We start from the raw sequence: 144,179 nt of genomic DNA, 5'->3' as shown, positions 1-144,179 counted from the left end.
AGGATTCAGCAGCAAGAGGGAGTAGAGATCGTGTAGCCACTCTACCCCCAGGTGCCTCACCAGGAAGCTACATGGCTCTTCTAGGGCCTGCATCACATCTACTAGCTCTTGGCTGGTGTTTTGAATACCCCAGAGAGTCTCAAATGGCATTACCTGCCTGTGGTTAGGTGACACCATCTCTGGTTCACTCCTTGACCAGAGATGGCCACAAGGAGAATGCAGGAAGATCTTTTCTCCAGGTCTCTTTTGCAACTTCTCGACCAAAAGGAAATCTACATCACAAAATGAGAGGCACAGAATTACTTTGAAGACTGTCTACTGGCCAGACATCAAAAAACCCCACAACACTAAATGAAATACTACCATAGATTAGTTTCCGCTCTTAAATCATTTCATTAAAAGCAGCCTAAGTATTTACAATGAAGGGGTGTTATAGTGACATGAAGACAGGTGAGTAGTCAAATATAACCATAGAGACTTTTCAATATTTGTGCATCACAGTCTTTTCAATATATACTGCAAGCGGTATATGTGTGGTAGATGCCACACCAGCATCCAAAAATACACTGCAGCACAAAGAGGACAGCCCCACAGTGGGTTGCACATCTGCTTCAGGGAACATTTCCGTGGTGGAGCTCAATAGCCAGAGAGACTAAAAAGGTATGGGAGAAGAGCCTGTGGGAGGGAGTCAAATCCAGAGGGGACAAACATGCGGCACACTGAAAGGAGGGATGCGAGAGCATGCAGTGAGCGTGAAGGTGATAGAGAAAGACATCATGTCCATGCAGCCTCTCTGCAAGCAGCTGCAGGCAGGCAGCCCCAGTGCTCCTGCAAAGTGCCACTGCAGTCCATAAGCTCCGCACAAATCCTGGTGTCCTCCCACCCGCTGCAAGCAGCCTGCAGCGCTCAGGTGATGAGAACACCTTCCTCGGCAAGGGGGGGGGGGGGGGCGAGGGAGGGGTTAGGAAATGAAAGGACAGAGATAGAGACAGGTGGGGTTTCACTAGGATAAGGGGTTTGAAATGGACACTGCAGGTAGAAAAACATTGCTGGCAGGAATCCTGAAGTGGAGAAATGCAGTCTACGTTTAGGGAGGAGAGAGAGACAATTTTGCATTGCATTGCAATGACTCGCAGGGAGGGGAAGAAAGATAGAGGAAGCTATATCTTGCAGGGGAAAATCAAAACAGGGTAAGCAGCTAAGCCATACAGAAAGAGAGGAAGGGTCAAATATTAGATGTGAGGGTGAGGAGAGAGGAACAGCATGAATTCTTGTAAAGAGTTGTAATAATCAAAACATTGGCAGGGCCTTAACTAGGCAGCCCTGCTGGGTGCCCAGATAATACAGCTGATTTTAATTGCTGATGTGTGCATTTTATGTCATCTGCCTGATTCACAGCCCTTTTATGACTGTTGCATTTGACCACAAATCAACAGTCAGTCATAAAGCATCATGCAAATGACCTCCTCCCCAAACAGGCTGTGCTATTTTTATTGATATTCAATATTTAGATTTTAATGGAGATAGATGGATAGGCATAAGGACAGGAGCAAGATGGGACACAAAGAAACTGATTTGAAATAAACAGTTTGACAAAACATAAAGGCAGGAGGCAAGAGACAGATGAATAGTCAGGGAGGTGCCTGCCACCAAGGTAAGCAGATAGCATCTGGAGGCAGACTGCTTGGGAAAGGCTGACAAATGACAAAACTGTCAGGCAACAGAGAAATATGAGTATGAAATGGGAAAAGAAGGACCATAGAGACCAAAAAGAAAAATAATTTCATACACAAATCCTATTATTTCACATTCCCCCTTCCTCTACCCCAGCATTCTGCTCCTTCCCACCTCTCCCTGTTACCAAGTAGTGCGATATAAAAGGTTTGATTTCAGTACTAGCATGCTACATATTTTCAGATGTAGCATTGTTAGCTGGAGGTCTACCAGAGGATGCATATTGCTTCTCTCCCACCTGCTGTTCATTTCATAAACTGCAATCAGTACACAGTCAGTCAACACCTCTCTTGTTTATTATGTGGTACAGCAGGAGATTTCATTAGACCTTTAAAGCACTGGACCAAATGCCACACACCCCAGGTCATGCCAGTGGGTGAGACAGGATTCTGTGCAGCACCAGCACCCAGTTTGTCCACAGATCTCACAGACTGGTTTCTTTCTCATGTGTATACCTTTGAATGTAATTACTTTGAATTCTTTCCCTTTGCCTTGAATTTCTGTTCTCATACTCACTGTCAATTCACTTGTTGCTAGTGTATGTTCATGCAAGAAGCTATTATAGGGATCAAAACTAGCATCCATTTCTGTAGAACAGGAACAAATTACTATTGCACTGTCAGATATTTATTGTACCTATAGTATGACACAGGAAGTAGATATTTGCAAGGAGGAGGAATCTCATGCCCAGACTAGACTGCTTTGGATACAGGGCCAAAGCTGAGGGGCTGCCTACCACTGATACCAGCTGATGCTTCCAGCCTAGTCTAGAAGCATCCACACCTTCATTTGCATGTGCATGGCTAAGTTCCTCAGACTTCTACTCTTAAAAGCCTGGCAAACATCAGCTTCATGGAGCACATGCATTTGCTCCACAGTTCTTCCTATATAGTTAATGCAAAGGCAGAGGTCTGACAGTATATGGACTAGTTATCCCTCTGCTAGCCTGGGATATCCTGGATAGAGACAGTGAACATGCATGGCTTAGGCTGTGTCATGCACTCAGCCTCCTGGAAAATCTCACAGTTCATGCATATGCCTAGAGTGAGAAAAAGACATGGCAATGCTCTCCAAAAGTCCCAATGAAGCATATAGGTTACACAGCTGCAGCAGACTTGCAAAGCTGTCTGAAGGCACAGTAGCCTCTGATGAAAGGTTCAACATGCCGTGTCAGTGCACAGGACATGCAGATATATTGGCCCCTCTTTGAAGAAGAGCATACTACTGACTAGAAATTCCAGAAAAACACGGGAATTCCTTGTTAATTGCCTGTGTATGATTTCCAGTCAAAGGACAAAGACTGTGTCTCAAACCTCATTCTTCATGAGAGGATTAGGCCAATATAATCTTTTGCCCATGTTAGAGATGGGATCATTTGCCAGCTGTATATTTCACTCCAGATGTGAAATTGTCATGGTTTAATTCCAGCCAGCAACTAAGCACCAAGCAGCCGCTCGCTCACTTCCCCCCCAACCAATGGGATGGGGGACACAATCAGAAAAAAAGTAAAACTCATGGGCTGAGATAAGAACAGTTTAATAGAACAGAAAGGAAGAAAGTAATAATGATAATAATAACAATAATAAAATTACAATAATAATAATAAAAGAATTGGAATATACAAAACAGGTGGTGCACAATGCAATTGCTCACCACCTGCTGACTGATGCCCAGTCAGTTCCCGAGCAGTGATCCATGCCCCTCCCCCCCCAGCCAACTCTCCCCAGTTTATGTACTGGGCATGACATCACATGGTATGGAATACCCCATTGGCCAGTTTGTGTCAGCTGTCCTGGCTGTGTCCCCTCCCAACTTCTTGTGCTCCTCCATCTTTCTCGCTGGCTGGGCATGAGAAGCTGAAAAATCCTTGACTTAGTATAAATACTACTTGGCAACAACTGAAAACATCAGTGTGTTATCAACATTCTTCTCATGCTGAATCCAAAACACAGCACTACACCAGCTACTAGGAAGAAAGTTAACTCTGTCCCAGCTGAAACCAGGACAGAAATTATGACTTCAGCTGTAAGGTGGCAGACTCAGGTCTCCACCAATGACTGATACTGTCTTTCCGCACAAATGTACAAAGTTTATGTGCTTGTCAGCGACATCTCTAAGTAACCACGCTTCCCAAAGTCAGAAATAAAATCTAAGAAATATCCTTCAAACACTTGGAGCTAGCAAACAGTATATGACCCCCTAGCAATGTCTGTCTTCCAGTCTTTTCCCATGGATAATAGATAGACGAAAAGGCAGTTACTGTTTCTTGACATTCATGGGGCTCATGTGGTTGAGACCTGAACTGAGAATCTAAATGAATACTGGTACAAAGGACTCAGTAAGGCTTCATGTGATTTGATTTTAATCTTCCACAATTTTTTTTAAAGAATTACATTGAAAAAGTTGCATTGCTCAACCAGACACTTTAAAAAAAAAAGAGAACAAAAAGGACGCATGAAACTATAAATCTGTCTAGCTCCTTATTCATGCATAGCTTTTATTATGCAATCACATACTCTGATCTATAAGCTTTCTCTGTACAGGATGAGAAGACTAACGCACTACAGTGAAAGCAAGTTGCAAGAGCTGCCTTTAGTCAGACTTTTCCAGCCTTGGTACTCCTCTGATGTAAGATGATATGCTTGCACTGAACTGTGGGCAGGTTTGGAGTTTGCTGACAAAGACCATGCCTGCCCATTTCCACGGTATCCTCCATTCTCTTATTCACTGCAAAGTGTGGCAGTGCACTAACCTGCCCTGTTGTGGGGGAAACAAGAATGAGTAAACAGTACATATCTTTCTTGATTAGCATGAAATGGCTCATTGGGAGTTGGATCAAACTACCCAGTTAATGCCTTAGCAAAGACAATACAGTATTGCTGACCCGACTTCAGCTTTGCATGACAGGCAGTCAAATAGTATGGAACAGAGATACCACATGTAAGGGTGGATGCAGACTGCTATAAGCATGGAAAGAGTAGAATGGAGATGAGGAGGAAAATGCCATTTGCATTTTTTCACATGAGGAAGTTGTTAATTCAGGCAGGATTGTGGACATTATCAGGATGTTCATCTGAGGTCATGGGTCTCCATTTCTTTTCCCACTGAGGTGCATAAGTGTGAGGGGGGAACAGGAAAATCTATGTACCAGATAAAGAGGCACCTAGAGCCAGACCTAAACCAGCACAGCCATCCCTTACTGGTACAGACCATGAATAGACCATAATAGACCATACCCCTTCCTTCAGGAGAAAGAGCTGCTACAGAACCTCTTTTCTATGAGATGTTCTCAGCTTCCATCAAGTCTGAGCATTTACAGGTCATTGCAACCCTGAAAAAGAAACCCACGTTGCTTCTAAAGATCAGGTTTGGCCTCATTCTCATTTGTAAGTAAATAGGACAGTGAGATGTTTCAAATCTGTAAAAGGAGATCCAGAAAGTGAACCTGTTTACATCAAAAATGATACTTTCACAGCCAGCCTCTTATTTAGAGGGACTTCCAGAAGACAGAGAAAAGGTTATTTAGAGGATCTTGCTTTCTGTTGGCAAAGTATTCCACAAAAACCTCAGAGATGGAGATAACAGCTGAGTGAAACACCTGAAGAGTCTGTATGAAGTGCTAAAAACTAATTTGTGGTGCCCAGGAGTTTGCAATCTGGTCACCCTGTGACAGCTTGCACTCTCCCAGAGCTTGTGCACAAAAATGGCCTCCCCGAGCCTAGCCTGCATTGAAGGTCACCTCTGTGGAAGAGCAAGCTGTTACCCATGAAGGTATGGAGCCTGCTCTCCTCAGTAAAACTAATATAGTGAAAAAGGGGCAACCTGCCCTACTCGCAGGGCCAGCCACTTCGCTTCCCAGGTGAGCTTGGATACTGTGCGTGAGGAACTGACCTGCAAGGCTTGAAGCCTGGCCTGCAGCAAATGCCCTGCAAATCCATTTCACAGACAGGGATGCTGAGCCCATGCAGGGAATACACATGGATGACTGATAAGGATCTGAAGTGAGAATGTAAAAGCTTCTCTGTGACAGCGAGGATAACTCAAGTCAGAGTCAAAAAGCTGGTTCCTTAACCCTTTTCATGTAGAGTTTTTCAGAAAAAAAGAAAAAGCCAAACAGAGCCACATCCACCTGGGTAGGGGAAGATCATAAGGGAAAAGAAAGGCTCCTCAGTCTGAGATTTTTCCCCATTTTATCTCTCTTCCGGGGGGTTGCACTCTGAAGAGTGCAGCCTCTTGGCTGCCAAAACTGAAAATAATTTGGGCATGGAGATTTTGGAGAAAGAGGCTCTCCAAGACAAAAATCTTTCCCTCCACGTTCATTCATCCTGGCTCAAGAGACAGTTTTCATTTTTTAAAACAAAAATGTTTCCACAAAATAGCGTCAGTTAGCTTTCAAAGGCCAGTCTTTCCTTCATCACTGCGGTACCTATATCCCCACCAGAAATGTAGACCCCTGGGGTGATCAAAACCAAAAGAAGCATGAGTTCACATTAAAGCTCCCCCTCCCAGAGGAGCAGACCAGACAACTCCACAAAGCCTCTCAGAGCCCAGCACTGTGCTCAGCACACATCCCAGCTCTGCAGAGCCATCCCGGCCCAACGAGACTAACAACGACCAGCTCCAGGGACAACCTCAGATCTGCGCCCTTGAGCCATTACTGAAGCAGCTGGGAGGACCACAGCCAGTCCCCTGCTGTCTCAGCCCCTCTGAACCACTGTTCAAACCCCCTCGCCCGAGAGCACACCTCCAGGAGTGGGTCTGTACGAGCCAGGCACAGAAGTTACTCACGTGAGCTATGCCCTCAAGAATTAGGATCGGACACAGGATGATCTGTGGCAGGACCCAACCTTCAGCGGGCTAAAAGTGTGAACAATTTCTGAGTCAAACAGATGAATATCAAGCAGCCGTCAGTCACAGCTGTATCACTGTCACACTTCAAGCTAGATAACGAGGCCCTTTCTTGCTGTGAAATGGTACATAATGTATTCAGAAGGAGGGTCTGACAGTGAAGAGGGAGATGCCATCTACAGCTTCCTGGCTTTTTAATATTACATATGCATGGCTGGAACCAGTATGTCTTCCACTGACACTAGCCCCAAGGTGCAGACAGCTCCAACAAGTAGAGTGAGCACAAAAAACAAGCAGGCAGATATATGTTGCCATTACCTTTAGGAGTGAGTTACTACTGCCGTTCAGTATTTGCATAACAAACAAGTGCCAGAAGCCCCAGCCAGCACCCACATCTGACTTTACTGACTAATCTATGCCTGTAATATTGCATGGCATTTATGAAATAAATGAAATACAGTTCCAGTTACAAACTACAACAGTTTTGAAGTTGTTTTTCTTGAGTAGCAGCACACCCACAAGGGTTGTTATTCAGCTGAGGTCCTCTGCAGCAATCATTTTTGCAAACTCACAGTGCCTTCCAGGAAAAATCCCAGAGCAATTTTCTATTTTTAAGAGCTAGAGAAGAACTCTGCAGAGGGTGAGATGCTGAGAGCTGCTAGTCCAGAATCCAGAAGTGCCATCAATAGAAAGAACAGGAGACTGGAATTTGTGAATGACACGTACTTTCACATTATCCTCTACAGACAGCTCTAGATTTCCCCTTGAATACAGAAAAAATGGGGTCTCCAAGTCAGGGCAATAGCTGAAGGTCCTCAGGGTAGGAGACAGCTAGAAAGCTTCCCAGATGGGTTTCTGCTGCAAAGGCGATGTGGAGCTGGCATGCTTCTCTTTGAAAATACTGTGAGGACACAGTGAACCACTGTTCCCCCCCTGAAAAGAAAGTGTTTAACTCTGCAGATAACTAGATGAAGAAAATGGAGGAAGGGGCTAGAAGTTAGGTTTCCCCACCCTCTTTGCTACATAAGGAGACTTTTTTGAACTTTCAGAAGGTGAACATATATTATTGTATCAGGCATGTAAAAGGGATCTCATTTTTTCTCAACTCATTTTCAGTCCCTGGAAGGTTTTGCATACAGACCTGGCTAATTTGCCAAGTGCTCTGGGAGCACAGGGCTCCCTGCTTTATGAGACATTTCTATATGGAGGAACTTGTGCCTTCCAAATGATGCAGTTCTTTTTTCCCTCATGTGCACCAGAAAAGGGAACTTCTCCCTAGAGGTCACTTCCTCTGGCATGTTTCTAAGGTAGTTGACTGATGGGTGCCAAAGTAGTTTGTTGTACGTAAGTGGTGTACAGGTACAACTCTTCAATTAAGACCTGATTGCAACACTGCTCATTTCAGTGTCAGGCATAAGTAACCTACATAGGAATGTCCAGGGACATGAGTTGGGGGTGATTAAAGTTCAAATGAAAATCTTTCAGAGACTTTATCAAAGCTGGAATAACAGTAAAGAAAATTCAGGGCAGATGGTTAATATTCTGCTATGCAGTATAATGCTAACCACTGAATAAAAGTAAATCAGAACTAAACATATATTGGACTTATTCCTTGCAGCATTCTTAGAGAAAGAGAGAAAGTAGTGGTTTAGACTTACAAAGTCTTTACATGTTCGAACAGTTTGGAGAGAACACATATGGATACACATATGGATGTGTGTGTCCTTTGGATTGGGGAGAAGAATGAGCAATGAAAATTGCATTCTTGATCTTCCTTTCACTTGCAATAGAAACCCCTTATTTTCTGGTCTGCACCTTTACACCAAAAAAAACCTCAGAACTATGCACAATTACTCTGAGAGCCACTGCATCTTTCTCCAGAGGGTACCTATATCGTGAGGGTACCTACAGATTCTATTTTTCTCTCACGCTCTCACTGCCCTCATTGAAGTCAATAGCAAATTTATCATCAGGAATTTGCTTAAGCCTTCATTAGTGTATTGCAAGAAAAGCATGCGGACACAAATATTTCTTTTTTTAAACAAAGCTGCCTACAAAGGCTTCTTGTTCCTAGATAACAACATCTGTATAGCTTTCTGCTGTCAAAAGGCTGAGACAACTATTGTTGATAGCAGTACAGTAATGATGTGCTAGAAGTGAGGTTTGCTTCCACAGTCATTGCAATAATGAGGAAAAATAAAATATACATTAGGATGGGAACCTTTCTGCAATCTTCCACTACAACTTTGCTTTCCCCATCTTATTCCCAATTGTAAACCTGGGTCATATAGAGGAGTCTTGATATTTATGTCTTGATGTATCTACCAACAGTAGTGCTGATTACATTGTTAATATTTGAATTTCTAATAATAGGAAGGTGGGCAAGATTTAACGGGTTAGTATAACTGTAAGAGGATACAACTTAAATTTCCACATTAACTGCAAGAGTCAGCATAAATACGCTCTCAGACACCCTACAGCAATGAAAATCTAAATTCAGCCAGGACTACTTGTGCTTTTCTAACATGTAGTTCCTAATGGAAGTTCTAATTCACAGTATGATCAATTCCTATTAAAAATAGGTTAACCAAACACAGGAAAAATAGCTTCATTTTAGGCACTAGGCAAACACAGTAATTCTCCCTTTCCTCTCATGCCTCCAGACTGTATGTCTCCAAACAATACCTACTCTTAGAATTGATAACATAGCAGAAATATTCTTGAATTGTCAGAATATGGTTCCAAAGAAGTGCTTTCCAGATTGGAAATGATGGTACATTCCACTTACAGTTGTGAGACAAGTTAATTAGACAGCTACAATAAACTACATAGTAATTTCAAAGTAACTCTACTGGAAATGATGGTAATTACACAGTCATTGAAGTAAAAAGGTCCTAAATAGAAAAACACAGCTCAAACGTCTATGTACATGTACATGCTTTAACCTCAGCTTCTTTTTTCCCCCCTAAGTTCAAAATACTGAGTACCCACCTACCCTGTGTGCATGATTCTTGGCAATTCGTGGCTCAGTTTGAAGTATTGTATCATTTTGTGAGACTCTCCGAAAGCAGTCAGATGCCTAAGGGCTTTGCTGGACTGGAGCTATAGCATTTGACAGAGTGCATGACTGAGCCCTTGGCCATTTCACCTCCACTGTATGATACCACTCCATTAAACCTCATTTCTGGCTAGAGGACAGAAGCACAACCAAAAGGAAAAAAAGGAAAAAAAAGAAAAAAATATTGCAGGAAGAGCTCATGTGCAGGGTGCTTTCTTGCTTAGAATGCCATGCCAAGTTTAGAGTATGCTTTGCTTTGGATCTTGGGCCAAAAAACCTGGCTTCTGGTCCCTGTCTTCACTTACACCAATATAATGTCTACTAACTTCATCGGAGCTAACCCCAGCGTAAATGACATGAGAAGGAAGCTCTACAGCTTTGTTTCTAAAGAAACATGTCTGTATGCTTGAAAATAAATGGAAGTATATACAGAAATACTGAGAAGCCCTTTTTGAACACTAAAACTAGCCCTTGCTGGAGTGGGAAAAGCAGATCACTGATATCTGGAGTGCAGACACACCACCTCTCCCATTCAGGATTGAAAGGGCTTCCCCGAGGCAGTGGTGGGAGAGTGGAGCCAGTGACCGCCACTTGTCCCAGCCCATGGCCAACACCATCTTCTGCAGGAAACAAGGTGAAGCCAAAAGGCCCAGTGACAAAGACTAGGACTGTCCCTTCATGATGGTCTCCACGAGGAGCCAGGCAGTGCCTGAAGCAACACACTTCCTAAATCCCCCTGAGGAAAGTGGGTCGTGAAGAGTATATGGAGACTGCTACAGCCTTTGAGGACAATGGAAAAGCTTCAGGACGGAGTGGCACGCAGTGCCCCAGATACACCGTTCAAGGAGGGAACAGTTTGACTCCTCACATGCAGTCAGGTACAAGCTGGAGGAAAAAAAAAAAGAAATCCTTCAAATTCTCAAATACGCATTCATGTATTTCCCCCTCACCCCCCATAGAGATTTCATTGTGTGACTCATGAAACATGTCATTTTAAAACCTTAGAGGATAAGTTGTCAGAATATATTGTGCTTTAAAGGCTTTCTTCGGTCTCTCATTTAAATCTTTGAAAGACTTTGTAAGTTATTTTTTTGCATTCACTTTGGTTTTAATATTGTAGAGATGAATGTGCCTTCTCTCTTGCGAGTTAAGCACTTAAAATATTCTAGATAAATGAAATGTGAGGCATGAATTGTGAAAATGACAATTGTTCCTTATGGCCCTCTATATGCAGAGCAGCTCCAAGTCTCGCAGACTCTTCAGACTCCATCTCTTCCTTTGGTGGTTACAGCTTACCACCACACTGATAATAAAAGGTAAATGAGTTCCCCCAGCAGAATAAGTATCAAGTATATGAAGCTTTTGTGAACATGGATGCTGCTCTTACCATTATGGGCAATTAGAGGGCTTTGAAAGTGTGTTGCCTGACTTTCTGTTGCTTGGTAACTGTGCACCTAATTCTTTCTCTAAGAGGTCACAGAAATGTCAGAAAATCCATTTGGGGGGGGGGGGAGGGGGGGGGCGGCGGGGAGGGGAGACGAATGCCCCCATCAGAAGAGAAGCATATAGATTCGTTAAAAGAACTTCCTCTCTTCCATTAGCAGATAGAAAATAGTATTATTATTTGCCTAGCACTACAAAGCTGTACAATTTCTGAGCAGTGCCAACTATATAACATGCTTACTGTGCCAAAGAGCCTAGGAACTGCAAGAACACTGAGGAAATTTGGCACGATACAGGTCAATATAACTCATGGATACACTGACAAATAGCCATTATTGGCCTGATGCGGAACCTGGTGGAGTCAATGGAAATAAACACTAAAACAGCTATGGTACTGTAAAAGTTTTAAGGATTTTCTGAGACTGGAAGCTTTGCAAACACTGCCTGGCACAGGAGAAAAATATGAACTCAGAAGGAAGCTAATGAGACAGAAGATAAAATTCTCTTCTCCAAAGAGTTCCAAGTTGCAGTTTCTGCAGCCCCTGAAATACTAAACGACTTTCACTGAGGGAGAACAAATTAAGTAATGTCTGTGAGGGAAGTGCTTGGCTATTTTTACCTGCATTTTAAGGAACAGGACTTTGGAAGTATATCTCATCTTCAGCAAATTCCCAGATCTTTCTACTTTGGGACAGGTTTAGTAATACACACTCCATGCTATACACTATTCCCCACAAATGGATACTGCCAAAAAAACATACTTCCCTTCAACATGAGCAGTGTACTCAAGTTTGCAAAATGCAGTTTATATTAAATGAATGCCCCTGAGATTAAATGAATGCATTTCAACAGGGACGCAATATGCAGGTGTTCACCACTGACCATCAATCATTTTCTTGCAGAGTTGGAGGCTTCCCACAGTTGTCACTATAATCATTCTGCAAGAATTTGCAATCATTTTCTAAAAGTGTGTTTAGGAGGAAAGAAGGGCAGACAATATATTCTGTGCTTAAAAAAAAGGGTCCATATCATCATAAAAATAAAGCACATTTCCCTGTTGAAACAGCCTGCCCCATTTATGAAATAGCACACTTGTATGACCTTTAGACCCCTCCATAGGACAATCTTGTGGTTGTGGGCAGCGCAGAAGGCTGAAACTCTAGGTCCCAGCCTAGCTTTGGCCACAAACTCGCTGCACAATATTAAATAAATTGAACTCAGGCCATTACCTAGTGAGGGCAGACGTATTGATGGAAAACTAGAACTTAATTTTTAATGTCTTGCCAGAAGAAGACAAACTTGACTTTTCCTTATGATCTTCCACTGGAAGGACTTCTTCAACTTAGAATTATGAAAAGGATATGAGTACCTATATATCCGTTACTTACAATAAATGATTCTGTAATACAATTACTATCACTAAAACAAAAAATCACAAATCACTGAAAGAAGTAGGTCTTTAAAGTAAGGGGAAGAAAAAGATGCAATCAAGCTACAATAATGCCTGTTGTTCTTTAAGTACATCTGTGTATTTCAGTCACCACTTTTTCTTCAGTTTTGCGGTAAGTGAATGAAATCATATTGTTCGGATGCTATCATTTGTTTACATACAGAGAGAGTTAATGTGATTGAAGAAATCACATCAATAAAGATTTCATGCATACCCGAAACAAAGAAGTAGCACCAGCTACTCTAAGAAACACACCTTTGCGAAGATGCTTGTACCATTATTCTGGTCCACAGACTAACATGGATACTAAAGCACTTTAATGCATAATTAAATTCTACTGTGCTAAGTATGTTTCTTCTGACGTGATTTTCCAAGGACACCATGGAAGATGGAAAAATGTATTATACAACCCCTTAAAAAAATGTGAACTTACAGGAAAAACTCCTGAAATATTTTTGAGGCAATCAAAGTTCTATGGAATTTAGGTGGGTTGGAGATTTGGCGGAAAAATAGACCCTAGAAAGAAAAAAGGAGTCCAAAAGTGAATAACCAGAAAAACATGAAAACAATAACATTGCAATAAAATAATATTTTTTTCAGTATTGACTGTGGATGTAAATTTAACATTGGCTGAGAACGAGCTATGCCAGCAGCACAGAGAACTCTGCAGGTAATGAATGTGCTGTTTCTTAAACCTTCCCACCTTTTCCTGTGGATGGTTTAAAAGCTCTGCAAAGTTTATAAATGTAGCAAAATGATACTAAATGGCCACTGGCATTTAGGCAGCACAAAAACTGCCGACAAACACACAAATCCATACACCCACACATTTTCTGTAAATAATCTGTCATCTTCAAGTTCAATGACTGCATTTTGCTGCTCCACATACCGTCTCGTTGGAACCAGCAAACTGATTCAAGCAAGAATTTCTCCACATAAGATGGGTATAAGCCCATCTGGCCAGGGCCTCGAGTTCACGTTTTCAAAGGGACTGGTGTTTACCTCAGACAGAGGAAACAGAACATGTAGCTAACATAGAGCAGCTTTCCTGATGCGCCCCTCACCAAAGCAGTAAGACACATATCTGAACTTCATGTACACTGCTGTTTTTCCATTTCAGCTCCTTGAAGCTTTCTAAGTGGACTGCTCGAGGGAGAGGCGCTGCTGGCCGTGGTCGTGCAGGTCCTCCGCGCTGAGGCAAAGACTACGTCCATGCCTGGAGAAGGAGGGAAGGGACAGCAAAAGTCTCCGTGTGCAGAGCAGGCAGTAGCGCATTGCCACCATGAAAGTTGGGGAAGAAAGAGGATAAGACGGAGGCTTTACAACCCATAGGTCAAGCAGTGCACACAGGCAAGGCCTGTGGGAAGTCCTGTCATTGTCTTTACCATGAAGTTACCCATTACACTTGTTCCATCTCACACTTGCGGCAGATGGAGCTTAGTCTCCGTTGTTCATTTTACCATTTGCAGAGAGTACTGTGAGCAGCTGTAGAGCCGGGAGGTCTCTAAGCAAAAGTGCTGATGCCTGCCCAGGGGTGAGAACGGCAGGCATGCAGAGGGTGCGGACGTGGGAGGGCTTACAAAGCTGGCAGGAACGGCTGCAGGTCACACCAAAGTCAAGGGGACTCCTTCCAATTGCTTTCAGCAAGCCATGAGTCTGGGCCCAGGTCTCTTCTATCTTAATTTGCTTTTTTCCAAGATTAAAGATGCACTAGGAGAGGGGGTAAAATGCAGTTAGACTGGCAAGGGGAAGCATTACTCACAACCGTCTTTGAATACCCAACACTGTACTCCCTTATCCACATCAGTGTTATTAGTTTCACATCAAAAGCAGTTCTAAGGATGTTTAGGGTATAACTGTGTTTGTTTATGTTTCAAATCAAACAAGTCAATAGTTCTTCTTTAATTGTCCCTATGAAGCTAAAAGAACCTGCTGTTTGAGCAAAACACTTTTTAAGAGTATAAGTCTGATAGACCACCTTACCATGTCATAATATTAAGGGTTGAACCTAATACATGTGACATTTTGAAATCCACTTTCTCAGTAAATTTCTCTCAATAAATCCTTCTGAGTCCCAAAGCCTATTCTTAGGAAAATCAGAATCTTTTTGAGGTGGCATGCAGTTGTAAATTAATTTGCTTCAGAAAAAAAAAAAGAAATCATTTTCTGTTTTAAAAATCTTTGCAGTTTTGTCCTAAAGAAAATAAGATGAGATGAAAGTTTCAGTATGTTAGCTCTTAAAAAAAAACCAAAACACCAAACTTTTGGAGTGTTAATAAAGACCAGAAGGATGTACTGTGAAAAGTATAGAAGCTAACAGCACACATGTGAAAACTGTATTAGTTTAGAATGGGTGTGTGTATATGCTGGGCACATCTCATTGTGCATTGCTATTACTCCCAGCAGTAAAATCAGTTTCCCCTCTCAAGTACAAAATGAATTAAACATTTTTCACTGAACTACAGGAACTGTTTTGTCAATCTCATACGACTTTGCACTTGTGTTTTTCAAAGACTTCCAGGGGATGGAAAGTTCTTCCAGTTAATGAACAGACAACATAACTTCCTTATTCAGCAGCTGAAGCCACACTCACCATCTCATGTGGCTACCATGGGAAGGACATACACTGGCAGCCTACCCACAGCCAGTCCATGGGCAGGCACCCTGCCCAGAAAAATCAAGATGTACATGTTCCCTAAAGAGGGACACCTTTAACATGTCTCCACATCTTCTGAAGTGATGTAAACCACAGCCTCCCTCCTTCCTTCCTCTGAAGGAGCTGAATATCCTGACAGCATTGCTCCCTCCTGTGCATGACCTGTGACAGTATTCTGGTGCACACCCAAATACCCAGAAACCACTCCGAGCACCACTCCGCTGAGCTAGATGATCTCTTAGCAGCCTCTCCAACAGGACATACATGGGGCAAACTTCACAAGTGTGCTCCAGTTGTGCCCAACATGCATTTTCACACTTCGGTGAAAAGTCACTGGCAGAGAAAGCTCCTGAGGCAAACACCACTGCGACCCTTCCCTCTCCCATTGCCTGCTTCTGGAATATCGTGTCTAGCTCCATATAGCACCCAATTTTTCCTTCCAGTCCCTTCTTAAAGGTCAATGTGTGGCATCAGCTTTTAGGTACACATTTTTGTAAATACAGTTGCAAAGGACATTGGCAACATTGCTTTGCAGTAGGACAAAGCATACTGTGCCATCTTTATGACTGTACAACCACTGGCTTTCTGCTTTTTCCCTAATGCTTGCCTTCACTGCACCACAGTTGCTACTTCTAGCTCTTCTATAAATGCATCTGAGTAGTCCTGCTGGAAACTCTACAGTTCGATCTTGAGAAAAGGGGAGAACATATCACGCTCTCCTTGCTGGTCTGACGTCCAACGCGCTCCATGGCTCAGCCAGAAAGCTTGAGGGAGGATTGTGTTACCCATCTCAATGGGCTCTGCCCAGCTCTGCTGATGCTAGTGCCCTTTCTCTCCAAACGGCTGGTAGTGTCTTGGTAAAAATTACTCCATATAAATACATGTAATATCACAGGCGAAAGGAAGCCACAGGGTACAATATTTTAATTGGGGAAAACCAGGAATGGAGTCCTTCAGATCATGCTCTACCACATGGGCCACACAAGGTCTACATGAATACACTCCCAGGTCCAAACACAAGGACTATGGTAAGTTCAGACAGAAATAAAATGAAGCCTTATCTATTGAGCAAGGATAGGGGGAGAAGCAGATATACCATGAGTTGTTATGAGATTTCTCTAGTGTGTTATTCTTTTTAAGTGGAAACATGTGGTGGAAGATTAAGCAGCATCTTTTTAATCTCCGATTGTCCAGCTCCCCCTGCTGTAATTACATATTGGACACAAATGGCAACAGATGTTCAGTGTCTAAGCTAAGAATTATATACTTACTCAGTATCCCAGTGATTCAACATACTGATTGGGAGGCTAAAATGTAAATTTACATAGAGTGACAAATGAAAGAGTTCCTAGACATGGGTGAGGTACAGAGAATATTAATGCAGACTTGAAGATGCACCCTTAATGGAAGGAGACAAACAGACTCTAGATACTAGTTAGAGTGTTTTTAATTACAGCAATTTCTCCATGAATTATTTTAGCCCATCCTCATCCCTGTAAAGCTGAGCCTCCATTGTTATTTTTCACATAACTTAATCAAATCTCTGCAACCCTGTGTATACAGCTAGATAGAAGGTTCTACCTAATCATTTCATTATACTTCCAGTGGGCAGTCTAACTTCCCTGTATTAAACCTAATAAGAACAGATCTATCAGCATGTATTTTATCTTGTTTATTTTCCTTGAAAGACACACTTGTCCATAATCCAACTACATAAAAGATTTTTTGCCTGATTTGCTGAGAATTTTAAACAAATAGTTACTACGTCCTTTCACCAGACTTCTTTTTCCTTGAATTATCACAATACTGGGAAAGAAGATGCTTTAAATTGGAGAGATGCCTTGCCCAACATAGACATGAATCAATCTTCCCTAAAATTTAAGGGTGTCAAAACCAGAGAGAGAAAGCAGTTCTAGGGGGCCTCAGGCACATGAACTTCCACAGATTGTAGCTCACTGCAATCCGTCTCTAACTTCCTAAAACAGCAGACTTGTTCCATTTTCTCCCAAACATACATCTACTTCCACCCATACTTTGGGTACCAGTTCAAACCCCATAATTTGATTCCTCCCACTGTAGTGGCTCAGGCACAAATGCAGATTTGAATGTTCTGAACACTCAGAGGGTGCATATGCGCACGAACAACAGTGTGTCTGAGTGTGACATAAATCCCTTTACTCATATGCACATCGCAGTTGAGAGCAGACACTTGTTTACCAAAACATTTTCTGACAGATAACTGGAAACACTTTTAAGTCCATTAGTTCCACTGAACATTACTGAAAACGTTGTCTTTTAGAAATGCATTTTATTATATATGATTTAATTTTTCTCGCAAGATCACAGGCTGGGATGCAAACCAATATACTGTTTGCTGCCAGATGGCATGTTGGAAGGGTATAAACTTATTTCACACAGAGTGCTATGTGGCATGAGAATGCTGTTCTTACCCTTCTAAACAGTCGTGCTTCTTTGAATGGTTTAGATTTACATTATTCTTTCAGTAAGCTCATAAGCTCTTCCCATTTTAGCTAAAGTCTTGTGAAGTTACTAGATAAATACCACAGAACCCTTGGTGAAATTGTTACGGATAACTATTCTGCCCTCCCCCCTTAAATGTACTAGCCGCAGAGCTCCAAAGGGACAGCAGGACAGCTGATCCAGGCCCTGGGCTGATGTGCATACGGCCAGAAAAAACCACCATTGCCAGGTATTAAAGCAGGTGAGAAAGTGATCCACGGACCCTAATGCACATGCGTTCTGATAAAGTAACCTCCATGTGCCTTCACCCTGCACTGTGTCCCCAAGGAGACAGGACACAATCTGAAGTGTGTGCTCCAACAGTCTGTAGCCTTGGTTTGTCTTGGAAAAGAGCTGGTAATGCCCTCAATATCATCAGGCTCTCCAGAAAGACCGTCTATGTATTTTACCTGCCTTATGAGAACAAAGATGAAAATCTTCAAAATACTTTGGGAAGCATGCTGATGGGCACATGCCATATGTCAATAGGCAGGTTTACATCCATAGTCATCGTACAGACAGGCAAAATAAGCTCAATTTGCAATGGCAGCCTCTGTGCAGCAATCCTGCATGGCTACCATGTGCATTTCATTTTTCTACATAATTGCTTTGGAAAAGGAGGTGGAAAACCTCTCTCTTTCCTTCAGCAAAGCAACGCACAGTCTGCACCCGGTGCTAAAAATTGTATCAGTATCAATCTCAGCATCACAAACACACCCACATGCGTCTGAATCCTGAAATGCTTATTTTGCAAAGAATGTGCCAAAAGATTTACTTACTCTTTAGAACTGTTTAATGATGTTGTGGGGATCAAAGGAGCAAGCATTTTCATGACAAAAGGAATTTGTACTCCAGGCTCTACGGCACAGACAGTGATTAGTGAGTCACACATTAGAAGTGTCTCACTTTTCTCTTTTAAATAGCTGTTGTAGCATTTACCTAAACATTACAGTGCTGAATCAGTAGTTTCTCAAGTCTTCCCAGTGATTGCCTGAACTGCTCACCTTTACCTGGTAATATCCTGGTGATAGCTCCTCGCCTGAAAAATGTGTTCAGCGCAGTTACTTGGCTGCTAGCAGCCAGGCAGACGTTAAGTATGCAGCCCGGATATCCTGGAGGGGTTTGAGAGCATCCGCTGTATCTGAAGGAGATTTAAAAACATCAGTTCTGAAAAGTATATTTACTCACAAACAAAAAAGAATTAGAAAGTGTCTCACTGTGGAGTTCAGCTAAACCAAAGCAACATTTGAATTTAATTACCTAATCTCTTTAAAAAAAAAAAAAAAAAAAAAAAGAAAGAACTATCCAGAGCTGAAACATCTACTCCCATTGCGATACAACCCCCATCCTCCTCTTGACTTCTTCAGGTTTAAACCCCACTGGTCTCACCTCCAACACTACAGCCCCTACCTTGCTGCCTTCCTTCCCGAACAACTCTATTTCTCTCTCCTCAATAGTGGTCGATGATGATGATGAGCCTTCCTCTGTCCTCACTGCTCTCCCTGCCCCTTTCCCTGGTGAGTGTCCCTGCAGTATCATTCCTTCTGCAGCTTTGTCATATTCATGCTACCCAAACAGTTCACCTCGTGGTGGTACTGGTTTGCTGTTGGAAACTGGGAGAGGGTAAGGGAGGAGAACAGGACTTTCTTTTTTAATTGCCTAGAATAAATGGTTGTTTTGTGGATGTTGTGGATACAATCTGACACCTGAAAACTTTTAAGGGAGTTGGGCTTTTCTTCACCCCATGTTCTGCCTCCCTCCTCACTCAACCAGGAAAGCTTTCAGTGTTAAAAATGGAAAGCTTTGCAGAGAAAACTTTCCTTTAATTGGAGTTCTAGGAAAAACCTACAACTTCTTAAAGGAAATGAAAAATTGCATGAAAAGAAGCCATTTTCTCCCTAAAGGCATTTTATGAATAAAAATACTAAAACCCTCCAAAATTACTACCTAACCTGGGATCATTTCTTATTTTTGATCTGCTAAGACGTCTTTTCCCCTTTTACAGACCTGCCACTAAACATTCATTCTTTCATTAGCAATTGTCTTCATTCCCTTCAAGTGGTTCGTTAGCAATCTCCCTTCATTTTTGTTGGTTTTCTTCAGCGTGTCTCAACTGGAGGGACCTTCAGGCATCAGATTTGACAGTGACAAAGTAGTGACAGAGGCCCCCATGGGTGGCATACCCCACAGCCTCTTCTGTATCATGTGGTTTAATTCCCTTGTGCACGATAACCCCTGACACGACCCTACTCTTGTGAAAAAGCATCGGAGTAAGGGACTTCTCTGTCTTCTTTGGTGCTTGTCGTTTTCATAACCTCTGCTCTGTGGAGCGGGAAAATATATTTCACCCCACGGCATGGTCCCAGCCCTGCCAGGGTCCTTGCCTGCCTGCCCACATTCCTGCCACTAAGCCCAGATGGCTTCAGCGCAGGTGCCACTGCTCACCTGTGCACCAGCTGCATGAGAGAGCTTGGTGTATACTTCTCCTGCCAGATACTCTATTTTAAGAGCAGATGCTCTGTTACCAGGAACTCTGAAAAACACGTAGGGTCCCAGATTGTAGGAAAAAACACTGTTCAAAAGAAAACGTTACTGGAGTGAGAGCATTATGCATGATTCATGGGCAGCACGATACCTGAAATATTTCTGTGATGCGTTTTCCTCAAAGAGCAGTGTTAGGATTTCAAGAGAACATGCCAATGTACCCACAGTATTTCTGTACAGCTCCTTGAATAGATACTGGTAAATGTATCTGAAGGAAAGATTTTAAAGCTGTACTGAACTCCCGTGTCAAATACAGCCAAAAACTTGACATTTTTCCTTGCCTGGTTGCTTAGTGCTAGGAGGAGACAAAACACACATTTATTTGCTATTCTGCCATTAAGAAAAATAATTTAATGTCCTGACAAAGTATATCTCGGAGATGTTAACTTGGGATCCCTAGCCAAATAACCATTTCCCAAAAATGAGGACTATTCAGATGAAAACTCCAGGCTTGGGCAGAGTAGAGAGAAAAGTCTGCAATACCATCAGTCAGATTAGCTTAGAAGACTGGCATAGGAAGCAGATTGCTCTGCTGGAACTAACGCTTGGCTTTTTTGAGAAAACAAGTAAGTTTGTCTGTCTAATGGAGCTAAAGGTGCACGCAGCTAAGGCAAGGATGGCTTGCAGGATGCCACATGCCTAGGGAGATGCCTTCCCTTCAGCTGAAGAACAGAGGGAGATTCTTCCTGGGTTGGGAGGGAGAGATGGCTTCAAGGTGTGAGACAAAACCAGCTTGCTCTTGATATTCCCTGATTCCAAATGAGAATTTCAGACCCAGTCAATAAAACTCATCTTCCTGGCTTCATGTCTAAGCTCCTAAGTAGAAATGCTCTGAGTGGCACAGAGCACCTGCAAATCTTAGTTATGCTAACAGCAGCTGCAGGAATTCTGTATCTTTGAAACTTCAGGTCATTTTACATAGCCACCTTTTGAGAGATGGAAGCATTTAATACTTTAAATGCTATTTTTTTATTATCTTGACTAAGATTTGAGAGCTGCAACTTCCTCTCTGCTAAGGCAAATTGCACAGACCTCACATGGTTCGTCGCCTCTAACTTGTCAACATTCTTTTGTTAAAGCGTTGACACCCGAACAGATGGTATTCCCAGAGTGATCTCGCTAATAATCAGAAGTACTGCCCCCTGCCTCCTTTTTTCATTGCTGTTTAGCTATGCTGCTGCACTGGAGCTCATGCTTGATTGATTACCTGCTTTTGCCTCTGCCTCCTTTGCATATCTACTGCCTCGGGAATGCACTGCCCCATCTTACAAGTGAGACCTCCTTTCTTTGTCCCTGGATGCGTGCCCTGGCATGTCACATTAGTAAAATGCATGTTGTTCAGATGAACCCACCTCCTCAAGAGATCAAGGCGAGTCTGTATCAGTAACCAGTTCTCTTTCCTGTTTATTTATGTCTGTGTCATCACCTGGGATTTATTGTGATTAGCTCTGAAAATACTAAGCAGCACTGAACCAAGAACAGACTCCTGGAGAAACCTTATGTTAACACCCTCATTACCTGCATTACGCCCATGGCCCATGAGCAAGGATGATTTTAACCCACCTTACTGCTGCCTGTGTACTGTCGTGTAATTTTTCTTTTATCAAAGGGGCAGGCAGGAGCCATTCAGATCCCTCTCAGAAATCAGAGTAAATCATGTCAACAATGACTTCTTGCTTTATTAAAAACTATGAAGTTGGAAAATACTTATTCTGCCTGGAAGTAGTGTTGAATGACATCATTACACAATCGTATTTTAATTTTTGCCCCACTCAGGGTAAGGCAAAAAGTTTTCCAGGAATCGTCTTGGAATCAATATCAAATGAACCAGTGTAAAGTTTCTAGGGTTAAACCAATTACAGTTTCTAAAAATTAGCATATCATTATCTTCTTCCAGTACTTTGCAACTTCCTTGCTAAAAGTCAAGAGCGAATATTCAACTAAAGTCTCAGCCAGTTCTTATTTTGCCAACAAAGCAAAAAACACTAGCATGCATCTTATTTATCAGCTGTCTTCCTTCTCCATGAATTTGTCGGGTTTTTTTTTCCACATGAGCAGGTTATGAAAAGTTGTCCTCCTTAAATCCCTTCCCCACACCAACCTTTTTTTCCTTCTGTGGCCTCTCCACTGGTCTGCACTCTTTCCACTCCAAGTTTTATTTACCCAAATGCCTTAGGGTTTTTTTCCCCCTCTGATAATTCTTTTAAACTGCCATACTTGATAAGATCCAAAGCCCTCCTGTTTCAGTCTCTTGGCTCTGACACTGGCTAGCATCAACCGCTTCAGAGGCAGATATTGGCTAGCCCACTGCCCAGAGAGTCTCTGATTTCTGATGTTTATGGGTTGTTTTAAATTTCATCCTTTCTCCCTTCTCCTTTTCAGAATCATATTTTTAAAGCACACTTCAATACAACTAGAGGCAGGATAATGAGAGTAAAATCCAATCACCTGTTTTTCACGGGGATCAACCATGAATCTTCTGAGCCAAGCCTTTGACAGAGAAATAGGCAGTTTCTGTAATGGAACTGTGAACAAAACATATCCCATTGATGGTGGGAGGGATTATTATTGAGCTACCATCCTATAAACTGGAAATGTATTTTTGAACTATTGCTTTTAGTACATATTACTTCACATTCACTATACTTAAGCACATAGCATTCCTTGGTTACAAGAGACGATTCATTATTGCTGTGTGAAATTTCAGTGGTTACTGTTACTGCAATACTTTTAACGTATGCAACTTTAAAACTTTCTAAATATCTTATATTAAATGCATACAGTCAAAATGAATAGGATGTATTATATAGATAATGCAATCTGCATAAAGAATATCACACATGAATGATACACAGCAATAACATATCATGCTCCTGAAAGCATTCCTGTATATTCATGCCAGCCTCTCTGACAGATGGAAGGGCTACACATACTAGATACTGGACATCTAATTAATGCTGACCAAAGATGTGACACCAATTGTTCTAAATGCAGCAGAAAAACAATAATAGCATATTGTGTGAATCAACAAAAAAATGCAAGCAAATTTCTGAGTCTTTTTCTTCATTCAGGAAGGGAACAAACCACCTCAGACCTCAAGAAATTATAGAGAAGACCCAGGAGAACAACAGGTCACACAGTTGAAAAGGTGCCACTGTGCCATGGCCATGGGCTGCCCTCCTTGTTAGAAGGTTGCTGACAATGCCAGAGCTACTGTGTAGAGCTGCAACTGACTTTTGGGGCACCCAGCATCGGCAGCAGTTTTCAGCTTGGCCTGGTTAGCCTCAGTGTTTTCCATCATGTCGCAAGTCCTGGAGGCGAGCAACCATATCACTACCTTAACTTACTTGTTTTTTCAAATGATTTCTAGCCTCAAAGTTTGCGGAGAAGCACCTAACAAATGTGCTGTGAATAACTCAGAAGCTAGAAGGCAAATGTGAAAAATTTTTTTACTTATTTTCCCAAGTTTTATGCATTACTCTTCGATGCCTATTTTAGCCTGACTCATCTTGACTAAAAACTTGGCAATAGCAAAGGTTGCCAGTAACACTAAACAACACTTGGGTGAGAAACTAGAAGGCTGGCAGAGGTAACAGGGTTTGCTGATAAAAAATAAATCTCCCAGTTTATCTGCAAAAAGTCATGTACCTAGTAGCCTCACCACTTGAACCCCAGGCATGCTGGATGGCATGGCATGAAGTGGAGGAGCACAGAGCAGGGAGGAGAAGCTGCTGCAGTGAGCCCATGCATCAGGCATTGTTCTGCCATGACAGCTCACCCACCACAGCTCCAGGGAGCACACCACTGAAATCTGCAGTTCAGCACACAAGAAATGATTGGAGCTATAATTTATTCTTTGCTCTGGCCCCAGCTTAGCAAAGCTGCTAAGCGCCTGCCCAATTGTTTGCAGGATCAGAAGCAAAAGTGAAATTAAATTTTTCAGTAGCCTAGATGTGATATGTTACAGGGAGCAATTTTTGAAGAAAAAAACCCGCAAAATTATATATTTTCATTTGGTTACCAGAGTCTATTCTAAAACATTCCTTTTAAGGCACCATTCATAATATTCGTCTAACTAGCCATCTGTGATATCAATGTGTTTTCAGGTTTTGCACCTTATTTTAGGGGCTCTTCATGTACTTGTTACAGCATGAAAATAGCAGAACACTGGCACTGGAAGTCCTCTAAGCACAAAGCTGACCTTTTGTTTGCTAGCAGCTGATGAATTTGCCTACAGGTGAGATAAACAACAGGAGAAACCATTTCTATAATACCATATCTCTTTAAAAACATAAACATCTGTAATTTCTCAGGCAAGAACAAATGCATGGTTAATGGCTCCCTAATATCTTCTCCCTGCTAGACTCCTAGAAATTAGCTTACCTTCCATGACATATTTTATCTGCTCAAATAGCAGGTCAGGGCAAGCCGCAGCATTCCCCAGATTCAGGCTCACCCAGTGGCTAGTTCCCAGATTCAGACCACCCATGATGCTACAGTGAAAGTAAGCCAGTGCACAGTGACCCCAAAAGGCTGAAAAGCCTTAGAATCAGTGCTAATTCTCATGGCCTTTTAAAGACTGTTGGAAACACGTACCCAGTGCCAGGGACTGGGACAGGACTATTAGCAGCCTGGACTTAGGTTGGCTTGTGTCACTCAAGAAACCACTCTCAGAAGTATGAGTCATTCCAGAAGATTTTAGGCAATTATTCCTATTTTCACAGAATCACAGAATCATTTAGGTTGGAAATGACCTCTTGAGATCGCCTAGTCCAACCTCCCTGTGCAAGCAGGGTCAACCAGACAAGATTGCCCAGGACTGTGTCCAGTCAATACCTCCAAGGAGACTCCACCTGTGCCAGTCTTTGACTACCCTCACAGGAAAAAGCATTTTATTGTGTTCAGATGGAATTTCCTGTGTTTTCATTTGTGCCCATTGCCTCTTCTCCTGTCACTGGGCACCACTGAGAAGAGCCTGGTTCCATCTTCTGCATCACCTCCCATCAGGTATTTATTGATTGATAAGATCCCCCCCAATCTTCTCTTCTTCTGGCTGAACTCTCCAGTCCCAGCTCTCTCAGCCTCTCCTCATATGAAAGATGCTCTAGTCCCTTGACTATTTTCCTCCTATTGTTCATTTTAAAGTATTAAGCCTTCACAGATAAGAGGCTGCATATTTTCAGAATTACGGGGTTTGGTACACAAAATCCTTTATGCTGAGCAGGTAAGCCCGGAAGATTTGTGGACTGTCTGCAGCAGTGAAAGGTCTGCACTTCAGAAACCTGCCCCACTGCGGCTGATGAGCTGTGGTCAGACCTGGCAAACTGAACTTCTCTTATAGCACAAACTCATGTGATTTTTGGAGAGAGTCCCTCATGCCAGGCTGTAAGATGGCTGCTGCTGCAACCACATTCATGAGAAGGCAATGAAAATTGGCTTGTGACTGTGACCAAAACCATGGAGGTTGTCACAATTAAACTGGCATAGTTGTGTTTCTTGGAAATAAAGGCTTCTGGAGGGAAGTAGGGGTGGGGGTGAGGGTACGCTGTAGGAAGTGATCCGGGGTTCTGTACACAAAACCTATTTCCATAACAGAAGCAATTAGTTGGTAGGAAATGGCTTTATGCCGGCTCCACAAAAATGCTTCGCAATCCTGGCTCTTCCCATACGCTACCCTGCACCTCAGCTGGCATTTCACACATTTCCAAAGCAAAGATGTAGTCTCTTTCCTGTGTCACATGCAGGCCCAGCAGCTGGCCTGGTCTGCGACGCACCTCAGCTGTGATTTGAGCAAGGGCTCCGGGAACAGGAGTCTACGGCAGAGCTCTGCACCTGGAGCAACAATCTAGTTAAACCCCTGGCATAGTCCTCCAGCCCCGCTCCCGCAGGATCCAGTATGAATCCCGAGGACTGTTAAACAGGGTTTTTCACAGATGGCGTGAGAAGAGATCTGAAAGATTTGCTCCCCGTATTGACCAGGACTTTTCCACCCAGCATGCCACCTTTCCCTGGGCTCCCTGAGCACTTCCATTCCCCACCATGTTCCAACAGGGAGGGCAGTGAAGGGGGAGACATCCAGCTGCTCTAGTAAGGGCAGGAGGTCACACTCATGTGCCAGTAGATGTACAGTACCGACGCACCAGAAATTAAATGGTCCCAAGAAATCCACCCCAATGGCAAAAACTTTTATAAAGAAAAATAAAGACTTAAAGTCTGTGGAACAGTGTGATCAATTAGCATTTTTTTGCCTTGTGGATTTGTTTTAGTTTTGCATTTCTAATTACTTAAATGCAGTGTTCTTCACAACAGACATAATTCACAGGCCTTTAATGCTGTGCCTTTCAAAACAAACATGAGTCACAGCCCCTAGGTAAACTTCCTGGGCTGGCAGTGAATATCATTATTGTGTGATAGAGTGCAGCAAGCTGTTTGCCAGATTACTCAAGCTCCTAAAGCTAGCAAAATGCATTGCCATTTATTTATTATGCTCATGATAATTACAATTATCATCACTGCAGTGCCAATCTGTTTGCTACAGAATGAAGGCCTCTTCATGATGTCTCCAAGGATTCAATGTTAGGCCTGAGTAGTTAGACAAATTATGGGGCCTTGCAGGATTCTTTTTTCTGCAAGAATGAGGACTCACTAAGAGGTATCAAGCAGCATACTCCTGCTCCTTCAACAACAATGTGCAGGAATGCCAGGAAGCCCCTGCTACAAACCTCCCCTTCTGTACAAAGTACTGTTTTGGTCTTTGCTTTGGGCACTAACTGTCTTCCAGGACAATAGCCAAGCACAGGTTCCAGCTCAATATCATGTACACTGAGCTTAAAAATTAATATACATTTCCATTTCTCCACAAACGTGTTTTTTCATGTATATATAGGGATCCATAGAAATTACATAATGTCTGAGTATGTGTACAAAGTAAACACGAATCTGCCTCTGCCTTTATTTCTAGCCTGTTCCTCAGTATGTCTTAGCACTAAGAAGGAGGAGTCAGAACATACTGAGACATTAGGCCAGGGAGAGTAGCGAAACCCAGATTGTGAGCAGAGGGGGTGGAAACATAAAGTGTAGGCAGGTGAGAAATGTGAGATCATTTATCCAACCCTGCAGCAGTCTAAAAGAATACTTAGCCTCATATGGTGCTTTAAATCTTCAAAATTCTCAACGAACATTAGTCAAACTAATGAAATTAGTCATCTAAGGTCATATTCTTTTTATTTTCATTTTAAAGGAATTTTTCTTAGATTATTTTGATGAGTTACATTAATTTAAAACTCTACAAATGAGTTCTCTTAACTTGCCTTGCATTTCCCTTTACATGTCTTCTGGCAGAGTATCTCCAGGTTATCTGAGCATTGGTTCCTTGAAGGCTCTTGACGTGATCAAACAGTATGTTTCCTGGTAACACATGTTACAATGTTAGGTGACATTTCTCAAACAAGATAGGACTAGATCTTTGGGATTCACTTTAGCTAATTGGGTTTAGAGAGTTGTCTTGTCACCACACCTTCACTTTACTGATGCGCAAGTATGTTCAGTACAAATGCATTAATCTCTTTCATTTTCATATTCAATGAGATGCTGAATTACAGCATTTAATGTAAGCCACTATGCTCACCTCAGTGGGAGCTGCAAATGGTCGTCATTAGCGTAAAACCATTGCAGATCATCTTACCACACTGAACCTTGGCAATTCAAATATGGATCTAAAACTGAACTACAGACTGAAGTCAGCTCTTGGATTGTATTAGTGCTGTTATTAGTCATTTGTATTGTCTTAATTATGAACCACTGGATAGTAAGATATGTGGTATAAATAGCACATTTGGTCTCTCTTTGGACACAGACCACTAGCAGGGGTCTATCTCTGCAGAACAGTAGACTAAACCATAGGTTGCCTTACTTCTAAACACACCAAGGAACTTTTTGATAGGCGTTTGTTATTATTCTGCAGTGACAGGGAATGTGAGGGGAGAAAAGTGACTCCTGAACATTCACCTTGTCAAATCTCCCAAAATGATGAATGACAAAGGTTCTCAGTAACTGATACTTATTTCATGGCAGCAATTTAGGCAAAAATTATCAAGAGCTGAAACTGTTTATCCTTCATTTTGCTACCATGCATAATAGACCAATTAAGATATATCATGAACTGCTCTTTGATGTTAGACATAAGATGGAGGAACACAATAGATGGAAACTAAATCAGATGATTGCCAAGTACAAGTATAAAAGAATAACATAAGCACATAAGGATAAAGGAGAAAGCAATGAGAAGGAGACAAAGAGGGTAACAAGAATCATTCCATAAACACATTAATAGTAAAAAAGAGACTGAGAAAAGCTTTGTTCACTATAAAAAAGGAAAGTGTTACTCTGCAATTTAACAGGTAGGGAAAGTGACTGATAGATCATGCTGAGAAGACCACAATGGTTAATGCCCATTTTGCATCAAGTCTTCCCTAGAAGAGTGTACCCTGTAAACTACCCTGTTGCTATTAGTAACAAAAGGACATAATAAAAGAGAGAACCAAGAAGTCTTCCCTTCTGAAGGAAAGAAGACAGTAATTGGCTTGGCATGATGGACTTCATCCTAGGATTTCTACAGAACTGTCACAAGCAACCTCAAATGTGCTAGCTGTCATCTCTCAGGAGAGGAGGAGGACAGGTGAGGTGGCAGTAGCAGACTGCAATGGTGCAAAACAGTGCACATCATTAAAAAAGGAAAAACAGAAAAAACAGGGAACTGCAGACTGGCCTTTGTAACTGCCACCCCTACAGACATTCTGGAGCAAATGAACATACTCGCAAGCTTCTGAAAGTTTTTTACTTCAAATCAGTTTAATTTCTATCTATAAAAGGATAAGGGGTCTTTTGAATATAGGAGAGGCAGAATATGTCCTCTGTTGTGACTTTAATAAGATTTTTTTATATGGTCTGACACACCATTTACACAAGCAAGTTGTAAAACCCAATCTAGAAGGAACTGTTTACATATGTATACCCTAGATTCAGTCCTGTTGAGTGTTTTCATTAATAGCTATGACCATGGAATAAGGCTAGAAGAAACTAGAGGCACATGGGAATAGAATGCAAAATTATATTTGTGAACTAGTAAAATAGGGAGAAGAAAAATAAAGTTCAACAGATGCAATTGCAATATCCTACACTCAACAGACTGTGCAAATACAGGATGGGGAGAAACAGGTTAGGTAACAGTTCTGCAAAGAAGGAGGTAGGTGTTACAGTCAAAGACAAACCGAGCATGAGTCAGCAGCATCACATTGTTGTGAAAATGGCAAGTGTCATATTGAGATACAGAAACAGAAATAAGGTTTTTGAGACATGAATTGATCCTTCTATTCTGCTCAGCACTGGCAAGAACACAGCTGGGCTGAAGCACTGCACCTCAGGAAAGTGTGGACTAGAAGAAAAGAGTCCAGAAGCGAGGAAACACTGAAAGAACTGGGATATTCAGCTGAAAGTAAAGAATAAAACATACAGGGTAGCCATCTTCAAATAAACAGAAAGCTATCACAAAGAGGAAGGGAATAATCTGTCCTTTGTGGAAATAATAGCTAAGAGAGAAGGTTTAATTTGCAGCAAGAAAGATTAAACGTTAGGAAAAACATTTTACTGGAAAGCCTAGTGAAGCAGTAAAGTAGGTTTTCTGCTGAGGCTGTCTCTCCATCACTAGAGGTCTAGTAATATGTTAGAGAAACATCTGTCAGAAGTCATATAGGTCTACTTGAACCTCTTTAGGGGAATGGACTAGAAGACCTCTGAAGGTCCCTTTGACTCTATGACTATCCTTCAGTTGACACCTATGTCATTTACATTGTATAAGCTGACCACAGCAAATGAACCCTAATCTTAATGAGTGAACTTGCTCCTACAGTCACACTGCCTATTGCATACATCACTCTGCACCTCACCATCAATGTGTTTTCTGAACATAAACAAATTCTGCAGCACATTTTACAGCTCCCTCTTCTAAATAAGCAACATTGTTGGCTTTTAATTCTGAGACATTTTTTAATGATTTCTCCTTCCATTGTTGGCAAAATTCTATCTTGTGTTTAAATAGCCTTGTTTCCGAAAATGTATACATACTTCTCTCTTAAACAATAAATAATCCCCTGTTTAAAATCCATTCCAAACAGATGTAATATTTTACTTGTACTTCCTGTCCTTTTAAGGAACACCACAAAGATTAAAATTTACTACTAAGTAACTTTAATAGAAAAAAACCCAACCAAGCAAATGCTGTATCATTTCATTCCAAACAAGGATTTATCTGTAAGCAACCTATATCAACTGAACTAGAAAACCAAGTTGCTTTACATCATGTGCAAGTTCTCTCACAATGCTGACTCTCCTGTTCCTGTGGGAAAACTGTGAACTGAATTCTGCTCCAGCCAACATTTATAACACAACTGCTGTAATCAATACTTGCTTAGAGCCTTCCATCAGGGACCCTCAAATAACTGATCAAAAATTGATGCTATTCTCATTTTACCAATGGGAAAATACCAGCAGCTCTGCCTTCATCGAAAATTAAAGTGATTTCTCAAGGTCAAGCAGGAAATCAGTGCCAAAGTCAAGAATTTTGCCCTTCAGCCCCTACACTTATTTATGGGTCCAGCTCTAACACTGTTGGTTTGAGATGCCATGTTTTTCTACATAATGCAGATGCCAAATGCCCAGTTTTAGACTGAGTTCCCTTTTGTGTGTAACTATGGAATCACAAGCACCCCCTTAGCTTATTTTTTTTCAGAATAAACTGTACACTGTTAACCATTGATGTTTTATTGTCATTGATTTAGTAGCTGCCAGAGAGTTACAGCAGGAGATAGATTACTGTTATTTTAGCCTATAAAAGTTCTTATGCCTCTGTCAGCAAACACTTTGGTTCCTTAAAATAAATAAGTAATCTGAAAGAAAATACACAAGCTGGAGAAATCTTTTAGAAAAAAAATTTTTTTTTAAGTGTTGCATTGACTATTTCTTTCTAGATAACAGAGCTGTGTAAAGCTTTCTCTGTTTTATAGGCACCTGGGGGGTAACCTAGGACATTCTTCATGCCCCACTTGGAATACCTGCACTGGGCATAGCTGGCAGGGTCCGGGTAGCAGAGGACTGCAGGGGTGACCTGTGTGGGAGGAGGCCATGAACTGCCCTGGCCTGATCACAGCCATATCCAGACAGCTCTTGTGCTGGTTTTGGCTGGGGTAGAGTTAATTTTCTTCATAGTAGCTAGTATGGGGCTATGTTTTGGACTTGCGCTGAAAACAGTGTTGATCATTCAGGGATGTTTTAGTTATTGCTGAGCAGTGCTCACCCAGAGTCAAGGTCTTTTCTGCTTCTCGCACCACCCCACCAGCGAGTAGGCTGGGGGGGCACAACAAGCTGGGAGGGGACCCAGCTGGGACAGCTGACCCCAACTGACCCAAGGGATATTCCAGACCATATGATGTCATGCTCAGCATATAAAGCTGGGGGAAGAAGAAGGAAGGGGGGGACATTCAGAGTTATGGCATTTTGTCTTCCCAAGTCACCGTTAACGCATGATGGAGCCCTGCTTTCCTGGGGATGGCTGAACACCTGCCTGCCCATGGGAAGTGGTGAATGAATTCCTTGCTTTGCTTTGCTTGCATGTGTGGCTTTTGCTTTACTTATTAAACTGTCTTTATCTCAACCCACGAGTCTTCTCACTTTTACTCTTCCAATTCTCTCCCCCATCCCACTGAAGGGGGAGTGAGCGAGTGGCTGTGTGGTGTTTAGTTGCTGGCTGGGGTTAAACCACAACAGCTCTGAAACATGAAAACAACCCATACCTCAAAATTTCAACCAGTCAGAGAAGCACATGGCTCCTCTGTTCAGATATATTTCAGAAACGGTGGCAAGCGCTGGGCGCAGGAGACACAGGAGGACACACCAAAGAAGACCTGTGAAGAAAAAGAGACAGATTTGGAGGAATGGAAGGGGAGAGGGCACATGAAAGATGCTGTTGGGGACATGGCTGGAGACGCACTCCTGGAAGGATGTACTCCCTGCCAGAAGTTTCCCTCCGAGGGACTGCAGCCCATGGGAGACCCACACTGGGGCAGAGACACCCTGGAGACAATGTGGCTATGGGTGAGCCCTGCTGGAGCAGTGACACTCCAAAGAGACTGTGGCTGTGGGTGATTAACACTACAGTGAGGACACCAAAGAGGGCCTGTGTCTGTGGGTGACCCATGCCAGGGTAGGGACAACCCTCAGGCACTGCAGCCCATGGGCAACGCATGCTGTGGCAGGGACAGCCCCAATATATGGCAGCTAGCTGGTAAGTCATGCAGAGCAGGGGCATCCCCAAAGGAACGGTGGCTCATGGAGGATCCCAGGCTAGAGCAGAGAGAAGCAAGGAGCAGCAGAAGAAAAGAGCAAGAAGCAAGTATTAGCAGAAAGGAACCATTACACACTGACCCAACCTCCTGTGCTGCCCATCGTCTGCCCAAAGGAGTGAGTGGGGACTTACTGTAGCATACAGGGATAAGGAACATGGAGACGAGGAAGAAGGGAGGAGAGGTGTTGGACTGAAGTTTATCCTGCGGAAAGGGAGGAAAAGTGTTTCGCTGAGTGTTTGTTTAATTGTTTGTCTTCCCATCTTCTCTCAATGTCTGAATCGGTAATTAACATCTTATATTGAACTGCAATAAATTAAGTGAAATTCCTTGAATAGAGACATTTTGCCTGTGATACTTTGTGCTTTTTCAGTATTCTGAACAACAACTTTCCAGATACAGTCATGTAAGCAAATGCGCCTTCTGTTTCCTACTTCTTAACTCAGGTTTTAAATTCAGCCCTGCTACAGCATAGGCCAGGTTTGGCCTGTGAATCCAAATTGGCCGCTGACATCAGAAGGACACTCAAGAAAAAATTCACCCATTCAGAGCATCAGCAAGAAATGCTATTGTGCTGCAACTAGTTTTTGCAGCTGTGCTCAAAATGTCAACATGCACTTACATTCTTGTTCCTGTACCTTCAGTGAATAAGAAAACTCACCAGCACTAGGAAAGTCTGCACAGCATAAGCACATGCAGAGTAGGAGAGTGTTATTGGTGCTTTCATGAGGCATCACCTTTCAATAGTTTCAATAGTTAGCATTCAGCCAAAAAGCTAAGGACTTGGCCAACATACTTCATTTATCTAATTTGTAGGTCTATGTTTCATATATGTTTTAGATTGATTTAATTAGTGTTAATTAACATAACTTTATGTATTATGAGAGACAGCAGATACCCATAAAGATTTTTGTATTGAGCCATATGGCAGCCTGCAATACACTAGCCAAAAAAGTATAATGAGGCATATAAAAAAATCTGCTGCACAACACTCCTTGGTAATTTTGAAAAATGAATGTCAAAGTTTGCACAATACAAGAGATACCATCCTGTTCTTGCCTTACCCAGTCTGGCTATGGAAGATGGATTGAGCTCCACTTAGGATGCAGACTCTGTAGTACCAAAGCTGATCTGAAGGGAGTCAGTTCACATCTCTGGATTTTCCTCTTCGCCACAAAGGAGAGTAGATAGAAGTGTTTCCTTTTAGGTTAGGTAGGGTCCAGATGGAAGATTTGTCCTGAACTCTTCCCTAGGATCAGGACATAGGCAGTTATCTCTTTTGACCATTTTTTGTGGATTCTCGAAGGTTTTGCATCGTTTGCTGTTAGCCAGTTGTTTAAGATGGTGGCCTTGAGATCCTGCCTGGTCCTTTCCAACCCTACCTTGCTAAAACAGGGACAAATGGAGCTTGGTGTGAAGGAGGTGACCAATCTCCACTTGGTGTGAAGGAGGTGACCAATCTCCACCTCCATCCATGACCCGGCACCTGTCAAAGGACAGGGAGGAGCCCAAAGCATGAATCTGTGGGAAAAGCCAAAGAGGCTGGGGAACAGCAGACATATACTCCCAGATAGCATGAGAAACAAACAAATGGTAAGGAGAGAAATAAAGTTCCCTTATCTCCCACAGTAATTGTTCACCCACCAACCCCAGGCACAGTCACCTCTGGACAGGAATCTTGTCCCATGCAGAAAAAAATAGGCCTCTTATTTTTAGTAGCACCTTCCTTTAATTGCATTGCTGTCATCCATGCAGGCAGAATTCAGTGACTCAATTTGCCAAGAATGAGACAAGGTGGCTGAAAAACAAACAAAGAAACAAGAAATCAAACAAGCAATTCCACAAGAAGATTTCCTATTTCCTTCTCCCAGTTTTCAAAGCAGCACAGTTCCCACATGGAAATGCCTTTCACATAGCTGTATCTTCATTTTCAGATGGCCAATTTCAGAGATGAGGCAGGGGGAAGAGATATTGGAATAATATAGGAAAAACTGGAAAATGTGAGTATTGTAAGGACAAAGGGTTCCAATTAACTGTCATTACTGCTCTAGAGATACAAACTTCAAGACAGTGCTGGAGACATGAAGAAGTAGGGGTTTGTTTCTCACATTTTGGCCACAGGAATGTACCATGAAAAACAGTAAAACCAGAAAACCCAAGATACTCATAAACAAATGCAATCTCCTTCCTGCCACTTGCCGTAATTACCGAACATCTCTGCACTCCAGACTGCCCTGAGTTCAAAATCAGAGACTTGACTTTGGCATTTTGGCATCCTGTGTGAGTGCCAGCACCATCAGACTAAAGGCTGTACCTTATAGACTTCATTATCCTGGACCTGAAGAGATGAATGTAGCTTACAAGACTGCCATGACTAATAAATTCTGGCAGAAAAGCTTTGCAGAGCTGGAATATTTCTGCTTGCGCTGATGCCTCTTTTTTATCTATATGATACTGACATCTGGTGGGAATGGGCATGAACTGACGAACGTGAGAGGGCTTGGACTGTTCCTGCCTTAACGTAATGGCAGACAAGAACACATCTTGAAATGTGAACAAGTTATATGAGCAGAAAGTGAAAATTATTTATAATTACACTTCTTTTTAACAATTTAAAGACTTTTAAATGTAGCTTCTTTAGAGAAATCTACGAAAGGTTTTATCAGTTTTCCATCTTTTTCTTTTTTTGTGATAGCACACAGTTGACACAGGATGTGTGGTTATTACTCAGATACAATTCTTCGTGATGCTTACCACTTCTTGTTATGATGAATTAATGCGAAAATACAAACACTTTTCCACACAGAAGCTGATGCTCCCATCTTTGCGAAATCAAAGTTTGGAAATAAGCTTAACAAAAGGCATTCCTACCTTGTTGGTTTGTTTAAATGTGTAAACAGAACTAAATTGCTGTACAGAGAAACAGTATTTTTCTTTCATATAGTATGCAAAATATAATCATAAAAATTCACAAGACTTTAAAGTAGTCTCTTCTGAAAGAGAAAGCATTCAAGTTACAAGGACAAGATTATACAGTGAGTGTCTGAGCTCTTTATCAGCTGCACCAGTTATCTTATTTACATGTCTCAGGACAATGTTGTTCAATTAGAAAGATAATTAGTGGTCAGAAAGACCAGAACTTGGAGAAATCAACATTCCCAGGGAGAAAAGAGCTCTCTGCATTTACAGAACAAACTCCTATATAACTGAATGTAACTGAAGTCAAGATCACAGATATAATCTTCTCAATAAATAACATCACAGTAACTCTTCTGGATTGAAAGCTCTTGTATTTAAGGCATTTGACAGTAGGATGCCTGCTTTCAGTATCACAAACACTTTACCATCCTGACCGAATTGCCAACAACAAAGCATAACAAATATATCAGGTTCCTCCCTTGACCTGGTACCAATAACATCTCCAGTTTTGCTAGACCTCTGAGAACTCACTAGCCTCAAAAGAAAAATGAAAGCTCTTCCTTCTTCTAAAGCAAAGAGTGTATGTGACCAGTGGTTCCATACAGTATTCTACTAGATCTGATACTGTTGTTGGTCTGGGAGTTTTATGAGTGAGACAGTTAATGGTCCAGCCTTGTTGTCCTCTGCTTACAACTGCATTTTTATGAGGTTCTGTATCAACACATTGACACCTCACTGGGCTTAAAGAAAATCTTTCTCCACAAATCACAGCATATAACAAAATGCTAACTGGAAAATATTCCAGATAGTACAGAAATGAAATCTTGCCTTATACACATAACATTATCTTCATCAAAGGAAAAGTACTGTTCTAAGTAGTTTCATGACTTGAATGAGAGACTGAGGTGGCTGACTCGGTATATCAGCATGCAAGGAGCCTATGTTTCCTACACCATTTTTCACTGCGAATGCTTAAAATGCAAAAAGTCCCTTGTAACCTTCATCATCAGTCATTTCACTGACTACAAGAGTTATCTTTCACTTTGTTCTCAGATCTGATTCACTCAGTAATACAAATATCTGTAAACTATGCATCATACATGACTGGTAACCCCTTGAAATTTCATCAGCATACTTGGCACAAGCATGGAGAAACTGTCAGACTGGTGGACTCTCTCTCATAGATCACAGAGTTACCCCTGCACAAGTTCTCAGCAGCTTTCAGCTGCCCTAGCTCTACAATTTATGATTATCTCCCCCAAAGGAGACCCTCCTTGCTTTAAATGTGTTGTGATCTATGCAAGTGGTTAATTATTTAGTAATTTCTTTTCATGGTTAAGAACAATGTTGCATATCTTGCAGAACAAAGTTTCTCAATGTTCCAAGCTGTTCTTTAAAAAAAGTTGATAAAATTATTCAAAGCTGAAGCTAGAGATAAAACTACCTCACATTTACTTTATTCTTTAATTGTAATGGCTCTACAAAGTAATGTTATGTCTTTATGTGCTGGCCCCAACAAGGACTCTAAATATTACCCTTTCAGCTTTCAGAGAGACGTGGTGACATCTGGCCTGTCACAGCAGAGAATTTATAAAGCCAAGCAAGCACATGATCTAGACAGTCATGAACCACCATCACCCAAATGAATACCCCACTGGCTGTGGGGTACTGACCACCCTGTGGTCAGATGGTTGAACAGCCCCAGGGTGATTAGAGCTTACACCAAGGCTCTTCTCTTGAGGCTTCACTTTTACAGCAACTGAAGCAAATCAAAGTCCACCAGCCCATATTTCTTTCTCTGTAACAGTTACTGTTGTCCAATCATTGCTAAGGTAACCCACTTGGACGTTGCGCCTAGTAACTGTTTTTACTTATGTAAGAACATAGCCAACTATGTATTTTAAATACACTAAACATATTTTAGCTTCAATCTAACCACTGCAGTCTAACCCCCAAAAAGGAAGCTTTTTACTCATTTGCCTATTTTGTACTCAAACAGAAACAAACACTATCAAACTTTTCCCCCTGTATGTAGATGCAACATCTTGTCAAGCTTTTAGATATCCGGAAGTCCTTTCTGCTAAGAAAGCTTACAGTTTAGGCCAGCACATCCAAAATGAAATATTATTGATAAAGTAATTTTGGTGTGTTACTGTGGAAATCATTGGGATGTAAGAAGACTAGAGTCTAACATATGCTCTGTCCTCTCCAGTTGGACTTACAAGAGCTCAGTAGTTTGCAGACAAGGGATCTAGGATATTTCTATACAGTGTTAGTCTCGAGAAGTTGCTCAGACTAGTTTTAAATGACTTAAGCAATTCTGCTACATCCCTTGAAGTGTTGCAATGAAAGGCTTCCCTGTTATCTGTCCTAAACCTTCTTCTTCATTTCATACCGTTATATCTAATTACACAATAATTGTCTTCCTAGGCTGATATTTATGTTGTTTAAAAACTTGCTAAAAGTGTTTTTAGACAAGACAGATAACATAATACAAAGCAATGTTTCTCTGATAAGAGGAGAAAAAATGTAGCATAAAATTTTAGTTCCCATGACTTTAGAGATGAGATAAAGTCCACGAGAGAAAAATCAAGGCTGAATAAAGAAAGTGTGCAAGGCTCTTGGCGCAGAGATGAGACTCCAGCTATTATGCTCCTTGGAATTCTGCCCTGCAGCCCAAATAGGAAACAGATATTAATCTCATGCCTTATGCCCTCTGCTTTTTCCCTGGGGATGCCTCTTTCAGCACTTAGAATCATAGAAAGATTCAGATCAGATGGGACTTCTGGTCTACACTACTCCTCAGGGCATGGGCAACTTCATAGTGAGATCAGGTTGCTCCAGGCCCCATCCAAAAGAGTTTTCAAAATCTCTGAGGATGGAGATATCACAGCTCTCTCCAGGCACCTGTTCCAGTACTGAACCACTCTCCTGCATGGGATATTCTTTCCCAATTCCAATATTTCCTTCTTCGCCAAAGAATCATGAGATGAGTGATGAGTCTGTGTGTAATTTATTAATCAAACAACTACACCGTGCTTCAGGTATGACACTTCCAGTCCAAACTACACAGTTTGGTCAGTGGCCAGCTTCCAGTTACTTTCTATTCTCAGTCTCTCCATGGCGGTCTGGTGCAACTTGGGACATTCCACATAAACAAACCAAAAATCAGGACATACTTCTCCCCAGCCTTCTTTTGGAGTCCCTCAACAGTCAACAGGTGGCAATATACTCAAAACTCTCCCTGATCCCAGCGTCATTCACCCAGTCAAACAGTTTCAAGATAGCATTCGTGAAGAGAGAATAAGAAAAAATTTTGTCTCCTCTGAAGGATGGCAGTCATTTTTAATGCCTTGATTCCCTCTCCCAGTTGCCTGCAGTTTCGAGCAGTCCCCTAGATTACAGCCCCTAGCTGACATAAATATTTTAAGAAAAACAGAAACTTAGAACACTTTGCCATCCCAAATGTTCAGTGCATATATCACCAGAATATTAAAGAGTAAGTAGAGAGACAGCATTGACACTTGGCCTAAGGCTGGCACAGCCAAGTGATGTTTAAGAATGTCTCTTTGAATTCTGAAGCACTCTTATGCTCTTTTCTGTTCATGTACCCCTGCTTTGAAGTTCGTAAACATTCCAGTGAATAGCTTTTTGATTCATGTGAATGCTTGAAAAATATCTATTCTCTGCAAAATGCCTGCACATAATTGAGTTTTTCAATGCAGCAGCACAAATATTTACTATTCAGTATTCTACTGTCTAAAAATCTGTCCTTCAGTCCAGGAACAACTATGTCACCATGCAACCACCCATATATCAGAGGGGGCAAATAGTCAAACTAAATAGTTTGCACATGTAAATTGAAAATAGTTCATCTATATGATCCACTGAACAGATTTGCAAAATCCAGATACAGCTTATAAGCTGTTCATGAACAGCTAAAAATATTTTCACAGTAATCAGTATTTTCACTTTTTGGACCATTATTTCTTATTACCTTTTACTTAAAGGTATGAAAACTACCAGAGATTCAAGTGCAAATTTTTTTCACGTGCATTGATGACAGCAAATAATAAGAGTCTGCTGCATTTCTCACCTGCAGATGAGATAGTTTGGTACTGCAAGTCATCACAACATTGCCTTGGAGCAAATACCCCAGCACACTAATTGCCTCACATAGGACTCATTGGATATTTAATTAGTCAGGAAAGTTTTAATTATTAAAGAGATGGAAGTGTTCTGCAATCTTCACACAGTAGTCTTACATAGACAAAAAGAGAAGAGTTGTGACTGAAGGTCCAGCATTTATGACAACTACTAAGCTTCAGATATTCCCGAGGAAAAAATTAAATCCATAGCGTACCTGACTGTTAGTGTAGTTCTGTGACTGAAAGTACTCCTTGCAAGCTTAATTCTGCATGTTAAACTTGTGTCCTGAAACATTAGCTGTATTCCCAGCTGTATTTTTAGCATGGATACAAACCTTACCTTTTGATGTTGTGGAAGGGCAGAAATAGCACGAGGCAACATGAGGCTTTACACAAGGCTCATTTTCCACCAGGAAAAGCTAACACAATGGCCTTTTGTTGGCATTTCTCCCGATTCCTGCTGAAGGAGGCTCCATTGAGATGATGTTGGCACGTGGGGACACAAAAGGGAGCAGCGTGGCTTGTAGATCCAGCCTCTTTCTCCTTTACACAGCTACAAGGGGCCCAGGGACCTAGCAGGTAACTAAAGTTTCCCCAAAACAGCTCCAACTTACGCCAGGCATTGGGTGGATGTTTGTCAGGCTCTGAGCTCAGAAGGCACACGGGCCGGTGCGGCTTCCCCAGTGGTCCTCAGTTCCTACGCTACCAGGAAATGAGCCCTTCATCTCTGTTGCCTGCAGCAGGTCACTATTACACAAAGCACTTGTGGTTTGACTTGTTTGTTATGAATTCACCACCTTTTCATTCTTGTAAGGAAACTTCTTGTTCTTTGAAGTGGGAAAGACTTTCAGAAAATAAAAAAAGGCTTGTTTCATAATATTTTAATCTGAACTCTTTACCAAGTTATACAAGCACTATGTTTAAGGTTCCCTTTGAGCAGAATCATGCCTTCATCCTGCAGTCCTGATTCACCTTCATCAAATTCTTCAGATCTCTCAGATAATTTGATTATCTCTTGTTTCAAATGGTAGAAGGCTGGCCTGGTCAGCTCTTGTTTGGATCATTACCTATCAGTAGAAGTAAAACAAGGGAGGATGTCAGTCTCACACAGTTCTGTTGTCCTTGCCCTGGTGGGAACACAAATGCCCTAAACGTAACAAATGTCGTGTGTATGAAGATTAGTCTGTCTCCCTCCACATTACTTTTGTGCAGCCCTCTCCAAAGCACTCTGAAGACTACAGCGCACTGCAACTTAACGAATTACCATGTACCAGCTGAGCCGTGGTCAATGTATCAGCATTACTGTGCTCTGAAACCATATAAAATCTCAAGGAAAGCATTTAACACTGATGCACATTCTTTTGCATTAGATGCAGTTGTAGAGCGTGATGGTTTCATCAAAATGAAGGTTGCCTGAGACATTTTCAACAGACATTTTCAGACAGAACACGCTGCACCTCAGCTAAGACACAGTTTTGAGTACTACAAACAGGGCCAATCTGCTGCAATGCAAAGCTATTATTTTTTAAATCAGCATCGGCAGTTTACACTAACAACTCTCTGAGAACAACCCAACAGTACATGCACAGACAGCGTGTACGTCAGTGCAGGCACAGAGATGGACAATGCAATATATTTAATGGTGGGGGTTTTTTCCTTAGTCTTCAAATTTAAAGCCTTGTCCAATTCCTTTGTGCTTACCACAGAGTTTGGGAAGGAGGACAGCCAACAGTGGGAGAGCAACTGGTTGCAGATTATGGAGAAAAGATAACCCAGATCTGCAAAATATAAAAAAGAGTGCTGAAAGGGCTGGCTGATGTGATAGCAAGTCCCCTGTCTACCATCTACGCAAAATCATGACAATCAGGGAAGCTGACCTGACTATCAGGAAAAGGGGAGTAGTTGACATGCTGAACGTCAGAGCTTGAATCCAGAGGAACCTTGTGGAACAGCAGGATTGGGCCAACAGAAACCTCATGGCGTTCAACAAGAAGCAGCCCAAAGTTTCGTAGCTGAGATGAAAAAACTCCATGCATCAGGACAGACTGAGAAGCAATTGAAAGGGACTGAAAAGGATTTGGGGTGATGGTGGACGCTAGGCTGAATAAGAGCCAACTCCGTACTTGCCCTGTGCATACAGCCAACTTTATACCAGGCCACATCTGGAGGGCCAAGGACAACATATCCAAGGAAGATGCTCTCACCCTCTGGTCAGCACTGGTGAGACCACACCTGGAATAGACTTGGGCCAGCTGTGGAAACCCAGTTCAACAGGGATCTGGAGAAAGAGAGGGGGACTGGCAGAGGGCTACCAGATAGGTCAGGGTCCACGAACACAGGACCTGTGACGAGAGGCTGAGAGGAGCTGGGCTTCAGTGTTGCAGACAGGAGGCTAAGGGGAGATCTCGCAGCAGCTTACAACAACTTGAAAGGCAGTTACAAAGATGACACGGCCAAACTTTTCTCTGCAGTGCCAGACAATAAGACAAGGGGCAACACCCACGAGTCACATTTTGTGAGGTTCAGGTTGGACATTAGGAAATATCTCCTCCACAGGAGAGTGTGGTGCAGCACTGAAACACACTGCCCATAGAGAGCAAGGATTCTCCATCCTCAGAGATTTACAGAAGGAGTTGGCTGGGCAGATCCACAGTTGACCTAGTGTCAGGAATATTACTACTGCAAGTGGGAGCCTGATCTCCATAACGTCCAGAAGTCCTTTCCAACAAGATTTTTCCATGATTCTATGACATTGAAGTGATTGTGCCTCTATGTATGCAGAGACATTCATTCAAGTATACTTCAGGGGAACAAAATGCCAGGGGAGAGGAGGAGATAAGACAAAAGAACTCATCAGTCTCCAAGTTTCGATGGTAACAAGCAGAAGGTCTTCAGGATCATAGTTTGGACTGAAATGCCTAAAATCCACAGAGGGATTTCATAGCTTTTGAATATGTCTGTGCAAGAAGACAACAAGGAAAATAAGAATCCACTGCTGACACAAACGAATGCCACATTGTGACTATTGCCCAGAGAGGTGTGTACACACGCCAAAACAAATATTCCCTTGCTATTGCACGTAGGTGGGAAGCATGTGCAAATCTCTTCCCTCCCACCCCTTAATTCCAAATTAGCCCAACTAGACTACCTGCCAATTCCTATAATTTATTGCTAATACAGCCCAACTGTGAATCTGCATGAACACTCTTTCAGGGCATGGAAGAAACTATACTTCAGAGAGGTTTTTCTCCTGGAGAACAATACTTTCCAGAGCTATTTTGGGAGTGCAGACAATACAACACCCTGCAGTGCAGGAGACAGAAAAAGGTCCACATGTTGAGTCCAGCATGCAAACCAGTTTCATCAGTCTACATCCATCTCATAGTTTCAGGTTTGTCTACATCTTTCAGGGGACCACGAGGACAGATGTTCCCCAGGCCAACAAATCTGTCTGGTTCAGATAGCAGCACCCACATGTACTGGTTGAGGTCCAAAAGCACTATATGTGCAATCTGACATTCAAACTAAAGAATTCCCCTACATGGGCTGAACTACTTCTGCATCTAGGCGGTCTCTTCAGGTATCAAGGAAGCAGCAGTAAATTGGCTATCAGAGCCCCTGAACTAGGCCCACTGTTTTAATAACAACTGAAAGTGGCCACAGGCTGGTCTCGTCTTCCAGGATAATGAGCATCATGATACCCCAGTGAGAAATCTCCTCACCAGCCCTTATTATTTGACTCCCTTAGCTGTCCCTTCCTCCCCCCCTAAAAAGCCCAGGGCAGCTCTGCACAATGAAGACCAGGATCCCTCAGGCTTCCCTTACCCGAAGCATATCTTTTCCCTTTCTGAGAAGCACTATCATTCTCCCCTCTCTTTCTATGCCAGTTCCTATAAGCCAGACAGGAAATCAAATGTTTGGGCTAAATCCCTGCAGCTGTGCATCACTGAATTGCACAGGGGAGCCAGCCATCCTTCCAGGTCTTTAAAGAGCCTGTGTGCTTTATTACAGGTCTCTAAGCTTTACACCTCTAAACCAGAGGCATAAGCCCACTCCAGACTTAGCTACAGCTAAGAGCATTTTAAGACATCTTTATCCTCTCAGGCATGCCTCCAAATGAAACAGTTTCTCATAAGTCTCTCCCAATTTCCTCAGTTTGTACATGACAGGGCCCTTCCTCCAGTAATTGTATCATATAAATCCAGCTTCTTCAGTGATTTTCCCATGGAAATACTCCTCTCTCCCTCCTATTACAAAGGCCTACCAAAGGAAGTGATCCTTCCACCTCTGATAGGAATGAGAGGTATTTGCATTCAGTACTGTCAAATGACACATCACCTGTCCCCCAAATCAAGAAGATGGATTTAGAAATCATAATATGATTTTTAAAAATTTTAAAAGACTTCATACAACCACATTCTGGTTTATGAACCTTGCAGACGTAGTCACATCTAATGTTCTTTCCTCTAGAGATGTAAAGGATAGAAAAATGGGGGGGTCTTAGTGAAAGGCGAGACCTGTACCAAAAGTATTTATCTGCAGGAGCTGAGTGTTACATCAAATACAGAAAGACTCAACATTAAATCAAGACCCTAAACAATATGGCGAATCCCCAAACCAGAAGTATTTTACTTTGACTTTCACAGTTGGTTTCTGCTTCCATCCTCCCATGAAGCACAGTTTTGTAGTCTTTTTCTTTCTCCTTGTGGCTCATTCAACACTTCTGCGATCTGTGACCAACTGTATTTGGCACATGGGATGAAAATGAATAGGATAAAAAAAAGACCAAGAAACTGTCTGCAGCACAAGATGTTACTTTTAGCTGGGCCTTGAACTCTCTCCAAAGTTTTCCTCTCCCTTCCACAGTTAGATTGCCCAATGCAATATTTTTTCAGGCACTAAAGAAGAGGGTTGTGAGTTCCTACATCTTTGATCCCTTTCAAAAGAAGTCTTCTTGTATTTTTGTCTTTCTGGGAAATACAATCCTAAAATTACTCTAGTTCTGAGCAGAAATGGAAGAGTGATGAATCTGGAAATAAAAGGCCCATACCCCTTGTAACAGTTTCCAATGTGACCCTTGGAGGAGGATTTTATAAAGAAACAAGCAACAACAAAAACATAAAAACACCAGGCGAGCTCAATACCTAGTAGGTATTATAGCCTAGTAAAGAAAACAAGCAATGCTGATCCATGAGAGACAGTATGCTTGGGATTAAGTAGCAAAACACAGAAACTCCTTTTAAGAAGAGATTTAAACTATGGAAACAAACAAGAAGTGAAAGGAGTTAATGAAAAAATTCCGAAGGACAAGATGAGAAAAGCATGATGTAGAAAAAGCAAGGAATGAGAAAAGTGTGCTAAAATGAAAAATTTGAATTGGCAGGTGGTGAGGGAGCTGAGAAGAATAAACAGAACTGCCATAACAAGGGTAAGATAAGAATATTAGACTAAAAATAGGTAGTCTTCAGAAAAGATGGGGATCATGAGGAACAGAGAAAAGTGAAAAATCAGCCTGATTTGCATGAGCTTTAAGAGACTGCAGAGGGTAGGTAGGGAAATGAAGAAATATGCATAGATAATATGGTTGATGCTGAGGCACAAAACAAGAGATACATGGAAGGGCTTATCCACTGAACCAAAATTAAGAATCACGGTGAACTGTGCTTAAAAATATACATGCCTGTTTTCATAGTGTGGGAGAGAAGGGTCCAGAGCAGAGCACCACTGGTTTTTAAAAAGGTATTTTCTTGGCAATAACAACAAAAATGACACAAACGTTGCTAGTGAGAAAAGAAAGATGAATAGTGAGAATCAGAGGGGAAGAAAAGAATTTCTGTTTTTGTTATCTTTAAAGCAGTTGTATCTCTCCTAGAGGGAGATAAGGGGGGTAGAAACAGAATTATTGATGAGTACGTGAGCAGACAAGAAAGAAGGAACATACCTGGGTGCTATGAGCATACCAATATCACTGGCCAGGAGCAAAAGTACTGCTGATAGGGTAAATATAAAGATAACATAGAGACCAAAAACAGTACTCTGGGCCCATTGCTAAGAGAAGTGCCTCAAAACTGCTAAAAACATGAGCAGAGTCAGTCAGTCAGGTTGGAAGAGAGGTGAACTGAAACACCACTACCATGATAATGAAGAAGAAGGAAACAAACTGCTGTGTCAAACACAGTGCTGGCGATTTGATTCCTGAGCAAAGCGAGGATGTCTGGTAGTAGAATGGCACCGAGCAAGAGCATTGAAGGGCAAAGTGCTACAAAGTGTCTCATCCCTTAATGCTTGAGGATTATCATTAAGGTTACATTTCTTTCCCGCAGAACCTCTTTCTAACTCTGTGTGTTCCTAACTTGGTGAATTCCACTAACTTGCGTCTGGGGTTTCTCTTCCCAGAAGGGGCAAAGCATTCATACAGCAGGGCGAAGGAACAAAGTCTGAGGTGCAGAGAAGTATAGCACCACCATTTTTCTCTGCTACAATAGGTATACTATCACTGCCCACTCAAGAAAATTGATATTTTGACCTTATAGACTTCAGCTGTAGCACAAACAGCTCAAGGGAAGACTTCAAAAAACAAGAGAATGGAAGTGCTGAGTGACTACAGCCAAAATAAGTTACAGGGCAAGGATGAGAACAAGACATAAAGATCCTCTAATCTGCTGTCCATAGAATAGAAAGATACTTTAGAAAGCAATGTTATTGCCTTTACAAAAAAAAATGTTGATGCCAACTCATACCGCAGGAAACCATTTTAAGCTTACAAAGAAATATATGGAGAAAGAGGAATCAGAGCTAAAGAAGAAGAGGGACTGATAAACTCTCTGTGAGACTGAAGAAAGCATAAGACAAAAACACTGATCAAATTAATTTGAAAGAGTTGAAGTAACATTAGTTATGTCCTTGTACATCTCTTAGAGAAATAATGCCTGTAGATGAACAAAAATAATAGGTAAGTGTATCATAGGTACCTTGATAGTTTCAGTAGCAACATACCTAAATCTGGTTTTGCTGCAGTTTTAAATAAATAAAGCATTTTTTATTTAAGTTGACATATAGGGCCCCTGGACAATGTTCAACAGTGACTCAGAAGTGGTTGCTCTATAGTCATTACTGAATTCCAGTAAGGCAATACTTGTAAGAGTCAAAACTATACAGAAGAGACATTTCACTATAACCCCATGTTTTCACTGACTCAGACCTCCCCAGGGGGAAAAAACTGAAAGAATCATTTCATGTTTCTAAGTACAAAGGGAGCTTCACCTCTGCCCCTCCCCCTAAAACTTGAGAATTATTCTTTGGACTACAGGGGTTTGCAAAGAGGGTGTGTGGGGATGTGTATACGAGAACTACTTCAAAAGAACACTAAGAATACATAGTTAAGCCCTAAGTTAAAGTCAGAATTAAAGTTGTCAGTATAGCTTTCTCTCAGGCTCCCTCCCTTTTTACTAATTATTATTTAGCATCATTATCACATTCATTTTTTTTCTGCATGACCTCTTCCTCGTTGAGCACACAAGGTGGGCAGCAATCACTAAATGGACAGCTATTCAAGATTACCTTTTATTCTCACTATTCGGTGGGTGCTTCATGATTTAATTATCATGTCACCCAAATCCTGCTTTTGAGCTTTTCTATGATGCCCTTATTGTTGTGTACTAGTTCTTCATAAACAGTAGTAAATACATTTTCACCAGGCTCCTCATGTGACTGACTGGTATTATACCTTATCACTTGAAGAGCTTAAACAAAAAGTCATTTAATACTCTATACCACTTAACACGTATGCCCACACTGTCCTAGGAAAAGTCATCTTGAAGACCAGATTCACTGTCCATCCAGACAGCAAGCCTGGAACCACAAACCTAGGTACCTCCACATCACCCAGAAAACCACTCCAGGGTTAGGACACTCTGAAGCAGTCTGTTTTAAATGGGACCTTGTATTTGGAACTGCGAGGGACTACTGCGTAATTTCACTGGAGTTTTTCACAACAGGGATATCAAAAAGAGATATTATAATATTCCAAGGACAAGAAGTCAATGACTTAGGAGAAGCAGTGTGTTGGAGGGTGTATCTCTCTCTCTCTAATTAGAAAGACCTGCTCTATGAGACTTCATCTATCTCAAGTTGATGCGAGGACCCTAGGACTACCTATGCAACAGAACCCTTCTTCCAGACACTTCCCTTCGGTATGCACAGAACCACACAGACCTGGCAACACTGATCTGCAAGGGACAGGTAAGAAGGAAATGGTCTCCATCCATTCTTCTTCCTCCCCACTTCTATTATGTAGAGGAAGCACTGCCTAAATTTTACAGCAGAAACTGGAAGTCAGAGGGTGTGCACAGCAGTGTACAAGGGCACTACAATACCACACTAACATGAAGAATAACTTGCACACCCTCATAAGGCTGACATGTGCATATCACCGATTACCACAGCAATGATGACAGCATTGATTTCTGTATCACCACGTAATGATGCTGCAATGTACCAATTTCATCTACACTTTTTCTGGCAGTTATCTTGCAATTCTTTGGAAGAAAAATAATGCAAGATGAAACGTAACTTTTATACAGTTTTCCTCAAACCGCTTTACTCTTATGTGGAGCTTTTAACTGGGAAGAAAAGGGAGTGTGGAGGGAGAAGATATGTCAGATTGTCCCTCACACCCACATGCATCTACAGCAAATAGCAGAGAGAACGTTCCTCAAAACAGGTAATGGGATTCTTCAGCAAGCAAAGAACAGTACAAGCCTCCCCTTCCACACATGCCTCACTTTTGGAAAAATTGGTGTTGTAAGTTTAAAACTCTCCTTTTGGCTTGCGTGAGCTGCATTTCCTCAGCAGATTATCCCTGATCTCACTGCCCTTGGCAGCATTAGAGGGGTCACATTTTTACACGGCTGAACTACTTGAACAATTTCTTCAAAGTATGAAATAAAAACATTCTTTCCCTCAAAGCAGCCATGCATGCTTTCTTCTTTATTCTGTTTGTTCAGTTTTTCTTTTTAAGTCAATAAACACTTTATACCTTGTATTCATTGCAAGAAAAACAAATTCTGCTCTATGCTGCTGAAAACGAAGCATTCCACATGTGTCTTAAATTCTCTTCTAAGATTTAAGTGCAACCCCTAAATGATTTTCTCCCCAGCAAAAGTTCAAATTGTATTTGGTGGAATGGAGTGAGGAGTGACATCTCTGATTATCTTCTGCCAAGCCTCAAAGAGCTGCTGTGTCCTCTTTCGCAGCTCCCAGGAGAGAACCAGTACAGTAAACATCATCTTCTTAGGTACTGCATGTAGCAGCAGCAGACGCATTTGCAAAGGTCACCTAGCAGAAAGCATTCCTGCCAACTTTCCTTCAAATCCAAATGGTCATTATGAACTATTTAAAGCAGAGTCTGCTTATACATGGTGGAGTGAACCCAAACTGCGTGTTACAGCTCTCTTTTGGTATAAATGAATAAGATTTACCCAGGTGTTAATAGAGTACGGGAGACAGGTAAGTGTATTGCTAACATAAGGTAACCAAAAATTTACTCAGTTCTTTTATATGGTCAAAATATGGCACTTCAGCCTATACAAGACCCTATAGAAAGATGAAACAGCCATTCCTGAATGCTTTTTCTCTTTGAAACATGTATTCTCATACAAGTCTAATAAAGGAGATTACCTCCAACATTGAGTCAATTTCTATTTCTTTTGTTTTGTTTTGTTTCCTAGACAGACTAATAGGATTATCAGTACTATATCCTGAAATTCATATTTTAAAGCAATAGCGGCCGAACCTTTGCCACGGAGACTAGAGTACCGCGAAGGTTTTTTTGTGTGGTTCTTCAGAAGGTATTAAAATGCAGTCAATAAACTCATCCAGCAAAGAGAGACTATGAAGGAAAAAGCAATGACATGCCTGTAAGAATCCAGAAGGTCTAGTTGCTCTCGAAAAAAGACAGAACAGATTCCTTTATGGGAAATCTTAATTAGTTAGCAAACCTCTTCATCTGAGGCGTATTGGATTCATGTACTCATATTCTCATTTGGTAAGAAGTGTTTTAAAGTCACTGTGGGCTCTTCTGCTCTGTGCCAATAGTCTGTTCCTGTCATTCCAACATAGTTACCCTTTTTTCCCCTCCAAGTCATGCCACTGTGCAGGTCCATTTCTCCTTGCGCTCACAGCTCTTCTGTCCACACTCCTGTGCATGCCAGACCAAGTCCTGCTCCATTTCAGTGTGGAAGCTGTCTTCTCCTCCTGCACTCGCCTGAGAGTTCTATTGTCGCTTCTGCAATCTCTGTCCCTGTATCCAGCATTGCAGTGCTCAAGAGCGGTAACTCCAAAGAAAGTCTTACCAAGCCCCACACCAGGACCAAACAGTGCTCTCCAGCCTGAAGGTAAAGACCAACAAAGAGATGGAATGTGTTCGATGTAAAAGCGGCCCTTGGAAGAAATTAGCTGCTAGATGGGTTGCCACTGAGCACATGTAAACTGATTTTTTATAGGATAATAGCTATGACTATGCTCAGATTCATTTTTATGAAAACAATAGAAGAGAGATACCTCACAGATAGGCAACTTTCCTTTGAGTCTTTTTTTCTAGTACCTGGACATTCCAGATGTGCTTTTCACACAGAAAAAAACCCAAATGGACTGATTTTTTTGTAAGCTGCAGAACAATATGCTTTTCTCCAGTGTATTTCTCAGAAAGGCCAGGAACAAACTTGCAGAAAATAGGATAAGTATCTGGCAGACCTGCAGCCCAAAAAACTTCAGCCTCTAAGTTTAGCAAAGCTATAAGTTTCTTTAATTTGAGGTTCTGGGCATTATGAACCAGAAGTCATGCAACCAGCTCCAAGTAATATATTTCTGATGCCCAACATAAGAAATAGTATAAACTATTAAGAAGGAAAGAAAAATTGAAGTAAAATGGCTAGATCCTGCCCTTATAGGCAGCAAATCAATCTAGCTTACTTCAGTGGTCTCTACAATTACAAATGAGGGAAGAATCACCTGAAGTTTTTTAAGCTGTTTTCAGACTTCTGCCTCTTTTGGCTGGCTGCCTGCAAGAGTCTGCATCTCTGAAACAGCCTCCCTGATGCATTGTTTCCTGAAAACAAAGAATACAAAAAGGCAAGCATAATTATTCTCATTGTTGGATACTTGAAACAAACGGCAGGAGACATAAATTATAAGAAGACCTATAAGCCTGTATCTGATGAGGAATAATGAACTACTGTAAAGACAGAGAAAAATTGAAGTGCAAAGACATGTAACATTTTACACATTAATAATGTAATCAAACTTTCTAAGATCACAGATCTTCCTTATTTTTTTAGAAAGGGATCAGAGTGTTTTGCCTTAGGACATACTTTACCTGGACTATTTCATCTACTGTCATTACCAGGCGACTAGGATAACAGTCCTTTTACTAATTGACTTATTTAACCTTAAAGCACCTAAACCATTTTTTAGCTCTATCCTGCAGAAAGCCCAACATTCACAGCTGAAAACAGTTCATTATCAGTTTTTTAAAGTATGTGTGAGTTTTAAGTAGCATTTGGGGCTTATCATTAGCACAAACTCTCAAAAGGCTAAATATACCCTTGTACATCATGAACTAGCATTACAGTTGCCACTGGAGTTCATTCTGTAAAACACAATTCCATTTCACCTTTCTCTAGCCTCAATAAAGCATTTTAGGGGTCTCCAGAGGCCCAGAAGGATAACAACAAGACCTTATTTTACAAAGCTGATAGCTGCAAACCTCTCTTAGATGCACTGGGTTTTCCCCATGGTTTAGATGCCAAGAATATTTCAGTACTTGTGGACTACTTTGCTAGTAACATATTCATTTTTCATGCACATGTTTATCTTTACATGCATGAACAGAAAAACTTCAATCTTTCTAAGAATTTTGGAAAAACAGAGCTCAAGTTTTGGGTGGTTTTTTTATTAGAAAGGAATGGGATACAGAATAGGTTATCTAGATCAAGGTCACTAGGACCAGTGTAATAATTTTTTTTCCAGTGGGACGAAGACCTCACCCACATCCCTGTTACTATTTTGGACCAAAAAAGCGCAAAATTTATAAACAAAGTATCATTTCAAGACTAAAAAGTCAAAAATAAAAAATAAAGAGCTCATTGTCAGACTGCAAATAATCTTCTACCAAAACAAAAAAGATTTTTTAAAAATCTTTGATTAATTCTACTAATTACATGTACCTAGGTTGTCATTCCAATTTCTCCTTCATCTAAGCGTCACTCAGACACTTGATCTGAAGTCTGTGGTTCACACTCAGCCTTCAGCATTTCAGATTTTGTTTACTACAGCAGTATATCTAAACTAGGATCCAGAAATTTACTGGTCCAGGTGGAGAGGAAAGGAAGGAAAGGAATTTGAAGTTAAGGAAACTGCAGCTCTTTATAGATTATGGCAAAATATACTTGCTGCATCCAGTCTTCAGAGGTTCTGCCATGGTCAGCATCAGGGTGATAAAGAAGGTGGACCAAAAAAAAAAAAAAGAAAGTTATAAAGACAGGCTGCAGGAACTAATTTTGCCATGCGTGAGATCCTTTATTTCTTGAACTTTCCAGGCTGAAGTGGTTATGCAGACTACCACAAAGAAATCGAAGACAGCCAGCAACTTCCCAGCTTAAGGTTGGCTGTTCAGACAACATGGTCCATCACAAAATTCCTCAGTCTCTCCAAGAATGGGGATAAATATAGACCCACAACCCTATTAAATGCCAAACTTACTTAAAAAACATTCCTGATTGCAGCTTTTAAGTGGGGTGCATCCAGGAGCACGCCTGTAATCCCCTTGTTGAACAGGTGGATCAGAACAAAACCATACTCCATGCATTTACCTCCCAAAAGTGACTAGTGCCTAGACTTCCAGGAGGACTCTCTATTCCATGTCCTCCATTTCCCAGTAAAGTTTGTGGAGGTCTAAGCACTTCTGAAAAGTCTTGACCAAACTGACTGGTTTCCTGAACTAACAAGCAATTCCTACTACTCTTACTATTAACAAAAAATGAATAGTCTACTAGTGCTGGGCAAGTGGATTGCAGCCCCACACATTTATGAAAGTATCTGAGTAATCTCAGCAGTATGTGCCAACTCTCAATGTGCTGTTTTTAAAGTGCTGTTATAATTCACCGCATGTTTAATTTTTCATAGTTTATAAATTTATAACCATTGCTGTTTGTGGTGTAGGAAGGTCTGGAATCAGAAGGTCGATATTGGATCATTTTAAGGTCTAACCCACAAAATGTTTCTTCCATGGTGCCAGCTAGAGAATAGAGTTGAGGAAGTCTGCAGAGCTTTCTGAGGAGAAATAACACTTTTCTGAGAGTGGTCAATGCATTCATCAAGAATTCTGCAGGCTGCCTCAGATGTGGGGCAGAAGCTCAGATGGCCAGTCTCCCAGATAGCAATGAGTTATACCAGGCCCACCGCTAGAAAGATTCAAACAGAAAGTGATAAATAACAGACAAAACAAACACAATTGCAAATGTATTGACAGTACTGTAGCATCATGATGTCCATGACCCTGATCTTGACCTCTGCTCTGTGCTGCCCTTTGAGCCTACAGGGCCTGAGAGCGCCTTACTTTGAGCCACTTGGACCTACAGCCATGTTTCTGACTCCCCTTCCTTTGCTCCTACTCCTTTCCACAATGGAGGTATGGTGGCTTCTGCACAGCCCCTCTGCTCTAGTGCTGGGACAAGCAGAAAACAAGTTGGGTTTTGCATCCCTTCCCTTTGATTGGTGACAAACCACTTTGTCAGAGAAAAAGGGATCAGGTGGAGGAGAGAGTGTTGTGTATATGGACCTGAAGACCCAGGGAAGAAAAGAAACATTTTGGGGCATGGGGATTTCTATAGGAGAAATGGCCTCATGCTCCAAATGGGGAGAAGCTCACATCCCCGGAAATCTTGCTGGGGTGGAGGACCTTGCTCCAGGGAAGAAGATGCAAAATAGGGACCTCATCACGCAACTGGGTGACAGCCTCTACCACAAAACAAAGTCTTGGCATGACTTTTGAGATCAGCTCAGCCAGGCTCCACCAGCGATTACATGCCTTCAGCAGCAACTAACGATGACGTTTTGCTTGTTTTTTAATGGAACTTTGACAGAAGACAGCTGGATCTTCAACATCTTACATGTTCAACTGTAGCCAAAGGGATATACCATCATTCAGAAAACTAATTGCACAGACAGTGATCAAAGAAGACACCCCTACTCACAGATTCCCTACCCACAGTAAAGAGATGAAGGGCGCTAAACATTTGCACCTACATCCCCAACCACATGTTCTCCAGCCACAGGATTCATTTTGGATGAGCTCTATACACAGTGCATATACTCAGTCCTTAAACAAGCCCCAGAACTGTCCATGCCCTCACTTTGGCACACGAGATGTTACCAGAGCCCTAGCAGTACCACTGGAATAGCTCTCCTGGGCCACACATCTCTTGTCCCACGGGACAGCTGGTTTGTTTGTTGCCTTCAAAGACATACTGCCTTGGCAGACATGACAGAGGCAAATCTTGTGGCCTCTGCTGCCACTTGATTGTTTACTGTTCTGTCATTTACCAGCAACATTTCACTGGATTAGGCCCAAAACATGAAAAAGCTGATTGCGAGATGACCACAGACAGAGAAGACCACTTCCCAGTCAGGTCCAGGAAGAAGAAAATCTCCCCTCTCCTAAGGCTTCTGCAATCTGCATATTACCCGTTCGTACACTGCAGGTCCAGCTGGGTTTCTTTCAGTACCAGTGTGCAATTAGCAGTAAAGAGCGATCAGTCTTCTTAAAACTGAAGTATCGATTATGCTAACAGTAGGAACACAGAAAGTAGACAAAGCAATTTTAGAACAGAATTCTTTATTTTGTGTCAATCTGCCCTTATTGCATAATGATAGCACAGGTCAACCTGACTTCTTCAGATGCACAGCAGAGAACCACTTCAGCCTGAGCAGTCCCCTAATAGCTTCCCCTTTTGGAAGGAGAGGATCTCTTTTTAGCCATCCAGAGTTCCTCTGCTCAGATCAGCTCCAGCACTTCCTCTGCAGCTTCAGCCACCTTCTCCATTCCTGCCTGTTTTCTCAACCATCCTGATTGAACACCTCCATATAGCAACTGTCCTTCTGACTTAGCTAATACACCTTGTCCATAACACAGAGCAGTTGCATTTTTATGATGCGCTGTATTCTGTAAATACTGGAAGGGTATGTTACAGAGACATACGTTAATTCACTGGCAAGCGGCTCAAGGTTTAAAGAACCACAGTACCATCAAATTAAATTAATGCAGAGTTGGATCAAAGTCAAGATATACCTGCAAATTTAAATGTGGACAAATGACTTTTTAAAAAGACCCATTCACAGGGGCTGACCTTTAAAGATTTTTTTTAATTATTTACTCAAAGAATACATATTTGGAATAACAAAAGTACAGAAAACAAGACTCTCCAAATATCCTAAAAAACCAAAGAGTACAGACACTTAAACTTGTGTCTATTTCTAGCATTTTGTTTATTTTCTGTATGTGATACACAAAGAAATAAATGTGCGTATCGACTGTAGTGGCATTCATTGCATACAGATGGTTTCCCCTCTGAGGAACGTTTTGGATATAGTTACATTCAGCTCTCTGGGAGGACTTTATAATGTCTTCTTTGAAAAGCAGTTGTGTACACTGCTCTTTTAAGGCCCATTCCTGCCATTCTTCATAAATGCATTGGGACTAGTCACCTGCACATGGCACAGTCTAAGCTTTATCAGATACTCAGGTAAATAAAGGAGCAGACAAGGCAAGGCAGAAACCTCACAACACACTATTGCATGAACACAAGCCCCGCTGTGCTGATGCAATGGGAGGACAGAAAGGTTACACATACACCATTTCATATGCAGCAGCTGTCTGATGTGCATTTACCACGAGACTTACCTAGGTCTGTGGAAAACAGGACAAGAAGAACTTTTAACAAACAGTATGTAAAAAAGACAAGTTTTCTCTTGAACACTTGAAGGCTATGCTATATCTTCTATACTTTGAAAACCGTATACTTCTTTTGACTGGGATTTCTTTAGTCAGAAGTATGGTAACGTATCTTAGCAACAGTGGCAAGGGGGAAGACTTACTGTACTGTAAAAGAATTAAAACAAAATGTATATAGCTGCTGACTGTTATAAATACATCCCTACCACTCTGAGGGGGTGTTCAATTATATTCCTGATTACTTTTCACATTTCCTTTTTCAAAGGGGTGGGGCATTTCTCCGGTTTTCAGCTCACCCATGAAGAGCCCTAAGCATTTTAATTCCCCTTCAGCTTCAGCTCCAACTAGACAGGCCTTACAGTATAACCTGTCACTATCCCAGCTACATTAGAAAAAACCATTACTGTAACACCCTGGAGATAACCTCTCTCTGTGAGCCACACTGCCACTCCCTCAGGTGTTCAGCTGCCATCAGCCTAGAGCAGCATTTTCCAGCTCTGTCTAGAGCAGGTGAGACTAGACATACCGGGACTGCAATATTTCACATTCCTATTTGTCGGGTAAATAGAGACCTTCCTGCAGCGGGGGAAGTTTGCACAATTTCACCCTTTACCAAGACAGGTAGTTTCCCACAAGTAAAATAACCCCCTGAGCGCAAGCTTCATCTATGCCCTTTACCCAAGTCCCCAGCCAGTGCAAGCCTCTTACAGGCTTCCCACCCTCGCAGCTGTGGCAAAGTAAGGTTAAGAGCTCTACAGCACTTTCCTCCTCCTGCAGAGAGCTCTGTGGGCAGTAGGGACAGGGACTGCATCCCCCTCCTGCTCTGGGTGCAGGGGAAAGCGCCTAACTGCAGCAGAGGCACTGAACTGATCTAAGGGAGGAGCTACAAAGTGAGAGCAAGGGCTCCAGATTTTGAGTGACAGAGGGCAGGAGTACTGGAAACATCAGTGAAAAAAAAGTGAAAACACCTTTTTTCCTTCAGCAAGGGCAGGTGGGCTCCAATTTTTCTTTTTAAGGATTATCCTCTGCAAGCAACTCTGGCAATGGCTCCAAGTAACAGCCTCACCTGAGTATGCTCCCAGCAAATACTTTGCTCAGCCTTCCTGGGAGTGAACACTACTACTGTCTACCTCCCAGCGAACTTCATTTAATGTCTGTGAAACACCTGGAAATCTTGCAGATGATTATGCCCTCTCAAGGAAGGGAGGGAGCCCTTGCTGTTTACTATAGCAGGGGAGGGATCTTAGTCCATGCAGCTTGGAGCAGATTTACACACAAGGACAGACCAGGTGGTTGCCTGGGACAGCAAATTGGTCAGGGGATACTGAGAGTATGCATGACTTCAGCTGGATATTTTTCAACTTTATCTACTACAGAGGATGGGGGGAAGGGTCAGAAAAGAACACAAAGCGACTCTTGCCCACTGTTATTTTTCAAGGCTTTTGGACTATCTGCTCCATCCAATGATCTATCTGGCACTGTCATTACTCCAGAGGTGTAGACACTAATTCCGTCCTAAGTGTTCCCATCTGTCAAAAGGCCACACTTGACTGCTGTTATTAATTCCATGCATGATGAAGACATTTAAAGCCTTGCAGCCTTTCTCACAAGCGGATGTCTTTCATGCCTCGCTCTTATTAGTGCAGCAGATGAATTTCCACACACACACGCCCGCTCCTCACACCAGACGCCGCTGCTGCTGTCACCCGCGCCACAGACACATGCTGCCACCGACACCCCTGCGGGAGACGCACCCGCATCCCCGGGCGGCCCTGCACCCCCCCCCCCTCCTCCTCCTCCCATCACCATCCTCCACCCCCTACCCGGCCACAGCCTCCGTTCCCGCGGGGTTCCGAGACGGGCGGCGCCGCAGGGAGGCTGCCGGAGCCCGGCTCCCCCCCCCGGCTGTGAGGGTCGAGCCGCCGCCACAGCGGGAGGGGACCGGAGCCCCGGTGGCCCTCGCCGCCTTCCCCGGCGCGGCTCCCCGCTCTCCCTTTAAGGCTTTGGGAAACTTTTCTCCCCACCGTGCCGTCACGCTCCGTTAGCGGGGCTACGGGCTGGGCTGAGCCGAGCCGGGAAGTTTCTCCCGCGGGCGCCGGCCCGGAGCAACTTTCCCGCACGGTCCCCGGGCAGCCGGAGCGGCCGGGGCCCCGGCCGCTCCGGCTGCCCGGGGGCCGTACGGGAGAAACGCGAGGAGGAGCTCGCTTCGGGGGAGGGGGAGATGAAGCCGGGGCGTGGGGAAGCCGCTCCCTTCTTCTTCCTCCTCCTCCTCCTCCTCCTCCTCCTCCTCCCCCCGCCCCCGGCTGCTCCAGTCTGGCAGCCAGGCGGCCGCTGCCTCTGGCCGGAGCCGCTGCAGTTGGAAAGCGCCCGCCGGCCCCCGCGCTGCCGCCGGGATGGGGACGCCGCTGGCGGCTCCCGGCCTCCTGCTCCTCCTGGCCGGCACCGCGGGGCTCTGCCGGGCTTTCTTCTCCCTCCCGCTCCGTGTGTCCCATCCGGTCGCCCCCGGCGGGTCGCCGCCCGCCCCGGTGGTGTTGCGGCCGGCCAGCGGCAGCCGGCAGCAGGATCCCCTGGGTGGCGCGGACGGCTTGGCCTTGGCCTCGGATCCTGGGGGCACCCTCAACTTTTTAGCCATGGTGGAGAATCTTCAGGGGGACTCCGGCCGCGGCTACTACCTGGAGATGCTGATCGGGACCCCGCCGCAGGCGGTAGGAGCGGGCCGGGGGCTGCGGGCATGGCGGGGGGTAGAGGACGGGGACGGCAAACTTCTTCTCGGTGGCGGGAGTCTCCCCCCCCTCCCCCCCAGCCCAAACGCAACTTTGTCCCGGTGCTCAGTGCTGGCGCCTCCCCCCCCCGACCCCTCCGAAAGACGGTGCCGGTGCCCGGAGCGGCAGCAGCGAGTTTCCGCGGGCCGGCCGGGAGGCGCCTCCCCGCCCGCTCGCCCGGGGCCCCGGCAGCGGCGGGGAGGGGGGGTCGGTGCGGGCAGCGGCGAAGGGCAGCGGCTGCGGGAGGCTGCCCTGCCCCGGCCCGGTGACTGAACCCTGCGGAGCTGGTCCCCGGTTTCATGCTGTCTCATGGCGTTTTGATTCGGAGCGAGTTGTTCCGTCAGTCGAAATGAGTGTGGTTTAGAGTCAGGGGGTGCTTTTTTGTTGTTTGTTTTTGGGGGTTTTTTTTAAGCTGCTTTGCATTGTGATTGGGTGCTCTGATAGATCCTCCCGGTGCCCCCGGGAGAAGCACTCAAAATCTTCCTGCTAAACTAAGTGATGGCTAGGCAAAACCAGCTCTTTCTTTCGGGAATTCATGTGTTGCTCATTAATAACACAAAGAACGTGTGTGTTTTGAATATTGTTTTCAAATAGACTGTGTTTCCTTGAATCTTCCCTTCCATCTGCTTTCACCAGCATTGCTAAAGTTTTTTTGCAATGTAGCTGCTCTTTCATCTGTGTCATGAGATCCCAGGAGGAGCAGTGCTGGGCAGCTGGTGGGGATGACTGGTCAGCTGAGTGGGGATTAATTTCCTGAAAACCCTCTGGGCTTTCCCTCAGAACTTCACGTTTGCTTTGGGAGTTTAGGTCCTTGCATTCCTAGTGTACACAAAAAAGTCCTTATTCTTCTGCTTTAGCTCCTCTATGTAATAAAAAGCCAATGAATGCCAAAATGCCTAGCCAACAGGGAGCGCCCAGCCGTTGTTACGTCTTTGGACTTCCGTGAGCTCTTTCTTTTTTACGCCTTCAATATAAGAGGATTGGCCACATCGTCACTCTAATTGAAAAGTATGACGGTAGGATCAATACATGTATTGAGAAAGGGTGGCATTGTTTTATGCTCAATAAATGGAGTTTAAAAAAAAAAGCTAACTAGGTCTGATGTATCAAGGTGTGGCCCGATAGCCACAGAGGCCAAGAAATAATTTTTCCTCTGTGTTGTGCCCTGTATACTTGACTAGTTCTGTTAGTGTGGCGTTGTGTGTGCTTCATTACTCCAGGGAACATTCAATATTGGTTTCTGCCAGAATCAAGATACCAGATTTGATTGGACTAATAATCCAATTTGGTATGTCTTAAATGAAAAAAAAATTTTAGGTAGAAAAAGTGACTATCAAGCATATCATCTCCTTACATGTCTAGGGGGATTCTGAAATTGGAAGAAATGGAGAAAGAAAAAAATGACAGGCTTTTGATAATGTGACCGGAGGTCTAAGAGGGAGAAATGTGCTGCCCGCAGTGCACCTGGAGGCTTCAGTTACGCTTAACAGCTAGTATTACGTGTATTACATGTGATGTAAGGTTCCAGATAAACTTGCCTCAGTGACTTTTTTTCCCATCTGAAAAAAAGCTCTGAATCTGGTTGCAAAGCTTTTACTATTTTGAACCAGTTCTGAGTTCTCGCAAAGTTAATTATTTAAAAGACCGCCAGTGGTGTTTAGCACATGTGAAGTTTTATTCACGAGTAGGCCCACCGAGGTTGTAAGTAAGGTTATAAATGCGCTTGTGTTTCCAAAATCAGATCTTGGCATGTAGTGACTCAGTAGAGTGCAGTTAAAATTTATTCTCTACTTTTGATGGAGATGAATTTTTTATCTCGTTCCCTGCCTGAAACTGGAAGACTTAAAGATCACAAATGTACTTGTTTTTCTGCTTTGCAATGAATAGTATAAAGCTGCAAAGCCGCTACAGGCTAGTGCTACTTGAATCCTTCACAGCGCTTATACTAAAAGCAAGTATCTTGATACTGCCAAGAGCTGGGATGGTGTTAAATTCCTCGGGCGAGTAGTTGCTGGAGTCAGACTGGGCGATGATCAGGTAGAAAAGGAGAGATGTCTGTTATCGATTTAAACGCTCCTCCCATCCTGACTTTGCCTTACATTAGAAGCTGCAGTGCAAAGTGATGCTTGGACACCTCCCTTTAGCCTTGCACCCCTCTGGCATGGGACTTTCTCCCAAGCTAACTCCCTTCCTCAGCCAGGCCTCTCCCAGGACTGCCGAACCCACGCAGGGGGTAATGCTGCCCTGATGTTTTGCCAAGGAGGAAGAAGGATACTGGCAACGAAGAAGAGCTGCAGAGCAGCATGGCTTCGCTTCTGCGCTGTCGGAGCAGAAAGGCGGATGGCAGAGCTGCTGCTCCAGACGGTGTCACAGAGAGGGGACGGGTAAATGCAAACAAGGCAGTAGTGGACCAAGACCAAATAGCAGGTTGTGAGAAAAGGCACAAAGCTTAATGTCACAGTTACAATAGTGTTGGTGCCTGGTAACTTTGAAAGTGTGTGCGTTAAGTGTTGAAAGCTACTGTGCCAGTATGGGAAATGAGCATTTGTGAAAGACTTCAGCGCTACTGAGCTTGCTTTTCTGCTCAATTGCATTTTTAGAAAATTTCCTTTTTTAATTTCCATTCTTGGAAGGAAGCTACTACAAAAGAATTTCATTTTTCAGGTCATTTAAGGCACGCTGTTTGGCTTTTGTTCCCATTCTGATTTGTCATATAGCGGATAAACACAGCACAGAACTGAGTTTCACAATGGCAGTTCTGAAATACTTGTTCTGACGATATAAAAATAGAGCAGCTGTGTGAAGTCAAATTTATTTTATTTTCAAGAGAGGAAACTTCAGTACAGTCAATCCAGTTTTGCAAAGTGTTTGCAGCCAAAGTGTTTCTCCTCACTTCCAGTTTTATAACAACAGTATCCTTCCTAATCGTATCAGATCTCCAGACTAGCTACCAGGTCAGTGTCAGCTGTCATTACCCCCATTAATTCTCATTCATTCACATGCACATCTACTTAAGAATTATGTGAAAGGTGAAAAAGAAGGTCTGTTGTATTGAAGAGTGTGATATATTTGTCTCTTACTTCACGGACGTGTTATTATGTGTCCTACATCTGACGGATTATGTGCTTTACACCTGTCTGTATAGGTGCACTTCTTCCAATTCCAGATTGAAATAAGAGGTGGCAAGAGCGCAATATGAATTGTGTGCGCTGTTCTTACTACTTATTTCTTTAAATAATCTGATGGAATTCCTTTGCTCTATCTTTTATTATTTTGCCTGCCCTGAGATTATAAGCACTGTGAGGAATGGAATCAAAGATCATTTAGGGTTTTTTCATTATCTTCACCACAGTTCTCGTCCTATTAGTTTTGTTTCTCCTACGAGCTTTTGACCAACAGAATAGTCAGACCTCTAAAGGACCCCATGTTCTTCACAGCTTGCTTGAAGTCCATCTGGACTGCATTAAATGTTTGCAAAGAAAGTACTGTTGCCTCGTCTTGCCTCTTGTGCTAGTCTTCATTGTGTGAGGTAATGGTAGTCCTGCCGGTCTCACTGTGTTTCCAAATTGTGTTTTTTATTGAGACCAGGTAAATGTTATTCCTGCAACTTCATTGCGAAAAGAGACCAGGCGTATGCCTTCTGAGAGCTGAGAGTCACGTAGTTGTGCTCTTATTAGCGGGTATTGAAACCACGATAGGATCTGACTTGTGCTCTGAATGCCACGGCTTCTTTTTGAAATTACAGTGTCAATTTTTCATTCTGTGCATGAAGAGGTTTCGGCTATTGTTTCTCCTAATGGCAGCTTGTTCTGTGCAGGGGGTGAGCAAAAACCTGTCCTGTAAACTTGCTCTGAAGTTTTCAGGTCAACATCAATGTTGGGTCTAACAGCCTTCGCTGTGAAACACAAACTCCAGTTTCTGTGTAATTGGTGGGAAGTTACCTTTCCTTCAATTTCTTCCAGCTATTAAAGAAAAGAAGGATAAAGAAGGATATGTATTAAACACCTCAAGTGTGTCATGGAGTCTTATAATTTATAGCTTGGTATTTTGAAGGTGATGAACATGCGCATTAGCATGTTCTGAACATGCAGCCATTCTTCCTTAACTGTTGATAGCTCTTATTTCCTGAGTGTTGGAAGGAATGAAGATTGTGAGGGAAGATTCAACTGCTCTTGTAATTTCATCGCTTCACTAGTCTTGCTATATTAGGTGATAAGGGCCTGATTTCTGGAGCTGTGCTATTACCTAAGAAGTTAAGCTCTGCTTTCTTAATTTTGCTGAAAGGGGGTTTACTGTCTTTCTAGATACAAGAAGTTTTGCAAATGTGATCCTTCGAGGTTCAAATACCAGAAGGCAAGCTCCAACTCAAGTCTCTCTCTCTCCCTCTCTTTCTTTTTTTTTTTTTTATAAATATATAGGTCTTTTGTGTTTATTTTTGAGCTCTTCATGAAAGCTGAAAAAAGGAAGGATTGAGGAGCAAAGACAAGTGCTGTGGTATACTGGAGTATTTTGAGGTGTCAGTGTCAAAATCCCTCCAGATCCATCTAATGGAAGTATTACTGAAATGCAAAATATTCCTGTTGTTAAATGATAAGTTGGGTAGATTTTGGTTGTTGTTGTTGTATGCCTGCAAAATGAAAAGGACAAGGACCTGAAAGTCGTAAGGCAGGACTAACATAGTGATGTGCTGTGGTGCAGTGGGGTGTAATGTATTTTTGACCAAAGACAAAGCAAACAAACATACCAGGTTTGGGTTGACAGAAAGATCCCTGCCTTTACAAATTAGCATTCTGGCACCTAATTCCATACAAAATTAGCCCTTGCAAAAGGGACGGCGTGTGAAATTCCTCTATGTTTGGATGTTTGGGATTACTAAGGAAGAAATTTTTTTTTTTTTTTCATGGGTTTTGGGTTTTTTTTCCTTTTTTTCCCCTCCTGTAACCAGAGGGCTGTGTGCTCTAGGGATGGTGTCTGGCAAGACAGATTTAAAAACTACTACACCCTGCAGGGGTCTTTATTTTCATGAAGGGCACTTATGACTCCGAGTCTGTGAGGACATGTTAGCTATTACATTGCCTCCACATTTTATTATCTTTGAAAATTTCTCACTTATTGTAGGTGAAGCGAGCCTGACCTGAAATGTTATCTGGTCATTGTCAAGTATAGCTACATTTGAAAAAGGAAGCTGATACAATGGCATACCCTTGCACATGTGCATCTCCAGTATGAATCAGACATACCTTCCTCCCTTTTCTTACTGGCTGTGAAATACATGTTTAATCATAGTTTGTGTAAAGAAGTAAAGGAACTTGTTGCTCCTAATTCTGCCCAGATTAGGACTTGAGATGAGATCTTCAAAGTAAAGGAGGCAGCACTCAGCTGCCTCAGAAAAAGGAAGTGTTTTTTCCTGCCATTGATGGGACTGTCATACATCTTGCTGCTTTTCAGCCTGGTTTTGCTACGTAGATCTGAGCTCACGAAGCAAATGCCGTATGTGTTCTACAGATACCAGACTGCTGTTAAAATCAAAAGTTTTACATTTGAATTTGTATCTGTTAGTTTAGTGTCCTTCAAAGCACTTAAAATAGCCCAGGACCAAAATAGATTTTATTTGCAATTTTTTGCACATGAATTCCCTTAGTTTTAAGATAACAAGTTAGCTGACTCTCTGTCTCCTCTGCATATGCCTACATCGCAGCCACCCGTGCGGCGAGGATCGCGGCGTTAAAGAACTGAGCTAGTAGAAAGCAGCTAACTCGGATTGGTAACAGTCTAGTTGTGACAACGGGGACCTCCACACAAGCGATCTACCGTGCTTTTCCAGGTGGCTCTGCAACACGCGGTGAGCTCCGCTACTGCTGGCAGCACCTGAAGTAGCTCGAGCACGTCTGTATCAACTGTGTGGTTTGGTTTTGCTATGGCAGCGGCTGCGTGCTTTGCACAGCAAAAGCTCTAGCAGCCCAGAACCACCCATGAACCTTGCAGAGGAGCTTCATAAACTTCTTCCTCTTGGGACGAAAGTTTGACCGCTGACCTGATACTGCCCATGCGTGCAGCGTGGCTTCCTCCAGGCGTGGCTGGCCGATGGGCTTTTGGCCGGGCTCGTCCCAGGGCAGTCGTGTAGCAAAGTCAGCTCTCATGCCTTCAGAAAGCCTTGGGCAAGAGTCAACGTTTGCTCCCTCTTTTGCCAAAGGTTGATAAAACAATACTCTTTTCCCCCCTTTTCGCTCCTCCAGCAGAGTTGTTCCTTCGTTCTTCCTTTTACCTGTCACTCTTTCTTCTGCTCTCACTGCCTTTTTATATCTTTTACCGGGAGGGTGGTGGGGGACAGATGTTCTAGAGCTTGGTTTTGTTTTTCAACAGTCCTTCTCAAATAGATGAAACCTGTGGGGTATCGCAGAGAGGGAATTTGAGGAAAATAAGCTAGATAGGAAAAATCTTATTTCAGTGAAAATTACAATTCATTGAATACAATTAATGTGTCATAATTAAAAGGCTCTTTTGAAGGGAATCTGTTAAGACAGTAATTGCTCTCTACAATCCTTTTTTTCCCCTCACCCCTGCTTACTAATAATTTGAAATTATGAAAAATAAATTACTCATAGATTTTTTTTTACTCGCTCAGCTTGTGAGTACTAAAATTAGTTGATTTTATTTAGCTTTATGGTTGGTTTATTTTTGTACCTACTTACTAGCAAAAACTGCTGTTAAGCTGGACTGCGTGTGTTTAGGGAAAAGTGTTTGTCTCAAAGTCGTTGCTAGTCTGGTTTTATTTTAAAAGAGCAAAGGTATTAACACTGCAGTAACACTTGGTAAGCTTCTCTTCCTTAAAGACACAAATGCATCCATTCCTAGGGATCTAAAACTGCTTGATAGCACTACTTTTTCCCATTGGCATTTTTGTTTTAAAGAAAAACAGAGGACAACTCAAGAACTAAGAGTCACCTCTCCACTTGAGGGAGGGAGCAAAAGCCTTCTCACATTAAAGGTCAGCACCTGCCATTTGACAGGGAAAAAGTAATGGAATCCTTTTGGTGGCTGTCTCTCAGATAATTCCTTGATATTTGTTTGTGGGTCTGCCTGAGAGAGTGGTCCGTAGAAGTGCCTCGGAGCCAGCTGCGGTGCTGTGGCTTGTGCTCAGGCTCACGTCAAGGCCAGATGCGAGAATTTTCTCGCCCACCCAGACTCTTTCTGTTTCTTACTTTGCTACCATAGGAAGCTTCATACCAGAGATGATCAGTCATTTGGGGCTTTTAGAGAACCAAAAGGCTTACCTGCTAAGCCACTGTATGGAAGGTTGGGTCCTGTGTGTCCCCCCTTGAAAATTATATTGTGGTATTAGGGAAGAAAAAAATACATCAGGTCAGCATAAGGTAAATTTTGAAGAATGCCTTTGGCAGCAGTAGTTTTGGCATAGAAAATAATATACTAGGATGTCTGTTTCGACTGCAGCCTTCGGATCTATTTTCAAAATTGCCACTGCGAAATCTTGAGGGAGATTTTTTCTCTTATTTTTTTCTACCTAATTGGAAACTTTACTTCTGAAATTCCATTATGATACCTGTTGATAGAGAAACCTTGGCTGTCAGTGTTTGTGGCTTAAGAAATTAACAGTTGTAGTGTCTTTTCAAGACAGAACATGCTATACCAATTTGGAAGGTCTTCAGGGCAATGTTACTATGCTGCTTAAGCATGGTATGGAAAGACTTAGGCTTTCATTCACTGTGCTGTCTAGTAGACGTCTGCTACGGGTAAGAGTGAAATGTGAGGCGTGTCAGAAAATGAATCATCAGTCCTGCTGATACTTTTCTGTGACTAAAGAGATTTTTATTTAATTCATTCATTTTTCTTCTGGGTGACTCTCAGGTTGCAAATAAGCCAGAGGAGTCCAAAGGTGGTCATGCTTCCCAAAAATCTGAGAAGTGCTGTATCAAGATAACGTCTGATGCAGTTACAGTGCTTCAGTTTATGTGTCACAGAGTAACCTTCTCATTACTTCACGGATGCAAAGTCCTTCAGGGAATAACACAAACATCTCGTGTGATCCAAAGTGCCAGAGTTTTGCATTTGGACTGCTGAGATAAATAAGGGGGGGGGGAGAGAAAATTTCTCAGCAGCTGTAGTTATGAATGCTGGCACATGTTACGTGTTCCAGCTAAAGTTAACTTTCATTTGCACTCTGCTGAGCCTTTGGGTTGGCAAGTGACCAAATACTAGTGATACTACCTGTGTGTTTTTGTTCAGGTTCGGAAACTTTCTCCACAGCAGGTGTGCACGACAACCTTTGCTGTTGCTAATGGGTGAAATTCCACAATTCCAGTGGCCTGAGCACCATCAGCTCCAGTGTGTAGGCAGCAACGTGGCTGCACTTGCCACCTTCTCATAAAATGTTGGAGCCCTGGGCTGCTGTAGGACCTGAGGTACCATCATCACACAATGGGTTGTAACCCCTGGCCGAAGTAGAAGATAGCTTAGGCCTACATACAGGTTGATATGTGGAGGAATGGATAGTAGGAAACTGTCTTCTGTGTGTTGTTGCAATGTGTAGTAGCAGACTTTGTCAACCTGAGAGCATGAAAAAGTCTTTTAACTTCCTGCCCTACAAACTCAACCTGGTGTCTGAAAATAAAGCTGTGTTCCTGCATGCCTCTGTGTTCTCCTGTGTAATAAAGATTTTTATAGTGGAACTTGGTTAACAATTGTAATGATGTATGAGCCACAGGCGAAGCTAGTTCATTTCCCAGAGCTGCTGCCTCTACAGTATTAGCGAGGGTAAAGAGTAAAGTGTGCATGTTTGAGAAGGAGAGAGAGAAATAAATGAGTCCAATAGCAGGGGGAGAAACACTGCTGCTTTTAAAAAAAAGAATTTTAAAAAAATCATATCTTATTTCACTTGAGAATCAAATCTGCCTTTTAAATTGCTCTGCCAAATTTTTAAGTAAAAATGTTAGAATAAATATGAATAAAAAAGACTGTTCATATTTTTAACAAATCAAACACATTATTGTGACATTGCTTAACAGCTGGGTTTTTTCCCTTTTGTTTTTTCTCCGATCAAATAGTCCTTCCTGGTATTATGGAGTGGAAAGCTGCTTTCTGTTTGTGCCTTTGAACTCCCCTGCATAATTCCAAGAAATACCCATGATGACAATCAAATTCTGCTCCTTGGTAATATCCTAAATAGGTCAGGTGGAATGGGGAGCAAAAGCCTTCTGTCTGTTGTATTCCCTTTATTAATTACCAGGAAAATAAAAACACTGGAGTTGCATCACCTTGTTTGTGCTCTGAGACCTGGGGCTGCCTGTGGACATTCCTGTGGCTGCTTAAGACGGCACGGACCAGCGGGCAGCTGCCTGACCCTATGCCTTTCCCCAGAGATGTGGCACAGCTTTTCTAGCAGGAAATACAATCAGAATAACCAAATTCCAGAATTCCAGTCCTTGTGCTTGACATAGCTGTACTTGCTTTTTTTTTCCTCATCTCTTCCCTCCCTCTCCTTGCCTGCAGCAACGGATCCAGTCATGTCCCTTTGCCGTCCATATAGCAGCAACCCAAGAGGTGTTGCGAAAGTATGTGATCGTGCCTGTTTCTGGGCAGAAAGGGAAGAATGGAGGTGGGAGCTGCTGTGGCAGGTGGGGAAGAGGTAGATCAAGGGAGTTAAAGGATGGGTAAATGCCAGGACCAGTCTTTTCAGCTCCCCAGGCTGAAACATACCAGTTTGGCAATATGAAATACTGTAGCAGCTCTCATATGTTAAACAAAATCTGACAGTGCTGCAAGTTCAGTCCTGAAGAACACGTTGTGGCGTTTTTATAGCAGAGGTCATGCCTTGAAGTACAGGGAGTTCACAGCTGCTTTCCCAAGGTGTGTGCTAATTTATTTACCTCTCTATGTCCAACAATCTTGGCTAATCCAGGGATCCTAGTGTGTGAACATGGGATTGGTGGTAGTTTCCTGGCCTCCAGGAAGGAGAGACTGCTTTCACAACCATGAACTTGACTTAAGCAATAAGCTGGGGGTTCCCATGTAATCATGTCCATTGGCTTTCATGTTTTGGGAAGGTTGGTTGTTTCACTGTTGCACTGTATGCATAGGGAAAGCCCAAGAAAAATTACTCTTATCCACTTTGTTATTGTTACGGTGTTTCAGGGGAATGACTGGAAAATATCATATAAGCATTCAGTGTCCTTCTTGAAGAAAAGCACTAAAAAACCCCATAAGTAAGCCCCTCCTGAAAGCAGGCAGTAGGTGCAGCTAGAAGGACATTATAACAAGCGGCCCTGCTGTGTGGGTATGGCAGTGCTACTGGGAACAGCCTGTTCTGGGGAGAACGGATAGACCTGACGTGTCAGGAGTGTCCTGCCTTCACCTCTTCTAGCAGCTCTCCAGACTTTGAAAAACCTTTGCTAACAAACACCCGTCTCCAAAACTAACATCTTGACAGAGGAGGGGAAAAAACCTGAAAAGAATCATGTCACTACGAGAGTGAGTTGATGGGGGAGGAGAGGGAAGAGATCAGACCCAGCGTGCAGCCTTCTCAAAACTCCGATTTTTCTCACTGCTGTCCTGCCAACTTCTTTTTCTTCCTACCTGTCTCTGAAATGTAGCCTTTTTCAAAGTTAATCGCTGCCTTCAAAAGCTTCTTAAATATTGCAGGAGCAGCTTTGGCACTTGGTTTCACATCTCTAGTGCAATTTGAAATCCAGGGTCTTAAATTGGAGATTGGAGTTCAGATCTTTGGCGCAAGGGAGACCTTTTAATGGAGGTAGAAGTACAGGAGCGAGACTGAATCTCTCCTGAGAAGCTTCTGCCTGCTGCTGAAGGGCAAGGGTACTGTGGTGTCTTTGACAAAAGGGAGATTACCAAAAAAAATAACTGCGCTCATGAGGCTAGAGATACCTCCTAGCCTATGCTCAAGAACATTAGGAATGGGCTTCATAAGCTGTACGGAAGTTTGAAATGTGGCCTGTGATTAATTCTGTTATTTCTAAATGGCACAGTAAACAAGGGCAGTGACTCACAGTGTAGAAGCTTGTACAGCATGAAGAAGGTGTAGTCAGTTCAAGCCTTCTTCACTTTACTTAGTATAGCTTGGCTCTGTGCAAATGTGTAAAACGGTTGCAGTCTTACAGCAGTTGGAGGGGTTGTTGCTTTAGTTTCTAAACAAACTTTTTTTTTTTATAGTGTAAGACTTCTGAAGTTAGGTAGAAAAGAACTAAAAACGCCTTTTTTTTTTTTTTCAGACAGCAGTTTCTCTCAGTCTAATGAACAGTAGAGGTAAAGAAAAGGGTGACCTGACAAAATAAATTGGAAGCTAATTTTGGAGAGCAAAAGCCTCAGAAAATTGAAATTCTGAACTGTATGCAGCTTCTAGCTGTAATCATTCACTGGGTATAATACATTAACATAGGCTTACTGATTTCATTTCCTTCAAAAAAAAACCCCAAAGCAAAAAGCCTTCCTTGGGTATCATACTCTGAAAGGTAGGGTATTAGCATGATGAGTCCTTTTCTCCTTTTTTTTTTTTTTTTTTCCTAAAAAGAAAACCCTCTAAAATTGTTTGACATAAGACTGGTTTTTAGAAGTATCATGCCCCAAGTAGTGGTAGTAAACAGAACACACATAGCAGATGTTTAACCTAACACACTTGAGGTGGATGGTTTGTTGTTTTTCAGTGAGGTGGTTGTCTTTTTTTACAGAGAAAGTTTAGCTTCAGGTCAACTGAAGCAATCTGACAGTGGTTTTCTTCAAGAATGAAGCAAGGCAGGCTGCAGTTAAGCACAAGTGCACAAGTGCACAGAGGCTTGCTGAGGGAGCTGTCTGGGGATAGCGAAACCCTTTTTCACTGGCCGGTGGTGTCTGTGCCCCGGTATCCTGAAATACAGTTGTGCAGCCCTTCGCCCACCTCCGCCACCCTTCTATTTACTGTGGAGCTAGAAGCTGTCCCGCTTCTCAGGTCCTCCCACAGCACCCATAGCTCTGTCGACTAGTAGCCATCTGATGTGGCTGGCCATTGCTCCGAAGAGTTCAAAATCCTGCCGAGTGGTGCCCAGCAGGTCTGCTCTGCGGTGGCTATGCCTGGTGGTTTCAAAGCGAAAAAGAGATTTAGGTTGAGAAGGTGACTGTGAAATCGGTAATGGCATTCACGAGTGTATCTCCAAGAGTCAGGCTGGTGGTAGAGATGGATTTCAGGCATTTCTTCAGTTTCTTTTTAGCTGTTGAATTATTGAATTAATAGTTGTCTCTCCAACACCTTTGGCCACTGTGTTCTCTGGGGAGGGAGGGGTGAGCTTTGGATGAGATGCTTACTAATTTAGATGTGGCACAGAGCTTAGATGTAGCCTGTCTCTAAACCAAGACTGCGTGGGCACTGGGATTCCTCACAAGTCTTGCAGTTAGATGTGAGAGTTGGTCCCAATGGCATTCGGCTTACGGTCTCCCTGTCTCATCAGTGCTGTACTGTAATTAACAGAAAATTGATGAATTTAATTCCTATACACCTACTAACAGGTGGAAACATGCTTTCAGATTTAACAAGAGCTCTGTGTGTACTTAAGTGCAAATAGCTGATGTCTCCTGCATTCATTCGTGAATTTCAGGGTGTGTTTGTGGGGTTTTTTTAATCTTCCGTTTATCTAGGCACTCATTAATTTTTCAATCAAGAACGTGTTTAGTATAAATATAGAAAATATATATATTTTCCTCACTCAAATTTGTAAGCACTGGGGTGCCTTACTGCTCTTCTTAAGAACTAACAGTCTACTTGATGTTAATGTGCATTGATGGCTACACTGGGGAAGGCTGATGAAGATACCAGTTGGCTCACACACAACCCCTTTTTTCTGAAAAGTGTGGCTCCCAGGGGGTCTCTGTGGCAACCGTACGTCTGTTAAAAGACTATCACAGTTTTGCTCGGTCTTCTTAAACCAGTTCAAGCCTTTCAATGGTTATTTACAGGTGAGATTTTCTAGACCTCTAGATTATTGTTGTTACTGAACTTTCTCTAACTAGTCCAGATCTTCCTTAAAACCTGATGCCTAGAGCAGGGCATGACTTCAGCTGTAGCTGGTTTATGTGAACTAGAGGGTTGCTTCACACACCTAGTTTTTTGTCAGCTATAGGGCATGATATGGGTGAGGGAGTTGCATCTGAAAAAAAAAAAAGAGGAAAAAAAGGTTAATATTTTCTGAAAAGGCAATGGGACAAAATTGCTACGATTCACACAGCTCTAAGATAAGCAAGTAATAGCTCATGTTCAACAGCAAAGCATGTTCATATAGCATGAATAGGATGGATGTGTTGTATGATAAATCTAGACATAGCAAATAAATTTCAGCCTGAAAAATAAGATACCACATGAGACGGCATGTGCAGAAAGAATGCTAATGTTTAGAGAACCGAAGGCACTGGCAGAAAGGAGAGCGCAGAAATGAAGAATAGATATTTTGTTTTGTTACCAGGATTGATTGGCTGACTATTTTTTTTGTCTTTAAACCATAATAGCCTTCCCTTATTGTCAAAATGATAATATATATAAAGCACTTCCTGTAATATTTCCCTTCAAAATGACTATTCATCAGTCCCAGAGTCAGATGCTCATATTTCAACTCACAATTTAGTTTAGCAAGTTTATACTTCAAAGCAATCAGTCATTTTAGCATTTGTGTTTTTAATACAAATCTCAACTACAGAAGCACGCAGTGCTCTTAAGCATGGATAGATTGGCTAATCCAGATAGTACGTTTTAATCTTCTGGCAAAGAAAGAGATTATTGCTTTTCAGAGAGAGAAAAAAAAAAATGAAGTATTCCTCCCAGTCTAGCAGTGCAGATCATTAAAAGATCGAGGGCAAAAGTCTCTGGTCTTCTCCTGGGCCCAGTACAGGTGTGAGAGGGTCCAGGGATAGCTAAGTGGTTTAGGTGCCTGGAGGAGAGAGTGAATGTAACGGTAGTATAGATACGGGGTCAAATCCCAGCTCCTGACACCAGCTGGGAATATGGTAAGGGGACTGACAGCGAACGCCAGACATGCTCTGGTGGGCTTGATCTGCTGCTGCCCTGAGGAGCCTCCATTTGCCACTTGTTCTCCTGCTTACTCTGCAACCTACAAACACACCACAGTTTCTGTGACAACATTCTGCCGTTGCGAAAGGAGGAATTATCTTTGGTGATATACTTGACCCTCCTGGTTTGGCCAAGTTTTCATGCTGCAATAAATCACCTTCCTCTGCGTTCCCGGTGTGACGCTACAATCAAACGTGGGCACCACCTGCTGAACAAACGGCATTAGAAAATCATTAATCTCCATTCCATTTTTCTTTCTCACAATGCCTCTCTTATCTTGGCTGCATGGTTAAACCCTTATGACTGTGGGAGGATTTTTTCTGGAGGTAGTAGCAGATAGGTCTGTTTTCACTGGCGAGGTGACCTTGCTCGGGGCACCACAGGAAATACTTCTCATCCTGGACTCAGCGTAACATGTGGGCCTGCCCCCTTCTTCCTCCTCCTCAAAGATGAATTCGATACCGTCCAAGCTGCAGAGAGTTATTTGGCTCCGGGTGGCTTGGACCAGATGACCCCCAGAGCTCCTTTCCAACCCTAACCATTCTGTGAAGCGCTGCAGAGCAACGAGGACTGGGTTGCTCCAGTCCGGGGACCGCTTACGAGCAATGAAAAATGGGAGAGTCCTGTCCCTGCCCCAGTGTTCAGGGGCAGCGCGTCAGTCTGTTGTACAGACCAACAAACTTACCCTTTTTTTGTTTCAGTCTTACCTGTTCAGCAAAATACGTATTATTCTGCAAGGAGAAATGTGTCATTGTGGAGGCTTTTTCAGTTTATGTCTAACTTTGCAGGCCTCTACATCTAGACATGCTGCCAAAGATTCCTCTAACTCATCTTTTAATTACGTTTTATTTCTGTATCTTAAGAGGAACAGACCTATATTACAGCCTACTCTTCTGAAATTGTTTATTAGAAAGTAGGCCGTAAATGCTAATTCCAAGTAACACACACAAAAAAACCCCAGCGTACAGTACCTCTGTGCTTAAAAAGCTGCTGTATATTGTAACAGTATTAATTTGTAGAAACAAATTGCTGAAATAACCTGACTGACAGTCTGTGCCAATAATAACACGGAATAACTGTGGACAAACACAGCATATAGTTGCTAGTGTGTTTTCTTTTTCGCGTGATGGTTGTAAGCAATTCTTGCCGGATGGGCTGATAATGTAATTAGGAATTGTTGTGTTAAATGAGGCAGTATTTAAATTGGCAACTAATTTTCCTATCTATTAACCAGCTTGAAAAAGAAGAGCTGTTACCCAAGTGATTTCTAGCTGCTAATCTCTGACAAGAAATGTAGCACTTCTCTGCACCTTTTTTTAAGCACTGTCTAGCAAATTATTTTCAGTAGGGTTTATTATGTGTGGGACAAAATAAGAAAGAGAGGGAGTTAAGAGATGTTACAAGTTCAGGGATTGTTAGATGGGGTGGACTTCTACTAAACCGGTACATCGTGATGTGTGGTAACAGCTCATGAGCCAGTAATGGGATGCTTGCTATTTATAGTCTCTACATGTGGACAAAAAAACCGTATTTACTTTGTGATAGTTCACTGTGTAGCATACTCCATCAAGCAGAGTAGGACTCTAAGCCCTATTTTAAGTGTGTGTGTGGGAGAAATCATGAAAGCACAGCAGGACGAGATTTTGAACGGCATATGAATGTTACTAGTGTGGAATGGTCGCTCTCTTTATTGGGGACGGGAGAGGAGAGAAAAGAAGGGGGCACCCTCAGGTCGAGTTAAAATCCCAGAGAAGGCATGATGGCTTGTAGTTTTCATCATGAACTCCTGCGGAGCGAGCTTTTTTGGTCTGCTGACTTGTGCAGCAGAAGTATCAATTGCCCATTATTAAGACTTTGACTGAACCCCAGAGTAAATGTAAGGCTGAATGAGGTTGATTATTATATTTATGGCTCTATCTGTGCAAATCTTATTCCTTTTTTTTTTTTTTCCCCCATATGCTTCAGCTGAAGCAGGGATGAAGAGCCGAATACATTTTTGCAGCCTGGTTTCTTCTGCCCAGTGGTGAAACTTCATTGCTTGACCTAAAAGGATCAGACCCATTAACTTGGAAAAAACCTATAATGGATTTTTCCATGGGCCAATCTTTTAATGGGGATGAAGATTATCTCTAGCTCAGTGTGGGTTACCCAGGGAGTCACATCAAAAGCAGCAGCACGACAGGGTTGCATGCAAGCCCTAGGATTCCCACCTGGAAAAGGCTGTGTATGCTAAACCATGTGGAGGGCTGCTTCAAAGAAATGCATTATGCACTTGTAGCCTGTGGGATTTGTTTTGTATATTTTTCTGAAAGTTATGAAAAACTCCCAACCTCAAACTAAAAACAGGAAAGAGAAATTTGGACTAGGTCCAAGTAAGGTGTAGATCAGAACAGGCAACATCTGTCCCTGCTAGAGCATGCTAGCAACCTCTATGCAACAAAAATGGAATGATTGCCACCTTTTATCACTTTTCCTTGAAAATGTGAAGGAAGTCACTTTCTGAATGCATGGTGGGATAACTGCAAATTGCTGTTCACCAGGCAGTTAAATGAGGCATAGATAATGCCTGGTGTTGATGACGCTGCATTGACGCCACTTGCTGTAACAGATAGGGCAGGCACCTGAACTACAGGCAGACGAAGCTTTGAAAAAAAGATGACAGATCAATAGGCAATATTTTTTTCTGATATCAAAATACAACGATATTCAGCAATGGAAAGCTTAAAAATATTAAAGACATAGCGGTAAGTTAAATTATTGAAGCAGGATAGCATCCAGTAAGTGCTATTTGATGTTGGCGCTAAACCAAGCACTGGAAAGTTTGAGGGATCCTTGAAGTATTGACAATATGTTTGACTTCCAGTTGACATAAATCATTATGACTGGGGTTTTTTCAGTGTCTCTACCCCTTCAGAGTAGAAAAAAATATAAAATTCATGGCCTAAGGAGGCTTCTGCTTTCAATGTTCGTGACTTTCAGTAAACGGGTTTGGATTTGTTTCTTTTTATAAGCACAACTTAATGGCATATAGATAGAGTGTCAGATTTCCTCTGTAAGTTTGTCGTGGCAGAGGGGGATGTTACTGTCTTGCTTACTCTATAGCTAGGGATCTTTATGAACTTCTTATTAATAATAACAACGCTATTTCCATACAGGAAATGCATCCAGCAAAATAATCTCCAGATACAATACTATGTGCAGACTTTATGTCCCACAGCTGTGGTAAAGGTGACCTTCAGGGGGAAAAAATGGCCTTTTGCATTTGCTGTCTGCTTTCTGCTATATAGGTCTGAAATTGACTTGGAAACCACAATAAAAAAGAAACCAAGGCTTTCCTTCTGTGCCTCCAAAAGCAAAAGGAAAGTAGTTTTTCATTGTTTTTAATGCTGGGCACGTGATCAGTCAGCAGTCTTTGGGCAGTTTCTCCTTCATAGCCTCGTTCAGCCGTGTCTCTCCGACCTTGGCTTTCGCAAAATCTGACTTCATCTGACAGTCTCTGACAAAACAGGGTGATCACTAAATAACCAGCTCTCGGTGACAGGAAGTGATTCACTCGAGGTGGCTGTAATAAACCCAAGGAACCTGCTCCGCCTGCCCGCGAGAGCTCTGATTCACCACATCTGGGGCTTCAAGAGGAGGCAGCTGGAGAGGACGCTACCACCGCTGTTGGCTCTGCCTCGGCATCAGGGTCTTCTGTCCCTGTGACAGAAAGGTAAAGGCACAGAGAGGTATGACCACTCTCCGGCCGTCACAGCACATAGCTCAGTGAATCAAGTTGAGGTGCCATCGGTTTCAGTTTTTGTTAGTAAGCTGGGTGGCGAAATGCAGAGGCTGGGGAGTTGAGCACATAGTGTGTTTGACTTCATCTTTTGGGAGAGGGCAGGGCTGACCTCTGGAGATGGGGCAGGATAGGCAGCCCTGGACCATAGCTCTTTCAGTTGCCACCCTGTGACTCACCAGAGCTTCCCTGAAGCTCCCCCAGCAGCACCATTAAACCTGCAGCAGGCAGTACAGAATAAAGTAGGCTTCAGTGGTGACAACATGAAAGTGATTCTTAATGAGACGTGAAGGCACTAAAGAAAATTCAGACCCAAAGGGTAGCCAGGAGAGAAAGAGAACTCAGTAAGTTATACCCACCCCAAAATGAGCTGCTAATCACTGGCACTATTGTGAGGACTACAATAAATCAGTGTCTGCCCTGGCCGCCTGCATCTCATTATGCACAAACATGCGGAGAGAGAATGTCAGCCTCAATAGCGATCTGTCATGTGAATGCTGCTGTGTCCGAGTGGGCTGGCACTTGCATGGTTGGCCAGCTTTGTTTTTTCTTTTTCTTTTTATTTTTGTGGGGGATATTTATTTTCTTTTGGAAATGTTGATTTGCTCCGTACTGTGGGTAGTAAATTTGCCCTTTTCTTCAGTGATTTGTGAATTCTGTGATGATAACATTGTATTTAAGGTGTGGGGGTAAAATATCTTTCATATATGTCATATTTAGTGATTGGGGGTTTGTTTGGGTTCGGGGTTTTTTTTTTCCTCCCCAAGTCCTCCTTCGTGTATGGTGCCATGCATATTACTGAAGCTAGGGCAACACCTACATGTTTTTATGCAGCTGATGTACAGTGCCCATTACTCAAGCATCACAGACTGCCTCGGAAAGGCTAATTAATTTAAGCCCTGCAGCACCCCTTTGAGGCAACTTTTGTTGGTTCTGATAGATGCACACACTGTAGCCGCTCTTTGTTATTTATTTTTAATATGATTTCTCTCCCAAAGAGGGGGAAAAAACGAATAGTTCTTACTTTGTTAGGTAGTTGACAAAATGTTAGGCTTTTGATATCTTTGAAATAAAGTATGTAGCAAACTTTGGATTTTATTGCAAGCCATGCCTCAGAGGTTCCTTTTTTCTTTTAAAGCCTCAGCTCCTGGAGCCAGGTGAACTTGTAGATGTCCTTTTGTTTTTAAATCTCTATGCCTAGCTCGTGTGGTTGCAAAATAAATTTTAATATATTGTCTCCGCTTAATCTAAAATCTGGGATGCAGTGAGGCACTTGACTAAGGTGGTGGGTTTGTTTCTTTTTAGTCTTAAAATTTTTGCATGATTAGGACTGGGAATACCAATGCCAGAGTGTGCGTGCAGTTCAGAAGAGAGTCCTATGGATTACTAGTTGGTTTTGTGTTCATGTTTTAATTTCAGAGCTCCTCAGTCCCATCCTATATTAACTGGGTAAAACAAGCGTAACGATCTCCTCCTTCCCCCTCCATGAGCAAACCAAAAATGTTTTTGAACATCGACTCACACTTTTTTGGTCTATACTCAGTCTTAAACTTATTAAAGAAGGATTCAGCATATATTCTCCAAATGCTTTATCCTCCTTTGTCTTTACTGTCCTTTCTGAGCTCGGCCCTGTTTCTCCACTTCATTTGTCAACACTAAACTCATTTCCCCTATTGTTCTCTCTTACTCTTCCCATGTCCACTTTCAGTGCTAGATCCCTAGCTACCCCATGTCTTAAGGAGTGATGAGGACTACCAAAGTGGCTGGTTTGAGCTGACTTCAAACCACGGGCAACCCAGTCCTCATGTCTCACTTCCTCCTACAGGAAAATTCTTAATTCCTTAATATTTTTCTGGGGAGCAGGTGTCCCCTACTGCCTAGGGCATAATTTCACAATCATTTTAAGCCAATCTGAGACCGCACTGTCACCAAGGGAGGAATCGCCCTTTTCTACTATCTGCTACTACCATCTCTTTTCAAGTAGCTGCTGATATGGCAGATTGCTAATTTTTTTTTTTTTTTTTTTTTTTTTTGGTAACAGTAGGTGAGGAACCTGATCTGATGTGCATCACAGCCCCATGGGTACGAGTGCTTATGCCAAGAAGCCCTGGGAAGCACCCAGCCAAAAGCAGGGAAAAAGTGTGACCGCTGCTTTTGGGAGCAGTACAGTCTCTGACTGACTTAAATTATCATTTAATGACGCTACATTTAATGTAGTTTCAAGGTCTCACTGAAAGAGGTGATCCTGCATCTGGCTGCTAGTTCCCATGCTGTTACCTTCTGCTTTGTGTTAGCACAAGCCATCATGCAGCTGTGGTGAACTGGCCTGCTTATCTGAGCCAAATGGGGAAAGGAGACATCTCGTTTTGTCTGTGTGGTTTTGTTAGGCAATTTTTGGGCCTAAATCGTCCTCCCAATTAAGCAAACAAGTGGCCCACTCTTAGGCCACCTTTCAATCAATGCTTTTCATAATGTTTATAAATCTGCCATCCTATTTAAAGGCGGTGCAGGCTGTGGTAGGTTGCTGCTGCTCAGGACGAACTGGGCATTGTTCCCATGCTCTCCAAGCCACGAAGCAGATTCATGCTTCTGCTTATTTCTGCTCAGACTTGCTCTCACCCCCTACCTTGAAACCTCATAAGCTCTAAGGCAAACAGTGCTTTAAACAGTATGCAATTCAGCCTGTGTCCAGGACATGCCAGGTTACCAAGACACATGGGTTGGACCAAAAAGAAATTTGAGATAGTTGTGAACTCATCTGCTCTGCAAATATGGGCTTGGTGGGTTTTTCCCCTTCCAGGAACATGAGTATGTTAAAGCACTTCAGCATGATCAGCTGTTTTGAAGGGGCTGCAGCAGTATATCTTTCCCAAAAGTGACACTTTGTATTTAATTTTCAGAGCAACTTTCAGCATAGTTTTGAAACTGAAGGTAGTTTAGACAAAAACTGTAATGATTTTTTGTTTGTTTGTTTAGTTGGATATGAAAACCACCTCTCCTTTCTTCTGTTTCGGCAGTTAAATATTCTGGTTGACACTGGGAGCAGTAATTTTGCTGTAGCAGGTGTGCCTGATCCTGATGTCACCTCCTACTTCAATACCAAGCTGTAAGTACCTGTTCTGCACGGCGTGATGGGTTAGGATGTCTTTTAGACTCTGGCTCCTCCATGCAAAAGAGGATGATAAGGCAGTTCGTGGGGCTCCTGTGATGTCCCATGAGAGTGGGATGTTTGTTGCCTGAATGGGAAGGTTGGCTTTGCCTGATGCAAAGTCCTGCCTGACATCATGAACAGTCACACTGATGGCAGAGCAACTGAGGTCTGAGCACAGTGCTGATTAGAGCTGGAGAAAAGGGAAGAAGATTACAGGGTAAAAGTCACACCAATTTCAGGCAATTTCTTATTCGAATAGTCTTGGAAGGAATTGAAAGTTTAAATATACTTTCCCATTGTTTACAAACAAAACTTAAAACCCAGTAATTGTATCTGTTACCTGACATTTCATCCAAAACCAGAATTAGTTAGTCAAGAACTAATTTGTGGTTTAGTTTGGCCAAAGGCCTCAATCAGTTAGTGATCTGGACAGACCCTGCTGAATCTGGTTGTTTATGAGGTATGACTTGGTGGGTTTGGTGATTGTTATGCGCTAAATTTGCTGTGTTTAGCATGAGCCAACATTAGTCACAGCCAAGCACAGCTTTGTCTGTCTGAATCACTTTCCCTCCTTCCTTCCTTCCTTTCTGCCCTTCTCTAGTTTCAATTATTTTGGGTAAACTTCTCCAAAACACTGTGTCTATCTTTAGCTGAAGCATATGACTAAAAATACTTATATGATTGGGAGGCTAGAGAGTATCACCATTCTCATTACCTCTTCATGTATTTTAACATGGGGTTTGCACTTTTTTTCCAGTAAGATGCACTGGTAATGGAGGGAAAGCCGGCATTTCCATGCTGCTTACTAGAATAGTCTTACCTCCTGTCACATATTCAGATGTTAATGGAAATATTTCACATCTCACTCTGATATGACACAGGTCTAGAAAGTCCAGAATTTGTACTTGAAAGCTGTTTCTGCACTATTGCAGAGTTTTACATGCCTGATATCCCCTTCCATACATAGTGGCTAGAGCAAACTTAATTGCAAGGAATTAAAAGCACAAGCATTCCTTGTCCCTTTTCTCTTAGGTGATGTTATTTTGTCTGGAAGGGCAAGGCCTCTCTCATAAGAAGCATAAACCATTAGAAACAGTAGCAACAGCAGAGGTCGTGTGTTGAGAAAGGCTGTGACATCACTTGAAAGTCACAGTGTCTTATCAGTGTTCTCAGTGCACACTGTTTTGAGAACTCTGATATGAAGTTAATAATGAAACCTTGAAATTTAGGCCCTGAAGAGTTAAGGGTGCCTTGTAAAATGTTCAAAACTCAAGTCATTAGAGTCCAGAGCAATTGCAATAGCAATTTCAGGTTTGGGTTGGATTGATGGAGCAATATGCTCAGAATGAAGTGCAACCATTAGCATGTTTGAACCTGGCTACACCATGCTTCTTCCATTTTAAATACTTTAAATACATTTAAATAAATTTCATCTGGGAGGGATCCTGGCCCCACTGAAATCAGTTAGATGTTTCAAAAATGTTGTTTGCATGAAACCTCTGTAGGTCACCTAGTACATATCCCAAATGAGGCAGGGCTGTCACCAGATCAGGTCAGCTATGGCTGAGTCCAGCCAAGTCCTGTAAACCTTTAAGGGTTGAGAATCTGTGCTCTCTATGGGCAGTGTGTTTCAGTGCTGCACCACACTCTCCTGTGGAGGAGGTATTTCCTAATGTCCAACCTGAACCTCACAAAATGTAACTCATGGGTGTTGCCCCTTGTCTTATTATCTGGCACTGCAGAGAAAAGTTTGGCCGTGTCATCTTTGTAACTGCCTTTCAAGTTGTTGTAAGCTGCTGCGAGATCTCCCCTTAGCCTCCTGTCTGCAACACTGAAGCCCAGCTCCTCTCAGCCTCTCGTCACAGGTCCTGTGTTCGTGGACCCTGACCTATCTGGTAGCACTCTGCCAGTCCCCCTCTCTTTCTCCAGATCCCTGTTGAACTGGGTTTCCACAGCTGGCCCAAGTCTATTCCAGGTGTGGTCTCACCAGTGCTGACCAGAGGGTGAGAGCATCTTCCTTGGATATGTTGTCCTTGGCCCTCCAGATGTGGCCTGGTGTAAAGTTGGCTGTATGCACAGGGCGAGTACGGAGTTGGCTCTTATTCAGCCTAGCGTCCACCATCACCCCAAATCCTTTTCAGTCCCTTTCAATTGCTTCTCAGTCTGTCCTGATGCATGGAGTTTTTTCATCTCAGCTACGAAACTTTGGGCTGCTTCTTGTTGAACGCCATGAGGTTTCTGTTGGCCCAATCCTGCTGTTCCACAAGGTTCCTCTGGATTCAAGCTCTGACGTTCAGCATGTCAACTTCTCCCCTTAACGTAGTGTCCTGTGCAGATCTGCTGAGGCCGCAGTCTGTCCGTCATGTAGGTTCTTGATGAAGATGTTGAACAATTTTTCCTCCACTCACAACCCCTGGGGCACTATGCTTGTCATGAGCCTGATGTTGAGCCAACGGTCACTGCCCTTTGGGCCCAGCGGCCTAGCCCATCTTCAATCCACACAGTGGTCTGTTTGTTCAGCTCCACATCCTCAGGTCCCAAATGGGAATGCCGTGGGAGATGGTGTCAAAAGCCTGACTGAAGTCAAGATGTGCTCCAGCCACTGGGCTCCCCTCATCTGTGTAGCCAGTCATCTTGTAGAAGGCAATGAGGTTGGTCAGGTGAGATATGCCTGTGAAATTCCTTGTTGAGTATCCATGATTACCTTCTTGTCCTTCACGTGCTTGGGAATACATTCCAGGAGGTTGTTCTCCGAGACTTTTCCTGACTTGAGGTGAAGCCCAGTGGCCTATAGTTCCTTGGGTCCTGCTGCTCGTCTCTTTTTGAGACTGGCCTTATGATAGCCTTTTCCCAGTAGTCAAGTTACCTTCCCTGGTTATCATGATTTTGCATAGATGGTATACAGGCGTTTTGATATCACATCAGCTGGATCTGTAAAATTACCTAAAAGTGATCTTTACCTATGTGTAAAAGAGATAAATGACCTATGGGCACTTTTCTTCCACACTATGTAGAACACTTCAAAATTAGATAAAGAGGTTTCCTCTCATCTGGTAATCATTCCTGCAGTTTTCCCCTATATTGTCATGAAGTGCTTCCATATGAAAGTCATAAACTGCAAATTGAAGACGAAGGGAAAGAAGGATTAGTAATTTGTTAGGTTAATGGGACTGAGTTATAGATGTTCGCTTATTAGAATATTAATATTGTGTTAGAGAAAGAGAGTGACGGGTCTGAATTTCCTGATTGCCACGCTCTTAGTTTAATTTTATTCAAATGAACAAAATCTGAAATTAAATGCATGATTGTTTTTTGACTGAAATTGAGGAGGGTGCATAGAAAAGACATTATCTTTGTTTCAAAGGACCCAGAGGGTGTGTTGTTCAGGAATAGCCCTCCTTGAGCAATTTTAGAACTACCTTGTTAAATGATGTTGTGTGTCATATAATCCGTGTCATATAATTCTACTGTTTAATTATCTGGGTCTTTCTGTACAAAAAGAATAAAGCTGTTATCATGAACTCTTTCACAGCTTGGGCTTTTGAGTAGCTCTGACAAAACTTTGCTGTGAAAAGTTCTAAGTCTGCTGTGATGATCATGCTGTGTAAGTCACCATGATGTATAAGGTTTTGGGAAATGGCCTAATTTGTCCTGAACTGAAAAGAAATCACAGAGTTTGTGTCTCATGCTGTTCAAAGTAACAAGTAGTTTTTGTTGAGTATGCTACTTATGATAAAAGAGCTACTTAAACAGATGCATAAAGGGATTTTTACACTTGAAACTGAATTATCAGTGATGGCTCTGTAGCAGCATGTGAAAGTGTGACATACTCAGGGCTGTCAATATCCAGCAATAGTATTCAGTTTTATTTCAGTGTGAGTACTACTCCCTTACCATCTAAAGTTTCAAGAGCAAACTGCTCAAGAGTTGATCATTCCAAGAGATAGGGAGCTAAGAAAATTATGGGCAATAAGTTGAGGTAATACAATAAGTTATATACCAGCAAGCAAAAGTAAGCTGCTGTTTTGCGGTATGATCCTGTGAGTTTGGTTGTGTACACTGTACAGTTTGTAGTTTGGTGTAAATTATAAACTTGTTTGAGAAGCCCTGCAAATTAGATGGGACTTCTTGGTTAAAAATCAATAATTTATGTTGGGTTTTCATGTTTGCTGTGTCTTAAAGTCATTGGCCCTGAATCACTTACCTTGTGCCATCTATCACTAGAGAGGGGATCAAAACTTCTGCTCAGATTTTTTTGTTCATTGCTGTTTTCTGTCCCTTCTTTGCCATTGCTGTCTGTGGAGACATTGATTTGGTGCTTAGGAAAAAGTGAGTGAGTAAGCAGGAAGTCCTGGTTAGTTGCAGAGCAGCAAGAGAGCATGGAATTAAGAAGGAATTGTATGTCTGGCAAGGTTGGTGTTAAGCAGGGCTTTCTGCATAGTGGATTTGCTGTTGCCATGTTGAGCTTCCTTCAAAAGAAGCACGACATGAGAAATAATATTTTGGTTATGTTTTGTTCAGTGATATATGCTGGTAATGAGAAATAACTCTGCATGAGAAAATGAACCCATTGCTAGTTTTCTCAGCTGAGGCTTGAGATCCATTCGAGGTTTGAGGAACCGTGTTTCTGTTGGCTGCTTTGGGGAGAAGATAGTAACCAGGAAAAAGAGGGAGAAGGAAGTAGTGTCACTACAGCACCATAATCTAGGAGGCCATTTTGCCTCACCTCTGGCTAAAATACACTCTGTCCTGCCAGAAGAGTTGAACTTCTTATTTTCTCATCACAGCCAAAACAGCTTGTTTGGAATTTTTTGTGCTGTGTGTTTGTTTAAAACACTCAGCCCATGAATTAGAACAAGTCTCTAGTTTTGACCTCTAAAGAAGTTTTCTTCCTTTAGATCAGTGAGGTGGAAAACCACGGGCTGATTACAGTCAGGAAGATGGAACAGGAAGTGGTTTTGCAGAACAGAATATAATTTACTGCCACAAGGATTATGTGAGATCCCTTCCCACATTAGGAATTTTGCTCCTTGAAGGAAATAATAAGGCCTTCTCTTAAATACAACATTTGTGCGCTTTACAAATGAGATGACTATCGTCATACCCATTTCTACAGGTGGGGAGGCTGAGGCACAGAAGGCAAGGAAGTGACTTGTCCTGCCTTGCCACAGGAAAGTTCACCAGGCGTGCTGGAAAACGAACCCAGTCTTTCTGTGTCCTGGTTCACAGCTCAATCCATCAGGCTGTTACCGCTTATGGAAGAAGAGCTATGTGCTGCTGTTGTTGCTAGTCATGCACCATCTGAAGATTCGCTTCGCTTTATTCTCCCAGCACTCACTTTTCTCTCTGATTTCAGATGTTTCCTCTTCTGTTGCACAGCCAGACACTTTTCTACATGAAGAACCCTGTGTTTTCCCTTCCTTTTCCTGCCTGCGCCCCCCCCCCCCCCAGTTTCTGTTATGTCACTAATTATTCAGAATCTATTTTGATTTATAAAATGTACTGCCAGTATCACAGTGGTGCTCTGAAGACCCTGCCTGAGCAGAGATGTCCCTTTGTCTGTCATACAAATGCAGAATTACGCAGAAAGGTAAAACAGCAGTAGCAGCAGAAGTGAGCAGATAGAGGTAGTAACAGTATCTCTGGAATTCCTGCCTTTTGAAATGTAATCTGTGGGGCCTATTATCTCATGTATTTCTGCTGTCTTGGATGTTACAAGCTACTGAACCCTGAAGACCCTTGAAGGGTTAGGTGTTGGGAGTATCAAGAACTGCTTAGGGTTAGAGCCTGGCCTCTTACTACTCCCTCCCTCCCTTAGCTAGGAAGAGGGTCAGTCGCACGGTCTGTATGGCCAAATTGTCCCTCAAGATAAAGTGTCTGCTTGAATGGATGGGAGTTGTCTGCATTGCCATCTAAAGGTTGTTCCCCATAATAGGCAAAATCACACCGACTTCATTCTGGTGAGCTCAGGTACAGGGCCTGTGAAGCCACTTCATGTGGCTGTTTCTGTCAGAGCAGCTGTTACATTAAAGCTGGGTTGATAAAACTGTCTGCATTTGATAAATGAACTGCACTTTCTATTGTTTTACACATATGTAAGGGTGGTGTTACGAAATTATTTTACACTTTTTTTTTTTTTTTATATTTACTTTTAAAAAAGCTGTCAAGCAAAAAGCCCATTCAGATGAACCAAGCGTGGTCATCTGTCTCTTCAGAAGGTGAAGCTGTATGCTGAGGAATGAGACCAACATAAATTCTAAGGGATCTAGAACTTCTGTAGTTCTTCAGTAGTGATGTGGGTGGAAGATGATTGCTGTATTTATACTATAGGATTTTAAAATGAAAAATCTATTGAAGTTTTTTCTAATATTTTTGTTAAGCCTTCTAAACAGGACTCTTCTCCTTTCTTTGCTTGCCATACTTAACTGCTCCTTTGCCTTTGCTGCCCTGGTCTAGAAGGAACTCCTTCCTTTCCTCCTCCAAGTCAGTGAATCATTCATTAATAATATCCAAGTCTACTTACTTCCTGATAGATAGACCAAACTGCAGATTTAGAAAACCTGTGTCTTACTGCTGATACTCACAATAATATTCCAATTTACCCAAAATGGATTTTTTAATAATATTAATGAGGTATTAATCTACAGCTATTCAGTTAGCTTGGCATTTCAATTTTAGATTTGAATTCAGAAGCTTTTCATTTCCTAGCGTCACTTAATACGTTCCGTCTCCAGTTAAAGAGTGTTGCTCCTATTGTGATGGACCAGTCTGAGTCAGGGACACATTGCACTAGGTGGCATCATACCTTAGTTAAAAAAAAAAAAAAAAAAAAAGGACACACATTGTGAAGATTTGAGTCATTGACGGCTTCAGGATAAAAACAGGGCCTCGAGATTTTATTTCCGCTTTTTACTGCTTTTACAATCCATCCCCGTTCTTCTGTGAGCACATGTGATTGACTTTGCAGACTTCACTTTTCTTCCTCTCTGGGAAAAATTGAGATTGAGTATATTTTATTGTCTTGCATTGTAAATGAACAGCGTATCTTTTCCTTTTAAAGGTCAAGTACATACAAATCTCAAGGGATTGATGTCACAGTTAAGTACAGTCAAGGAAGCTGGACGGGAGTGCTGGGTACAGATGTCATTACTATCCCAAAAGGAATCTATGGCAGCTACACCATCAACATTGCTACCATTCTTGAATCGGAGAATTTCTTCTTACCAGGGGTTAAATGGCATGGGATTCTTGGTCTTGCCTATGATGCCTTAGCCAAGGTAAATCATCCTTTCCCCAGCTATTGTCTTTCACAATGACAATAAATAGAAAAGTAACTACTAAAATAAAGTGAGCAGATGATCTGTCAGCATTAGACTCCTCCCCTCCAACCACTCTTTCCTATGTTTGTTCCAGAAAGAATAAATTGGGTTGTGATGGTACCACAGTCCCATGTGAGGATTTTGGCTTTTCTGTTGATGAAGGCTCTGATTTTACCTCCTCTGGAATGAATAAGCTTTTACAGAGCTTGTAGTACCAGAGTGTGGGAGTAAGGCTTCTGGTATGTGTGTGGAGGGCATGTATTAGGATATCCCTCAAGACTTGTAGATGGACTGGTGGATTTACTTGGCAAAGTTCTTTCTAAGACATTCTGCATTCATCAAGTAAAAGTTGAGATGGAGGGCATATATGGATAATTTCAGAACAAATATTAGCTACGATGCTTTCATGAACATAGAACCAAGCACATCCCGTTCTTCTGGAGGTAGGAAATTCAGGTAGAAGTTTAAATTAAAACCTAAAATTTATAGTCTAAAATTTATAACCTCATAGTCTAAAACTGAAAACGTGATTGGAATACTACACAGTCATAGTTTTCAACCTACACATAACTGTCTGAGAAATTCACAAACTGAGATATATCCTGTTAGAACAAATGATTCAATACTGCCTGCCAACTCTGGAATTAAAATGCTTTATTCAAGAGTTACGTGATCGTTGTATTGACTTTTGCCGTACTTGCTGTCATACACTGTCAACAGACAGACAGAGAAGAGCTGCTTCTCAAACTCTGGTTTGGGCAAATAGTGTATTCAGGGCATTTATTTTTCCCCTCTTCCAAAGACTTAAGTGTTGTTGGCTTCTGAGGCTGCTCTGTGCGTTGTGTAGTAAGAGCACCTCACAAGCTAGCTAGGGTCTCTGCCTGTCATGAGATGTAGCTGCACGGAAATCTGAATTACAATGAAATTGCAGTACTCTAACTGCAAAGGAAAGCATGACATGCAGTGTAGGAAAGAACCTGTAGGCCAGTAATCAGCTGAAGTAAGTATGCTTGGAAATGAAGTTCTTTAAAAGAAAGTAGAGGAAATAAGGGTCACTGAATTCAAAGTTCATTAGAATTAAACTATCTTTAAAAACTGAAAATCCTCACTTTAAAATTCTGCCTTTTAACCGTGGAAAGGTGTGAAGGGCAAGTTACATTTCTCTGTTCTAATAATCCAAAGCCTTTTCCAAACAGAAAGCATCAGTGAGAGTTTCTGCCTGAAACTGAAACTAGTATTTGAGTTTGAAAACTGCAATTGAAAAATACTCTCGTGCTTTAGGGATTTCTATGACAATGGTCAAGAGTAAAAATGTTTTTAAAAACAACAGAAACAGAAAAATGACAGATGTTGGGTTTTTTAATGACTTATTGTATCTAGAATTTTCATCACTTGGTTGTCAGAAATTCAATTTACTTGTGAAAAGTGGTCTTGTTTGAATGATTTGCTCATTTCTGCAAAGAAACTTTTTAATGAATACTTCTGCAATTCTTTTGGTTTTTGTTTTGTTTTTCAACACCTTCAAGCCTTCAAGTTCTGTGGAGACATTCTTTGATTCTCTCGTGAGGCAGGCAAAGATCCCCAACATTTTCTCCTTGCAGATGTGTGGTGCTGGACTGCCCGTCTCTGGAAGTGGTACCAACGGAGGTAGTCTTGTGGGTATCTGTCAATCTGAGAGGGAAGATGTATCTTTGTTAATCTCTCTCCCTCTTTTCTATGACTACGCTACTTCTTCCAAATTTAGTGTTTAAATATATGAAATGTTTTACATTTTTTTAAGGGAAAGTTAAGCACTTAGGCAAAACTCAAGTGTCTATTTTCATTCTCCATTCTTTTTTGCTCTCTCAAGTTTGAGTAAACTTCTGCATTTCAAGTTTAATTTTAATAAAGAAAAACATAAATGTTGTGGTGTTTCCTCAAGGCAGATTCTGCTACCTTTCTCAAACTGAGTAGTCCCTTACTCAGCTGCTAAGCTTGGTCAATCTCATCAAAATGCTACAGTAATTTTTTTTACATGATGTGAAAAGGGGGAGAGGAATCAAGGCTCTTTTCCTTTGTTGTAGACAACATATTAAAGAAAAAAATCTCAAGACCAGATCTTCGACTTGTTGTTACTCTGGAAAATCTTTCCATCAGTTTTAGTGGGACCAAGAATTGGCCATTATTTATCTGGAATCAGGAGCTGGAATGACTGTTCCCAAATTATGCTGAAATAAGCATATCAGCAAAGGAGTTGATCACAAATAGTTATTTTGCTGTGAATTCACATACTGTAAATGCTAACACACTTGAGATAGATGAACCCCAAGAGAGAGCTCGCTTATGTTAGTTCAGTTCAAAGTCTGATGGTCTAGTATGCTCCCAGTCAGCTTCAACATAAGTTTTGATGGAAGCTAAAAGTGATAGCAATGATAGGGTGGTCATATTCCATTTTGGATGTGTGTAAGAAAAATGAAATGTTCTTGAACAGTATTAAGGCTTTTCTGATCTGATAAAGTGAATTTATGATGTGCAAGTTTAATATTCTGTCCCATTTTTATACATTGCCTAGATTAAACCACTGAAGATACTGTTTTGATTTTAAACAGTGGAGCTTTCATAAGAGAATCAGTGTGAGCTTGTAGATGAAGATGCTGGTAATTTGGCCCAATATGGGAATTCTGTTTGAGAGAAGCACGATCTATCTAATGTCTAGATGTTTCGTACTGCTTTATTATTGACAAAGAACTTGTCAGTAAAATCCTTACAAATGGTGCTAAATTAAAATTTTGATGCCCTGTGTATCACAATTAAATTTTTCCCTTTTTTCCTGTACTTGCCCCAAAACTAAACATCCAGGATTTAAAAGTTTGTAAATTCCTTTCTCCTTTCCCTTAGGTTCTGGGTGGAATTGAACCAAGTCTGTACAAGGGTGATATTTGGTACACACCTATCAAAGAAGAGTGGTATTACCAGGTTGAAATTCTCAAACTGGAGGTCGGAGGACAGAACCTCCAATTGGACTGCAGAGAGGTATCTGTGATTATGCGTTTCTGTCTATATAAAATGCAAGTTTGGTTAAGAAAAACACTTAATTGATCAGTTTTGTCTTTGCAAGCAGATGTGTATTGCAGTCTCCTCTGAGAATTAAGGCTGTGTGGTAACTTTGAAAAGAAATGATCGAGCCATGTGAAATGCAGTGTGTACATCAAGCATGCTAAAATTGTTTCAAATAGGACTTTTAAGGCATTGACAGTATTTTCAGTAAATTAGGTACTAAGCTACAATTGTTAAGTGAACAGTCCACTGAAAATAAGGCTGCTGTGGTTTGGAAGGGCTCAGCCCCTTGGCTGGTTTCAGTTGTAACAAAAGTGTCTAAACACTGAAGATAGTGCATTGATTCAAGGGGACAACAGCCTTTAAACAACTACAGTTTATGCTTTTCTGTTACACAGTAAAACCAAAGCAAAGGGGTTTAAAGCAATTCCGGTCAAACAAAGAAAAGGGAAGCCTTTGGATTGACCCCTGTGGAGATGTCTAAGCATGTAATTTATGATGGCAGTGGGCAGGTGTCATCCTGGGGTGCTTCCCAAAGTATCTCATCCTATGCCTCTTTTTTTTTTATTTTTATTTTTATTTTTGTAATCCACTTTTGCTTGCCTCAGCATTGCCAGTTATTATTCCTGATGGATATGTTTTCTGTTTTTATTAAGAATAATGTTCTGCTATCTCTGGATCAGTCTAATGAGACTGTGTTCTTGCAATTTTTATTCCAAAGCTGTTTCTTTTTTTTCTGGAGGATATGTGTGTATGTGTGTGTTTTATTTGTTCCTTCCTGCTGCTTGTTGCTATTCACGTTTTGATTTTAGTTCTGTAATTTTCATGCCCTGTTTTCATTAGACACCTTAATTTTATCTCATGCTTGTTCTCTTAGTTTGAAATCATTGGGACGTGATAATTCTAAAGTTTTTATAGTTCATACAAATGAAGTGAAATTCATGATAGAAATCTTATATGTGCATAAATATTATATTTCCATACAAAATATGGAAATCATATTGCCATATAAAATATTTAAAATGAGTCATATCGTCTTTCAACTTAATAAGCAAAGCAAGGTCTATTTAAATGCCTCTCTCTACTATACTGTTAGGAAAGCAAAACCACTGGTCCTTTGACATAAATGTTTGTGCTTGCTTTTCTTTCTTGCCTTAAAAAACAGTCAACGTGTTTTTAAAGAGGAGCCCTTGTGCTAATGGTTTAATACATGCTGTTTCCAGAAAACAACTCACTTAAAAATCTAGCAGTGTTATGAAAGTTTCCTGTTATTGTTGCTCTTTTCTGAGCCAGAGTTTGCTTTCACATTGTACGTATTAGCATAGTATGCTAGTCACTGTTGCAGAAGGCATGATTCCTTTCTTGATCAAAGGAGATCTTCCCGCAAAAAAAATTAGAGGAAGAACAGTAAATTAGAGCTAGTATGATTAAAGTTTGGCTAGTTAGGGGCTTGCAGAGCATGCATAATTCACTGTATAGGATGATGAACTATTTGCCCTCTCTCCTCTTAGTTGTTTTCTAGGAAACGGAACATTTTTTGTAACCATCACCAGAGACTACTCCTTTCCTTGCCAGGGAAAAGTAGTCCCCTCGCTTCAGTGCTGGGAATCTGTCCAGTGTTACACTGCAGCTGTGGCCTTGAGCCTGGCAGACCAGGGCTGAGAGAAGTACTGAGCTGCCAGCAGTGCACACTGCACAGGGTGCACTGTTAAGTATTAACCAGGAAGACTAAGAAGGCAAGTTACTGCCCGCTGCCAAGTACGCTGTACACAGCATGAAAATCCAGGTGCTTAGTCCCTAGCCAAGCGATCCTGCTACTTCAGGCGTTTTGCATGGGTTTATTTTAGTGGTTGACCCTCTTGGCTGTGCCTCCTACCTACTTTTTTCCAAAGGTGTCTTTCCAGGATGCTGGTGATTGCATATTTGTGGTACTGTCACGGTTAAAATGGACTCCACAATGCCTTGATATTTCTCTCCACTCTTCAGAAGCATTTCAGAGTGTATAATAAATGGTTTCCTGTTTGCCTTTCTTTCAGCTCTGCTTGGCAGCCTATAGCAGCTCTTCTTTCAAAAAGAAAATAACTAAGAGTTACTTTTTTACTTTTTGGTGGGTTTTATTTTTGTCACTGCGCTGAAGATATTCCATGTGACTTGATAACATCTAACCCAATCTATTTTAAATTCGCTTGCTGTTTGACCTCTTCCTAAAAAGCTTATGCTGTGTATTACCTTGTGTCTTATGATTATGCTATAAACATGTCAGTGTTCAGTTATATTGATCCTGCTGCCTAAGCTGGTAATGAAAGTAGTTAATGCAAACAGCTGCCACTGCTACTTGCCTCCCCTCCCCCCCCATTTAATCATAGTTTTTAAGGAGTTCATGAAAAAAGATGTACCTTTTAAAATAGTTATTCTTTGTTTCCGATATCTGAAGTTTGCTGAAATCTCTTAATCTGAGGGCTGGGGTTTTAATAATGAAGAGAAATGTTTGCTTAGGTTTTTTTAGTGCAGATTTTGAGGTAGCAAGATTGAAATTTCAAGGGGTTTTGTACTTGTTTTTGTCTGTGTTTTAGTGGTTTTCAGCAGTCAAGAGAGAAAGGTGTGGCATTTGGCATTCGTACTCTTGAACCAGTACCAAACATTATATGTAATGAGGCCCAATGTTCCCTGACTACTCTTAAATAAGATACACCAGCCATTAAAAGTAGGCTGCTGTATTGTGTTTAAACTAGAGTGAGTTGTTTCCGTGATAGCAGAGACCTTGATTCAGGGCTTGGACATATGTGTAAGCTACATCAGCATGCTTAGTATCTGTCCATGCTGATCATGAGAGTGTTTTTGCCCAAAGCATACGGGAGGTAAAGTGGATTAGCTCACACCTCTGAGAGGGCCCGGGCTTTACTACTTTTTACGGTGGTTTAGCCATTTGCACCAGCTGTGGTGACACTCAGTCGTTTCCTGAATGGTGCAGATAAACACAGTCTTGTGTCTAGGCTGACCGTATCCTGCTTTTGCTCTCAGACTTTTATTTGAATTCAAGCTATCAACTAGAGAGAGCTGCTGACAGGTATGACATGCAGGTTTGGGCAGACAGCTACCCAAAAGGAAAAGCTTTGTCATTGTTATGAAACAGTGGAATCTGCATTACATTAACTGCAGTGTGTAACTTCTCTCCTTTTTTCCCCCTCCCTAGTATAATGCTGATAAAGCGATAGTAGACAGTGGAACCACGCTCCTCCGACTGCCCCAGAAAGTCTTCAGTGTTGTTGTGCAAGCAATAGCTCGCACGTCCCTGGTAAGCTAATGTCATTAAATCTGCTCAAAATGTTAAATTCCTATTAAATGATCACATGATCTTTGAAAGGAGTGTCATCTTTGCTATCTACCTTGTAAGTCATAGGGTTTTAACCTGAGGGGAGCAGAATCTTTCCTGGACTACTCCTGTTAATAAGTGAGAAATGACTGATAATCTTTGATGGAAACAGAAAAGGGAAAGGAAGAGCTGAAAAGGGAAAGGGAGGAGGGAAAAGGGGGGGTCCAAGTACAGACAAGAAGTGTGTGTATGGAAATGTATCAGAAATACTGCAGAGAGAGAATATTTTGTTCTAAGCATTTCAGAAACATGGACATAATCCCTGTTGCTCTGATCAAAGTACTAAGAGTGCAAAAATCAGTCCTTTCATTCAAAACAGAGTGTTTCTAAAGTAGAAAAACCTGCTACTGCAAGCAGTTCCTTTCCAAGTATAATGCTTATTGTTGTATAAAACAGATGCCATTCATTAGGATTATTCATATCAATAAAGCTGCTTTTGACTTTCATTATTGAATTATTTATGTTTAAAAAATCTTTCTTTAAAAATAGAGTGGGCTTTAGAAGTAGGACATGAGGATGCTGGATTTCTCTGAGTGTAGAGTAACTGAAGCAGCGTTTTCTAGTTAATAAAAAGTATTCATAAATTTTGGCTGAATACAGTGAACAGCGCCAAGAAGGTTAAAGATGAAGAATAAATCCCAGATATTTCAATGTGAACAATTTTAATATTTTTGTCATGGATTCACAATCAGACAGCAGCAGTCGTTGCAAATCACAGGAAATACAGTAACGGGACTGTTGGCTGGCTGCCAAAAAGACAGAGTATTTGCCTGTATGCTTATAATTCAAGATTGAGATCCTTTTCCTACCTGATTGAGAGCAGAGATTTGGCATGAAGTGTTCTTCACTGCCTGCAGGTGTCCAATATCTGAAATAAATGTGTACCAGTTACCTTATGTAGCTCAGCTTCCCTGGTTGAAAAGTTCTTCTCTTTGCAAAGCACTTAAGTATTGACTGGAACAATTTCAGTCGATGCAGGGGGAATTGAAAGAAGCCTACCCAAGAGCTCTCGTAATGGCACCCTGGGATAGGGCGTCCTCCTGTGAACTGGGTCACAGCAGTCCACACTCCTCCCTGATGGTGGTCAGGACATTTGAACTAGGGCCTTTCACATGACAAGTAAATAGTCAACTGATCAATAAGGTATTAGAGGGGAACCACTCACTCGGCATAATGGTTTTTGTTCTTCCTATTAAAAACGCGTAAACTAACTCTTCTTTTTTAGGGTTTCTTTTTAATTTCCAGGACCTTGCTGCTGTACCTTTTTCCCTCCACACACACCAAAAATTACTTTTACCACTCTAAACAAAGGAGACAGTCTATTAAATAAGAAAGTAGTTACAAGATGTAAGGATCAGATTCCAGCTGTGTAGAAGTAATGTCAGGAAAATGGGTATACTCAGCAATTGTACCATGGCATCACAACCCTACTTTAGCGCTATGGGCTTCTGGCAGGCTATGTACCACTGAAACATAAAAGCATCTGCTGTAGTCAGACATACTTCTCTGACCACAGGTGAACCAGGTTAACAAGTTCCAGCTTCTAGCAGCTTGTTATGAACTTCCCAGCAAAATGTTATTGCCCCCTCAGGTGCACTGGGATAACTGCATGTGAAGCGTTCCTTTATTCAGCTCCATTAAAAACCAAGGCTGTGAGCTTTATGCTCTTTAGTGGTGCAGATCGTTTTTTAAATCTTACTTATTTGGACTGAAGTCTTTTAGGGAGCAGCTATAGATGCAGTTTGATGTTGGCAGGTCTGAAGGTGGTGGTTTTGGCAGAAGGACAGAGATGAACCACAGAGGAGTGGCAGCTATTACACCTCACTGAGCTGAAGTCAGAACAGCGTGTCTACTCACAGCATTAATATAATGCGAACTTAATATGTTGAAGAAAGGAAGGCCCAAATAAACCTAAAATCTTTATTTTAATAACCTTTTAGGTATCATACAGCCAAATCCCCCCAGTGCAGTTCTTCAGCATACAGAAGTAAGGCAAAGAAATGCAATGTAATAAGCAGTCTTTCTGGGAAATGAAAGTAGGCATTTAAAATAGAGCACTTTATAGACTTGGTCTATCCAGTTTGGGTGCTATCTTGCAGTTTTTCTCAGGTCACAAGCTCTGCTTTCCAATAGAAAATGGAAAGAGAGGAGAACTATATTTTTCTGCAGCTCTGGCCTGGGTCTTAGCTGTGAGGAGCAGAGCGTTCTGTCCCATGCCAAGAGATGTACTTAAGCGTGCATTGAGAGTTAAGGGTAAAAGCAGTCTGTTTGTGACAGTAAGTCTCATTGTGTATTTACATGAATTTACGCTTGTTGGCCCAAGAACAGAGATGAGAACCTGGAAGTATTATGTCTCTAATACTGTGCAGCCCTAACAAATATTTCATTGGCAGGTATGTGGGATGGGGTGAATACCTGTCACCTGTAAAATGCCTTATAACTAAAGTATGAGCTGATGTTTACAAAATAATCAATATCAAAGATAAATACAAATGAGGGGAGTGGAGAGGCTGGATTCCATCTTTCTTCTTCACTCAAAAGACAGGCTTTGGCTGTGCAGTGTCAGAACAAGATACTCTCTTGGATGTTGCTTCACGTGGGAATAAGAACCAGCACAAAGTAATGCACTCAAATAAGGAAGGTTTTTCCTCTGATCTGGCAGCAGATCAGCTTTGGGGAGCATGAACATTAGAGAAGATGTTTGTCTCAGGCAAACAAGCTCTGTAGGGGTTTTCTTTTTGTTTTGTTAGTGCCCTGGATATATTAAAAAGTACTGTTTATCAACCTTATTTCAAAAGCATGTCAAGTTGTATTGGTAGTGAGTGGCAGGGCAGCAAAAGAGACAGAAGGACGTGTTTCTTTCCATTGACTGTATCAGACCTTGATTCCCTTAGAAGACAGGAGATTTTGGCTTAGCCCTTGGCTTCAAAACCCTAAAGTTGAGTAAGAAGCTATAAGTACGTGAGGAAGGGAGATGACTCCATTACATATTCATGTGGTTTATATTTTGGTTTGTGTTTTTAAAAAAATGTCTGCTGCTTCAAAACATTGGCGTTTGGTCAGAGCTGTTCAGAGAAGAGGTAGGTAGGTAGTAAAAGCCCATTGATGCTTTGCCTCTTTGTGTTACTGATTGCTCAGGGAACTCATACAGGTTCATTGCAGAAGTAAAAGTAATGAAATACAAATGGGGAGGGAAGGGAAGCTAAACTTGCTTTCGCCTCTTCCCCCTTCTTCCAAGCCATAATGGGTTATGATGCACCTCAATTGTGTGTTGGGTTTTTTCTTTGATCCTTAAAGAAAAAGCTCTTTGTCAGACTTGTGTTCGTGTTTGAATTTCTCCATGGGAATGGAAGAAGTATTGAACAGTGGCAGTGACCATTTACAAAAAAATCTATCAAAATGCATGTAATCTGTATGTATCACTTTCTTTTTTTTAACAGATACAAGAATTCTCTTCTGGTTTCTGGACTGGTTCACAGCTTGCATGCTGGGATAAAACTGAAAGACCCTGGTCCTTATTTCCCAAACTCTCCATTTACCTGAGGGATGAAAACTCCAGTAGGTCGTTTCGGATCTCTATCCTACCACAGGTCTCAACCTTCTTTGTTTATTCAGTTATGCATTTATTTTTACTATTATAAAGCACATGCTTTTTAAAAATAGGAGCTATTTGTAGCAGTAATAGAGAACTGGCTTATTGCATGCAAAGGAAATCCTTTAAAATGAAATTTAAAAAATCAAATTTTAAATGGGGAAAATAACAAACTTGTCAAACCTAAAACCAAAAAAAGAAAAACACAGTTTCCCTCTGAGTGTAATCTCAGCTGGGAATGGTTTTTTCAAATTGTCAGGAAAAATAGGCAAGTTTTTGTTTTGTTTTTCACGAGCTTTAGCCACATCAGATGTCAATATGGAATGTGTCTGCTCATCTTGACCTTCTCGTTTTGGGAAGCAAATTGATTTATTTTTCGTGGCATTCTGAGTTGAAGCACTTCTTCTGAATATGTCAGTCTTGGCAATGAGCCTATGTGATCTCTTCACGAGTTTCTGTAACTTGGTTGGTTTATCTTTTATTAATATTCCATCCCAGCTTTTAGAATATAATGTGCCACTTTTATTTTTCCTTTCTGGCTTCCCCTCCCGGTATAGGTTGCAATACAGGCTAGTATCCTCTAGCATTACTAATACAGTCTTTTACCTCAGGGGATGGTCAAGAGCAAAGGGGAGAATGAACCTATTAAGTACATTTTAACTTGAAATATAGTAAAGCCTAATGGTAAGCTTTTTCTGTATTGATCATGTAGCTTGGCAATCTTTCATCTTCCCTGAGGAGACAAGGGGTAAAATGTGACTTGAATTTATGAATCTAGAGCCTTGAAGCTGACACTGAATGCTATCTGAATCGATTCCATCCTGATAATTTTTTAAATAATAAAATTATTCTCTAATTTGAGTTCATATCCCAAGTTCTTTCTCAGCTATCCTTCCCTTATGGAAAATACAATAAAAAGTGGTTCTCATGAATTTGCTGTTGGCCTTCACATAGTGACTGACTGTGTTCAAATTTAAGCTTAGAATCCAAGAGCTTCACCTCTTACCTGCATGTAAGCTTTGACCAGTTTTAAATCATGTACAGAAATCTGTTTGCCCCTATTCATTCTCTATTTCCAGTGGAGTTTGAGTGCTTGAATACAAAAATCAAAAGATCTGAACTTCTAAGTACTGTGTGGTGTTGCTTCTTACACTCTGGCTTTTTTTTTTTTTTTTTTTTTCCCCATAGCTTTATATTCAACCCATTCTTGGAATAGGAGAGAATTTACAGTGCTACCGATTCGGCATCTCTTCCTCCACAAATGCTCTAGTTATTGGTGCTACAGTCATGGAAGGTTTCTATGTAATATTTGACAGAGCCCAGAGGAGAGTGGGCTTTGCAGTGAGTCCGTGTGCAGGTAAGAGAAATATTGTTCAGGACTTGGTGAGTGAGGAAACACCTGCTCTCTCAGAGAAACACCTTTGCCACTTACCTGATGGGGAAAAGCGTGGTTACTCATGAAGCGCGAAGGGTATATTTTTGAGCAATCCCAAGCTATTCAGATTTCAAGGGGAGAAAAAAGAAAGCTGTATTGCACGCAACAGTCTTTGGCATGAAGTAAATCAGCCTCAGCTCTGGGTATCTTAGCTGCATTCTTCCTCTGAGAGGAGATCTTTCCGAGACATCTGTCTGTGTGTGCAGTTTCCCCAACAGTTACATGAGACGAGTCCCTGTTTTTAATGCAGCTTCATTTTTATGTAGTTTCTGTTCTAAATGAATTCTTCAACTAACTTTTGCAATGTGCAGTGAAGTACCTTACTAGCGCTTTTCATGTAAATTGTGCCTTTTCAGCCTCTCAGAAATACTCAAAGAAAGAGCTAAGATGAAAATGGGACTCAAATTAAGACTTGTGGTGTTTGTGTTGGTTCTAAACAAATAGTTTTCTCCGTGTAAGTAGAAAGCCGTTAATTTTTAATTAGCTGCTGAGAAAATGTGGAAAAGCTCATCATTTTTGGCTGATTTTACAGTGCTGGTTACCTTTCTTGCTTTTTCATGATTTCTCCTATCTCACCACAAGTAGCTAAAAACAAAAGTTTTGGGGTTTCCTCCCCTTGTTGATGAGACATTGCTTTGGCACCACAAGAACATACAAGTGAGAGAGAAGGGAAAGAATGTGCACTCATATGCAAGTCTCTGTCCCAAACAGAAGTGGTCTATGCCCTGAAAAATATTGTATCATCTGAGATTTGCATGAGAAAAGGACTATGATGGACAGTGCTTATTTAATCCCCAGTTTTATGTTAGAGAGGGTAAGGGCAGTAAGTACTTGAGTGCTTAATGCAACTAGGTAATTGAGGGAGAGACTAGCTAGCTGAGTTGTAGCTCCAGGGCATTTTAAAAGCTTTTTTTTTTTTTTTAAATCTCCCCATTGTTAATGGGTTCAAAATTGTCGTCTTTGAGCTTGCTACGAAAGAAAATCTGGATATTGATGTGGGTTGCTTAATGAAGACCTCTATGAGGTACCATGCAGTGATGAAAGACACATTTTGAATGCATCTGGAAGGAGAGTGTAACTAGACAAATACTGCAGACCAGGTTTTCCTGCCTTTCATTCTTCCTTGTGCTTCCTGACTGCAATTTTAGCAAGCGTAGAGCTGCCTCCTGTCACTGCCATGCTGCAGCCATAAATGGCGAGGGGTGGGGACACTTTGACAGAACATATTGACCGACATGTGGTGAGCAGGGGACACAAGCCAGCTGGTGCTTGTAAGAACTGCTTTGAGGACATGTCTTTGTTGAGAAAAAGAGTCAGGGAACCATGATAACACCTTAATGTTAATATTGCTACATAGAAGCATTGAGTTTGGCCACTTCATGTAGTTCTGCCAGCCTTGTCTAGAGAGGAACTGAGCTTGCTGAAGAGAAATGAAATCTGAATTTACATGAGCTTGGACACATGATGATACCCAGCTGGTGCTAGAAGGCATTTCCTCCTTGTTTCTTTGTCCATGTTTCATGCATACGTCTAAGCTAGCATCATGGGAACTTAGGTTCTTGAGAGATCAGGTGATACAAGCCACTGACTGAGACAAGATATACTGATTTGTCAGACTCTGCTCGCACGGGGTAGATGACGTTTTGCTGGATGTGCCAGTTATTCTGAATTCACTTCTTCACAGCTTGTGGTTTCCATATTTAACACTACTTTCATCAGAAAACCACAACTGTGAGTGGTTAGCAGTCAGTGCAATGTGAGGGATTAAGCTGCCTAACTGGCTTCCTGTGGAGGCCAGCCATGTCCTCCATAGCAACTGTATTAATGTAATTTATTTGGAGCTTTTTAGTCTGTTCGTGGGTATAAATTAAATTGAATTACTGGTGGCATAAGTCTTCAGAAATAGAGAAATATAAAAGACCATTTGGTGTGGCTTTGCAATGACCTATGCTTTCTTGTTTACAATAGAGTGTTAACAGTAAATTTAAGCTCATGTTTTTATAAAATGTTAAATGGGTATGTGCTGAATACAAAAATGAGGAGAACGGGACTAAAAGCCTTACTTCATTGAACTCCCAAGTTTCTATTCAGACTTGGCTAGAGATGAGAACTGGTTTATCCCACAATACTCCTTGCACCATTTTCATTCTCCAGGATGTACCAAGAGTGAGGATAGTTAGATAGATGGCTGCAGGAAGCTATTCCATTGTAGCATGAAAAGAAATTTGCTTTTTCCTCAATATGTGAAAGCCTTTAAGACTTCTTCAGCCTGTTACTAATTTCAAATTGTTTCAAGTTGCCTGTTGATAATTTCAGGGATAACCTACTGTTTACAGGATGACTAGGAAAGGTTTTGGATCAGGTCCCTTCTTGAGACAAGATGTTCAGATCAACTAGTTAGTATTAGTGAAGCAACCTAATGGTACCTTGGTATTGAGCAGAATTACTCCCCTAGTATTTTTGTCGTAAGTGACAAGATCATAGGAGCAAGACTTGGGTATTTTTTAGGGAAGAAATGCACCAAGCAGTGTAATCATAAATTACATCTACACTAAACTGTGATGAGACAGAATTCACCCAAATTTGTGGGCACTAAACTCGAGAGAATGGATGGCATGATGAATAGCAGAGCTTCAGTCCAGAAGGACCTTGGTAACCTGGAGTACTGGGCAGCAGAAACCTCAAGAGTTTCAGTGAACAGAAGTGCAAAGTTCTGCACCTCGAGCAGAAAAACACCATGCACGGGTACAGTCTGGGAAGGGACCAGCTGAACAGCAGCCCTGTGGAAAAAGAACTGGGGATTACGGTGGGCCTAAAGTTGAATGCAAGCCAAGGGTGAGTGCAAGTGTAACTACATAACAAAGGGTAACATCCACCAGTTACATTCAGGAAGGTTCAAGTTGGACATGAGGAATTTCTTCTTCACCAGGAGAGTGGTATGGCACTGAAACAGGCTGCCCAGAGGGATCATGGGGTCTCCATCCTCAGGGTTTTACAAGACCTGGCTGGATAAAGCTACAGCTGACCTGATCTATTGATGGTGACAGTGCCGCTCTGAGTAGGAGGCTGGACTAGGTGACTTCCAGGGGCCCCTTCCAAGCAGCATGTCCTGGTGTCAGCTGGGATAGAGTTAATTTTCTTCTTAGTAGCTGGTACAGTGTGTTTTGGAGTTAGTGTGAGAATAATGTTGGTAGCACACTGATGTTTTAGTTGTTGCTAAGTAGCTCTTATCCTAAGTTAAGGATTTTTCAGTTTCCCATGCTCTGCCAGCACGCAGGTGCACAAGAAGCTGGGAGGGAGCATGGGCAGGACAGCTGACCCGAACTAGCCAAAGGGATATTCCATACCATAGGACGTCATGCCCAGTATATAAACTGAGGAAGTTGGCCAGGAGGGGTGGACCGCTGCTCAGGCATCGGTCAGCAGGTTGTGACCCACTGCATTGCGCATCACTTGTCTTTTCTTGGGTGGTTGTTTTGGGTGGGATTTTTTTGTTATATTCCTTTTCATTACTATTATTATTATTATATTTTTATTATTATTATTGTTAGTATTTTATTTTATTTTAGTTATTAAACTGTTCTTATCTCAACCCACGAGTTTTACTTTTTTTCAATTCTCGTCCCCATCCCAGTGGGAGGGAGGAGGAGTGAGCAAGCGGCTGCAGGGTGCTTAGTTGCTGGCTGAGGTTAAACCACGACACAGCACTTTACAATTTTATGATAAATTTGATCTAACTTCAAGTTTGTTTCCTTTCCAAACCACCCAAGATGGTGAGTGAGTGAGAGTGTGTTTGAGTTCTACAAAAATGTTATAAAATAGCATTTTTCTAGAGGTGCCATTTTTGTTTTGTAATCATCAATACTGAAGAAAATCCCATTTATTCAAGGTCAAGAATTTATTGTAGGTAGCTACCACCAGATGTTCTAATAAAAAAATGCCAAAATATCCTAATTCAGCTAATGTGTAATATGCTAAGTGTGTGTGACTGTTAGTTTACGTTAAGGGCTTGTTTGAACAATTTAGGCAAATTTCCCCTCTTTTGATGTCCTCTCAGTTTCTTTGGGGGTGGAAGAGAGTGAGGGAAAACTTTTCTTTTTGGAGGGAAGAAAGCAGAGGCTGTGCTGCTATCAGGCATTCTCAAAATTTAATTTAAAATGTCAGCCACTATGGCAGCAGTTTTGTATTGCCTTTTTTAATAGGCGTAATTATGTACTCAAGCCAAATAATGAGTAATTAGGGACTGTTTATTTTCAAAGCTATCTCCAAGGTAGAAAATTGTCCTGCTTTTTTTTTTTTTCCACTTCTTCAAAATACTAAGCTCCTGAGTAGTAATACTTATGCCTTGCATTTCACATTAGTATTAAAAGTGGTTTAGTTTGGTTTTGCTGCAGGACTTCACGGAGACAGATGAAATGGTGTGAGGGGGTGAAATGTCCGGAAGAAACAATTGCATGGTAGACAAAGTTCAGTAATGGGACTCAGAACAAAACAGATTCTGCCACGGACCTTCTAGATAGTCTTTTACAAGTATGTCTGCTACTGTGCAGCTGCCTCGCCATACCTCTGTAACAGCAGTGTCTTGGCAAAGATATGCTGACGATACAGGGTGCACAGGCCAGTTTATTACCATCTGATGAGTTGAAAGAGTACGTGTTTGGTATTCACCAGTGTTAGGGTGCTTGTGGGTACAGCCTCAGGTTTCACCCAGTCTAACAGCCTTTTGCTGCTAAAGGAGTCTTCCTACACTCGCAGCTGGAAAAGGGGTTGGTTCAGTTGAGTGATCCTACAGAAAATTCCTCGTTTCAGCATTTTGTTTGTTATGACAGGTTGGTTTTTCATCAGATCAGAGAGTTGCCCTGACTCTCCTTGCAGGCTGCCAGTCAGTAGCACCAATACAAAAGAGGCAGTGAGGGACAGGAGTGAGGGAGAGCAGGGCTGTCTCTTTCAGCAGCAGCCTGCAATTAAGTTGAATTAAGTCTAATGAGACTTAAACCTTAAAATAATATGAGGTATTGGGAGGCCAGGGACTGAATATCAACTAAAATCTCTCCCAATAAATTGTAGATAAAGCAGCCCACCTATTCTGCATTTGTTTCTCCACAAAGAACCTTAAAGGCCACCTTCCTGCCTTTCCAAAACCCAGGCTCCCCTCTTCCTTCCAAGGGGTATTTTATGCTAATCTCTTTAAACATGCTTTCAGGAGTTGTGTCTAAGATGTGTGTAAATAAGAGATACTGTTTTCAGTAGGCAGGATCACTTACAATTTGGCAAGAGTGTGTCTGTGTATGAAATAAACAAGAAATAAAGCAGGAAGGTTAAAACTGAGGCCTTTATAAGAAATACACAAATGTGTCTTGAAGTATCTGACTAGAGAAGTGAGTTACAGCTGTTTGGAAGACTTGTTAAAATGCACAGACAGTACTAACTGCAGGCTCCTAGTTGGCCCAAGCAAGCTAAAAGGTATCCATCCTTCCCTGGCCACGCACCTGCAGATATGAAATGCTCTGAATATTTTGTTGCCCTAGGCAACTCACTTGCTCTGCCTTTACAATACACGTAGCCCTGTCCACAACTCAGGGGAACTTTGCTGTGCTTGCCACGGTTACTCTGACAACCATGGGCAGCATAACCCTTTTTAGCAAAAACTGGTTTAACAAGTAGGGGTTTGTGATGGTAATGAAACAAGTCACACAGTCTGTGATGTTACTGAGACGGATGGCTGTTCGAAAATGAAGTTGCCAAGGCACCCCTTCATGCTTCTAGCTTTGTCATCTCCATTTTTCAAACTGCTTCGTTAGCTTCTCCCTCCCTGCCCAACAGCACTGCTCCTTCATGTCCCAGCTCCTCACTCCTGTCATTGACCTTCCTCTCCACTGTTCCCCTTTTCTGGAGAGCTGTCATCCAGCTCTCCCGTCTTGCCTTCCCTTCCTTCTGAATTTTCACCTCCAGTCACAAGAGTATCTGTGCTGCTTTCCACCCCGCACCTTGTGTTTAGGATACAGTCCTTTAAGATATCTGTGAAGCTAGCGAACCTGCATGCTGCTGCCTAAGACCCTGGAAGATAGCAAACACAGAAGATGTAAGCATCATCTGAGGTACTCTTCCAGTTGTTGTGAATGCCAAAAACAAACAAAAACTGCCCAGGCCCTGACCTACTCCAGTGTAGGTGTTGTAGGATTTTTAAGCTCTGTTAAATTGACATTTCTGAAAGGTTAGTCCAGAGAGAAAAGGTGATCCAGTGGCTTGGGCTGTGGGAGACCTGATTTAAATGTCAGTTCTCTCACTGACAGCCTGTGTAGATGTGGGAGTGTCATGGTCTCCTTATGCTTCAGATTCCCATTTTATAAACATGGGATACTAGCATTTTTATTGCAATGACAAATACAAGAAAGCATGAGTATGCTGAGATGTATGATGATGGAGGGAAAGGGATATATAGGTATTTAGGCTAGATCTTTTGTTATTTACTTTTAAATGATGTCTATAGACTTAATGTTTTTCTTTTCATAATTTCTCAGAAGTTGATGGCTCTCCAGTATCTGAGATTGAAGGCCCTTTCACAACAGCAGATGTTGCAAGCAACTGTGTTTCTAGTGTTTCTTTCCATGAACCAGTGTTGTGGATTGCCTCCTATGCTCTCATGAGCCTGTGTGCAATTATCCTCCTTGTACTGATCATCCTGCTGCTTATTCCACCACGGTGTCAGCATCGTTACACCGACAATGACGTGGTCAATGACGAATCCTCCTTAGTGCGTCATCGATGGAAATGAGAAACTTGATCGTGAAACCTGGGACTTAAACAGAATGAAGAACAAAGTACTTTGCCAAGGGGAAGAAGCCAATGCCTCAGTCCTTTCTACATTCCTTACAAATTGCTGTTGAAATCCCACCAAATATCCTGCATCATAACTTTTTAAGCTTTATTTTCTAACACTGATTCTGAACCAAAGCACTGTTAACCACCTCTTATGTGCTACGGTAATGGATTTGCTACTGCAGTACAATGAGCCTTTATGCTCTCAACAGTACCTTCTTAAAAAAAAAAAAAAAAAAAAAAAGGAAAAAACCACACCATTATGTTCTTCCACTGTCTGAACAAAAGTGTCCATGCCTCTTTCACAAAAAAAGAAGCTGTCAGTATTTTCTAACTAATCGAGCCCTGACTGTAGAAAAAGAGAAAAAACTTAATAATCTTTCTTATTATTTTCATTAAATGAATACTGCTTTCTGTTTACATCAATTCATTTTGAAACTGTGCTTATGGTGTGGGGGAGGGAGACAGGTCAGACTTAAGCAGCAGAGAAAAGCAAGTGAGGTCAAGAAGAAATGTTGGTTTATGGGTTTTTTTCCTCAAGATCACTGCTGCCACTTGAGAGGGTCGCCCTTCCTGAGTGTTGTTACAAAATAGTTGAGGAGGTGAAAACTGAGAAACAAACTTGTTCAGCCTTAGTGTAAAACAAGACTACCTCTCTTAATTTACAAGGATGCTACTGCTGGTAAGTGTGTGGTTTAGAACTGGTCTTGAAGCACAAGACACTCCATACAACCAAATGCAACTCCTTGGCTTCAAAGTAGTGGATTTTATAAAAATGAATACTTCATGACTTTCCACTTCAGTGCATCAAAAAAAGCCTTTCAGTTTCCCCCCTAATGTGGGGGTTTGTGGTGTTTGTTGGGTTTTTTTGAGTTGAGGATGACTGATATTTAGAAAAGGCTGGTCTGCATATGCATGGACAGATGATAAAGCTAAGGTCTGTGTTCTGCCGTGTCTTTTGGTATTTCTAATGAGCATGTAACAAAAAGGAAACAACAAAATAAGAAAGACAACCTTTTTTTTTTTTGCTGAGCTCAGCAACCTAGAAGTTCAAGGGAAAAGTATCTGTCTTCATGGACAGACTGTGAAGTGAAAGTCTTAATGCTGGCTTGTTTTTCAACTTGAACAGCAGTTGGAGGTGTTTAGTTTAGCTTCACTGGTGTGTCAATCAAATGAAAAGTGTGTGTACTGACCGGCTGAAAACAAATATGTGGTAAGATTGAAAACAATAGTGGGAGAGAGCAGGGAAGAATATATTTGACAAGACCTCCATTGTGCAAGCGCAGATCTTAATGCTGAGGACAGAACATGGTATTTTCTTTGCAGATAAGACAATTTTTCTTGTATCTAGTCAGTGAGCATTGCAGGACCTCCATCACTTTTCTGTAACACTGGCGTAGTGGGTTTGAAAGATAAACAATGCAAGGTTGAGGAGCCCGGTGATAACTATTAGTTATCTGGGTTTTCTTCTAAAAAAAAAAAAAAGGAAAAAAAAATTCCTTTGCATTTTGATAGCAGAACAGTTTGCATGCCTGTGTGGGAAACAAGGAGGAAAAAAAAGGAAGGTTAGTTCTGAATCTCCCAATCCCTTGCCTAGAAAATTTTCTGCCTATAATCCCTTCATATAGCTTTCTGATTCACACTGCCTCTGCATTTGACTCTGCATGGAATAAGCAAAGATTTCTCTTTTTTAGGAATGGTGCTTTTACAGAGGTGCACGTAATGTGTGTGAAAATAAAGCACTGTTGTTTTTTTTAAACTAACTTGTGTATTTCACTTCATAACTGGAAGTGCCTGTGGTTTTCTTTCCTTTTTAACTCTTGCTCTTTCAGATTGCTTGGCTGAATAGAGTAAAATAATTGGGGTTGTGATCCAACGTCTGAAAATTATTTCTCTTGGAATTAGGAGTTGGAAATAGGAGGAAATTTTGAGTTTGCCTCCTTCTTCCTCTGCCTCTTAGTTTTTAAGAGGAGAAAAATGATGAATTATAAAGAATTAAGAAACTATAGAGCTTAGGTGTTTTCTCCATATTCTATTATCCATACATCTCTTTCTTAATGTCTTATAATTAGAATTTTTAGTACACGTTATAACAAGAAGTTGTTCCCTTGAGTTTTTCTTAAAGCAATATACTTCGCTCTGAAAAGTTAGAGTGATGTTTCCAATTCTGTGATTTGGTTCCATATCATCCTCCAGGGTTTTGTTTTGCACAGAACAAATAATTTCAGAGTTGTATTCCTTCTTCTACAGTATGGTAATAGAAGTAATGCTTCTGTCACCTGTTTCAAACAGAAACACAGTGTGAATGTTTGGATTGATACAGTGGTAAACAATGAGCCCTTTTTCCAATTCAGAAAGTAATAATGCTTGTATGCTCTTAAAATGTTTCTTAGCTGCTTCCCTCTCCCCAGCCCCTCCTATCTCCTTACCACAAAGAGTTTTAGGAAGGAATTTATTGGGAAAGGTTCCTAGTATGCTTTGTAATGACAAGTGAGATTTCTTCTGAGTTGCTTAATGAAGTCTTTTTAGTGCGCTAGATTTCATATAAAAGCCTTTCAGTTTTACCCTTTCACTTTGAACGTCATTGGTCAAGACATTTTAATAGGAACACTTGAATTATAGGAGCAATAATCAAGTAGCACAAATGAAATAGTAATATATTCTTGAGTTTTCGTGGCATCCTTTGCCACTAAAATTTGGCTTATTGTAAAAATGCTGTTAGCGACATCTGCTAGCAGCACAAACTTCATCTCAGCTTGTAAATTGATACTTACACTGGCAGATATTCAGGTGAGTATTGCTTTGTTGCTCTGGCAACGAGAAGAGCAATAGAAACCCTTGAGGGTTCATTTTTAGCCTACAGCACATTAAGAAAAATAATGCTCTTGAGCATTTTTCTATGAAAGATGAAATACAGTGACAGACTACAGTGTAACCAAGTGTGTCTTACTGGTGATCTCTTTCCCTGCTTTTTTTTTTTTTTTTTTAAAGGAGAGTGCTGTGAGGTATTTTATGCTCCTGTTAACTAACTTCAGAGATAAGATTAAACCATAGCTTAAAAAAAGGGTGAAAAAACAAAGCTTTGAGTAAAGATGGTGCTGGAAAATATTCTCTATTTATTATGGAAGACAGGATGCTCCAAATCACAGCACTGCAAAGCATTCCTACACATATCAATATTTCTTGCAGAACCAGCGTTCTAATGTGAATGTAGTATCATGTACCATGAAAATGTCAGAAAGCCATGTTTCATTGGATGCGGCCTTTTAGATAATTGATGCTATCAGTGCAATCATTCGGGATTTGAAGATGTGTGATTTGAGCTCAAGTAGTTAAACCTGAGTTCAGGCATGGGAATATGTTAGTTCTATCCCACTGCCTTCACAAGTTTTAGAAATATTATCATGGGCTTTTTGGCTCAATTTAAACACTGAAGAAAATAGGTGAAGAATTTTAATAAGCCTTTTATTCAGGTTCTGTAAAAGAAGTTAGGTAGAGGGGATTGTTCTGGTTTTAAGGTGAAAGAGCTTGTATTTAGGATTTGTATGTTGGATCAACCTAAATGCAATATATCAAGGCAGTGTACCATTCCAGTTTGCAGTTTTGATGCTGTGCAGGTTAACTAGTGGTAATCACAGAGCTATTGGTTTTGGTATCTCTTGTTAACATATCAGTTGCTTAACAACAGTCAACTCTTCATCAGCTAAAGTCAACTTATGGGTATTCTACCCAGTTACTTGCTGTGTATCAACTGGCTATGTTTCACTGAAGGATGAGCCATTTGTAAACTAACCTTTTCCTTTTAAATATGAAAAGGTTTATGAGACTTGCTTAACACAGCATGTTTTCAGAGAGAGAGTGGTCCTTAAATTTTCTGATATTCCAGAATGATTGTGCTATTGAAAGCTTCTTTGATTTCTGGAGGCGTTTCCAACAACTAGGTTGGTTAGTTGTCATAACCTGATCTCAGACATGAGCCTCATATATATAAGTAGTAATATGAGCTGAGTAATGAGGGGGGCTGGTACAATGACCTATGGAGGTGAAAGTAAAGGAAATTATGGAAAGAGAAATAAGTAAGCTACCCTTAACTTCACTTCATTAAAAATTTTAAGAGCATAACGGATTGATCCTTTTAAGAAAGGTCTGTACAATTTACCAAGACATTAGTTCCTGTCAAACTTGACGCTCTGATTGATAAATTGTTCATTTCTGGCTGATGAAGTTCTTGCTGCTGTTCAGAGAAGTGAAAAGAGATTGGTAATGGGATAAGAGCAATCTTCCGAGCCAGTCAGATTTTCTGGCTTCTGGGGCCTAATTAGATGTTAGGCCAGGCTTGTGAGTAATCCAGAGTCCTGGTAATGGCTCCTCAGGAACATCATCTGAAATATAGTTGTTGGCTTCAGCCGAACTCCGGGATGAGATGGATCCGTACCGCAAAAGCCACTGCTACGACTTGCACTAAGTGACAGAGGGGCTATGGTGAGCTGAAGCTGGCTGGTGGTGTGAAATGTGGAGATGCTAAATAATTGAGTCTTCTACCAGGCTTCCAAATCAAGGCTGAGGGTCCTTGCTAGAGGAGAACAGGATAGCAACTGCAGTTGCTGACAAGCTGCTGTAAGTGTAACATCATTAGTTACCTGGCTTCTTTGTCACAGGTTCACTTGTCTGAATGTTTTGAGAGCCAGTGTACTCTAAGGTGCCTGTTGCTGCTACTGAGAATCATCCACTCACAGGTGAATAAGGGGCACGATCATCTTTAAGTAGAATCGTTGGCTAGTTACTGAATATTCCCCACTCCATATAACAAAGCTCATAGTGATATGTCTCACCCCTAGCAATAGTCTGTAAGCAATGAAACAGATTATTTTAAAACATGTTGACATCGCCGACTGTACAGTAGTAATATAAGAATGTTTTGTGTTTGCTTTTTTCACCCCTTTTCATTGTATCTAGGCTTTGTCTGGATCTTTGTAGTCTGGTAGTTTTTGAAATACTGGGAATTTTAGAATAGACTACGAAGGCACATACAGAATTTCTTTTCAGCTAGCCAAAAAGTAAAATGCAGAAGTTAATTTTCAGCATTTAAAAGGAATTAGCCCTTAATAAGTGTTCTTTTTTTTTTTAACTGATGATAATCACTTAAAATCAATGTATTTTAGTATAGCTGCTGTCCTACTAACGCACTGGCTGTAAATCTTCTGATTTTTCTGATTGTCTTCTGGCCCCCTCATTCTCCCCCCCAAAAATAGTTCCTAAAAGCTGAAGACCTCTATATCTGAAATTCAGCCTTCTAACAAAAGATATGTTTTTCTCGGTGACCATTCACAGACCTGTCTTAAAGTAGTTTGTAAGGCTTTAGAAATTAACTCTAGGTTGAAAATACTTGCATTAGTATTAGGAGAAATAGAGCCAAAACTTCATCTGCGTCAGTGGTCCCTGAATTTGTCTGTGTGCAAAGAACTCCTTTGTGCATTTTACTACGTTTCCTAGACCTCTTTCACTTCCCACTTGGAAATAAATACTTAACCGCTTGGTCTTCCTCACTGGTCCTGTACATTCTCCTTTTCATCTGTCCTTCTGAAATAGAGGGGTGGAGAGGAGGACCACAAGGAGCTGTGAGGGTTAGTGCCATTCCTTAAGCAGATGACAGCCCCTTCCTTGAAGGCCTTGCCATTTTTTTGTCCTACCACCAGCTGTAGTGGACCATTACTGTCTGTTGGGTCTTTTTACTGATTGAGACACTTCTGCTTTTTTCAGTTGAGCAGCTCGGCCTGCTCTGATTTTACAGCGATGTGTACTTAGGCAAAATACTTGAATAAACTACATTGTTTGTAACCATCTTCTCATCACATCCCTCTTTAAAGAGGGAATTTTCACAGAGCTGTGTCAAATCTGCAAAGGGTATGTTTATTCCTGTGTTGTTAGAGAGGAATTACATAGCTGAATGTTTAAATGGCCGTATTTGCAATATAGCTGTCCCTTGGAAAATTCTGGGTGGAAAAAATGGACTCAAGAAAGTCATGTTGAAGTGGTACTGAAAAGACAACTGACAATTTCTTAATAGCACCAAGGCATGGATTACTGCAATATGTCCTGGAAAAAATTGCTTTGCTAGCCAATACTATGTGTGTGCATAAACTGTACAAGGTTGAGTGTTTAAATAAGATTTATCTGAAACAGGCAGTTCACATTTTTTATTGAAAATTTTGTATGGAGATGCAGAAATCTTTTAAGATTTTAACACTACATCAGCTGTTACTTGATAGTTATTTAGGAAGCGTGGAAAGGATTTCACTTTTAAGGAAATGATTCCATCTTGTAGAGGCATTTCTTCACCTGATTTTTTTTTTTAATAGACAATATTTTTAACATTGACTGAAAGGAAAATGGGATCAAAACTTTGAAAAAAGGGGTATAGTCTTTTTAATTCCGTCTTCAGGTGATGTTAGGATGTCTATCCCACTTACTTACTGTCAAGCCTCATTACTGAATTTTCCAAAAATTTATACTTTGTACTTTCAGGTCTTGCCATTTTCAGATAAACAGTATGTAAAAAATCAAATTTTATGCTGCTTAAAATAAATGATTAAGTCTTTCAACCTATTCTGTGTGTCTTTTTAAATCCTGTTAAGATGAACTTCAAAACCGATAAATTATATCCATCCAAATTCTTCCTAGTACTTTGTGACTTTCAATTCTAACTTCTGGCTTTAGCTCTGAAAAGAAAGCAGAACTGCTTTAGATCTCATCTGAACCTTGCAGGGATGGGGGGAGGCAGGCAAGTTTAGCTCCAAGGTGATTTTTCCTGCTTATGCCTAAATAACTGAGATCTCCTTGCTTCAACTTTTCATCAGTTCATTTCAGTATTGGACAGAAATTGGGCACAGAAAACATTAACTTGAGAAGATGAAGCTTCTGATCATCTGGAATGGATTACAGTAATATTTTGGACTGTTGCTGTCTACTGCCCTAAACTATAAATCAAGAAGGCATACAAATTGAAAGTACCTGTCCCTAAGACAGCCAGCCACCTTGAGAGTGTTGGTTTCTTACCTCGGGAGAGCCAGGAGGAGTGGGTACTGTGCTCTGTGGTTTGTACCCCGGGAGGTGGCGCACATGGTTTGTTTTTCAAATGGGAGAGTTTTGAGCCCTTTCACAGCAATTTCTGTTGCCTTGCTTGAATTCCATTAAAAGTACTTTCAATTTTTTTTTTTTAAATATCCTACCTAAAAAGGTCCTTAGCTTGGGGTCTCCTGATCATTTAGTAACATCCCTCTTCCATCCCCCTAAAAGCCTTTTTTGAAAAGGCCGTTATTTTAAGTCCTGAGCTTTTATCATTAAAGGTAGCATGTTGTATTATGCATGTTGATAAACTTACGGGATTGGTCAAGCAAGATAGATTAGCACCAACTGTTTAACATGGTGGTTTTATTTCACAGTTTGGAAAGCTGGCTGGTTTTGCTTATTACTGTCCTGATATTCAGTGAAGCCTACCTATTATTACACAGCTCTGCTCACAGGGGTACTATGCAAGTTTTCAATTTTTTTCTTGTGTTTAAACTTCTCTTATGCTTTGGAAATGGCCATCATCGTCAGAGCACCCTCTGTGCTTCAGGCTTATTGAATCCAAAACTGTAAAACTGTCTGTTCATTCACACTTCTCTTGCTCATCTTTCCCCATTAAAGCTGGCCTATCTAGACAAAACACCTTTTAAGTTTGTGTATGAAACACAAAAGTAAGAATTTATTGCAAGAATATGCCTTTTTTGATAACTACAGTGCAGTGTAGACAAATATGTGAAGGTTTACAATTCAAGTGTTCAATGTAATTTTTCAGGACAACATGTAATTCTGATGGCCACTTAAACATTAACTATTCTTCCCTTTCTGCACCAAAACAAACTGTTTTTAAAAATAAATGGTTCAGGTTTGGGGTTTTTTTCATTCTAGAGGCTTACAAGTAACACCTGCCTATACCTTGACTCATCATTTGTTTTTCTAGGAAATTCAATAGCATTTCCTAAGAAATACAAGTTGTTGTAAAGACTACAAGAATCTATGTTGCCAGTGTATATACAAATATTAGCATATTGGATTTTTATAGTTGTTAACTAGATAAAACTACTTTTTATGAATAAACAAGGTATTGTGATTCTTCAACTTCTTTCTTTTCATGCACCCAGCACTTCTCTGAAGTACTATGTGTAAGAACACTATTTACTTTTCCTTTGGTTGAGTTTTTTTTAATTGTAAGCCTAACATTAACTTCAGCTTTCCATATTCTTACTGTATGAGATTTTTTTATTGTTGTACACCTTGAACATTCTCTTGGCTGGTGTTTTATACTGATTTTTAACTGCTGATGTATTTTTACAGTCTTCTGGTTTGCACATATATTTCCTTTCTACACCCACCTTTTTCCCCCACACTGTCCTGAAATATTGACCCACTGTCACTGCCCATGTCTGTTGCCATCCTGGCCCACAGGTAAGGTGATACCTTTTTTCTCTTTTCCCCCTCTCTAGGAGGCAGGTCTAAAAGAAATCCAGCTCTCTCACTATGTGAGGGGATTGGGCTTCAAAAGTGAATTTACTGTGGTTTTTTGCTCTTTTAGAACTCCAGCATCACCTTCAGGTGACCTGAGACCATCACAGTGGCATCAGCCTGGGTCCCTGTTGAGAAACCTGGTGTTGGCAGAATGGATCAGGGAAGAGCTCCAGGACATACCACCAGATGTCATCAAGCTACAAGTGCTTTGGGATTGCTGATAGCAGGGACCTTGCCAATCCAGCTCCCTGCGGTAAATCTCTGCTTGACTGAGTGGGCTCACAGAATTGTTTACAACCAGACATGGCTGTAGACCATGTGGGATTGCACAGGGTCTGTGCTAATAGGGACCTGTAGGCCTAATGACCGTGCTGACAGCAGCATTTCAAGAAAACAGACAACAGAGATTCTGTAGGATTGTGCAAAGCCATATCCAAGTATGCAGCATTAAACAGAAGGATTTTCCTCTCCCTCTCATTTTGCCCTTCTCCATACCCTTGCCTTCCTCTTCTGAAAAGTTTGGGCCGCTATGTATTAAAGATGACTAGATTTGGGCCCATAAGGTATTAAGCTATTGCTGCTAATACTGAGGAAAATTTGCTGGTTGACATCTATCTGGATGAAGTGCAATTGAATGTGTTTTTCTCGTGTATCTCTGGATTAACAAAGCATAAGAAAAACAAATAAATATGCCCCACCTTTGCCTTGTTTAACAGGCCAGCAACATCCTGGGAGCTAGACTCACTAGCTTTACAGGTTTTCTAGGTTAGCACCTGAAAGTAATCAGTGCTTGCTTTTTGCTTTTTGTTATACATTGTTTGCATTTTTGCATATCTGGGGGGAAAGTGTTAAGATTTCAATATATCCACAAAAGAAGTACCTAAAAGCCATCATCTTGTTCTAAGTATTTGCTCCTGGGTTTCACAAAGACATTCAAGGTATATGTGGTGGGTTGACCCTGGCTGGACGCCAGGTGCACACCAAAGCCATTCTATCACTCCCCCCCACCTCAGCTGGATAGGGGAGAAAAAATATAACAAAGGGCTCGTGGGTTGAGATAAGGACAGGAGAGATCACTCACCAATTACCATCACGGACAAAACAGACTCAACTTGGGGAAAAGTAACTCAATTTATTACCAATCAACCGGAGTAGGGTAATGAGAAATAAAACCAAATCTCAGAACACCTTACCTCCACCCCTCCCTTCTTCCCGGGCACAACTTCACTCCCGGATTCTCCACCTATCCCCCACAGGGGGACGGGGAGTGGGGTTTACGGTCAGTTCATCACACGTTATTTCTGCTGCTTCATCCTCCTCAGGGGCAGGACTCCTCACACTCTTCCCCTGCTCCAGCGTGGGGTCCCTCCCACGGCAGACAGTCCTCCACGAACTGCTCCAGCGTGGGTCCTTCCCATGGGCTGCAGTTCTTCAGGAACTGCTCCAGCATGGGTCCCTTCCACAGCGTGCAGTCCTTCAGGAGCACACTGCTCCAGCGTGGGTCCCCCACAGGGTCACAAGTCCTGCCAGAAAACCTGCTCCAGCGTGGGCTCCTCTCTCCACAGATCTGCAGGTCCTGCCAGGACCCTGCTCCAGTGCAGGCTTCCCACAGGGTCACAGCCTCCTTCAAGAACCCACCTGCTCCGGCGTGGGGTCCTCCACGGGCTGCAGGTGGATATCTGCTCCACCGTGGACCTCCCTGGGCTGCAGGGGGACAGCCTGCCTCACCGTGGTCTTCCCCACGGGCTGCAGGGGAATCTCTGCTCCGGCGCCTGGAGCATCTCCTCCCCCTCCTTCTTCACTGACCTGGGGGTCTGCAGGGTTGTTTCTCTTACATGTTCTCACTCTCTCTCCGGCTGCCGTTTCTGTCTGTCCCAGCAACTTTTTTTTCCTTCTTAAGTATGTTATTCCAGAGGCGCTACCACTATCGCTGACGGGCTCGGCCTTGGCCGGCGGCGCCATCTTAGAGCCAGCTGGCATTGGCTCTGTCGGACACAGGGGAAGCTTCCCGCAGCTTCTCACAGAAGCCACCCCTGTAAACACCTCCCCCCGCCGCTACCAAAACCTTGCCACACAAAGCCAATACAGTATACTAGAAAAAAAAGTCATTTTATTAAAATGTACATTTAAATCCCTATTTCTCCACATTACTTTTCATGCTACCACAATTCAGGATGCTGAGGTTCCACCTGAATTATAGGCACAAACACACGGTGAACCATGGCTGAGTTATGGCAGCTTGAAGAACTGCTCTTCCACATTGCCACCCCTATTGTCTATGTGTATGTTCTTATCTGTCCCAAGTCTTAGGTAAAATTAGTTAACTTAAACATCAGTTGCATATTTTAGGTAGGTGGTCTAGTTTTTCTAGTAGCCCTTGAAGTCCTTGTGACCTCTACAAGCAAAGATTTGGTACAATATTCTTTCTCTGCCTTACAAACTCTGCATCCATTTTAAGTCGTTAAATTCTTTTAATTCATCCTAGCAGGATTAAAAATACATTGTCGGCCATTTGCGGATGAGCAGAAAACATGTAAATTAAATAGCTATGAGGACTGGAATGACACTTTTGCTAATTTGTTAGCCAAGTGGGACGGATGCAGAAAATACCTCTGCAGGTACAGCAGCTCAAAGGGCAAGCAGAAACTTGCTCTGGCATAATTTTACAGTGTTAGCAAATGCCCATAAACTTTCCCTAAGGACTGTGGCTTTTGTGATCATAAGACAAGAAAAACACATAAGCATTGTGTACATACATTCACCTGTTCCATTTAGTGTCTGCAAGAGTCATTTGTTTCCTGAGTAGATTTCCTGTGCTGCTTATCACCAAAGGGTCTTACAGCCCCACAAGCATCAAGAGTGAAGATTGTTTTGAAAGTTTTTCTCTAAGCTTTCAAATTACAGAATGAACGGTTACAGAACAAGAACTGAAATGATACTTCAAAAGTGTTCTGCATCCCCCATCTTTGATTAATTACTAAAGAACGAACAGTATGGTGGGTTTTTTGCAGACACAAAACTGAGATACCTGAAGTAAAACATTTTAAAGTTTCCTAGTCCGTTGGTGTTTAAAATCCCCTCAGCTAGAGACCACTGCATCCCTGGGCTTTGGCAGGCAAGCAAACCAATTACTGTGTTGCCTGGTTTTGTAGCAAATGCCTGGGTGTAGTTCAATGTAGTTTAAGCAGTAATGAAAATGAAGTAACCTGCTACATTTTCCTTGTGGGTAAAAGCAGGTAAACTGGCAGTTATCCAATGGACGGTGATTGCTAATGACGGGTTTTTTTCACAGTAAGGTGTTGAGGTGGTGACAAAGCTCCTAGGGGCTTAAAATTTTTATTCATGGAGTCTGTGACCCACCAATGCCCATACAATAAATTTATTTCAAAATTAAATTATCCTGAGTGCTAGTTAATTTTCCTTGCTTTAATAAAAGTAGCAGAATTTTTCATTTGGCTATCATGAACTGTAGCATTTGAGGTTTAAAGACACATTATTTTTACTTTAAAGGCTAGATATGCACTCTTCAATAGTTTCAATCATTTATTAGAAGAGACATCATTTTCTGATGTGCCATCTTGCAGGATAACAGTTCCTGCAGAAATAATTGCATATTTGAAAAAGTAACCCAGACCAGTGTTGTCCTTAAAAGTCTCTTGCCCACTCATAACTCCTTCTCCTTTTTGTCCTATGCTTTTCATTTCTTAAGTTTATTTGTCCCGTGCTACCGCTTTAATTATTTGCACACCTAGGCTTTATTGGATGTTGCTTTTCATTTGCAAGCTCCAGTACATGTGAAAATAACCAGCAGCAATACTCCCTCAGGTTTTACCTCCAATTTATAGGATACTATAATATCCCACTCGCAGACGAGGACAAGAAATCCTCTTCTCCAGGGACTGGAAACATTTATAGCTTTCATGGGTGTCCTGGGAGGAAGGCAAAAGCCCCGGTCTGGCTGTGGTCCTGTATGTGCCCTCCTGCAGGATTTTATTCATGTTTGCTGAACTAAACATAATTTCTGTGCATCATTAGAGGCAGAGGGAGCGAAGAAGCTTAAAGGAAACTAAATCAGAGAGTTTTAAGGGCAAACGCTGATTCCCAGTGTAGTTTGAGCAATTTTCAAAATGAAATCACTAGCTTCCTTGTTTGGGTTTTGCCCAACTTGGGGGTGTTCAGCTCAGTTTCCTAAACTTGTTTGAATGCCTACTTCAGTCCTTAGAAGTTGTCCTTGATGTGAGCTGTAATTTCCTTGGGTCAGGGTCAGGGCTGACTGGTGCTGGCAGGACTCAGTGCCCACGCGGGCCTGCAAACACCTATCAACCATAGCAGGCTGGAAACTGGAAGTTTTAAAAACAGAAAAGCAAGCCCATGATGTGTGGAGTCCTGATGGGCAATGCCTTTATCTCACATTACCAGCCGCAGACTAGAAAACATGCGCTGCCAGCAGCATGCTGTAGTTTCACACTCCTTACATCTGGCCTGGGAGGCTGGGGAGCGGGAAAGAAGCGGGGGTGCTGCCCCTCATCCAGAGTGCAAGCGGTGCCAGGTTTTCTGGTGGGGCGATGGGAACCGAGGACTGACCAAGCTACCCCACCACCGGGAAGGAAACATCCAGGCGAGGGTGCACGACACTGCTCGCGGCACTGGCAGGGGCCACCCCAAGAAAAGATGAAGCAAGGGCTCGGCCCGCTGGGTTGGTGTCCGTGGTACGACTTGTGTCACCCCGGTGCTGTGGCGGTGGGTGGAGGAAGGACGAGGGGGCTCCAGCGGGGACCTGCCCCGCGGCCTCAAAAGCTAAAACACCGGCCAGACCCTGGCCATCGCCAGCAAAAAGCCCTTGCTTGCTTGCTTTCTGGGTTGGGTTCAACAGACTGAAAAATAACTGGTTCATTTTGAGATTTGGGGGAAAACAGCTTTTCGAAGGGGCTGCCGGATGGCACGTGAGCCTTCCTTTTGATCCTGCCGGCCGGTTGGTTTCTTTCTGGGGAAAACAACTTTTAGCACTACCTCTTATGTTTGAGTTTTGGGGTGGCGTCTACTGCTGTACCTCCTTGGCTCAAAGGGGGCTCAGTTTGGTGGATGAATCCTCCCTCCCCTCATCCCGCATGCCCTCTCCTCCTCCAGAGCCCCCGCGGCCGTTACAAGCGCCAGGCCCTTGCTTCACCGCCTTTGCCAAGGAGATAACGGGAGGCCGGGATGCTGCCCAGTTTCCCCCGACACCAGCAAACGGCAAAGCGGCCGGGAAGTCGAGGGGGCCGTCGCGCCTCCCCGGCCGCACCCCGCGCCGTGGCTGTGGCCGTCCCCCGACCCCAGCGCCGCTCCTCTGAGGTGCCCCGCGGCTCCCCGGGCAATGGCGGCGGCAAAGCCTCGCCCCCCGGGGTGGTAGCAGCCGCCGCTGCCCCCCCCGGCGGCCCTCCCCGTCAGAGGAAATCGCCCAGGACAGCGGGATGCGGGGCTGCCGTGCCGTGCCGTGCCGCGCCGCCGGCGGCGCCGGGGCGGTGGGGCGCGGACAGGTGGCCGCTCCCCTTCCCGCGCCGTCCTGGTGGCTGCAGGACGCGGTGGGGGAGAGGGACGAGGAGGAGGAGGAGGAGGAAGGGTGGGCAGCCGGCCCCGTCCTGAACAATGTGGCTGAATCGGCAACGTGAGTAGTACTCCCGCGGCGGCGGGGGCCCGTCCCGCCGGGTGAGGAGGACGGCGCGGAGGGCGCGGGTGCCGCCGGCCGGTGCTCCCGGCGAGGCTAGCCGGCGCCTCGCTCCCGCCTTGCGCCCGCCTCAGGCGGGTGGCCCGGAGCCTCTCCCCGGCCGGGCGGGCCATCCGAGCCCCCTCTCGCCGCGGGGAAGAGGCGGCAGAGCTGGTCCCGACGGCGTCCCCAGAGGCGAGCGGGGGGCGAGCGGGGGGCGAGCGGGGGGCGAGCGGGGGGCGAGCCCCCGGCCCGGGGCGGCTGGGCCCCTGGCCAACACCTGAAAACGGGTCGACGCCCAGCTTTTTTAGGTTGGAATAATTTAAGGTCGAGTCTTAAATGGTTTTGTTGACCCCGCCCCGTTAAAGTCCTGCTGCGTACGGGTAGGTGTGTATTAGCGAGGTGTGGCAGCATGGGGATTTTAAGTCGGCTAAGCACAAAAAAAAAAAAAAAAAAATATTGTGCTTACATTTAGTGCTTTAGTTGCTGGCAAGGGGCAAGTGAGCACCCGAGGCAGAAAGGAAATTGGGAGCTGCTGTGAGGTGGGACTGCTACTCGTCGTCTTTTCCTTCTGCTTTGCTGTCTTTCGCGCCCTGCCTGCCACACTGCCATCCGGACGGTCTGCGCGGTTCTTCCTCCCTGCTCCTCTCTGCCCTCTTACCTGTCTGGCTCCGTGAGTATTGCCGAGGATCTCTGGCTGAGTACCTCTCCGTGGCAGAAACGGAGTGAGGGAGGTTCGTGCCACCTGTCCGAGCACAGCAAGCGCCTCGGCGGCACGACGTCCCCTTGCTGCTCCTCGGTGCGGAGCCGAGGAGCCACACAGCCTCTAAAATCAGCAGAAGCGCGGTCTGGCTTTCGTGGATGTAGACCGGACCTTGCGTTTTATAACTCCTAACTGCTGTGGATAGCAAATCTTAAGGTCTCTTAACTATCCTAAGTTTGTCTGAGCTTATGGCTTAGCTGCTATTGTGTAGGTTTTATGCATGTCTATGCAGGTACTCAAAATAAGAGTCTACGTGTGCAGGGTGTGTAACCTCAGTAAATCTAAGAGATCCAGGTGGACCCAGCAGATAGCGTCAATGCAGCCTTGGCAGAATCCAAGAAAGCAAAACCAGAAGTTGATTGACAGTGAAAGTATTTTGTGACAGTTTTGAGAACTAAGTACAAACTGTGCAGGAGAGTTGGTAAATGTATTCCTTAAACCTTAAAAGGCATATTTTAGAAACGTTTAAGGAGCTTGTGGTTTAAGTAAAATACAGAATATAATAACAGAAGTTAGACATTCTGTACTTTCTCTTCTACTTAGGTAAAATGCTATGCTGTTGAGCCTATTTTGCAACAGAGTTGCTCCATAGTTTTGACCAAAACCAGTGCAAAATCACTGTAAAGATAAACCTGCTAAGCCAACAACAGAAAAAGCAAAACAAAACCTGACTGACAGTCTCATAGATCTTTACAAGGCACCCCACACCCCTGAAAATAAAAATCACTGGCATCTTTAAATAAATGTGTAGTTTTCACTTAATTCCTTCTGGGTTTTGTTTTTGAAACTTGTGACTTGGTCTCCTTTACAAATTAAATATATTTTGTCTATAAATCTGATTTTTTTTAACATTCAAAAAGAGAAAAAGTGAGTAAGTTTCATTCTGCTTGGTTTCTGCAGCTTCCTTCTTTTTGGACATGAACTTTGTTCACGTTCACATTCACGGTATGAATGAAATGTTGGAGTACTTTTTAGTATTATTTTAGTGCAGATTTGCACCACTACTAGTGGTAGAGTGAGACAGTTTTCTCCTGGACTGAGGTAATAATTAGGAAATTTGTTATATCTCTGAAGATTCATTATATTACTGTTTTAATCCTTTGATGAAAATATGGTAAGTTTCTCACAGTATCTTCCATAGTCACACAAATGCACACACTTATGATTCCTAAACAATAACACTGAACATTTTAAGAGCTCAGATCAGTATCTTAAAAGGGTTTACTGTCCTCTCTTCCCCCCCTTCCCCCTTTTTTTCTGATGCAGGAAATGAGAAACTGGGTTTATTTACAGAAGAACCTTCAGTGTTCATAATGATCTCCATTCTTCCTCACTGAGGTTCAAGGACAGGAGTACGGCTGTGCTTCATTTGTGAAGGATGACTGGGTCAGAGAGGGCCTCTTGCTACTTCTGTTGCTATTATAAAGAATGGGGAGTTTAGGTGACGGTACTGTTCAGTGTTAGCTTTACCAGTCTGCTTTTTCTGCCGTGTTTTGTTAGGCTTTTTATTTTTAAAGCTAGGTAGAATGCAGGAATAACCACATGCACAAATACAGGATAGCGAGTAGCTAGAGAGATAAAATCTTTGCAGGAAAAAGATCTGGTCTTTATGGTGGATTATAAACGGAACCTGAGTCAATAAAGTCTACTCTTTTGAAAAAAAGTCAAACTTCCTTTTGGTATGAATAACCAGTAGAGCCTCCCAAATGGGTGTGTTGGACTGGTGTGTCCATTCTGCAGTAAAAGGTGCAGAGCAATTGGGCAGAATTCATGGGAGGGCAGTAGGACCTGTAAAACAGGACTTGAGGAGAACAAGTGAATAATTTGGCCTTATTCTAGAGAAGGGGTAGGGCAGAAATCTTAATATTTATAAAAGGCAGTTCCAAGAAGCAAAGGAATATCTTCTTGAGTGTAAACAGTTATAAGGAAGATTTAGACTAGGTAATAGGCAATATTTTCTGGCAGGTTTGCAAAGTGAACATACTGGATGTTTTTGGACATTGGTTCTGTTGAACTTGATTTTCAGGACTATGAAACTAAAAATTTTCCTTTTTCGCTTTAAAGGATGATTATGTTCAAGGACATGTTTCTTTACAGATCAGGAAGTATCTTGTGACATCAAAACATCAGTGTTTCACTATTGCAGTGTGATATTTCCTTGTTCAGCATCATGAATTAGGTGGCACATTTCTTCTAGATCAGGAATGCATGTTAGCCTTTCTGATGATGAGGAAGAGGAGATATCCAATATGGAATTTATTTCTATTTCTTCATAGTCAGGAAAATTGTGAATCCTGTTGTTTTTGTAGTGTGTAGATGTGCTGCTAATACAGTCCATGGAAACTATGATACAACTGAGAAGAGGTGAAACAGTCACTCTAGTCATGTTTGAATGCAGTCAGAGCTCATTGTGTGAACGAGATTATTTGGGCCTTCTTCAGTTATTTTTACCCAGCGTGTCAAAAGGGTGGATGGAGGGAGTTCCCTGTATGGTCAGTGTTTTAAACCATTCCTGTAGCATCTGCCTATCACAGAAAATCAATAGCAACTGCATACCACCTGTATAGTCATGTGTAGTATCTGGTACTTACATTTCAGGGTCAAAATCCTACTAGGATTAAGTTGAACTTCATGTTTCTTTGGGTATTATGTGTGTGGATTGAGGGGAGTCTTGAGGGGAGTTTTCTGCCTGAAGATCAAGTTTTAGAAACGCAAGGGGTTGTCAGAAATGGGAATGCAACAAATGCTCTATCGCCACATCTCTGAAGGCTGTGGTTGAGACAGTACATAAGAAATAAAATAGCCAGTTTGTGTAGCAATGCCAGAGAAAATACAATATTTCGTCTGTTGCTATGAAAACATCTTTATGTCTCTGTGGTTTTCTTTCTTCCTTTTTTTTTTTCCCTTGGCAGATCTTGTGAAATTTTCAGGGCTCCTGTTGATATGGTTGGCTGCTTGGTACTTGGGATACTTAGTCGCTGCTCTTATACCCAAAGAGACAATAACAAGATCTATTGCTAATCTTCAAGACATTGGAAAGAAACCAATGTTGAGGGGTGTGTAGTTGCATTTTTTTTTTCTTATACTATATTTAATGTTGTATATTTACATGCTAAATGACAAATGGCTTGTTAGCTGATAAATGATTTGGTGTGTGCTATTGTAAGAATGAAGCTGGCTGTGTGAAGTTAATTAGTGCAAGTCTGAACTATTTCTTAGACACTATCTTTGAAGAAACACAATGTCAGCCTATATTTGCCAGTATGCAAATATAATTAATTGAATAGTAATGTAAGAAAACCTTATTTGTTTGGTCGCATGTAAGCACACAGCTGCAGCTTTGGTTCTGTCACACGTATTTTATAGTTATGGTGAACTGTTGAATCACTAACCAAACTTTGTGATTAAATTCTCATTATTTCTTTCCTCTAATCTGACTGGGGGGCTTAATGTGTACATTTTTGTCATTCTATGCCTATATTATCATGTGAAAAAGGCTTAAAATGAGAATGATAGCCATTAACTTCAACCTATTGGTACGAATCCTTCATCCCTCTAGCCCTTGTTTCCTGTTATATGAAATAGCACAAAATAATTACTGTAGATTCAAATCAGATCATAGTATATGGGGCATTTTCCCTAGATAAGCTTGCTCTCGATCCCAGCAGCTGTTTGAAAGTCAATGATAACTTAAAGCCCAGGCAAATCTGTGATAATGTTGCCATGATACCGGAAAACTGGCAGGATTGGCTTCTGTGTGTATATGTTTGAGCTTAGCATGTTGACATTTAGTGATGCTTTCCATATAGAAATTGTTTATGCAGCAGCCAAGAAAACATTTTCTCTTCTTTGTTGTTGTAGCCCCAGTCCCAAAAAGGCAGAAGTGTGATCACTGGTCTCCCTGCTCACCTGGGAATTATGCCTATCGGATTCTTAGTGGTGGCGGCAAAGGAAAGATGGCTAAAATTTGTTTTGAGGATGAGCTGTAAGTACCAGTCTAACTTTAAATCTAAGCAAGCGCTTTGTAGTGTGAAGAAGGGTGTTTCACTGTTTTGGTTCAGTAGCAGCAAGTAAGCTCCTAGCAGGGGACTTCTATTCTGGTGATAAACTTCGCAATATATCTGGCAATATTTAACTCTCTCCTGCCCCCCCCCTTTTTTTTAAATACCTAATCTTGGTTTATTTTCTTTGCTTCTATACATAAGCTGCATTCAACTGTTAGTTTCAAGTATGATTTTTAATTTTCATGGTGCAGGATAGCTAGTTTACAGTATGTTGAATGGTCAGCACCTTCTGAAAGTCAGGTTCTTTCATGGCTTTTCAAACTGGACAGGTAGAGTGACTTCAAAACCTTGCAATGATCTTTTGTGTAGATATAGTCCACACAGAATACAGCCACAAAACTGCATTTTATGTTGAGGTTTATCTTTCTGGCAGCCTTTGTATGAAGTACTTTCTTGATCTTGCTCATGTTGAAAGACTCATTGTGCATCGTTGAAGGAAACTGATAAATTGTGCAAGATTTTTAAGCATAGCTCTTGTTTACTACAAAATCTTGAATTAAGTAACTGAAGAAAATATGAACATCAGAAAGTGACTTAACATTGGTAAATATAACTTTGGATCAGAGCTTCTGGATGAATGCATTCTACTGATACTGTATTTATTTCAATTCCAGGCTTATAAGTGAAGAGAAGGGTAGTGTTGGAAGAGGTATAAACATTGCTATTGTGAATTGTAAGTAAGAGAAAAATTGTTAGAGAGACATACTTTTGTACTGCAATAATTTACAAAGGTTCTTGGGGGGATTGGGGGTTTTTTTGTTTGTTTTGGGTTTGGTTTCTTTTTACTAGCTAATATGGAAGGAAAGGGAAAGGAAAAAATTGCAAACTTGATTCATGTTAAATGTAAGAAAAACAAATCTGTGTTTGAGAGAAATAGTCTTCTGGATAAACAAAAGAAACATGTTCATAATCGGTATAAGAAAATAGAAAATGTGTACATAGAAGCCATATATGTGTATTTTATTAGATAAATGAACTGCTTCTTATGTAACATAGCAAAAATATCCGCGATCTCCAGCAGTAAGACTCAACTTTCAGATTCAGTCCTTGACAGAAGATACCTACTGCTCCACTGATAAGGGGCAAGCGGTAACTGAGAATTGCAGTGCTGCCCCGAGGTACAACCAAGGTACTAATTCCATTTCCAATGGGGTCAGTGGACAGAAAGACAAACTCAAAGCTTGATTAATATTAAGCTGCCATTATATGTCTTTGCTTAGAGTAGGAGCTATTGGAAAGCAGAAGGTGCAGTTTATTCCAGATCTGGAGGCACTGTTTTAATTTAGATGAATGGGAATGGTGATGAAGTGCAGTGTATTCAATAATGGATCCTGAGAGAAATGAATGCCTAAATGTGTTGGGGGAGGGGAAGAAAGGGAGTTCAGATGCACAGTCAAGTTGGCTTTGATCACAAAACATGTTCCAGTTTTTCTGTCTCAGTATTACTAAGCAAGATCTTGACGTTGTCTAAACTTGCATGATTTTATTGAAGTCATAGGCTTAAATTACCGCTGACAAGAACCTGTTCCAATTTTTTTTTCCCAGTTAACTACTATGCTTTTTTTTCCAATAAGGAATCATAAAAACTTTACTGGTTATAATAGGTAAACAGTTAAAAATGAGTTTTCAGCATAAAGCTGTAGAGTAAGAGGGCAAATATTCATCCTGAGTGCATAAGCAAGGTTATAGCAAATACGAGTAGGGAACTAGCATTGTCTTTGCATCTGACATTAGTGAGGAAAAAAAAGTGATATATCAAATTTTACACATTTTTAAACAGCCATTTCCTTCATCATACATATAGTTGTTTTAGCTACACTTTCATCTCCATCTGCAGGTAAATCTGCCCATTATCTTGAACGAATTTGTAGTGAGACATATTTTCTACATATCTTCTAATTAGATCAGTCAAGCTAATGACTGTGCTCAGTAAGTTTCCTATGGTATCACACTTGTATTTTATTCCATAATAACTCTTTCTTCTCTGAATGAATATGGTCTTTTGTGAAAAGGAAGACAGAACTATTAAGCCCAAGCTAACAACACAGAGGGAGAGAAAAAGAATTTTGTGGATTTCTGCAGTCGTCACTACAGCCTTTTCCTTTTTTTTGCAACCTCTGCTCAGAAGCCCAGTTCTAGAATGCTGTTTTACCACTGACAGATTTTTGCCACCTTTTACCCTCATCAGTGTGATAAACCTGCCATTTAGAATCCAGTGTTCAGAAGAATTTGCCTTCATGATTTTACCGTATATGGATCAAAAGATAAGCCAGAAATGAATCAGGAACTGCTGGATCTTCTCATTAGAAATGAGCTGACACACTACATGGAAAAGACCCTCTCATGTAGCAGGGATATGGGTCTTGGATAATGAAAATCAATTAACTCAGTTGGCATGGATTTAGAAATTTGAAAAGTATTTCCAATTGTACATGTGTTGTTTGAACAAAGATAGCCATCTAAAGCAGCATAATTAATTATTAATATTGACCAAAATGTTTTGGAATGACTAATTGTTTGCATGCCCAATTTCTGATATGGTAATGATGAGTGTTGAGTTTCTCTCCATTGAGATTCAAATGGTATGAAAGCTTGCACACCTGAAACTGCACAGAATAGTATTAAGCTCATTCAGATAGTCTTAGGCTTAACCAATTTTCCTGTTTATGGTTGTGAGCTAGTATAGTATTTCTAGATCTAAAACCATGGAAGCACACAATAAACTGAACTCCTTCCTTAAAATAAAAAGCAATAAAAATGGTTTAGTCACATTTGATGATTCAGAGACTACATGAAACAAAATATTCTTCCCAAATCTTAAACTTATGTTACTCCATATTCCTTCCAATTTAAAAACTTAAACAAAAGAAGACTCAGAAGCCCAATAATACACAAAATCAGAGATGCCTAGCTTTAGCCGAAAACACTGTATATGCTGACTGCATTTAATAATTTTTGCTCATATTTACACAACTTTTTTTTTTTAATTACAGATAAAACAGGAAAAGTTACATCGGCAAAATTTTTTGACATGTGGGAAGGAGGTAGGGAAAAGAGTGCAATAGAGCTTTTGTTAGTGTTTCAGCATTAAGAAAGGACTTATATTTGTATAATTATCCTGTTCTTTCAAATGACTATGATTGTAATATCAATGGGAATAAGCTAGAAGCAAACAGCTGTTATCTTCATAAAATATGCTCTTGGCAGATCTGATGACAAATTTTGCCTGAAAAGCTGAATTTCTCCTGTTGGTTGAGATAGTTCATTGTCTTTTTTTTTAATTGTTTTGCCTTTTTTTTTTTTTAATTGTCAAATTGCCATTTTTTAATTGTCTTTTTTTTTTTCCTCCATTATTTCAGTCTGGTAGGAATAGCACTTAACCAGGTACCACATCCAAATACTTCACTCAGCAAAATTCCTTTTCCTGGCAGATTTTGTTCTATTTTAGTTGTAAAATCATCATAGGAAATATGTTGGTCTGTTTCTTAACATCCTTCCATGTAGCTAGAAAGATGATTTTAAGAATATTTAAGCTATTTAAGAATAGCTTTTAACATGTTTTCCAAACTTTGAATGACAACAGTTTCCTTACCTATTAGTAAGGAGAAACAGAATGCTATGAGGCACTGGAAGCTGATTATCTGACCATTTAAGAATGCTTGTGACTTTATGTGCATGAATAGAAGTCAAATTGGGACTAATCATGATGCTACAATTTTATATATGGTATGTAGACTGTAATGTCTCCAGGGTGCCTGTTACATTTTTTTTGTTTGGAAAACAAGTGTCTTGTGTATGTTTAGCAATTGCAAAACCAATAAATAGCTTAGTGCTGCAAATAGGCTGCTACTTAATGAAAGTGGGTGGACAATGGGGTGTGTAACTCAGCTCTACAGTTAGCGTGGTAATATTCCATGGTAGTATTAGCATGGAAGCTCACAGAATAGCAATGACTTCTAGGCTATTCCATGCTTTGCTTGCATGTATAATATTATGTGAGGTAAACATAAGAAACCATCTATATACTTATCCTGGGCGTAAATGGCTTTTGTAGAAGTTCAGAAGTATCTTTGTTTACTACTGGGAAATGCAGATCAATCCATGCTCTCCTAGCCTTCAGTGAGAGCTAGCAGCTTTCTGCACCTTTCAGGATTAGACCCTCTGCCTGTAAACAGAAAAACTGCCTCATTAGGTCTCATTTTGAATAGACAAGGCCAAAAAGTGAAAAGAAGTTGAAAGTAGGTGGACTGTGATATGTGTGTAATGCATAATCAGTTTTGTAATTGATTCAACAGACCACTCAGGAGAGATGATGACTTTCATTAGAAATGCACCAGAAGGGTCCCTCCTTTTGATGGTGACTCATGATGATGGAAGCACCCGGTAAGCAGGTTATTCATGACAGGCTGAGGAACAGAGCAAATAATAGCTTGAAAATCACTATTGCATAATGGTGTAAAGGAATGGTAAATTTCACTCTATAGTCAGGGTTGTTCTCTCTTTTCCTGCGTAAAAGGTTTTGGTTCCATGTCCATTCAGTGCTTGCCCATATCATGTATGTTGATGCTTCCAAAGAGGGATAGATAGTGTTGTATTTGTTTAAAAGCACCGGTAGTCCTCATAAAGGGCACTGCTGTTACCTCTGGGTCACAACCTTCTATTAAGAAGGTATCCACACCTCCAGTTATAATGTATCTATCTAGTTTGCATTCCTTCTTACGTCTTAACCTGATTCTTCAAGTGCTTTCGAATCTTAGGGTTTTTTTAGTTGAATTCATGATATGACAATTATACAGGGAAAGACTTAATCATGCAGTTGATAAACATTTGATGCCCTTGTCCTTATTTAAGAAGGATTGAACCATCAAATAGTATTTGAGATACATTTTTCTTTCTGCTGTGCTGTTACAAACAGGTTGGATTAACATCAGGAATGTAGAAAGGAGGAAGAAAAAGAATTTTGCTCTGTGAGTTTAATGGCATGCTACTAAGACAGCTCTCAGGATTTTTTAAACTTCTCATTTTTGCTTCTGCTGACTTACTACAATAAAGCATGAATCAGCTGTGTTCTTTTTCAGCATTTTTCACATGCTGAACTTTTAACACTTTCTTTCACTACATTTTCCTAGGTTAAAAAATGATGCCAAAAAATTAGTAGAAGAGCTGGGGAGTAAAGAAATACAGAATATGAAGTTCAGGTCAAGCTGGGCTTTTATAGCTGCCAAAGGCTTCAAGCTGCCAGATAACATCCAAAAAGAAAAGGTCAGGTTCATTTTGTTTTCACTTTATATTTGGCTGTGTATCAGATATAACCTTCAGGTGCAGATTTTGTATGTTGGCTGTAATAACTGTAGCCTGTTCAGTAAGCCTCAGTCGCACAAAGCAAGTTCTCTAATGTATCATCATTCTTTGCTTTGGATCTGGGGCATGTCCATGTACAGTACTGACTTCTACCGCACTAGCACTAAATCATCTGTAGATAAATTTCAGAAGTGACCAGCGATTCTAGAGAGTCTCAGTTTTGAAATGTCCAACCTGACATGCTCTACAGAGACTTACGTTTTCTTCTGGAAGGACAAATTCCAAGGACTTCCTAAAAATAAAGACTGTTTTTATATGAAAATTGGGCTGTCTAAAATTGGCTGTGCAAGTACAGCAATGCTTGCATCACAAAACTTTTCTGAATAACTTGCCCTCAGGCTTCAGGAGGACTAAAGATACCATTTTTATATCAGATTTCTGTTTGCATCTGTGACCTTGTTGTATTTGGTTTCTATAAGCCCAGTAGTGCTCATCTGTATGACAGAGGCAGGCAGAAATGAGAAAACCCAATACAAAGGTCAGTTCCCTTGATGATACTGACTCCTCCAAAGGCATGTGAAATTTCCATAGATTTTTTTCCCAGAATATTGTTGCAATTTTCTTCACATTACAGAGCTTCTGCTCATACAATTTAGTATATGTATGACAGCCATCTGGGAAATAAATAAAGCACTCTGTGTAAGAGAGAAGCTGGTGTAATCTTCACCCGTTACGTCGAGCAAGATGTGCAACGTGCTCCTTAGCTTCCCAGTCCTGCCCCATTACCCCCTTCTGTTGTATGAGATTTGATTTGACAAAGTAGTTTGTAAATGGAGAACGAACTATTGATTTTTTTTTTTTTTTTTAAACAGATAAACCATTCTGACAAGAAGAAGAACAGATACGATGGCTGGCCAGCTGAAATTCAAATAGAAGGCTGTATCCCAAGAAACCTGATCTGAACTAATGCATACCTCACTAATAAAGATGATTCTATATTTTTATATCTGTGACTCTAGTAAATTGCCTCCAGAACCAAATAAGCATCTGAACGCTAATTGTAAAATAAGTCATATGCACAGTTTTTAACGTTTTTTTCCTCTGTGAGGTTTTACTCCAATCTGAAAACTTGTAGGTATTTTGATGACAAATGGAAATAAAATACTCTGGTTTGGAATTACAATGTTCAGGAAGTCAGTCATAAAATACCAGGATTTTTGAAAGTGAGTATACATTGTCATTAGTAATTTTAGGGGTTTGGTTTTGGTTGGTTGTTTGGTTGGTTTTAGCATGTGTTTTCTCTTTAAAGACTAATATGCAAACAGAACTTAACTTAGACTAAATTGTAATATAAAATCACTAGCAATAAAGCAAATTATTTTGGTGTTAGTTTATTAGTAATGTCACTTCTCTTCAGAAGAAGTATGGAAATAGTAGTTACATTTGTTGAGCTGGTTTTAGTGATGTTGACAACATGGAATAGCAGTGTTAACATGTAAAGATCAAGTTACTTGAATTATTTTAGTGAATTTAAGCTGCAAATCTACATGATTTGTTTTAATTATTTTTAATTCCTGTAAGGTTAGCTTACTTTAAAAAATGCAGTGACTTCATGCAAGCTTAAGCGTTATTCATGCTAACTGTAGAATCAAAAACATGATTGTAAGGAAACTGTAGAAGCCATTTATTCAATTTCCCTTTTTCTGAAGCACATCAAGTATGTATGCACCTTTCTTAAGTGGTTTTTGTCCTGCTGTTGTTCAGAAGCCTCCCATATGGCAGATTCCACAGCTTAAGTTGCTTCCTGTAGCATTTCACTGTTATTCTAGTTATTCCCCAAACATACTGAATTAACCTAAAAGGACCAAGCCAATTACACAGAGAATAACTCATCACCATTCTTTTTATGCCAGTCTATTACATATCTGAAGACTGTCCTCATCAACTCTCTCATGCCTAGACTGAACCTACCTGGTATATTTTAATCTTTCTTTACATTTTTCTCAATGTTAAAATAGTCGTTTAGCAGCAACTTTCTTAACGTGCTGTGCTCCAAACAGGTCACAGCACTCTATGCAGCTACTTACAAGCGTCCCTCACTCTAGACTTTGGGCAGGAGAAAATCAGAAGTGGTGACCTGAGAGGGTGGCTGCCAACAGCCAGATTCAGTCTGCTCTTGCTCTCCATGTTGCCTGGTTGAATCCCTCTCAGTGGTGCTTCAAATCTCTACCGTTGTCTCAGCTGCCACTGTCTACTTGTAGTCACTGCTGTGTTCCCAGCAGCTTTCTGGTATTACATCCCCCACCAGTGCATAAAGCTGTGTTTCCCGCTACCAGTTTGCAAACTGCTCCATAGCCCTGGGATGCTGCCAAAGAAAGTAGTTGTTAAATTAGTTTGATTCAATTTGAGTTTGGCAGACTCACAATGGTTGCTCCTTATCACCTTGCTACTGATGAGGTGGTTACAAATTAAGTAGCTGTTTCAATATTTTTCCACATCGAAATCATTCTTCTGTTCTTTTTGCTTGTTCATCCTACACGTTGTGTAGGTCAGGGGCCTCACTTTGGTGTTTTACACATCTAACAGCAAATGCATGTGAACTGTTGTAACGTGCTGAACTTGGCCTCATTCTTGAAACCTAGGGATTTGGATGGAAGACCCAAGGTTTGCTAGCAGTTGCAGGCTACTTCACAGTTAAGAAAGCTTCTCTGCATCTGCTGCTGTTCCTTACACATGTGTTTTTGCAAGAGAGGGGAGCTATCATAGGTGTCTATCTTCTATGTGAGCCTGTGGTGGGACATGGCTTCTGTGCTTATTCCTTGGGAGGTTTGAAGCAGTGGGTTCCAGGTGCCTTGTGCATGCATCCTAGGGATGTTACAGCATTGCAACGAAATCAAACCTCTCATGTGCTTTGGATAAAGTGACCTAACCAATTGTACTTAAGCGTTCCTGTCATCCAGATCAATGCCAAGACATATGGCTTGTGTATGTTCATTTTCTTAAGTGTACAGCTTCATGTCACCAATAATTTATTCAGGCAGTGTTAATGTTACTGGCAGAACATTTATTCCTTTACATTGTAATCACCCTTTGTTACATGCCTGAATTACAAAAATGACATAATTACAGTGCTAACAGTCGGCAATCCTCAGAGTGCCAAGCTCTGAGACGGTCCTCAAACTCTGTGTAGTCTGACAGTCATTGCCTTCTACTCCAGGCAGCAATTAATCTTACATCAATTACAATTAAATTTTACATCAATTTCTGTTTAGCAGTTACCATGAAGTGTGCAAGTACTCCAAGTACTCCATTCTCTGCAGGTACTCCATTCTTTCTTTACGTTTGCTCTGTTCTTCACACTCTGTGCAAGTATTCTGTTCTTTACAAATGGACAACAGTAAAAGGTGCATACCTATAATCTGAATCAAAGATCAAACCACGTGAGAACATTTCACAACGCAAGTCCCTGCAAAATGTTCTTTAACTCTATCGTGTTTTCACTTTTTCAGAGATGCAGTTGAGTCATCTAGACAAGAGTGTTAATAATCTGAATGCTGAATAGCTATCATCAGCTTTGTTTTTCTTTGCTCATGCCACAGTGTTTAAATATGGTAGGCAGAGGAGCCTCAAGTACTTTGATAACTCTCTGATCTCAAGAAATCATGGGAAGGTAGTCACTTGAGCAAAAAAAGTGCCACTTTTTCAATCACTTCTCAGATCAGAAGCAATTTTACAGAGAGTTGGTTGAAAGTGGGCTTTCAACTTTGCACACATAACTTGAACGCTTTCAAATGAACTGCCTTCTAAGGAGGAGTAAAAAGTTTTTTCGTGGAACTGTAATTCTGAGAAATTAATCTGCAGAAATATTAAATAGCTTTTGATATAAAAATAATCAAAAGATGATGAAGCTAATTTTATTTGGGATCGAGACCATGGGGTGTAGGATCCCTAATGCAGGTCTCCTTCCTTACCTTCTCTTCATGTGCTGTAGACCACAGGCAGACTCCGGAGGTGGAGGTGAAGGCTGTGGATGCCAGGTGACACTGCCAACCAGTAGCGGGTTGGGAAGTGGGTAGGAGGCGACCTGCTGCGCTCTCCGGGGCTGGGTAGGTGCTGTGATCTTCACCATGCCTTGTGAAATACTTCTGGGTGGTTAGTACAACACGCGGGATCACCACCACAAAATAAGGTTAAAACCTGCAGAGCAATTCATCTTTTTCTAACCCTAGTAGGCAAATCCAATGGGAAAACATGAGCTTTACTGAGGCAGTAGCATTACTCCGGGCTTGGGTTTGTATATTTAAAAGCAAAATAACACAGCAGGTGGCAGCAGTGTCTTTCCAGAGCCTCTGCATCTCTTTAGAAGTACCCGACCTCTCTGCCGTTACCTGTCCTGGACAGACACTGGAAGCCACGGACAGGGGTGGAGGTCACCCTGCCTTTCGCTTGCGGCTGGGAGGGAAGCCAGCAGCTTTGCCTCGAACATGCCAGACCTTCCTTTCCTGTGCTTTGCCAGTGGCAGGCTCCCATTTCAAATATCCCCACCAGCACCAGCCTGCTGCTCGGCATTCCTCACAAGAGGGTCCCTCGTACCCCCTGACCGTTTAGGTAGACATTTTAGATAAAAGCAATTAGAAAAAGTAGCTATCGTTCCCATTTTTCCCTCCAGTGTGAACGTGACAACCAATCCCATAAAGAACGAAGTACCTGGACAGAGGTCCTTTTTTATCTCTCCGTTTAAGAGAATGAGAAGCATTTCAGGGTCTTGACATGTCTCTTAAAAATCCCTGGATCCCTGGCAGTCCAATTTGATGGCAGCCATAGGAAATATTGATCAAATAATAGGTAACATTTTCAGTTTCTCAGTGGTAACTGCTTCTCTAGGTTCTTTGTGTAATGTTATCTACCACAAAGTGGGAAGTTTCCACTACATTTAAAAGAAAAATGCAAGAAAGGAAAAGTTCTTCAGTGAAAGATGCCCTTTTGCAGGCAGGCTGTGCTTAAAGCAAAACTCCTGCTGACTGCAATGCACTCAGAAGAGCAAAGAGAAGCTGATGCTTTTACTTATACATAATGCCTGGTGGGAAGTAATATATGAGTGTTATATCTCTGATCTCTTCTTAGCTGCAAGTGAAATGCTGAACGATGACTAGAATTCAGAAGATTAAAATGGGTGTTTTTAATAATGCTTGAGTGACAGCAATTTCCTCATTTCCTAGGACTCTAAAGTTGTGGTTTCCCTTCTCTGCTGTTTTTTTTGTGTTGGTTTTTTTCTTTCCAGGGGAGATTTTCAGTAGCATAGGAAATGTAGATTCTCCCCCTTCAAATGCAAACTTTACACTAGCAGCTCTAATATAACTTTTTCCCTCTTCCAAAGATGAGAGCATAGAGACAGATTCTTTAGTCTGTCCCAGTCTGCACTGCAGGTCTCATTAAAAATAAAAAAATATTTTTTAAATTGTTATGTTTCAGCCAAAAGCAATATGCATTTCAGCCTTGTACTTCTCATATAAATCTTATGCTGTTATGCTTTATATAGCTGCTTTCTACATCCTGGGCATTCCCCTACCAGAGTTCTTGGGAATGAGACTGAACTTCTACCTTCTCTCCCAGGGCCAGGAGGTCTGTGACAATCTGGACTTGGAAAAGAGGAATGAGGTCTTGAAGTAACACTTTCTAAAGGGTTATTAGTGCTTTGATGTCACATCTGACTATAAATTCCAGTTTTGATCCCATCCGTGTTCACTCAACAGCATTGTGCTACCTGATCAGACTTTATTGCCTGCAAGGACTGTAAGTGGAAGAATTAGACCTTGAGCATCTCTGGATTTTGCAGCCAGAACAGAAAACACCAGTTTCTGATTTTCCTTCTGATAACTTACAGGATAGAACTGGAGCCCAGTAGAAAAGCTCTGCTTTCTGCGAGACTTGTATCCCTCACAGTGATTCACATCTCTGGATGTTTAGTTAATTCCTGAAGTCTCTACTTGCTATGTTTCCACTCACCAGCTAAGCAGGCATCCCTTGCGGCAGATGAACAAGAGCTCGAGTCCCAAATCACAGTCTTTTGGCTACTGATTGTTGAAAATCCCCATTGTAACAGAAGTGGAAGAGAAAGACCACTCCTCCTCCATCCTCAGCTCTTCCACATTCACGAGGGAGATTTCTGTGTGATGTGATGTATTCCTGCCCACTGCAGGCACAAGGCGGCTTGAATGGATTTGGTCCTTCCACAAGAAACCTTCAGCCCTAAAGGTAAGTCCATTCTGCAGTAAATTATTGCCTGCTCTGCTGGGGCCTCAGTAATTTCCTTGAGAAGGAAATCTAGAAACACAATAATTTTCAAGTAAAAGGAAAGGGACATGTAAGAAAAGGGATTCTACAATTCACAAATTAATTTCCACTTAGAAACTTTTCAAGCCATTGAGTGGAGATATAAAAGAATAGTTAACAAAGATAAATTACTGCTATCCATTTAGTTTCAGCTCTAAGCTAGCTAGCTGATTTGGGTAGGTCGCAGAAACTAGCCGTAGCAATATGGAGCTCAGCAGACTAATGTAGGCAATGCTGAACCTCATGCTGCTCCAGCTCAACTGCTGCCAAAGTTAGTTTCAAGTCAGCCCCTGAACTTTCTCATCTGCTAGTGGCTTTCTGGCATTGCAGCACAGCAAAGCTCCCAGCAATAGCACTTACCACAGCACCACGCAATTAGCTCTGCAGTTTACTGAAGAACTTGATCCTTAATCAGTCCTGGAGAAGCATGGTTCTTGAGAACACAAAAAGTAACAGGCTTTTCCCCATTTATTTTACTAGATCTTGGTAAGCATTGTTCTACCAGTAAATAATCCCTTCTAGTTTGAATTGTTCATTAATCATAATTTTAGTCCTTTCCTCTCGTGGTTCTTTTATGCCTATAATTATGCTCTGTCATTTTAAAAAAGGAAAAAATGGAAATATATCACCCCTAATATTACTCCATCTGAAAAAGCATTTAAGCATAGAGAAGCAGTGCTGCCCCAGCTGGTACAAGTGTTAGCCCTGATTATCATCTGCTCCAGGAAATGGTATAGTGATATAAAAGGTAAGATTTATCTAGAACCTCTGAGATCTGAACTGTGCTATTTACTGAAGGCTATGACATTTTATTTTACGTCTTCAGCTTTCCTGATTTTTCCTACAGCGCTTCGCATGTTTCACTGTGCTCTGATTAATACAGTAATCAGTTTTTTCCAGGTTACTCGCAAATAGTCAAGGTTTTAACAAAAAGCACTGAGAATCCCACCGTTTAAAACCACTGTCACCACTAGCTGTACCCTCTGCTGTGCGTGCCTGGCTCCGTAGCAGAGGTGGCAAATAGGAATGTGCTCCCCAGCCAACTCACTAATGGTCAGTTAAAAAAAAAACCAAACCAAAAAGCCCCAACCTGCAGGCCTGGAGCTGGACAGAACTGGTTTTAGGGGGAGCAAAGAGAGCAAGGAAATAGTATTTAATGTGTAAATGGCACTGTATATAGTAAATTCAGATGTAACCTGGAGCTGCAGACCAATGAAGAAAGAGAAAGGTGTAAATATGTGTTAGCAAACATATATATGTGACCCAAAGTGGAAGGAGGAAGAGAGGAAAAAAAGAAAGAAAAGAGGAAGAAAAAACTATCAGCACAAACATCGTATTCCTTCCTGTGAAGGACTCAAATGCTCACAGCTCACTGTAATATACCACCACCACCAGCATGAAACCACTGACCTTAGGACCAAGAGAAACGGTGAAGGAATGAGCTAAGAGGTGTGTGTTACAATTTTAATTGTATTATTGCTATTATTGAGACTTCTTCTGTATATAAGCACACTACCTGCATTATTGTTCTTTGTTTCTCTGTAATAATTAGATTATGTAATAATTATTCTTGAGTTAGTCTGTTAAGATTTCCATTATACTAACAATCAATTGATGGCTTTGCTTTAAATATATATATATAAGGTGTGCTTCCTTTTTGCCCATGAACAAGAGTTTGAACATAAGAGTATTCTAGCTCCTGCTTGCAGTGCACTTTCTCCCTGGTGACCCAGCAGGAGTGGAAATTTGTGCCTCTTGTACTACCAGCTAAGAGCTGCAAGAAACAACTTCCCAGATCCCTTTATGTTGTCTCCCTTTCCACCTCCCAACTGAAATATTCCTCCCCCTGCTCTTTGAGTGAACCAAGCCTCTCACCTACGACAAAATCTTGCCTGTTCTCCAGGTAAGCTATAGGAGCAGAACATGAGGATGTACAAAATGGCCCTACAGGTATTTGCCTTCCTTCAAAGCTGGAGTCATATAAACTGATTTTTTTACAGACTGGGAAGCACTCTATTTTATACAGGGTGTCTCTGTCTATATAAAGTTATTACCCTCAGGATCGTGGGTGTATATGCATGCGCTGAGTATGCATCTTCTCCATGTTCAGATGGAGACGTTACCCACTAATTTATTTAGAGATATGACTTGGCGAGTGCCATTGAGAGGCTGTTTGTGAATCCCTTCACTCCTCACAACCCTCTCCTGAGCAAAATAATGACAACGAGGCCATAAGAGTACATTTTGGCAGCCCAGATGCCATCCTTTTCAGTCCTATCTATAGCAGTCTAGACCCTTCCTCACTCCTTCCCCAAATACATAATACGGAGGGATGGTCTGTAACCCTCTTTGGCCAAGTTCTTTTGTTCTGCAAGGATAGCCAGCAATGCCAGGGACTTCCAACATTTTCCAATGTGTGAACCATTTAGGAATAGCAAATGGGCTTACAGGGTCTCTCACATACAACTAAATGTCACTGATCTACCCCATATTTGCGTGGAAGAATGAGCAATGTGGAAGCAATGATGTCGAGGAAAATGAATTCCGTTGAGCAGGAGAAAGAGAAGTGGTAGGAGGAAGAGAGAGCAGACTGCTGCTGAAATGGGCAGGCCTTGTGGCTTGGCCCATGTTTGCCCAGAGCTCAGCTTCAGCGTAAACTGCCACCCTCCGTTGGGGGGGGCCAGGCTCCCCGCTCGCTCTGTCATACATGTGCACGCAAATTTGGGACCCTCTCAGTGATCAGAGGCTTGCACCTGATGATGGCAGCATCCCTGGGATACTATAAGTAAGAAAGAAATCTCTCCCGCTCCTTCTTTTGACAGTAAGGGAGGGAAAGCGAATGAGGAAAGTTTGAGAGGTTAAATGGAACTGAGAAAGAAAAAGCACAGAGCAAGCCCTAAAATAAGAACCTCCCAGGGCTACAAAACCCAAGCCTTTGTTCAGAAGAAAATCCTTTCACACAATCCTAATCAAAGTCTCCTTGTTCCCAGAACAACAGCCCTGTCTACAGAATTAAGTTGTTTCCCTCCACTCAGAGATGACGGCACACAGCAGTCTTTCTCCGTGCTAACCTCACAGCCCTCATTTGCTCGCTCTCTTCTATTCTCCATGGAACAAATTGCGGCTCTGCAGGGACCACCCCCCCATGCACAGAAAATCTCTTCAAAGACCAGGACGCTTTAACTTTTACTCTTATAAATATGCCAGCTTCTCAGCCAGAGCCCTTTTCAGCGCTGTCTGGGTTCAGCATCTTGCAGCTGATCTCCCGCAGCTGATCTCATGGTCCCTGGCATCTGGGAGGCGGGGGACCTGATTTTGGTAGCTATTCATACTTGGCTAAATACACTTTCCATTAGCAGCCATCAAATCCTGGTCTAGAGACAGAAGACCCAATACTCAGTGTATCTACAGGGGTATTTATTCAGACAAGCTAGAAAAAAAATCAGAACAGAAAATAAACTCTCACTCACTTTGCCCCTGTAGCGATGTGTTCAGAGCAAAGTGAAAGCAACCCACTTCTGCAAGAAAGAACAAAAAACAAACGTTCTCCTCCCCTTCAGAAGCCACTGCTATGTGACTCCTCATGAGTTTGTCTTTTATAACCAGAGACACCACCTGTAGTTGCTCTGCAGGTGCCCGGTATTAAAGATCAAGGAATCTAACATTTATTGTGGTGCTTTCTCTTGACACAGAGGATTTTCTGATCAGGCTTTTAATCCCCTTCACTTAAAACACACAGTGCTCTTTACCATCGTATATATGCATGTGCAAGAACGTTATAGTTAGACCTGTTTTACGAACTGGTAGCTCAGTTTGACAGACAGGGTTGGGGGGCAAAGCTACCCACAGGCTGGCACAGCTGAGAACCCCACTGAGGTTCGCGTGTCCCTGGGATCGCAGATACGGCCCCGGTTCCCCTCCAGCTTGCTCAGGCCCTGTCTGGCCTCCTCAGCATGGACCAAGGGGACAGGTCTGTGGGGCAAAATACTCCCTGCCAAGGTCCCCATGGCCTCACTGTACACAGCTCCTGGGAGAGGAGGAGGTTGCTTTGGACAACCTTTTGTTTGCTCTCAGGGACTGTACACCTGAGAGTGACTGAGGTGCATTAGGTGCACTCCTGGAGTACATCTGCTGGCTTGTTCTCATCCAGAAGCAATCCAGTTTGGATGTGCTGAGTCTCCTCATGACATGAGGCAAAATGCTGTAGCTGGGGACGATCCTGAGATTTGTTTTAAAAAAGTCAAAAGTCACGGAGATGGAGCAATCCTTGGACAAAACAGTGCTACCTCTGCATGCCTCGGTACTGCAGGAGACTTGGGGTCTAAAGCTGATAAAGTGAACCCTTACTGCAGTCTCTAGGAAAAGCAATACAGACAGGGCTTTTAGGACTGAGCTTTCATCCAACAACCATCTCCGGTCCGTGCAACTACTCGCAAAGCCAAGCTCTCTTCTGCTCTGAGGGCTTGCAAGCTGTCGACGAGTTCAATGTAGGGCCAGGTCTTTTCCTCTCATCACCACCCAAGGTAACATCTGCTTTCTGATATTAAAAAGAAAAATAATCCCCTATTGGTAAAACCAGGAGCTTAACTGCTGCTTTTGGTAGCTACTTTCCTATGTGCAGGACTATCACGACAGTACACAGTGTTGGCAGAGGAGGAGTTGTTCGGCAAACAGCTATTACAGCCCAATACATTTGTAATTCTGTACCAGTAGAGCACCACTTGCACTGGCACTTGTTCTCAGGGACACGCCAGTATATCATATAGGAGAAGATTGGGCTATTCAATGTGCAGTGCAAAGAGGTGAGGGCTCAGATGTGGAAGCAGCAGATGCCTCCAGCTGGGGCAGAAAAGGGTTAGACTGCAGGGCTTTTTCTGAGGGCCGCTTCTCTGGGCACTGTGCACATTTGATCTAAAATTAGGGCTAATCTATCAATCTTTCAAGCACGTTGAAAGGCTTGCTGTTGCAGGAGAAGAAAGGACCTCTTGCAGGAGTCATACCTATGAGGAGTTCCTCCTGAGTGGTTGTTGTTAGTTACTCTTTGAGGTAGCTTTTTATATCAAGTACACAAGCTATACTGTTCTCTAGTCATCACAAGAGGGTTGCAAAGGCTCAGGCATGCATGGTAATTTAATCTTCTGAAAAATCCTGTAGACTCAAAGCTGCTTCTGCACAAATAAACAAGTGACGAGTTTTAGAGACATGTAAAGTGTCTGGACCTCAAAATTTACCAAGGATCCACACATCCCTGTTCACTTCATCGACTACAGCACTGGCCTGAGGGTGCCTCTGCATGTACCCAGCAACTGATTTAGAGTGATCTCTTCTGCTTTACTGACAGTCCCACCTCTGACAGCTCATATGAACAAACCCTGAGGGCTTTTTCATCCCTCTTCTCTAGGGTCCTGTCTCACGTCATTTCAGAGAAATGGGCCAGGAGCACAGAAAGTTCAGGTCCTGATGGTCTTCCCTGTCACAAAACCCATGTCCATGTACAGCTCCAACTGATGCTGCTGAGAACCCCCTCCAGAGGAGGGACTGACGGCTGGTGAGACTTTGATGCAGAATAACCTTGTTCTGGGAGACTGCACTTCCCCAAACACCTGGGGTACTGCAACAAAAAGTGAAAGAAAATTTCCCTGCTGCTGCCCACAGCTCTCCGCATCTGGATTAACGTGTAACATCCCCCTGAGATGGGAGCCCAGCCCAGCACCACACTGTGCGCCGCGTTCCTCCTTTCCCTTGGCTAACAACCCCATCGACAAAAAAGGGAGGATTTATTTTGGTGTTGCTCTCTTAACACTTTCATAGCACTGTACTAAAAACAAGGGCTCAAGGGTTTTCTATGATATAATCTCCCACATTTTTTCTTGCAGGGCACCTAGGTAGGGATGCAACACATCCCTTAGCTGTCGGGGCTGGCTCTAGCTCCATTAGGGATGCAGTAAAACTAAGGAAAGCGAGGCTTCCTCACCCTGCTCAACAGAGTGTAAGAGACTCCTTGTTTATGCGTATATCACTACAACAGTCATTTTCTAGTGCTGCTGAAATGTTAAACTAATGCTGAAACTAATGTGTAATATCCCAGGGATTTCCCACAGATGAATTTGCATTTAGATATTTACAGGGTAAGGTATTGTTTCACATACATATAATTTAGCCACAAAACATCAGTGAAACATATACATCAGTCAGGAATCACGTCGTTCCTTATAAGAAGGCTGTTTCTTAAGTACTTGAACATTTGTAAGACACAACAAATGCAATTCAGCCATGAAAGTGGCCCTTCAGATTTCCTTACGCAGTTGTCCCTGTGTTTATTCCCAAAATGTGGTGAAAGCATTCTCCTTCTTTCCTAGTCCACTGCTTGGTGTCTGCACCTCTGTTTTGATGGAGTGAAGCTCAGACAGCTTGAGTTACAGCCATATTTCATAGCAAACAGACAGCATTGATTTAGTTCATAACCTGTTTTGCTAGTATGCCATAGAAAGGGAAATTCAAATTGTAACTGCTCAGCAAGGGTCATTCATGACCAAGGAATGATCTGGCATGGAGGGCAAGAAAAGGTTGCCCTGGCTGGAAGCAGGGATGCCAGAGACAGTGAAGTTGAAGTGAAGTTTCACTGGGTGATGAGATAAGAAATGCCACAGCGATGTCTTGTAGCAATGGTGCGATGGGAGAGCTCAGGGGCCACCTTTGGGCAGCAGAGCTGGTGCTGGGGGATGGACCATGGGGCTGAGGTGCCCCGTGCTGATGCTGACATGAAGGGTACAGGTGCAAGTGTAAGGAATCAGCTCGTGCTACGTCTTTGCATAGTCCTCGTAGAACCGCTTATGGTGGTAGGACTCTGTTCAATACATTGTTCATTAAATCTTTCTGTATTTAAGCACAAACGTGTGTTTAATTCGCCTCAAGGGGGTACAGTAAAAATCCCCCAACACTATTCTGCCAGATCCTCTGCTACCATTTAGTTTCCTGTTGAAAGTGCTAATTTACATTAATTGAGGAGCTCATGTCAGTAATTTTTAATGTAACAAGACTAAAGGAACAGAAGCAGAGTAAGTGCATGCAAAGCTAGTTCTACCTAAACAGTTCATGGGCAATCATATATACTACATGCAGTATTTTAGGCTTCAGACTCCCCCTGCCCCAAATTATAACACTAAAGCACTAAACAGCTGTGAGGAACTGACTTTATTTGCCTTACCTGTAGTAGATAATGCCTTCTATTCCTTTCTCATTGTCAGAAGCTAGAAAAGTAGAAAAAAGGTTAGGGAAAAATATCACCACTTGTAAATATCCAGATGTCAGGATCCATTCTCTCCTGGGAACTGTTAAGATACCATCATCATAATGATCATTAACAGATTCCAATATGACTTGAACAAATAGGTTTAATACTCTAGATAACAGTTTCAGTTCTTCAATTCTTTAGCCACACTACCTTATATAAATTGAGGAAATGGTCCCCTGCTTTGAAGGAATTTACAGAACCTAAACGACGTTTCCGTACACATAACATTAATTCCAAAGACTTTGAATGTACATCATCCTGTCATTGCTCATGTCACTCCGTGGGGAATGACAGAGTTTTCTACTCTAGGCTGAAACTGCTTGGAATAGGGATGCATTGAAAACTAAACCCCAAACCCACACCCTTCTCCCTTGACAGCACATATCCGTGCTGTGCTAATGTCGCCCTTGCTGTGGATGTATAGCCAACTCATCTGCAGCTACCAGGACGATGCTCTTGCAGCAGCAGAATAACAGGCAGCTATGCAGCTTTACAGGAGCTACTGAGCAGGCTAGTGGAATGAAAGTGCTCACTTTCCTACCAGCTGTGTCTTACACCAAAACAACACCCCAGTCAACTTCTCTTTTTCATATAAAAACACCAGTACTAGTTGCTCCACCCTGCTTCTGCGTGGTTGGAGCTCAAGAGACGGTGGAAGAGGAGAGACTTGAAATGAGCGCCCTTCCCTTGCGTATTTGTATTTAACTTCCTGAGTCGAGCGATATTTAAGCAGCTTAAGGGTTTGGTTTTCCTTTTTGCTTTATACCAGTTTGGATATTTTTCTTCTTTTTTTTTCTCTCTCCCCTTATTTTTTGGTAGCTTCTATTTGTTGGGGTTATTTAATTTATTTTGGCAGGATGTTTTGTTGTGTGGGGGTTTTTGGGGGGTGTGTTCTTTTTCCTAGTATTGTTTGTAGGATTTTTTTCTTTATTGCTGACTTTGTTTTTGTTCTGGCTTGTGTGTGGGACTTTTATTTATTTATTTAGGCAGTGGTTGCTTTTGTAGGGATTTTTGGCTTTTTTTTTTTTTTTTGGTAGTGTTTTTCTTAACAGTTGTCTGAGGATGTTAATTTATTTGCTTTTTTTTATGAAGGTCTTTGCCCACTCAGCAAGGACCGATGAAAAATCCTACTCCTGGGAC

The 144,179-nt window shown here is 41.8% G+C and overlaps 2 protein-coding genes across 6 annotated transcripts; both read left to right on the top strand.

Moving 5' to 3' along the window:
* The first annotated feature begins 57,937 nt into the window (after window positions 1–57,937).
* BACE2 (beta-secretase 2) lies at window positions 57,938–113,803 on the top strand. 2 transcript variants are annotated; one of them, XM_052794458.1, is made up of 9 exons: window positions 57,938–58,429; window positions 79,344–79,432; window positions 86,538–86,754; window positions 88,323–88,451; window positions 89,674–89,808; window positions 93,026–93,127; window positions 96,646–96,795; window positions 97,986–98,154; window positions 113,669–113,803. In XM_052794458.1, the coding sequence occupies exons 1-9, from the start codon at window positions 58,118–58,120 to the stop codon at window positions 113,695–113,697; spliced, it is 1,332 nt and encodes a 443-aa protein (XP_052650418.1). In that variant the 5' UTR covers window positions 57,938–58,117; the 3' UTR covers window positions 113,698–113,803. The 2 variants fall into 2 exon arrangements, with proteins under 2 accessions (XP_052650418.1, XP_052650417.1); XM_052794457.1 differs by lacking the exon at window positions 113,669–113,803 and adding an exon at window positions 104,754–106,561 and having other exon boundaries at window positions 57,942–58,429.
* FAM3B (FAM3 metabolism regulating signaling molecule B) lies at window positions 113,788–130,416 on the top strand. 4 transcript variants are annotated; one of them, XM_052794462.1, is made up of 8 exons: window positions 113,788–113,854; window positions 122,960–123,103; window positions 123,909–124,032; window positions 124,726–124,784; window positions 127,105–127,155; window positions 128,407–128,494; window positions 129,241–129,373; window positions 130,285–130,416. In XM_052794462.1, the coding sequence occupies exons 1-8, from the start codon at window positions 113,788–113,790 to the stop codon at window positions 130,372–130,374; spliced, it is 756 nt and encodes a 251-aa protein (XP_052650422.1). In that variant the 3' UTR covers window positions 130,375–130,416. The 4 variants fall into 4 exon arrangements, with proteins under 4 accessions (XP_052650422.1, XP_052650421.1, XP_052650419.1 ...); XM_052794459.1 differs by lacking the exon at window positions 113,788–113,854 and adding an exon at window positions 118,882–119,245; XM_052794460.1 differs by lacking the exon at window positions 113,788–113,854 and adding an exon at window positions 121,337–121,488.
* The last annotated feature ends 13,763 nt before the right edge of the window (window positions 130,417–144,179 follow it).

The sequence above is a fragment of the Harpia harpyja genome, chromosome 8 (assembly GCF_026419915.1).
Source record: "Harpia harpyja isolate bHarHar1 chromosome 8, bHarHar1 primary haplotype, whole genome shotgun sequence".
Taxonomy (NCBI): domain Eukaryota; kingdom Metazoa; phylum Chordata; class Aves; order Accipitriformes; family Accipitridae; genus Harpia; species Harpia harpyja.
The sequence above is the reverse complement of the archived record's forward strand: the minus strand, read 5'-3'. Positions and strand labels throughout refer to the sequence as shown.

Excerpts from the sequence above, each read along its gene's own strand:
- BACE2 (XM_052794457.1), top strand. The coding sequence starts at position 58,118 with ATGGGGACGCCGCTGGCGGCTCCCGGCCTCCTGCTCCTCCTGGCCGGC. Across the intron at positions 58,430-79,343 it reads TCGGGACCCCGCCGCAGGCG|TTAAATATTCTGGTTGACAC; the intron begins GTAGGAGCGGGC and ends CTGTTTCGGCAG. Across the intron at positions 86,755-88,322 it reads CCTATGATGCCTTAGCCAAG|CCTTCAAGTTCTGTGGAGAC; the intron begins GTAAATCATCCT and ends AACACCTTCAAG.
- FAM3B (XM_052794462.1), top strand. The coding sequence starts at position 113,788 with ATGTCATCAAGCTACAAGTGCTTTGGGATTGCTGATAGCAGGGACCTT. Across the intron at positions 113,855-122,959 it reads TGCCAATCCAGCTCCCTGCG|ATCTTGTGAAATTTTCAGGG; the intron begins GTAAATCTCTGC and ends TTCCCTTGGCAG. Across the intron at positions 124,033-124,725 it reads ATTTGTTTTGAGGATGAGCT|GCTTATAAGTGAAGAGAAGG; the intron begins GTAAGTACCAGT and ends TTTCAATTCCAG.